Consider the following 144179-nt stretch of genomic DNA (forward strand, 5'->3'; position numbering starts at 1 on the left):
GCCAACAACGGCGGGCTAATTTGAAAGGGGACAGCCAGTACAAGCTATCCTGACAAAAGTGGTCTTCGCCTGCAAAAGGCTCTGGTGGTGACGCCGTCTTGGGCTCCATGGTGACCTCCGTCTTGCCGTCCTGCTGGCCTGCTGGTCTTGGTCTCGTTGCACCGATATGGAAACCTTTGCCTAATGCCTCGGTACTCCGCGCCTGCGCTTGCTTCCTTAGCACCGAAGAGGAAACAAGGACGCTGCGCGCGCTGGCGCCCGCCTGGTGTCGATCGTCATGGCTCACGTCACGAGAGCCTCGCGAGGTTTGCCCCGCATTGATATTTCCGCTCCTCGCGAGGCAGCCTGGTGAGGCCGCTCCTGAGGAGGTCTTGCGTCGTCCGCCTTGCGAGGCTTGGCCCCTCGCGAGGGTCTTGCATGCCTTGTTGATGAAGATGGGCCGTATAGGCCCACTAGCATAGCCACGCCGTGGGCCGCAGGCAGGCAAGTCTGGGGACCCCCGTTCCCAGAACGCCAACAGCACCAGAGGCCTAGGATAACAAGAGCCCTAGCCGAATATGTTGGCGGAGAGGAGTCCTTTTCTGATTACCAAGTCTTGTGGAATACTCCTTGTATGCGGCATGGGCTGCCCGAAGTGGCCCATGAGTGAACCGCCATGGGGGTCCTCGGCTCGATCCACCTAGTCGGGAGATGATGTGGTGAGTACCCCCTAGTCCAGGACACCGTCAATAGCCCCCTGAACCGGTCTTCAAGTTGGGAACGCTCCTCGATCCTTCTGAACTGTTCTTCATCTTCGGTTGTCGGTCTTGAAAACTGGTTCAACAAATCTTCTCATCTTCGATCTTGAGGATCGGCGAAGTAAATCCGAAGAGTTTACACGTTGGGTATCCAAGGAGCCCCTTTAAGTTATCGGCCTTTATCAATGCCTTGTTATTTTTATGCCACACCTCGGGTTTGAAGTTGTTCCCGGGCGGCGGTGTCCTCTTGCATCTGAGCTCCAACGCCGGACTGCATTCGAGGTATCTTTTGCAGCCGAGCACCAACGCCGGACTGTATCCGAGCTCCAACGTCGGACTGTATCCGAGCTCCAATGCCGGACTGTATTCGAGGTGTCATAGATCACCTTGGTTCAAAAAAGTTGAAGGAGTTTAGCCGAGCTTAATGCCGGAAATTCCCTCTATGGAGCCAGCCACCGGCGCCCGAGCTTTATGCCGGACTGCTTCCGAGGTGGTGCACCACCCCGACTGCGGGCCAATTTTTTGTCAATATCTTTGATTGGTGCAATTTATTCTCTGCCGAGATACATAGACAGTAGCCCTCAAGGTGTGTATCGGTCTAAAACCCGAGATGCACCTGAAGGATGACATAAGACCGCTGATCCCAGTAGCCCCTGAGACTCAGGTTGATTCGCAAAATCGGCCTGAGGATCAACTCCTAGCTCGGCAGAATACTTCGGGATACAAAAAGTGGTGCGCAAAGTCCTCGAGACTCAGGTTGGGTGCGGCCGACCAACCTAAGGATCATAATCTCCTCGAAAACTATATTGCACTTAAATTTTCTGCATTGGATTGCCAATGCAGTAGCCCCCGAGACACTGGTCGGGTGGCAACACCAGATCAGGGGATCGATCTGCCCCTTTAATATTTATAAATAATGAGCGTGAAGCCCAGTAGCCCCCGAGCCATAATGTGGGCACGGGTGGCCGAATTAAGGATCGATATCCAGAGTAAAATCACAAATTATGTGTAATGATTCTATGTATCCAAGTACTTGACATCATTAATGCTTGGATCCGCATTGTCCAAAACTTTGTTGACCGACCATCGGCTTCAACCTCCTTGGCCAGTAGCTGGGGAGTGTTTGTCCTACTTTATTAAGCCTTTATAAGGGCAAAGGTTTACGACAAACAAGGCAATCCGGTCATATGGTTTTATAAACAAAGGTAAGCGGAGAGATATGTTATATTACTTTTTTAATGTAAGAAACATAAGGAAAATAGTGTCGCTATCGGTTCCTTTCCTTGGGTTGTCATGCTGACCATGATCATGAAACCTCACCTCCGATCAATGTGTGAGGAAAATATTGAGGATTTAGTGCGGAGAAAGTTTCCAAACTCTATGGTATTAATGAACCGAAATTTTCACTTCCATCGTTGCCGACCAATTATATCCTTTAAGATCGCTAGCTTTCGGCTTCACCCAGTCTGAGGTACTAACTCGGATGACCCGGTAGTAACAATCACAGAGGTGCTCCCTTTACCGCCTAGCCGAACAATCAGGAACGTAGGGGTAAGCGCAGGAGCCAGACAACCCAGCTTGGCCAAAATCTTAAGTCAAATTGATGCATATTTATGGCTTTATAACGATGATTGCGGAAGGCAGCCCTCGTATATTAAATATAAACGCCGATGATATGTTTATTTTTACTCCATTGCGACCGTTTATCAGTTGAAAGTGGCCCATCGTCGGCTTCCACCCCCTTGTAGATGCTACACAGGGCGTTTCCGTAATAACAAAACAACCCTTAGCTGACGTCTCGGTGCCCGAAGGTGGTTGTGTTAGCGGAAACGAGGCAATCAGATATGTGGGCTTTATAACTTTCACTTAGTCATAGGAGCTTTAAACTGGGGAAGCTAGCTATGAGCCCCCGGTTAGTGTTCGGCGACAGCCGAGGTCAAGCCGTAAACACTTCGGCCAATGTTATGAACGGCCCATCATTTAACATGGGGTGACCTCTATCGATCTTATAGTTTAACACAGTCATCGGATCACTGCCCAGTTTGCGCTTATTGTGACAGTCAGTTTTCGGCTTTCTCCATTGAGGTGCTTTAACCATGCTAGCTGGAAGCACAATCGCAATGGTTCTCCCTTTGCACACCTAGCCGAATAAAGCGGAACGTAGGAGGCAAGCACAGGATCCGGGCAACCCAACTATTGACCAAAGACACAATTCGAAACCGATGCATATAAAGCAATACCCAAGAATGTTTTGCCGAATCTCTAAAGCTGTCCGGCGTTGCACTGCGAGACTTATGCTGGAAACACACAAATAGTTTAAAAGTGCCATAGGCTTGGAAGACCAAAAAACTTCAGTAAAAACTTGACATCCAAACTAGATCAAGTGTCCGGTGCCAATCCGAAAATTGAAGAAAAAAGGAAAAAATTATGCTTCTGTCGTGCTTTAACATGACACATCCAATCTGAAGACTTTCAAGCGGGCCAGCCTACGGCTTCAAGCTCCTTATCCCGAAGGCGGAGTACTTTTCTGAGGCCAGTTTAGCGAACTAAACTCGAGCGGCTTTTAGAGAGAAGAAAGGCTATCCGGCTATTGACCATACACTCGAGTCGAAAAAGGAGCGGTAGAAAAAGACTTTGCAACGACCAAAAAGAAAACACATTTACTATAAAACAGCTCATACTAATTTAAGAGCCCCCAAGTGACTTGGTAAAAGAATTTTATGTATAATGATTGTATGTACCGAAGTACTTATATCATATCTGTGTTCACCCGAACTTTAAACGCGTCTTAACCGACCGTCGGCTTCTCCCTCTTCGGTCAAGGGACAAAAAGTGTTATGTACTCCACCTGTCGAGAATATCGACGGTGTTTCCGATAACCAGGCAATCAGGCCATAAGGCTATAACAGACAAAGCGCGCTCAGGGAACTTATGCTATATTACTGACGAAGTGTAAGAAGCATCTTCGAAGAAAATAGTACCCCCACCGATACCTTTCTTCAGTTGCTCATTGTTTCTATGAGACTTGTGGAATAGATTTTTTGTACTCATGAGTTCCGTTGTGTGCCGACCATGATTGAAAACAATAAGAGCGCTAGCTTTCGGCTTCACCCAGTCTGAGGTCCGAGCTCGGATGACCCGATCATGACAATCGCAGAGGTGCTCCCTTTACTCCCTAGCCGAACAATCGGGAACGTAGGGGTAAACACAGGAGCAAGGCAACCCAGCTTGCGGAACACTTAAGTCAACATGGTGCATATTGTGGCGTAATACACGAACAAGGAACGAAGCCATACAAGTATAATCATATGCAAGAGGAAAGGCTTCATAAAGGAAGCCCCCGAGTAAAACGGGTATTTGAATTTGTGTGTCACAAACAAAGTTTTAACAAGGAAGTTTTTCACATACAACTTTTTGCCAAAAAATTATAATGCTTGGTCGAACCGAACAAAATTTAAAACTGAAAGTTTTTTGAGCATGAAAGCGACTTAGCTGGTTAATGTGCTCGGTGTTGATGCGTGGCCCGAGCTTGCGGCAGGACAATGTCCCAGCCCCCAAGCCGGTCCCGAGGTGGCGGAGCGAAGAGCTCGGCACTCCGAAGTGGCGACATAGCACGGCCAATGCGGGCTGACAGTGTGACGCCAAAGTCCCCGGCGTGGGTTAATGAAGTGATGATGAAGCCCCCGGTCCAGCCGAGGTTATAGCGCTGCCCAATCCGGATCATTTACCTGTGCACAGAAGATAGTGCAAGCCGGAGATAACAGTAATAAAAAAAGGTTGCATGATTAATAATTCATGCAAAGTGAGGAATAAAAGAAATATGGCCCGTGCGCCAAACACCCAACGAGGTAGGACCCTCTTGATGATGCCGAAGTCCCCGAGGCAACCGAACATGTCGGTATGGCAATTCAATCAACAAGATGATCATGCGAGCCGATTTATGCCAATTGGGACGACGACGTTGGCTTGCCGAAGTGACCGCGTGACGCAGTCGAAGTCAATCACCTACACACATAAAATAGTGCGGCCCAAAAAGAATAATATAAATATATATAAAATCCTTGCATAATTGCTTTTCGCAAAAATAATTTATTTAAAGAGATGTGGCCTGGCGCCGAAGTCAATGTCGATGCAGGGCGTCGGCGTGATGCGGTAAAGGCGTGGCAAAGCCCGAATTCACAGGTCGGTCCGAGCTCCGGATGCGACGTTCGCCGAACTATGTACGGAAACTGACCGAACCACCACGCGACCGTCGTTAATGCGACCACCATTTGAGAGACCTGTGTACAGATGATGGAACAAACCAGAGTAATAATTCCTTGGAAAAAATAAACCCAAACAAGCAAAAATTGCTAGGATTAATTGCACTTGGTTTATTTGTTGTAGCAGTCGGAAGAAAGGTTACTCCCAAAATTGGGACTCGATCCGCACACCCATGGCCGGATGGGTGATGAAGCGACGGCATGGCGATGCTGGCAAAGATTGTCTCGCCGAGGCAAAGCCCCCGGTCCAGCTAACGTAACGAAGCTGGTCGGCTGGTAACGCCGAAGTCTCCAGAGTAGGTTGATGAAGCTAACGGCGTGGGTTGCCAACGCAGGGCAACATGCCAAGGAGACGACACAACTGTGTCGACGGAGGTGGGACGACGAAGTCGGCACGCCGAGGTGACAGCGCGGCCGGGTCTAAACCAATCGCCTGCACACATAAAATAGTACAAGCCAGAAATAATAACAATAATATGCTTTAAACATTCTTCTACTTAATTAATTTAAGTGAAGTAAATAATCAAAGAAATATGGCCTGAATGCCGAGGTGACGGAGCAGGTCGATAAGGTGACGTTGCAGCCACCATGCCAGCCGATGTGTCGAAGCTAGTCGGTCGGTGACGCCGAAGTCACCGGAGCATGTTGATGAAGAAATAGCGGAGCCCCCGGTCCAGCCGAGGTGTCGAAGTAGGTCGGCGCGCTGGACATCGGCTTGAAGAAGCAACAGTGCGGCCATGCTGATGCAGGTCGTAGCTCGTGACGTGGTCAATGCCGGCTTGATGAAGTGACCGTGCGGCGATGCCGGTGTGCCCGCTCCGTGTAATCCGTGGGGCGGCGATGTTGGTGATGATTTATCCTTCGCGATGCCGAACTCTTGTTCGGCTCGCAGAGATGATGATCCGAAGAAGTTGAGCTCGGCTCAACAAAGCGACGACGTGTCTAGCGCAGGTCGGCAGCCGCACAACAATATTGCCGGACTAGTTTGACACCAGCTTGATGGTGAAGAGTACCTCAGAGAAGGCTTAAAATTTTATGGGCGCATGTTTAAGAACAACGCGCAATACCCTAGAAGAAAATTCCTTTAAAAAGGTTGTCCAATACCCCGTTCATGAAGAAAGATGAATTCGGGTCAGATTCATATTCGCGCAGAAAACAGATCCGAAAAAGTGATGCACTAATCGGAAGGTTCCCGGATTTTGAACGGTCGGATCGAGCTGAAATTTTGAGAGGTAATAGATATGGAAATTCCGCAGCAGATGAACGGTTGGATATTTCAAATGACGTCCGAGCTAGGCGCTCCACACCACGCCCTAAACTCGTCCAGATTCCCGTCCAGATTTGACAGGGCTCCGGTATATCGTAGATTGCCGGAGATTCCTCCATCGGAACTCGATGAAATTTTGCATGGTTGTTGTTGACTTAATTCCGCACAATTCCACCAAAGGAATCGTCAAAGCGATGCTCGAGGAGGTGGTGGCAGCGGATACAAGTTTGCTGTCCAGAAAAACAGCCCGGTCACACGAGGGCAATGTTGACGTTGAGCCCCCGGGCTCCATGGATGATTCCTCCACGATCTTGAGAGAGATCGGAGTTGATGTTGATGAAGGTCATCGTCCGAACATGACGATCTAACGTGGAGTGCAATCCTCGGTCGAGCCAAGGTGACCAGTCGAGCCGGTGACGGATGAGCCTAAATCTATGAGACTGCAAATCACTCATATCTTGAGGAATTTAAACATCACCTAGTATCTATGCTTTGGTTGTTGAAATCAAGGAAACATGAACTTATTCAACATATCCTTTGACAATATCTATATGCTAAATTTCACTGTTGTCATTTTGGATACACAAGTGCTATTCTTTGCAAAACTAACCCATGTAGGAAGAAGAGCTTCAAAATCCAAAGGATGCCCCCAACTCTTGATGGAGAACATCAACATTGGACCTCCACCACAAGTTCAATTACATGATCAAGTTCAACACCACAACCCAAGGTATGTCATTCCATCTTAGATAAGCTTTGCTCTAAGTGATGAGCTAAAGCAACTCAACAAGATGAGAATACATCAAGAAGCTTAAATGAGAAATGGCAACCCCATTTTGAGCTTAACGATGAGTATGACCTATGATCGAGTGATCTCACTTGACTCCTAAGTCAATATACTCTAACATAGGTGACTATGCCGCTGACTACCTCTAGATGAAGTTCTCTAGTGCTCTTTTTTTCATTGCACTTCTTCTTGCTATTGTGTTTCCCTTCTAAAATAAAATAAAAATTCATCTAGATCTCTTTCTGTTTTCTGCATTTTATTTCTGTCTTTTTAATTCATTGCAAATCCTTATCAAAATTCCCTAAAAATCTTTGTGAAATTTCATTTGCAAGTGAGCTGAGTTGACATAATCTTTCCTCCGCGTTGAACTCGGTTCCACCAATCCAAGCCTATCGGTCAGACCAAAGTCCAAGTTTTACTTGTACACACTCCATTGGTTCAACCCAGTCAAACTCGGTCTCTCCGATATGCTCTGCCCGTGACCTAGTTATTTTGGAGTAACCAATTGAAACAGATCGACGCCACCAACTTCACTGCTGAGAAAACCTTTTGCCATTTTATAGTGTCTATTCCTTTGAGCTCCACTCAATGATTCTTTCCCTCTATCTGCATCTTGAGCTACATTATGCTTACTTGTGTCTATCGAGGATCACACTCACTTGACTCATACCCTTCTTGGAAATTGATGTCAAAGGGGGAGGGAGAGACCATCAAAGCTTATTCTTACAGAGATCTTCTAAGAAAGGAAGAGAGATGCGCTGTCATAAGAGGAGATAAGTCACATGTCTTTAAGAGGGGAAAGCCATGTCAGTTGGTGATTTTACTTAAGCCTTTATCTGCTTTGAGCTATTTCTACTCTTGATTCTATCTATTTCTACTCTGATTTTATCTCACCCTACCTTCTCGCATTATCCAGTGTTAGATTCAGGGGGAGAAAGAGTCCATGCTTAAGGAAAAAATCCTTAGAATCTATTGCAAATCCTTAAATCTTTGGGGATATGTTTATATTCAATAAAGTACTCACTCGGTGGTACTTATGCATTACATGTCATCCTAGTCTTGGTATTCTCGTGAATCTTGAAATCCTTGTTGTATGAAGTTGTGTTGTGTTATTTAACCTTGTTTTCTCAAAATTGCTTCCTCAAGAGTCAGTTCAGAACCACAAGGTAAGTATATGCATCACACTCATGTGCGTGATGATCTCTTGCTTTTGAACATATTGTTTGCAAGAGGGATTCATAAACATGAAGGTACTCCTTGCAAAGCTACTTTTTGCTCTGATGCATATGGCCAAGATACATGTAATTCTTTACTTACTCTGTCATGTTGTGCATTCACATGTCTTTCAATTCTATCATTACATGATTGCACACATGTTGGAGGAGCTCATGCAAGTTACATGTTCCTCCAAAGCTTTACTTACTACTATTCATGTCATTCACTTAATGCTTTGATGTATGTTGTCATCCATTACCAAATAGGGGGAGATTGAAAGCACAAGTGCTCCCTGGGTGATTTGGTAATTAATGTCAACATATCTCTTGTTGGACTAATAGTTTTATCTAGTATATTTCAGATAAGTTCAACAGTGGAGTGGCAAGGACAAGAGGATGTGGAACCCCTTCAAAGTGCTAAAGACAAGGATTGGCAAAAGCTCTAGACTTTACATTTTTGTTTAAGTGACCCAAGATCACATTGAGTCCATAGGGAAGCCAATACTATTAGAAGGGGATGAGGTGTTGCTTAATGGTTTACTTGCTCAAAGTGCTTAGTGATATTGCTCCAAAACCCTCAATCACTTTCTATATCCAAATATGTCCAAACCCTATTCCCAAAGTCGGCTCCACCGATAGTTCCCATCTGGAGCCATCGAGTTCATTTTGACATAGCCACAACCAAAACCCTAATGATTCGGTCACACCGATACGGATCTCAGTCTCACCAAGATGGCCTTGCCAGTGCTCTGTGACTTGTTGCAATCACTTCGGCCTCACCGAGATGTTGCAATCGGTCCCACCGAGTTGGCTTGACTAATTCTCTATTGCTCATTGCATTTACTTCAGTCCAACCGAGATGATGCAATCGGTGCCACCGAGATGAACTTTGCCCTAGGCCCTAGCACATCGGTCCCACCAAGTTGTTCCCATCGGTCCCACCGAGATTCCTAACGTTCATATTTTTGTACAGATCGGTGCTACCGAGTTTAATAATCGGTGCCACCGGGATGGACCAAAAGTGTGTAATGGTTAGATTTTGTGTGGAGGCTATATATACCCTCCACCCCCTTCTTCTTAGGAGAGAGAGCCATCAGAACGTGCCTACACTTCCACCATTCATTTTCTGAGAAAGAACCACCTACTCATGTGTTGAGATCAAGAGATTCCATTCCTACCATTTGAACCTTGATTTCTAGCCTTCACAAGTTGCTTTCCACTCAAATCCTCCTTCCACCATAGCTAAATCTGAGAGAGAGAGTTGAGTGTTGGGGAGACTATCATTTGAAGCACAAGAGCAAGGAGTTCATCATCAACACACCATCTATTACCTTTTGGAGAGTGGTGTCTCCTAGATTGGTTGGGTGTCGCTTGGGAGCCTCCAACATGATGTGGAGTTGAACCAAGAAGTTTGTAAGGGCAAGGAGATCGCCTAGTTCGTGAGTTCTACTCGAGTGAGGCAAGTCCTTCATGGGAGATGGCCATGGTGGGATAGACGAGGTTTCTTCTTCGTGGACCCTTCGTGGGTGGAGCCCTCTGTGGACTCGCGCAACCATTACCCTTCGTGGGTTGAAGTCTCCATCAACGTGCACGTACGATAGCACCACCTATCAGAACCACGCCAAAAATTCTCCGCATCTCCATTGCGTTTGCACACTCCAATCCCACCCCTTTACATTCTTGCAAGTTGCATGCTTTACTCTTTTCGCTGCCTATACTCTTGTCATACTTGCTTGAGATGTATTGAATGCCCTTTAACATGTGCTAAAACTCCACCTTAACTTGAAGAAACTAAAAACCTCCACTTTTACTTGTTAAGGGTGTAATCACCCCCCTCTAGACCCATCTTCCTGATCCTTTCACATGACATCTCCAAATCCACATTTATCATTATTCCAATAATATTCAACACCGTAAAAAATAGTGGGATCATTACTGCCTAGAGTTGACACTCTTCCAAACCCACTTTCATCGTTGTAATCATCATAAATGGGAGGCATGCTATCATCATAATAAATTTGCTCATCAAAAGTAGGGGGACTAAAAAGCTTATCTTCATCAAACATAGCATCCCCAAGCTTATGACTTTGCACATCTTTAGCATCATGGATATTCAAAGAATTCATACTAGAAACATTTATCATTCAAGGAACTCACACCAAACATTGTGTTAAAATCTTCTTTGAACACTTCATAGCAATTATCGGAATCCATATTTTCAAGAAAGACTTCATAAAGATAAAGAATTTCATGCAACTTCACTTCCATTTTTTAGTTTTGTCTTATAAACCAAACTAGTGGAAAACAAGAAAAATGAAAGTTTCAATTGCAAGATCTAAATATATACCTTCAAGCACTCATGTCCTCGGCAACGGCGCTAGAAATAGCTTGATGTCTACTATGCAACTTTATTCTTGTAGACTCGGTTGGGCCTCCAAGCGTAGAGTTTTGTAGGACAGTGATATCTACTACGCAACCTTCTTCTTGTAGACATTGTTGGGCCTCCAAGTGCAGAGGTTTGTAGGATACTAGCAAATTTCCCTCAAGTGGATGACCTAAGGTTTATCAATCCGTGGGAGGCATAGGATGAAGATGGTCTCTCTCAAACAACCCTGCAACCAAATAGCAAAGAGTCTCTTGTGTCCCCAACACACCCAATACAATGGTAAATTGTATAGGTGCATTACTTCGGCGAAGAGATGGTGATACAAGTGCAATATGGGTGGTAGATATATGTTTTTGTAATCTGAAATATAAAAACAGCAAGGTAACTAACGATAAAAGTGAGCACAAACGGTATTGCAATGCTTCAAAACAAGGCCTAGGGTTCATACTTTCACTAGTGCAAGTTCTCTCAACAATAATAACATAACTGGATCATATAACTATCCCTCAACATGCAACAAAGAGTCAGTCCAAAGTCACTAATAGAGGAGAACAATCAAAGAGATTATTGTAGGGTACGAAATCACCTCAAAGTTATCCTTTCTGATCAGTCTATTCAAGAGTCCGTAGTAAAATAACACGAAGCTATTCTTTCTATTCGATCTATCCTAGAGTTCGTACTAGAATAACACCTTATGACACAAATCAACCAAAACCCTAATGTCACCTAGATACTCCAATGTCACCTCAAGTATCCGTCGGTATGATTATACGATATGCATCACACAATCTCAGATTCATCTATTCAGACCAACACAAAGTACTTCAAAGAGTGCCCCAAAGTTTCTACCGGAGAGTCGAGACGAAAACGTGTGCCAACCCCTATGCATAAGTTCACAAGGTCACTGAACCCGCAAGTTGATCACCAAAACATACACCAAGTAGATCACGTGAATATCCCATTTTCACCACAGATAAGCACATGCAAGACATACATCAAGTGTTCTCAAATCCTTAAAGACTCAATCCGATAAGATAACTTCAAAGGGAAAACTCAATCCATTACAAGAGAGTAGAGGGGGAGAAACATCATAAGATCCAACTATAATAGCAAAGCTCGCGATACATCAAGATCGTGCCGAATCAAGAACACGAGAGAGAGAGAGAGAGATCAAACACATAGCTACTTGCACATACCCTCAGCCCCGAAGGTGAACTACTCCCTCCTCGTCATGGAGAGCGCCGAGATGGTGAAGATGGCCATTGGTGATGGATCCCCCCTCCGGCAGGGTGCCGGAAGAGGGTCCCGATTGGTTTTTGGTGGCTACAGAGGCTTGCGGCGGCGGAACTCCCGATCTATGTTTCTTTCTGGGGGTTTCTGTATTTATAGGAATTTTTTGCGTCGGTCTCACGTCAGGGGTGTCTCCGAGTCATCCACGAGATAGGGGGGCAATCCCAGGGGGTTGGGCGCGCCCTCCACCCTCGTGGATGGCTTGGGACTCTTCTGGCCAAACTCTTTTACTCCGGGGGCTTCTTTTGGTCCATAAAAAATCATCAAAAATTGGCACGTCAATTGGACTCCATTTGGTATTCCTTTTCTGTAAAACTCAAAAACAAGGAAAAAACAAAAACTGGCACGGGGCTCTAGGTTAATAGGTTAGTCCCAAAAATCATATTAAACAACATATAAATGGATATAAAACATCCAAGATGGATAATATAATAGCATGGAACAATCAAAAATTATAGATACGTTGGAGACGTATCAAGCATCCCAAGCTTAATTCCTACTCGTCCTCAAGTAGGTAAATGATAAAAACAGAATTTTTGATGTGGAATGCTACCTAACATATTTATCAATGTAATTTTCTTTATTGTGGCACGATTGTTCAGATCCGAAAGATTCAATACAAAAGTTTAATATTGACATAAAAATAATAATACTTCAAGCATACTAACAAAGTAATCATGTCTTCTCAAAATAACATGGGCAAAGAAAGTCCATCCCTACAAAATCATATAGTTTGGCTATGCTCCATCTTCGTCACACAAAATGTTCAAATCATGCACAACCCCGATGACAAGCCAAGCAATTGTTTCATACTTTAGTATTCTCAAACTTTTTCAACTTTCACGCAATACATGAGCGTGAGCCATGGACATAGCACTATAGGTGGAATAGAATGGTGGTTGTGGAGAAGACAAAAAGGAGGAAGATGGTCTCACATCAACTAGGCGTATTAATGGGCCATGGAGATGCCCATCAATTGATATCAATGTGAGTGAGTAGGGATTGCCATGCAACGGATGCACTAGACCTATAAATGTATGAAAGCTCAACAAAAGAAACTAAGTGGGTGTGCATCCAACTTGCTTGCTCATGAAGATCTAGGGCATTTTGAGGAAGCCCATTGTTGGAATATACAAGCCAAGATCTATAATGAAAATTCCCACTAGTATATGAAAGTGACAAAATATGAGACTCTCTATCATGAAGATCATGGTGCTACTTTGAAGCACAAGTGTGGAAAAAGGATAGTAGCATTGTCCCTTCTCTCTTTTTCTCTCATTTTTTTTGGCTTCTTTGGCCTCTTTTTTTTTCATTGGCTTCTTTGGCCTCTCTTTTTTTCCTCACATGGGACAATGCTCTAATAATGATGATCATCACACTTCTATTTATTTACAACTCAAGGATTACAACTCGATACTTAGAACAAAATATGACTCTATATGAGTGCCTCCGTTGGTGTACCGGGATGTGCAATGAATCAAGAGTGACATGTATGAAAAATTATGAATGGCGGCTTTGCCACAAATACGATGTCAACTACATGATCATGCAAGGCAATATGACAATGATGAAGCGTGTCATAATAAGCGGGACGGTGGAAAGTTGAATGGCAATGTATCTTGGAATGGCTATGGAAATGCCATAATAAGTCGGTAGGGTGGCTGTTTTGAGGAAGGTAAATGGTGGGTTTATGGTACCGACGAAAGTTGCGTGGTACTAGGGAGGCTAGCAATGGTGGAAGGGTGAGAGTGTATAATCCATGGACTCAACATTAGTCATAAAGAACTCACATACTTATTGCAAAAATCTACAAGTCATCAAAACCAAGCACTACGCGCATGCTCCTAGGGGGATAGATTGGTAGGAAAAGACTATCGCTCGTCCCCGAGCGCCACTCATAAGGAAGACAATCAAAGAAACACCTCATGCTTCAAATTTGTTACACAACGGTTACCATACATGCATGCTACGGGACTTGAAAACCTCAACACAAGTATTTCTAAAATTCACAATTACTCAACTAGCATGACCCTAATATCACCATCTTCATATCTCAAAACAATCATCAAGCATCAAACTTCTCATAGTATTCAATGCACTTATATGAAAGTTTTTATTATACCCATCTTGGATGCCCATCATATTAGGAATAATTTTATAGCCAAAGCAAATTACCATGCTGTTCTAAAGACTCTCAAAATAATATAAGTGAAGCATGAGAGTTCATCTATTTCTTCAAAATAAAACCACCGCCGTGCTCTAAAAAGATATAAGTGAAGCACTACAGCAAATGACAAACTACTCCAAAAGATATAAGTGAAGATCAATGAGTAGTCGAATAATTATGTAACTATGTGAAGACTCTCTAACATTTAAAATTTCAGATCTTGGGATTTTATTCAAACAGCAAGAAAAACAAAATAAAATAAAATGACGCTCCAAGCAAAACACATATCATGTGGTGAATAAAAATATAGCTCCAAGTAAAGTTACCGATGAACAAAGACGAAAGAGGGGATGCCATCCGGGGCATCCCCAAGCTTAGGCTCTTGGTTGTCCTTGAATATTACCTTGGGGTGCCTTGGGCATCCCCAAGCTTAGGCTCTTGCCACTCCTTATTCCATAGTCCATTGAATCTTTACCCAAAACTTGAAAACTTCTCAACATAAAACTTAACAAAAAACTCGTAAGCTCCGTTAGTATAAGAAAATAAATCACCACTTAGGTACTGTTGTGAACCCATTCTAAATTCATATTGGTGTAATATATACTGTATTCCAACTACTCTATGGTTCATACCCTCCGATACTACTGATAGATTCATCAAAATAAGCAAACAACACATAGAAAACAGAGTCTGTCAAAAACAGAATTATCTGTAGTAATCTGTAACTCTCGAATACTTCTGTAACTCCAAAAATTCTGAAATAAATTGGTGGACCTGAGGAATTTGTCTAATAATCTTCTACAAAAATAATCAACTTAAAAGCACTCTTCTGTAAAAAATGACAGCTAATCTCGTGAGCGCAAAGTTTCTGTTTTTTTCAGCAAGATCATTAACTTTCACCCAAGTCTTCCCAAAGGTTCTACTTGGCACTTTATTGAAACAAAAGCTATAAAACATGATTACTACAGTAGCTTAATCATGTGAACACACAAAAACAGTACGGGTAAATATTGGGTTGTCTCCCAACAAGCGCTTTTCTTTAATGCCTTTTTAGCTAGGCATGATGGTTTCAATGATGTTCACATAAAAGATAAGAATTGAAACACAAAGAGAGCATCATGAAGAATATGACTAGCACATTGTCGGATGTGGGGTTCTGGCAAACCCTTAAGGTTCGAACACTGGGGTACGCGCGAAGTCTTTCCCTCCTACCGATCTACGCCCTAGCTCGCTAAGATCTCGCAGACGAACTCGGCGAACTCACAACACAGAGACACGGGATTTATACTGGTTCGGGCCACCGTTGTGGTGTAATACCCTACTCTAGTGTGGTGGTGGTGGATTGCCTCTTGGGCTGATGATGAACAGTACAGAGGGAAGAACAACCTCCTGAGGTTGAGGTGTTCTTGTGCTTGGTGACTTAGCGGGTGAGAGCTGGGTGAACTGCTCGATGCCCCTACGGTGGTGGCTAGCTCGACTTATATAGGCCCTGGTCCTCTTCCCAAATATTGAGCGGGAAGGGAGCCAACAACAGCGGGCAAATTTGAAGGGGGACAGCTAGTACAAGCTATCCTGACAAAAGTGGTCTTCGCTTGCAAAAGGCTTTGGTGGTGACGCCGTCTTGGGCTCCACGATGACCTCCGTCTTGCCGTCCTCCTGGTCTTGGTCTCGTTGCACCGATATAGCAACCTTTGCCTAATGCCTCGATACTCCTCGCCTGCGCCTGCTCCCTTAGCACCAAAGAGGAAACAAGGACGCTGCACACGCTGGCGCCCGTCTGGCGCCGCCTGGCGCCGATCGTCACAGCTCACGTCACGAGAGCCTCGTGAGGTTTGCCCCGCCTTGACATCTCCGCTCCTCGTGAGCTTGCCTGACTAGGCCACTCCCGAGGAGGTCTTGCATCACCCGCCTCGCGAGGCTTGGCCCCTCACGAGGGTCTTGGATGCCTTGTTGATGAAGATGGGCTGTACGGCCTGCTGGCTTAGACACGCTGTGGGCCGCAGGCAGGCAAGTATGGGGACCCCCGTTCCCAGAACGCCGACAGTAGCCCCCGGGCCCAAGGTGCACTCGGGCTTGGCTTCGCGGTGAAGCCAATGGTCAAGTACGGAGCACCGCGGGCCCCAAAAGCCTGCGACCTCGGTTGACACGTGGCGGTTGATTGGACGTGGGCGTCTCCGCTTCCCCATGCTGCCTCGGCAGCTGCTCGACTTGACAAGTCCCTACGACATGCAAGGAAAACCATCATTACCTGCGATCATGGGAGGCGCCGGTTGGCCTTCTCTTGCTATAAATGGGGAGGGGGCGGAGCCCCCGTCGCCCATCTCTTCCTCGCTTGCTTGCTTCTTCTTCCTCGCTCCATTGCTTGCAGTGCCACCAATGGAGCCACGAAGGAAGTTCTCTGCCGCCGAGAAGGGAAATGCCCCTCGCGAGGGACCCGGCTCCCCAGTGCCCAAGCACGGACGCGGCCGTCCGCGCAAGCACGTCGCGTCCCCCACCGTGGCCCACTGTCGAGGCGGCGCCGCGGTGCGCGGAGGGGGTTGTCCTAGTCTTGGCGGTCCAGTTGACGAGGGGAGGCGTGCTATGGTGGCGCGGCCTCCCCGTCCGCGCTTCCATTCAGCGGAGGTGTCGCGGGAGTTCGTCGTCTGGTCAGAGAACCCGGCCGACAACTGGCTCCAGCTTCCGCGCTTCTTCGTCGACGAACTGCCGGCCCCTGGTCCAGGCGGACTCTGGTTGCAGGCGGATGGTTGCTGCAGCAAGGCCTCTTGGGTCGCGGTCGAGACTTCCGCCGCGGGCAACATAGCCCTGGCCTGCGGCTGGCAGACGTTCGCCCGCGCGCGCGGCCTGGGCAGGCGGTGCACCCACCACTTCAAGTATGATGGTGGATCGACCCTCTATGTGAGGGTGTTTGGGGAAGATGGTCGCCGCGCTGGGTGCTGCCCCGAGACAAACGACGGTGAGGAGGTGCTCGGCCTTGGTGACGGTCGCGACGAGGATGAGGGCGAGCCTGCCCTCGACGGCGACTGTGTCTCTTCCAGCTACGGCGGCTCTTCCTCTGGCGACAGCTCCAGCAGTGGTGGCTACGACCAGCCGCCGCACCCGCTTCGAAGGCGGCAGCGGGTCATCTCGTTACCACGCCTCCGTGAAGCGTGAGGAAGGGTCTGGCTAGGCTCAGGGCGTCGCTAGGGGCCTGCCTCCGTGGATCGCTGCAACGCCGCTTTGTTTTGCTCTTTTCCCCTGCATCAAGAATGAAACCAGTATGGGTCCAGAGGGGCGTGTATCGAACTATGGTTCCTTGGTTATTGCACTGTGCGCGTTATTCCCGTGCCGTGTTGTTATTTTGCGCAAAGATAACTTAACCCGGCGTTCAGGACGCCCCCTTCCTGACGAGGCGCTTATTTCCTCGTGTCCATCTTGCCTTGGTGGCCCGCATTCGCTCAGGAACTGCAAAAACTCGTTAGGAAGTGCGTTAAAAGATTTGCCGTTCACCCTGGCCCTGACCTGGCGCTTTGTATCGCGGTACCCGAGGGGCACGGACTAGGAGAGGTGCGCCAGCTTTTGGGCTCGAACGAGGGTGGCTCGCGAGAAGGCAGAGAGGAGAAAAATGCTCGCGAGGGCACCTGCCTAGCCCCCTCGTGAGGTATGCGAGAGAGAGAACACGAGCAAACCAGAGCTGGAAAATGCGGTAATAGGCGAGGGAATCAAATCAGCAAGGAACACCAAAAGCAAACTTTGATTAAGGAAAAGCGAGCCAACTACGGAAAGCAAATGAAAAGCCGCGTCCAGCACCTAATCTAGTCTTCAAGTCTTCTCACCAGCGCGGAGCTAAGTGCTGCCACTAGGCATGGGCGGGAGCCCCAGGGCCTGAGGCCAGCGCTCCTGAGACTCCGAGGCGTGTACAACCCCAACTCATTATTACGTGAGAGTGTCACGGGCGGCGATTCTTCACAGGCACCGGGCCTTCTTCACAGGCTCTGGGCCTTTCTTCACAGGATCCGGGCCTTGCTTCATGGGTAGAACTTCCGGAGGTGCTGGATGTTGCAGGCGTTTTGGATAGGTACCCTGTCTTGTGTCTCCAGGTGCACGGTGCCAGGCCTGGAGATGTGGACGACCTTGAACAGGCCCTCCACATTGGTGAAAGCTTATGCATCCCTTCTCTGGAGAGGACCCGCCTCAGGGCGAGGTCGCCCACCTCGAGCGTCCTGGAGCAAACGTTGCGGCAGTGGTATCGCCGCAGCGCTTGTTGGTACCTTGCCGCCCTTAATGCAGCTTCGCGACGGCGTTCCTCCCCCAGCACGAGATCCATCCCCCGCGTGGTGTCCTGCTGCGTTTCGTCGAACGCCAGGACCTGTGCGGAGCGATGCTTGACCTCGTGAGGGAGGACTGCTTCAGCTCTGTAGACGAGGAAGATTGGAGTCTCGCCTGTTGGCTTGGCGGCGGTGGTGCGGATGGACCACAACACGGACTGGAGCTCATCGTGCCAGCCCCTGCCGCAGGCCTCCAGCTTCTTCTTGAAGGTCCTGGTCTTGAGGCCCCTCAGGACCTCCGCGTTGGCGCGTTCGGCCTGGCCATTGCTCCTGGGGTGCGCTACCAAAGCGTAGCAGATCTGCGTTCCAAGGTTAGCACAGTAGGTTTTGAAAAGGTCACTAGTAAATTGCGAGCCGTTATCTGTGATGATGCGGTTGGGGACCCCGAAGCGGCTCACGAGGCCCTTGATGAACTTGACAGCAGAGCCAGCTGGGATGGTACGGATGGCTTCCACTTCCGCCCACTTGGTGAACTTGTCGATGGCGATGTAGAGATAGCGGTAGCCCCCTGGCACCCGAGGGAACGGGCCTAGGATGTCCAGCCCTCAGACCGCGAACGGCCATGTCAGCGGGATGGTTTGGAGGCCCTGAGCAGGCTAATGGATTTACTTGGCGTGGAATTGGCAAGCTTCGCAGGACTTCACCAGCTCGACTGCGTCGTTGAGTGCTGTAGGCCAGTAGAATACACTATGGAACACCTTGCCGACGAGGGTCCGTGACGACGAGTGGTGTCCGCAGTCCCCGCCGTGTATGTCAATTAGCAACTCCCTTCCTTGATCGCTGGAGATGCAGCGCAGCGTGACATCGTTCGGTCGTTTCCTGTATAACTCGCCGTCTTGGATACATTATGCCGTGGCTTGCCGGGCCACGCGCTCCGCGTCCTCTTCCTTCTCCGGTAGCGTCCCGTGCGTTAGGTACTCCTTGAATTCCTTGGTCCAGCATTCCTCCTGGGGCTCAAGCGCCAAGAGCAGCCGAGCTCCTGAGGTCAGGCCACAGGCTGGGGCTCCCGTGGCCGGAGGCTGTGGGAGCTCCTCCCGAGGCTGAGTCATGCTTGAAAGAGGTGGCGTAGCTGATGGCTTGAAGAGCCACTCCTCAAAGACACCGGGCTCCTGCGGCCGCCGCTTGGATGCTCTCCTGGCGATGTCGTCGGCTTCCTTGTTGGTGCCCCGGGGCACGTGCTGCAGCTCCAGGCCCGAGAACTGCTTCTCCATCTTGCGCACCTCCGCGAGGTAGGCCTCCATATGCTCGTCCTTCGGCTCGTACACCTTGTTGGAGAAGTTGACGAGGAGTTGCGAGTCGCCTCTGACGGTGAGGCGCTTCACCCCTAGAGCCGCCGCAGCCTTCTGGCCAGCTATGAGGCCTTCGTATTCTGCGATATTGTTGGAGACCTTCTCGCCATGCTGAAAGCAGAGCTGCATGGCGTAGTAGAGCTTGTCCTGAGTGGGCGAGATGAGCACTGCTCCAGCCCCCGCGCCCTGGTGCATGAAGGCGCCATCGAAATACATGACCCAGCCGTCTGGAGCCTCACTTCCTGGGGAGGTGGACCGGTTTTCTCCTTCCTCAAGTGTCGGGGCATCCGTCCATTCTGCCACAAAGTCAATGAGCGCGACCCCCTTGATGACCCTGATAGTGCTGAACTCCAACTGGAATGCTTGCAACTCGATGTTCCACTCAGGGACCCTTCCGGCTGAGTTAGGGCTCCTGAGTACCCTCTCCAATGGGTAGGCTGAGACGACCTTGATGGGGTGGCCCTAGAAGTAGTGTTGCAGCTTGCGTGAGGCCACCAGGAGTGCGAGCAGGAGTTTCTAGGGCATGGGGTAGCGTGCCCTCGCGTCCCGCAGTATGGTGCTGACGAAGTACAACGGGTGTTCGACGAGGGCTGGCACACTGTCGAGGCTCGGGTCCTGTGGAGATCGGGGCATATCCTGAGGTGGAGGGGTGCCTGAGACCCGACTGTCCTCAGGAGCTTCTGCGATGTTGCCCTGCTGAGCTTGGTCTTCCACCGCTGATGCCTTTGCTGCGCCTTCCTGACCCTGCGCCACTTCAGCTCTGGCTCGGCGCAGCACGCCCTTGGCTTGGCGCTCCTCCCGAACCGCCACCAGCGCCGCGCTGGCGGAGTACGGGGTGGCGGCAAGGTAGAGTACAAGAGGCTCGAGAGGCTGTGGTGCCACCATCACCGGGGGGCTGGTGAGGTATTTCTTGAGGTCTTGGAAGGCCTGGTCGGGCTCTGGGGTCCACTCGAACGGGCCCTTCTTCTTCATGAGCTTGAAGAAGGGCAAGGCGCGCTCTCCCAGTTTGGAGATGAAACGCCCTAACGCGGTCACCCGCCCTGCTAGCTTCTGCATCTCTTTGAGGGTCTGTGGTGGGCTCATGTCCTCTATGGCCTTGATCTTCTCTGGGTTCGCCTCGATCCCTCTGTGGGATACGAGGAAACCCAGCAGCTTGCCGGAGGGGACACCAAACACGCACTTCTCCGTGTTAAGCCTCAAGTTCACTTGGCGCAGGCTCTCGAAGGTCTCCTCCAAGTCTTGAATCAATGTCCACGCCTCGCGAGACTTTACCACTATGTCATCGACGTAGGCCTCTGTGTTTCTCCTGAGCTGCCGCCCCAGCGCGATGTGCATCAACCGCTGAAAGGTCACGCCCGTGTTGCGCAGTCCGAAGGGCATGCAGGTGTAGCAGTACACCCCACAAGGTGTCAGGAAGGCTGTCTTCTCCACATCTTCCACTGCCATCTTGATCTGATGATACCCTGAGAACGCGTCCAGGAAGCACAACAGGTCACACTCGGCGGTGGAGTCAACAATCTGGTCGATGCGCGGGAGTGGGAATGGATGTTGGGGGCAGGCTTTGTTGAGGTTGGTGAAGTCGACGCACATCCGTTCCTTCCCGCCTTTCTTCGGCACTACGACGGGGTTCGCCAGCCATTCGGGATATCGAACTTCTCGGATGGCACCCGCCGCCTCCAGCTTGCGAGTCTCTTGGATGATGAAGGCTTGCTTCTCAGTGGACTGCCGTCTTGCTCGCTGCTTCACGGGGCGTATATTGGGGCACACCCTTAGATGATGCTGGATCACCTCCCTCGGGACCCCTACCAGCTGATTAGGCTCCCACGCGAATATCTCCTTGTTCGCACGCAAGAACCTCACCAAGGCTTCTTCTTGTCGTGGTTCGAGGCCGGCTCCTATGGTAAAGGTGGCTCCTGAAGACCCGTCCTCGTTGACCGGCACCTGCTTGGTTTCCGCCTTGTCTTGGGTGAACAGCTGCTTCTTCTTGGTAGGCGCGACCTCCTTGGCCTCGGGGGTACCGGCACCGGCGGGCTGTGCTGCTGTCGCGGTCTTGAAGGTGAGCCTGAGCGCCGTCACGTCCTCCTTGGTGTCCCCCTTGATGGTGAGGACACCCTTGCTTCCTGGCATCTTCATGAGGTTGTAGGCCGGGTGAGTCGCCGCCATGAACAGAGCGAGAGCCGGGTACCCGAGGATGGCGTTGTACGGGAGCCCGATGCGGGTGATGTCGAAGTCCACCAGCTCGGTGCGGTAGTTGTCGCGTGTGCCGAAGGTGACAGGGAGGCGGATCTGCCCCAGAGAGTGAGCAGCTCCACCACCCACTCCCGAGAAGGGCTTGCTGAGGCCGAGCCGCTCAAGCGGCACATGAAGAAGGCTGAAGGCTTCTACAGAGAGCAAGTTGAGGCTAGCACCGCCGTCGATGAGGGTCTTGGTAACGGCCACGTTGTAGATTGTGGGCGTGCAGAGCATCGGGAGCATTCCAGAGCCGGTGGTGGAGTCGGGGTGGTCTTCTGACCCGAAGGTGTGGTCGGCCTCTGGCGCGGCCCAACCCGGCGGAGCCCCCGGGCGCTTGGATGTGGCCCCGATCTGACGGAGGAACGGCTTGACGCGGCGGTCTGAAGGTGGTGCTTGAGAGCCGCCCAGCAGGGCCGCGACTGCGTGGTGCGCCGGCACCGCATAGCGAGTGGTGAAGAGGTCGCGGAGTTCCCCCCAGGAGGCCACCGTGGATCCCGGGAGGTTGAGCAGCCAGGCGCGCGGCTCACCGGCGAGGGCCATGGGGAACCAGTTGGTCATGATCTTGTCGTTGCCTCCGACTTCGAGGACAGCCTCCTCGTACACCAGCAGGAACGACGTCGGGTCTGCCGCGCCGCCGTAACGCGGTGGCATCTCTGGCTTGAACTTGGTTGGCCACCGCACTCGCCATAGGGCGGGGGCTAGGGCTTGGTACCCAGATGCCCCGCTGTTGGTGTCGGCCGCAGAGGTGGATGGCGGGGCACCTGCAATGGGGGCGAAGTGCGGCGGCGCAGGGCGCAGGTTGGTCGAGAGGAGCTCCGGCGCACCCCTACCTGGCGTGCCAAATGTCGGATGTGGGGTTCCGGCAAACCCTTAAGGTTCGAACACTGGGTTCGCGCGAAGTCTTTCCCTCCTACCGATCTACGCCCTAGCTCGCTAAGATCTCGCAGACGAACTCGGCGAACTCACAACACAGAGACACGGGATTTATACTGGTTCGGGCCACCATTGTGGTGTAATACCCTACTCTAGTGTGGTGGTGGTGGATTGCCTCTTGGGCTGATGATGAACAGTACAGAGGGAAGAACAACCTCCTGAGGTTGAGGTGTTCTTGTGCTTGGTGACTTAGCGGGTGAGAGCTGGGTGAACTGCTCGATGCCCCTACGGTGGTGGCTAGCTCGACTTATATAGGCCCTGGTCCTCTTCCCAAATATCGAGCGGGAAGGGAGCCAACAACAGCGGGCAAATTTGAAGGGGGACAGCTAGTACAAGCTATCCTGACAAAAGTGGTCTTCGCTTGCAAAAGGCTTTGGTGGTGACGCCGTCTTGGGCTCCACGATGACCTCCGTCTTGCCGTCCTCCTGGTCTTGGTCTCGTTGCACCGATATAGCAACCTTTGCCTAATGCCTCGATACTCCTCGCCTGCGCCTGCTCCCTTAGCACCAAAGAGGAAACAAGGACGCTGCGCACGCTGGCGCCCGTCTGGCGCCGCCTGGCGCCGATCGTCACAGCTCACGTCACGAGAGCCTCGTGAGGTTTGCCCCGCCTTGACATCTCCGCTCCTCGTGAGCTTGCCTGACTAGGCCACTCCCGAGGAGGTCTTGCATCACCCGCCTCGCGAGGCTTGGCCCCTCACGAGGGTCTTGGATGCCTTGTTGATGAAGATGGGCCGTACGGCCTGCTGGCTTAGCCACGCCGTGGGCCGCAGGCAGGCAAGTCTAGGGACCCCCGTTCCCAGAACGCCGACACACATTTAAGTCTAACCCACTTCCTATGCATAGGGATTTTGTGAGCAAACAACTTATGAGAACGATAATTAACTAGCATAGGAAGGCAAAAGCAGGCATAACTTCAAGATTTTAAGCACATAGAGAGAAAACTTGATATTATTGCGATTCCTACAAGCATATATCCCTCCCTCATAATAATTTTCAGTAGCATCATGAATGAATTCAACAATATAACTATCACATAAAGCACTATTTTCATGATGCACAAGCATATAATTTTTATTACTCTCCACATAAGCAAAATTCTTCTCATTCGGAATAGTGGGAGTATCATAAGAAACTCGAATACTATAAGTTTTTCCACATTAAAAGAGTAATGTTCAAAAAAAGGGTAATCGTAATCATGACAAGTTTTATAAATATAATCATCACTACTTTTTATATCATAAGTATCATCACAATAATCATCATAAGTAGCAACTTTGTTCTCATCATAATCAATTGAAACCTCTTCCAAGATAGTGGAATCATTACTAAATAAAGTCATGACCTCTCCAAATCCACTTTTATAATTATCACAATAATATTCAACATCCTCCAAAATAGTGGGATCATTACTTCCTAAAGTTGACACTCTTCCAAACCCACTTTCATCAATATAATCATCATAAATAGGGGGCATGCTATCATCATAATAAATTTGCTCATCAAAACTTGGCAGACTAAAAATTTAATCTTCATTAAACATAGCATCCCCAAGCTTGGGACAAACATTAATTGCAGCAAATAAATTATCAAACATGCCATTCTCATCAAACATAGTATCCCCAAGCTTGGGCCTTTTCATATCATAAGCATAATTACTCTCATCATTAATAGTATGGATAGCACCAATAGTATAGCAATTATCATCATCACAATGAGTAATAGGAGCAACGTCATTTGGGAGGGATACCTTTTTACCTTTGCTTCTACGTCTTTTCTTTTTCTTCTTCGCATCATGTGTGGGTTTAATCCTCTTTTTGGAGCTCCTTATTAATGAGATTGGTTGAATATAAAGCTCCTCCTCGTTACCCGATTCATCATAAGAAAGAATAGGAGGATATTGGGAAATCTCTTCCCTTTCATTAGTATTCTCTTCATCTTCTATTTGTTTTCTTGTCTTTATGTAATTGGCAATATAAGGATTTTCAATGCAATTCACTGCACACAATACATATAAATTTCCTCTAGATCAAAATCAAGAACTTTATCCAGGACAAATTCTGGAAGATCATTAGTTATGCGTTTCATTTCTTCATAACCCACAAGCAAACTAAGTTCATTATGATGCGCAAGGGAAATCAAGTCATCACAATTTTTGGACCCGATACGATCATGAAACAATTTGCACTAGAGATTTAAACGTTCATTGCAAAGTTCACAAGGATGGCAAAGAAATTTTAAATTTTCAGCACAAGCATCTAGCCTCTCTTGCAATCATTTCGTTTCTAAATACTTATGCCTCTTGCAAAATCTATCTTCCCTATTTGGTGTGTACTTGCAAACTCTATGCACTCCACAAAAATTGGCATGCTTATAAGAGATATTTTCATCATGACTAGTGCAATCATCATTAGTACTATGGATATTCAGAGAGTTCATACTAACAACATTGCAATCATGCTCATCATTCAAAGATTTAGTGCCAAACATTTTAATGCATTCTTCTTCTAGCACTTGGGCACAATTATCGGAATCCTTATTTTCACGGAGGACATTAAAAAGATGAAGCATAAGAGGCAACCTAAATTCCATTTTTTGTAGTTTTCTTTTATAGACTAAACTAGTGATAAAACAAGAAACAAAAAGATTCCATTGCAAGATCTAAAGATATACCTTCAAGCACTAACCTCCCCGGCAATGGCGCCAGAAAAGAGCTTAGTTGACAGGGTGTTAGTGCCGCTTACCTAGCCTCCCCGGCAACTGCGCCAAAAAAGAGCTTGATGTCTACTACGCAACCTTCTTCTTGTAGACGTTGTTGGGCCTCCAAGTGCAGAGGTTTGTAGGACAATAGCAAATTTCCCTCAAGTGGATGACCTAATGTTTATCAATCCGTGGGAGGCGTAGGATGAAGATGGTCTCTCTCAAACAACCCTGCAACCAAATATCAAAGAGTCTCTTGTGTCCCCAACACACCCAATACAATGGTAAATTGTATAGGTGCACTAGTTCGGCGAAGAGATGGTGATACAAGTGCAATATGGGTGGTAGATATATGTTTTTGTAATCTGAAAATATAAAAACAGCAAGGTAACTAATGATAAAAGTGAGCACAAACGGTATTGCAATGCTTCGAAACAAGGCCTAGGGTTCATACTTTCACTAGTGCAAGTTCTCTCAACAATAATAACATAACTGGATCATATAACTATCCCTCAACATGCAACAAAGAGTCACTCCAAAGTCACTAATAGAGAAGAACAAAATAAGAGATTATTGTAGGGTACAAAACCACCTCAAAGTTATCCTTTCTGATCAATCTATTCAAGAGTCCGTAGTAAAATAACACGAAGCTATTCTTTCCGTTCGATCCATCCTAGAGTTCATACTAGAATAACACCTTAAGACACAAATCAACCAAAACCCTAATGTCACCTAGATACTCCAATGTCACCTCAAGTATCCGTGGGTATGATTATACGATATGCATCACACAATCTCAGATTCATCTATCCAAACCAACACAAAGTACTTCAAACAGTGCCCCAAAGTTTCTACCGGAGAGTCAAGATGAAAACATGTGCCGACCCCTATGCATAAGTTCACAAGGTCACTGAACCCGCAAGTTGATCACCAAAACATACATCAAGTAGATCACGTGAATATCCCATTGTCACCACAGATAAGCACATGCAAGATATATATCAAGTGTTCTCAAATCCTTAAAGACTCAATCCAATAAGATAACTTCAAAGGGAAAACTCAATCCATTACAAGAGAGTAGAGGGGGAGAAACATCATAAGATCCAACTATAATAGCAAAGCTCGTGATACATCAAGATCGTGCCGAATCAAGAACATGAGAGAGAGAGAGATCAAACACATAGCTACTGGTACATACCCTTAGCCCCGAGGGTAAACTACTCCCTCCTCGTCATGGAGAGCGCCGGGATGATGAAGATGGCCACCGGTGATGGATCCCCCCTTCGGCAGGGTGCCGGAACAGGGTCCCGATTGGTTTTTGGTGGCTACAGAGGCTTGCGGCGGCGGAACTCCCGATCTAGATTTCTTTCTGGGGGTTTCTGTATTTATAGAAATTTTTGGCATCGGTTTCACGGCAGGGGGGGTCTCCGAGTCATCCACGAGATAGGGGGCGAGCCCAGGGGGGTAGGGTGCGCCCTCCACCCTCGTGGATGGCTCGGGACTCTTCTGGCCCAACTCTTTTACTCCGGGGGCTTCTTTTGGTCCATAAAAAATCATCAAAAATTGGCACGTCAATTGGACTCCATTTGGTATTCCTTTTATGTAAAACTCAAAAACAAGGAAAAAACAGAAACTGGCACTGGGCTCTAGGTTAATAGGTTACTCCCAAAAATCATATAAAACAGCATACAAATGCATATAATACATCCAAGATGGATAATATAATAGCATGGAACAATAAGAAATTATAGATACATTGGAGATGTATCAGACAACAACAAATTTCCCTCAGGTGGATGACCTATGGTATATCAATCCATGGGAGGTGTAGGAAGAAGTTGGTCTCTCTCAAACAACCCTGCAAACAGATACAAGAAATCTCTTGTGTCCCCAACACACCCAATACAATGGAAAATTGTATAGGTGCACTAGTTCAGCGAAGAGATGGTGATACAAGTGTAGTACAGATAGTAGAGATAGCCTTTTATAATCTAAATAAATAAAAACAACAAGGTAGCAAGTAGCAATCAGTGAGCAAAATAGCATATCAATGCTTAGAAACAAGGCCTAGGGTTCATACTTTCACTAGTGCAATCTCTCAACAGTGCTAACATAATTGAATCATATAACCCTCCCTCAATGTGCGATAAAGAATCACTCCAAAGTTCCTACCGGAGAAAGTAGGATGAAAACGTGTATCAGCCCTTGTGCCTAGATTACCCCAATGTCACCACGGGAATCCACAAGTAGAATACCCCATTGTCACCACGGGTATCTACATGCAAGACATACATCAAGTGATCTCAAATCCAAAATATCCAATCTGATAACAATGAAACCTCAAAGAACAAAACTCAATTCATCACAACAAAGATAGAGAGGGACGAACACTATATGATTCCACTATATTAACAAAGCTCATGGTACATCAAGATCATGCCCTATCAAGATCACGAGAGGGAGAGAGAGAGAGAGATCAAACACATAGCTACTTGAACACACCCTCAGGCCCGGTGGTGAACTACTCCCTCCTCGTCATAGAGACCGCCGGGATGATGAAGATGGCCTCCAGTGATGGTTTACCCCTCCAACAGGGTGCCGGAGAAGGCCTCCAGATGAGATCTCTTCGGAAGAGAGGCTTGCGGTGGTGGCATAAAAGTTCTAGGTTTCTTATCCGAGCCAACTGTCCTCTCCTACACAAAATCTGGTCATCAATTGAGTGAGGGCATCCATTGACCGGGGCCTCTCTTATCCGAGCTCTCTAGAGAGTTGTTCGTCATGGATGCTGTTCTTAAAGGCGGCAATGGCCTCATTGTTAGGGCGGTCCACTATTTGATTTTTCTTAGTTAAGAAGCGGTTCTAGAATTGCCTGGTAGCCTCCCTTAGCCTTTGCACGATATGACCAAGGTCATTAGAATCTGGCGGGTGGGGGTAAATCCCTTGGAAGTTGGCTCAAAAAGTGTCTTTGACGTCTTCCAAACTTCCAACCGAGTTCTCCGGCAGGCTGTTAAGCCAATGCCAGTCCGGTCCCTTGAGCTTTAAAGGCAAGTACTTGATGGCCTGAAGTTCATCGCCTTGGGCCATATTAATGTGTGTGAGGAAGTCTTCGAGCCATACTCCTGGGTCCATAGTCCCATCGTGTGGCTCAATTGATGGATTTAAACCCATCCGGGAACGGATGCCGCATCACCTTGTTGTTGAAACGCCTAGAGTGAGCTGCTCCTCGGGTCAGAGATGCGGTGTGTCGGACATCCGATGTCGTTACTGCCTAATTATGTGTGTAATCACGGGTTTGACCATACTTGGCCAGCCAAGCCAGGTATCCCGCTTGTCCAGTAGGTGGGTTATCTTGGAATCTATAAATCGAGCCCAATGGAGCGACTGACCTCTCCCATGGATCATAAGCATTCTGCAGTTGGATAGGTTCCTTTCCATGACGGCGTAGTTCCTCTAGAGGGTTGTGGTGTTTGCCCGCTGGCCTGTCTTAGCTCCGAAGGAAACGGTCTAAATTTTTGGCCCAACCATGCTTTGATAGCGGGGTGCCGTTCATCTCTTCGTTGATTTTCGGAAGGACTCCTGCTACTTGTGAGCTGAGTTGGGATTTCCCCCGAAGAGGAAGCGCGAAGCAATATAGTAGCGAATAGTATTACCCTCAGTAGAGACCCAAGGTTATTGAACCAATAGGAGACTCACGCAAATGCCTAGTCAATAGTACCTACACACATAAGAGCAAATACTTTCTCACAACGTGGGCAAGGGGGTTGTCAATCCTCTTATACTCATTAATTGCAAGGATTAAATCTGATAGTAGTAGATAAATAAATTGCAAAGTAAAATAAAAGAAAGAAAATTGCAGCAATGTATTTTTGGTTTTTTGTAATATGATTAAAGTAGACCCGGGGGGCATAGTTTTCACTAGAGGCTTCTGACGGTGTCCTGGACTAGGGGGTACTCACCACATCGTCTCCCGACTAGGTGGATCGGGCCGAGGACCCCCATGGCGGTTCACTCATGGGCCACTTCGGGTAGCCCATGCCGCATACAAGGAGTATTCCACAAGACTTGGTGATCAAGACAAGGACTCCTCTCCACCAATGTATTCGGCTAGGACTCTTGTTATCCTAGGCCTCTGGTGCATTATATAAGCCAAGGCCAGGCTAGTCGATAGATGATTATGACATTACTCATCATACCCTTAGGTCTTAGACCACAACATATGATCTCGAGGTAGATCAACTCTTGTAACCCTATATTCATCAAGATCAATCAAGCAGGAAGTAGGGCATTACCTCGATAGAGAGGGACCGAACCTGGGTAAACATCGTGTCCACTGTCTCCTGTTACCCATCGATCCATGACACACAGCTTGGGACCCCCTACCCGAGATCTGCCGATTTTGACACCGACAATGGTGCTTTCATTGAGAGTTCCGCTGTGAGATCAATGAAGGATCAATGGCTCATCTGTAGATTAACTGCGACGTCGGCATCTTCGAGTTCCTACAAGGGTTAGATAACATACAAGGGTGCAGGTGTATAGATCTAACGTGTAGGAGGGGTTGTCAATTCCTCCTCGGTATTGAGATAGATTAAATTGTATGAGATTGGATAAATAGATCTAACAAAAACACAAAATAAAATAGGTAAAGAAAAAGTGCAGCAAGGTATTTTTGGGGTTTTGGATTAATAGATCTGAAAACAATATGATAGAAATAGACTCGGGGGCCGTAGATTTCACTAGAGGCTTTTCTCGAGAAAATAGCGTACGGTGGGTAAACAAATTACTGTTGGGCAATTGATAGAAAAGCAAATAATTATGAAAATATCCTAGGCAATGATCATGTATATAGGCATCACGTCCAAGATTAGTAGACTGACTCCTGCGTGCATCTACTACTATTAGTCCATACATCGCCCGCTATCCAGCATGCATCTAGTGTATTAAGTTCATGAAAAAACGGAGTAATGCAATAAGAACGATGACATGATGTACACAAGATCTATTCATGCAGGAATAGACCCCATCTTTTTATCCTTAATGGCAACGATACACGCGTGTCATGTCTCCTTCTGTCACTGAGATTGAGCACCGCAAGATCGAACCCATCAGAAAGCACCTCTTCCCATGGCAAGAAAAATCAATCTAGTTGGCCAAACCAAACCAAAGTTTCGGAGAATAAATACGAGGCTTTAAAAATCATGCACATAAGAGTTCAACAAAGACTCAAATAATATTTGTAGATAGATCTAATCATAAACTCACAATTCATCGGATCCCAACAAACACACCGCAAAAAAGAGTTACATCAAATAGATCTCCAAGAACATTGAGGAGAACCTTGTATTAAAGATCAAAAAGAGAGAAGAAGACATCTAGCTACTGCCTACAGACCCGTAGGTCTGTGATAAACTACTCACGCATCATCGGAGGGGCAAGGGTGATGATGAAGAACCCCTCCGGTAGAGTGCCGGAGAAGGCCTCTTGATTGGATCTCGTGGTTCTGGAACTTGCGACGGTGGAAACTCTGATCTCTCGACTCCCCTAGGGTTTCTGGAATATTTGGGTATCTATAGAGCTGAGAGGCGATGAAAAAAACTCTAGTGGGCCCCACTACCCACACTACTAAAAAACACACTTCTGTGATGATACGTGTTTGTCACAGTAGGTCACGTTTTCTGTCATGCATGTACATCCATGACGATTTTATGATAGAATCAAGATAGTCATACCTGTTCTATCGTAGAAGTGTTCCATGACATTAACAAAATTATCATCATGGAAGTGTCCACTTCCTTTACGATAAATGCCGCATCATGGAAGTGATTTCGTCTAGGGTGACCAACACGTGGCATCCACCATAACGGGTCACCATTAAGCTATCGGGTCCGGTTTTGGATCCGAAAACCCACTAACAGCCACGACCAATGCCGATTTTCCACGTGTAAAATTCTCATTGGCCGACGGAACCACGTGTCAGCTCCGCGTTGGCACAGGTGTCACTCATCCAATGGGCGAGATGCGCCTATGATATGTTGACACGTGGACCAGCCCAAAAGTGGCCCATAAAGATTAAATGGGCAGGCCCAACTAAAGGCCCACAAGATTTTGCGGACCATAATGGGTCGGCCCAGCTAAAGGTCCACAAGATTTTGCAGACCATAATGGGCCGGCCCAACTAAAGGCCCACAAGATTTTGAGGACACTAGTGGGCCGACCCGTTAATAGGCTGCCATGTTTTGGGCCAAATGCCGACCCATATTTTATCCGGTCCATTAATAGCCTGCCACGTTCTAGGCCTAATAAAGGCTCATATGAGATCCAGCCCGTTAATAGCCTACCACGTTCTGGGCCATATTATGACCCAGATCAGATCCGACCCTTTAAGAGCCTTTGGGCTAAATTATGGCCCATATTAGATTCGGCCCGTCAACTGGACGCTGTGCTTTTGGGCCCACTTGAGGCCCGTTCAGGATTTCTGTTTGCTAAAGGCCCATTTAGTAATACGGCCTGATATTAGTTTAGGCCCGTTTAATGTTTCGGCCCTATATTTATTTCGGCCTATTAAAAGCCCGTCATATAGTTGGGCCTAACTATGGCCCGCTTTGCATCTGGCCTGCTCACAGCCAATAGTCTAATTGGGCCAAACAAGGACCGAGACAATTTTGGCCTATTAACGGCCCGTGATGTGATTGGCACAATCATGGGTCGGGGTCTATTTCGGCCTGCTGTCAGCCCGTGAACTGTTCGGCACGTTTCAGGCCCAACCTACTTTTCAGCCTACTAAAAGCCCATTGATTTTTCTTGCGAAAATAGGGCCGGCGGTTTACTCAGCCTATTAAAGGCCCGAAACTACTAGTGGGCCAGTTTACATTTGGGCCTGTTAACGGACCAAGATGACTGGGCCCATGATGCGGATCATACATAGTGATTTGCATGACGGCCCGATTATGTACCGTAATTTTACGGTTTGGCCGGTTTACTGCGAAGACAGGATATATATACAGTAAAATAACTGCAGCATCGTGAATAAAGAAAACCTAGACTATACAATAAAGAAATTACGACATATTACATCCATTGGGCATCAAAATTCGCCACTATGATAATTAAGCACAAGCGGACAGCAGATTACATACACTGGGCATCAAAGATCACCACCAGTACAAATAAACACGCCGACAAAATAATATACAAAACCGACAGCACTTCAATAGAGTTCAAGAAAGGTTAGCCGTGCTCGGGAGCTGCAGCGCAAGCAGCTAAGCAAGCTGACGAGACTGCGCTTGTTTGACGCTTATATCCTCGTCACTCTAAAAGAGAAACAAGCAGACAGATGACATGTTTTGCACATATAAGTATCAGTGCTGACAATTCATCACATTTCTTATTGACGAATAAAGTGACATAGTTTAAAATAGCATTAACACAATATGGTATTGTTCAGGTTAAGTCATGGCAGGAAATGACATTGTGAAGGAGTTGGCAGCTTCACGACACCACTGAATTACAGATCAAGAACTCATAAGTATCAATGGTTAGTGTGCTGTCAATTTATCCCATTTCAGATTGGCAAATAAAGAGACGGTTTAAATAATAGTAGAATGATATGACATTGTTCATAGTTAAGACATTGCATAATATGACATTGTGCTGTAGTGGGTAGGTTCACCACACCATTGGATTATGGATCAAGAACAGAAGCATACATGCAGTGCAAAAGAAGATCACTTGCTCTGTATATTTTAATTTAAATGGTATGAAGAAGGAACTTGGTTGTACAACTGAAAACTTAAATTGAGAAGGACAAACTTTTGTTTATGAACTACATAATAAACTTTAAACATGCAATTTGATGCAAACACCACTAAACAGCTGTTGCAGTCATGCCTAACCAAATATACACAACAAAGTTTGAAGGCTTGAGAAGGACAAACTTACATTAGTGGTGAAGACAGGCTCTATAAAGCCCTTGTCCATGCTGATGGGGGGGAGGGGGGCAATTCAAGAAGTTTACCACAGAATCTTCTTCATAAGCATTTCCTTTATTCTACATTTTGTTAAGAGTAAATATAGGTGTGATAATATAAGAAAAAATGGAGAATATTTAAGATAAGAAGAAGAGTGATGCTACATAACCAAGTAGCTATAAATGTAAGTACAGCGGTACAGGCAAAAGATACATCCAAGAGCAATGCAGAGCTAAACTTCTTCAGTACCATCGGTGTTATCCAACCTTATAGTAAGAGTAAATATAGATCTGATGTGTAGAAAATGGAGGGCAAAGGAAAATAAGCTGCAGAGTGATGGTACATAAACAACTAGCCGTCAATATAAGTACACTAATAAAGGACAACAGGTACTTACAAGAACAATGTAGAGCTAAAAATTTTCATTGGCATTGGATATATTCTACACTAATGTAACCATTCATACAGATCAGATAATTCAGAGCGAACAATTGATAAGCAAGCTATCATGCATACTGCTGTCACATAATGAACCAGATATGAATGCAAGTATAGTGATATAGGACAACAGGTACTAACAAGAGCAAAGCAGCGGGTAGCATATTTGCGATATCATGTCGTCCTTTTCAAACCAGAATTCTTCTTCGAGCAGATTTCCTGCAAAAGAGATCCGTAAGGCACATGCGGAAAATGAGAAGTTCAAATTGTCATGTGATATCATAGACAGTACCTCATCCTGGGAACGAGACCAATGCATAACAAGTTTTTTTCCATTCAATGTCTTCTAAATTTAGCACATGAAACTTCACCGGAAATTCATTTATAGACTTGCCATCAAAGTGTGATTTCCTAAGGTAACACCGATACTGCTGCAAATGCTTCCTTGAAAAGCGCAAGCAAGCTTTGCTCGTCATGACTATCCAGATTGACCCTCGCCTACTTACAACAATGTAATGTAAATCATTGATGTGTTCAATCAGCAGAAAACAGGAAAATAATCACCATGAATAATAGCACTTACATGTAAGTGGGACAGGAAGATGTGAAAATGGTGTTTGTCTTCACTATAATCTTCCCATGATGGGAATATATGCACTTAGTCTCTAACAACATTGAAAGCATTGTCTTTTAAACTGGAAATAACTGGAATGGGGTTCCAATCTGCAGGAATTGGCCGTCTCTGCAGTTGGGATAGGTCTTCGGCCGGTGGACTTGCTATACTTTTTGCTGGAGTGGGATTTTTCTGTGGTATGACTGGTGCTAGGGCAACTGAAATCGGCATACCTTTTGCTGGAGTGCAGGTCCTGTGTGGTGGGGCTAGTGGTGTGGCCAGTGAAGTATGGGTACAGTCTGCTGGAGTCGGTCCTACGTTTTGTGTCACTGGTTGTAGAGCCAATATAAGCGGGGTGCTGTCTGATTTCTCCGGCACCACCACGTTTTTCAAGGACTTTGCTGGTGCTCCTTCAGGAGTGGAAAAACATGGTATGATGACAGATGGAATATGTATTGATAATGGATGGGCATGGCATCTTGACATATATGATGAGTAAACTAAGCAGATGGCGGTGCAACAAAGTAGAAGAAATGCAAGACACCTTATGCGAGATATGCACAATCAATAAAACCTTGCCAAATTAGAACAGGCACCTTGATGGGTGAACAGGACAGGCCATCTGCCTTTGACTCCTCGAGGTCAGAATAGTCATTAGGATCATATTCTGAACAAGAATCTACATGTGGGAAGCATATGAGTTTCATTGCATCCAGAATGCCACTCAATGTCTTGGTGCCAATTTTGTAAGTCGTTGCAGTGTTCCACAATATTCTTCTGATGCGCGGATTCTGATATTCACTGTGATTACATATAATATCTGAGAAGCATGAAAACATAAATAGTAGTGAGATTATCTTTGTAATGCAGAGGATATTCTAATATAGGGGCGCCTTGTAAACCCTTGTGTGCTATCACTGGATTTTGATGAGGGAGCCCATGTGTGCTGTAATATGGTGCGTGCATTAATATAATCTGGCATAAGTACACAAAAAACAGGCTGCAGAAATAAGGATAGTTGGCAGATGATAGGTTCATAATATACTGTATAGAGAGTTTATTGCCAAACCATGATAACAAGAGCACACAACAACTAGGCAGATCGTAGTGTACATAAAAGGGGTACACCATAACCAGGATATATAATCGGGAAAGTGGAACTGGCTGGAAAATATGGTGTTGTATTGCCACTACTAATTGAAAGCCTATCGATCATGTACAGGCCAACTCTATCAGCTGTTGACTGCAGATGTCCCTGCTCCCCTTCCTGACAAGGAACATACAGTACGTACTAAATACAGAATAACAAAAGAGCAACATGTTAAAGAACAGAAGAGGAAGCATATTCTTGAGGTTCCGCTTCTTTGCATACAATGTTGGTTGCCCACTCATGATGAATCACAGCGCCCAAAGAAATGCAATTCCATGCTGTCTCTCTGTATGTGGCCACATGCATTTGGAAAATCAAGTGGGAGCATTACCCGACCAATTAAATGTGTGTCTGTTAACTAATATTAGTATCATATCACAATTCATATTTGAAGAAGTAAGCTTTGGACTAATGATTGGTGTGTTGTTTAGCTTCAAGAGTGGACTGCTGCTAGTGCGATACAAAGCAGCTACAGAGATCATAGTGTAGATATAACGGGAAAACCGTAAGCATCACAAGTAAAATCAGCAAAGTGGAACTTGCTGGAAAATATAGGCTACTATTGCCGGTACAGCTAGAAAGGCTTCGGATACCAGCTCTCTTCAACTGAAGGTGCGGTACTGTTAATATCAGTGTAACTCTCAAAGGCGACATAGCTCCCCGCATTTCCTTGCTAATCTTATAGGATTCAAGTGGGCAGGCACTACAATTCCTATTCCTATGTTTACAAAATCCTACAAATCAAAGAGGCCCGAAGAGTTGAAAGTGTCCATCACAACCGACCGAATAGACCTCTACACTGCAAATGTCCCTGCTCCTCTTCACTACAAGGAACATACCGTACTACTATCATACTCCCTCCATTCCAAAATATAAGTCTTCGTAGGGCCAAGCACAAGCATTAAGATAAGGAAGGTGATATAGTCGCGTACTTGTTGCCTAGGGAAAAAGTGCGACCTATATCAAAACACAAACAAATAAAAACAAGCAACACACAATCATGGTTCTATTCGAACCATCATACGGACTCGACTGCGCATAGGGGGTACACGACTCATCCTACCCTAGGGGTTCTCGGATTCAGTAGTCGTGCTTTGCTCCGTGCCTCATGCAGTCTTCTGGGTTTTCCTCAGGTGTCGCTACGTCTCTTGTAGTTGTTCGATGAAACGATCCAAGTTGAGCCTGGAGATACTTCAACAACTTCTCGCCCGTTGAAGTGATGGGGTGAAGGTCGCTCCTCGTAGCAGGCATTGACTTGGTCTTCTATTGTCTTCTTAGTCGTGATGATCCTGTTTTGTCTTCTAAGGCGTCGATGGTACCAGGTAGGTAATCCTTTATGCAATGACATTAACAAGGCATAGTAGAGGTCCAACATGTCGGTTATGTAGATGACAACATCGACACCAAGAGCGGGGGATGAAGAGAACCGTTTTCCTGCTCACTATAATGAGGCGGACCAAATGGCGTGGTTCTCATCCACCGGTGGTTGCCGATACAACAACGGTAAGGACATGATTGCTCTATTAGCGATGTATATCATGATCCTGCATATCTTACACCCTGATCGGCATAGGACCAGGTTGCATCATCCTGGGGAAAATTCAAAGGTGTCACCATCTTCCGAGTCTTGGTTTCCTCAATCATTGAGAAGGCATTTTCCATCTTGTCGTGGTGTCGCCAAGCTTGTAATCAGAAGGTGTGGGTGAATGTCTGGCAAGATGTCTTCTTCTTGGTTACCCACGAGGATTACAGATAATCCATTGGTCAGGGGCTTAAAGGTACTAGCGACCATAAGTTTTGAAGGGGAAGAGGTCAATAAGGAAAGTATACCTTAGTTTTCGAAAAACAGAGAAGGGAAGAGAAGTATAGATAGTTTTGAAAACTGGTCATAGTTTTGGAAATAGTTTTAACCCTAACTAACGACCATGCTAACTAAGGCTTCCTACAGTCAGGATGGCTCTGATACCAGCTCTGTGGGGACCCCGACTCATAAGTCGTGATCACCGAATGCACGTGTACAGTGATCCCAGAGATCAATGCTCACTGAACACACAGAAGCTGAATAACAAGAGTCTTACATCCATACATACTGTCTTACATAAATTATGACCATCATGGTCGAGTCTTGAGTATAACTTCGCAGCGGAAATCTTCGTCGATAACTTGGACCCATGCCATATGCCTTAACCCTACAGGCACTCTGACTGGGAAGCGTCCTAGCTCGCAAGTTTGTCACCAAGGTACTCTTCATTATATCATGTTCTTTCATGCCTGGCCAATAAAATAACCAGAGGCAAGCCAACGAGTACTTTGAATGTACTCGCAAGCAACCCAAGAGTGATAACAGAATAATTATGCAAGATTCTACTGCTAAATTGGGAGTTTTGCGGAAAGCTAGTTTTTCTCATGCAAGTATGATCAATATTTGTCAAGGATATGAATGTGTCTGCAACAAGTATCAGGAGGTTACAGACATCAACATCAAGAAAGAGTTATGAACAACTCATGCTCAAGCTCATCGTGACTTCCTCATGAATCACGTCAACAGATTTACCAAACCGTGTTGTTTGTCAGAAACATATGGACATAGTCTAAGCAGCACCACCCAACTGTCCTTGACCGTGGACACGGCTATTCGAATAGTTTTACACTCTGCAGAGGTTGCACACTTTACCCACAAGATCCGGGGAACTTCCGTGTCATCCACGACCCGCGGTACCTCAAGTACCTGGGGTAAGCACCCGATCACTATCTTTCCCTAGACGACACTAACATAGAGTCCACTCAATTGGTAGAAACCCTCGTGCCCAACATTTCACATTTTAAAATTGTGGAGCCTTGCTCCCATATTCATCACATACCACAAGCACGGGGTACCAACGGTGTGTCCGGTGCCCTGTGAAGACAATCATGGCCGCCCTACCTGGCACGAACCCGTCTCGAGAGAGCGCAACAATGACTCTCCCGTCACTAGTAATGCGGGCTCCAAGCTAGTATCGGCCTAGGTAATCAATAATGCCCTTTCCCATATAAGGGTAGAGTGGTCGCGCATGTTTGGTTGGGACGGTCGACAAATCTTAAATCTAATCCATCTCTGTAAACAACACTTTTATCAAGCCTCGGTACACTACCTCTCCACCAAGTAGTGACCTCGTTCATCATCATCTCCCAGGGGCATCAGTGGCACCCACTGGGGTTGTTTGCAAGTATGTCAAACCACACTTGTTTCTTTCCATGCATAACCCTGACCCACTTTGCGTAGCCATTTACTATAGCATATTTCTATAACCCACCAACACAACTCTAAGCAAGGGTAGAGTCATGAACAATGCAAGTATCAATGGAGTATGCAACGGAGGCAAGCCTAGCAAGGTTGCCATTCAAGGTATATCATGCACTCAGTGAAGCAACAAAAATGCTATTAAGATGAAAAATGGTTCATCATGGTCAAAGGGCTGCTTGCCTGGTTCATCAGAGTCTTCAAATCTTCTGGTCCATCTCCGAGTATTTCGTCTACTTCGTCAACTAACGTCGGAAACAATCATAGTAAGCAACACAACAAGGCAGGACATGAAAGTGCTCTAAAAAATATTAATTTGACTTTTCTAGGACATCTCTGGTTATATGAAAAAAATAACCAGACTGGTTTCATTGGAATTGGGTCAGTGGATATTTCTAAACATTTTGATATGACGGAATCAAGGGGTTTATGGATTTGCAAGAAGTGTACAGAAATATTTTTTTGAAAAATGAGCAAAGGCACCCATTTAACAAAACATGATTTTAGAAGCATCTAGGGGTTGGTTTCACTGGATTTGGAGTTCAAATGACGTTCCTATGAATTTTCAAAGTTGACAAATATGAAGAAATGGCTCATTATTTTTTGTGGTACAGAAAGTATTAAGAGAAATGTTCATAAACTAAGTTATGAACTTAGAAGCATCTAGGAATTTGAATCATGGCATTTGGATCAATTTTGAGCTCTCTGTGATTTTCTAAAGTTCATCACAGAAATAGGAAAATAGGGTTTTACGAAATATGTGTGAAGAAAAGTTTCCTGGAAAAATGTGCAAACAGCACCATGTGATAGATCATGAATTTATGAACTACTACAAATTTGAATCATCAAATTTGGAGCTCCGTTGAATTATTTATGGATTTTTGAAGTTGACTGGAAAAAGAAAAAGGAAATAAGGCTTTAACCTTATCCTGCGCACGGGGCGACAGATAGACCGTGGGCCAGCCCAACGGCTAGGCTGCACGGGCAGAGGTGGTGATGTCGAAGGCGGCTTCGCGGGGGTGCGCCTTCGCGCAGGGGAGGCGGATCCGGCCGAAGCCGTTTCCACTTAAACGGTCGGGCCCGCCCGCTGGGTCGCTGACGCGCGGGGCCCAGCAGCAAGCCGTCTTCAACCTCCCGCGTGCGCTCCGGCCGCGGGGAGGACTGGCTCCCGCCGGCGGTTGCCGAGGCTACAGAGCGCCCCCGGCGACGTTCTGCCCACCAGCGTGACCAGCGCAGAGAGGCGCTTCCAGCCACTGGTCACACGCATGCTGGGGAGGACCTGGTCAAGGAGAGCATCGCCCATGGCGGACGTGGCCGACGGCGATGGCGGGCATGGCGCTCTAGCCGTCGGGAGGAGTAACCGGAGTGCGGGGGAGCTCCGCGGGGCAGTAGAGATGCAAAGTAACCCATAGGTGGGGAGGAGGGGGCCCGGACGACGAGAATTTAGGCGGTGGTCGGCGGCTCGGCTCCGGCCATGGACGAGGTTGCAGGGCGCGAGGAGGGGAGTGGGTTGGTCCAGGGGATGCACGGGAGGGAGAGAGAGCCAAATGGGTAGAGAGAGAGAGCTCGGGGGTGGCCTTAAGTAGCCGACCCGTGGCTCACCGTGGACGCGGCGCACGGGTGGCCGCGGCAATGGCTCGGGCTGCCAGGAGAGAGGGCGAGGGGTCATCTGCGGCGTTAGTGGGGGTGGAGTAGGGCGCCAGGAAGAGAGAGAGGGAGCGGGGTGTGCTCCGGGTTGAGCCACGAGCTCGCACGACATTGGCGGGCTCGGGCGGCTCTGGGCACGCGCGGCATGGGCAAGACAGAGGGGGAAAGGAGGGGCCCAGCGCGGTGGCGTGTTGCGGACATCGAGGCACCTCGACTAGCGCAAGGGGGAGGCTCGAAGCGGTCGAGGGACGCGGCGTCAACGGTCGCCTACTCTGCCTCGCGCTCCAGAGCATGCAAATGGCCGGCGTCCGCGGCTTTTCGCGCGCACCCGCGCGTCCACTTGTGTCTGGCGTCTGCAGGAAGAGTAAACAAGAGGGAGGGAGGCTTTGGATGCTCTGGAACTTGCCAGGAGTGGGAGAGAGATGAGAAAGGGAGGGAAAAGTGGCTATGCAGAGAAAAAAATGGGTCTCTGCCCCCTTAATCGTTGCTCCTTGGGCAGCAAAGCATGTAGGAGTTAGAGGAGGAGCAGGTGAGGCCGTTGGAAAAAGTTCAACTCATGGAGATTAGTGGAAATGGACAAAACATGCATTTGAAATTTCTACCAGAAGGTGTTTGATGTAGGTTTGGGCAAGCAAATGGACTTCCCTTGTCATGAGGCTTGACAGGGTCAAATGGCATGAGAAAATAAGAGGTTCCACCAAGATTGAGTTCATTTGTGCAAAGTTGCCAGTGCAACTTTTGTAAACCCTAGAAATCAATAGAAAGGGACTTTCCAAGATTTTGTCATGCAAAACTATTCTCCTTGATGCACCACTTAGTTTAGTGTCATCATTTGAGGTTTTGAACATGTCCACAAAATTTGAGATCAAAAGGAGAAAGTTGCCAATGTAAAGTTGTTCAAATTTGGTTCTAGACAGAGAGGGTTTTGGGGCACCTTGATCAAGATATATTTCTCTCCAACTTGTTCCATTCGGTATAGATGAATAATTACACCATTTGAGCATGTTCACCAAGTTTGAGAGCATTTGGACATGTTTGGCAATGTAAAGTTGCTCAAACTTCAAAATGGACAGAAATGGTTTTGAGGGGATTTCATGGGGTTATACTATTCTCCATGACATAAGACTTGGCAAGATCATCCAACATGTCATATGTGACATGCTAGAATTTTCTTGGAATTTTTGGGGAATATTTCCTTTGTAAATATTTCAAAAGCTTGAAATATCCAGAAAGGGTTTTTGAGGGATTTGACCAATATTTTGAACATGACCATGTGTTGAAACTCTTATATATGGACAATATATGTCCATTGAGTTTCCCTAGGTTTTTCCCAAATATTTTTAAAGCATTAAAATAATTTTAACCTATTAAAGACCATTTCTGGACTTAAGTACAAGCCTTTAAATAAAATAGGAAAATAACTTTTAAAATTATATTTTTGTGGTTTCTGGAGTCAAATATATTTTTGGAAAGATTTTTACTGCCCTTAATTAAGTACTTGCAGTGCAAATCTCAATTCAGGGGTTTTTGGAAAACTAATTTTTGAAAATACTATTTGGCCAAATTATTTTTGTAAGAAATTATTTTAATGTCCTATACACATGGCATGATCATTGGAAAAGGTTTTTGGATCAAGGAGAAGGAGTATAAGAGTTGGAGGATTTATTTGATTTTTAGAGCACTTGCAAACAGCAGTCAAACATTCAATCAAAGCAAAGACAAAACACTCAAAAGTTTTTGTCAAACCACATTTTAGCATGATTTATTGACTTAAGTGTTGTGGCATGAAAATCAGGGTGTGACAGTCACATACAGATGTATACAGATACATTTTAGAGTGTAGATGCACTCATTTTGCTCCATATGTAGTCCATGGTGGAATCTATAGAAAGACTTGTATTTAGGAACAGAGAGAGAGAGAGTACTTATTAAAGAAGAACGGAAGACGAACATGCTAAAGAAGAGCAAGCATATTTTGGATAATAAAATGTTCGTTGTGCAGTGCCCACACATGATGAACCAGAGCGCATTAAGAATGCAACTCCCTGCTGTCTCTCTATATGTGGTGCACGTGCTTTTCGAAAGTAAAAGTAGGAACATTAGCTGACCAATTAAACGTTATCTGTTTTAGTAATATCAGCATCATATCAGATTCATATTTGAGCAACAAGTTTGGAATTATGAGTGGCACGTTATTTAGCTTGATGGATTCAGGAGCAGTGCTAAGCAACTATGATGATGGTACTGAATATAAAGGAATGTCTGCATGCAAGTCGCGTGACTTTTGTCATTTGGGTCAGTCGACCATTTCAGGCGGTTGGATGAAGATCCTACATCTCCTAACCCTTCTTCTTCCTTGTCTCTGATTCTTCCCATACAGAACACCGCACGGGCCGCCAGCCGAACCACCGGCCCCGACCCCCCCGCCTTCCCCTGAATCGCCCCACCGCCTGTGTTCCTCCGCCACCCCCAGCCCCGCCCCCACCCGCGTCGAGTTTCTTTGTTCGGCGAGGCCCCACTGAGGGCGTCCTGGACTAAGGGGTCCTCGGGCGTCCGGCCTGTTAGCCATGGGCCGGACTGGTGGGCCGTGAAGATACGAAGACCGAAGACTGCACCGTGTCCGGATAGGACTCTCCTTGGCGTGGAAGGCAAGCTTGGCGACCAAATATGTAGATTCTTTTCCTTTGTAAACCAACCTTATGTAACCCTAGATCCTCCCGGTGTCTATATAAACCGGAGGACTTAGTCCGGAAGGGACAGATTCATTACCTTAGTCATAGAGGCTAGACTTCTAGGGTTTAGCCATTACGATCTCGTGGTAGATCAACTCTTGTAGTACTCATATTCATCAAGATCAATCAAGCATGAAGTAGGGTATTACCTCCATAGAGAGGGCCCGAACCTGGGTAAACATCGTGTCCCTTGTCTCCTGTTACCATCGACCTTAGACGCATAGTTCGGGACCCCCTACCCGAGATCCGCTGGTTTTGACACCGACATTGGTGCTTTCATTGAGAGTTCCACTGTGCCATCCCCAAAATGTTTGATGGCCCCTTCAATCGTCAACAACAATGCTGTCCAAGGGGAAACCTTCCTCCCCGGACAGATCTTCGTGTTCGGCGGTTTCGCACTGCGGGCCAACTCGCTTGGCCACCTGGAGCAGATCGACAGCTACGCCCCTGGCCATCAGGTCAGATTTGGGAGCTTGAATTACGTCACGGACGTCCGTGGAGATTTGATCTTCGCCGGATTCGAGACCGCGGCGACCGCTGCCGGTCACCTAGACAAGCATGACCAAAACCGGTCGCCAGACCGCATCCAGGAGATAGCTCCTGTGACCACTCCGGCCTTAGATACAGAGCACATGAACTTAACCTCACCATGGAGGCCACAGATTCTCCGACGTTGGAGCCGCACATGAACTTAACCTCACGCAATACTCGTGTTACCGAAACTCCGGACTTTTTTCCGGGTATAAATTCCGAACCGTGTGAGTTCGCGGATACCGAACTTGCTCGCTTATCGATCTTCGAGTTCAGCACCGCAGACATCTTCCAGCACTCGCCCTTGGGCGATGTGCTGAACTCATTAAAGAACTTGTCCTTGGCGGGGGACTCACAGCCGAACTATGTACGGTTCGAACTAGGGGGCTGATGATGGGGAATTTTGCTTCCCACCCGCCACCCACTTCATAGCCACTGTCGAAGACTTAACCGACACGCTTGACTACAACTCCGAAGACATCGATGGTATGGACGACGATGCTGGAGACGAGGAGGCCAAAAACCCGTCGTTCACCGGATGATGGACGGCCACTTCCTCATATGACGTCTACATGGTAGATACGCCGAAGAATAATAGCGGCGATGACAAGGAAAACCCAGCAAAGGAGGACCCTCCTAAAACACAACCAAAGCGCCGGCGTCAGCGGCGCCGCTCTAAATCCCGCCGCAGCAGGGACAGCAACACCAGCATAGGAGACGACAACACTCTGGATGGTGCCGAAGACATAGAAGAACCCGATGAACAAATTGCTGAACGAGACAATCGAGAATCAGGGCATGACAGCCCTGATGAACAAGCCATAGAAGAAGACATGGAGGACGGTAGTTACCGTCCGCCATCCGAGGAGGAGGCGAGCCTCGGCAATGAAGACTTCATCATGCCTGAGGAACCCCTGGAGCAGGAGCGCTTCAAGCGCCAGCTAATAGCCACCGCAAGGAGCCTGAAAAAGAAATAGCAGCAGCTTCAAGCTGACCAAGATCTACTCGTCAACAGCTGGACTGATGTCCTGGCAGCCGAAGAATACGGCCTCAGACGCCCAGCCAAGAGTTACCCAAAGCGAAGGTTGCTACCTCAGTTCGATGAAGAGGCGTTGGAGCCCATACCTCCCTCGCGTAACGCGGCCGACCGAACACCAAGCGGTCAGGACAGTGCGGTGGATCGACCACCTCGTGGTCGGGATAGAGCGGCAATTCAAGCCGAACAGCCCGCCCCGCCGCCACGGAAAAATAGAGACAAAACAGTTCAGGGTCATACATACGACCTCCGGCAAACCCTGGGCAGTAGAGCAGGACATACAAGATCGATCTATGGATCGAGAGGACGTGCCTTGACACACGACGACGGCTACCTATTCGGACGTGACAAACCTAGTCACGCTCGAGCCGATAACCATAGACGGACTCCATCGGAGCTACGTCGTGACGCGGCCCGCTATAGAGGCGCCGCACACCCTCTTTGCTTCACTGATGAAGTAATGGACCATGAATTCCCCGAAGGGTTCAAGCCCGTCAATATTGAATCGTACGACGGAACAACCGATCCCGCGGTATGGATCGAGGATTTTATTCTCCACATTCACATGGCCCGCGGAGATGACCTCCATGCTATCAAATACCTCCCACTAAAACTCAAAGGGCCAGCTCGGCACTGTTTAAATAGCCTGCCTGAAAATTCTATTGGCAGCTGGGAGGACTTGGAAGAAGCCTTTCTCGACAACTTCCAAGGTACATATGTCCGGCCCCCGGATGCCGATGACTTAAGCCACATAGTTCAACAACCCGGGGAGTCAGCCAGGAAATACTGGACTAGGTTCCTAACTAAAAAGAACCAGATCGTCGACTGTCCGGATGCAGAAGCCCTAGCGGCCTTTAACCATAGCATCTGCGACGAATGGCTCGCCCGCCACCTCGGCCAAGAAAAGCCGAAGTCCATGGCCGCCCTCACGGCCCTCATGACCCGCTTTTGTGCGGGTGAGGACAGCTGGCTGGCTCGTAGTAAAAACACGGCCAGCGAGGCAGGCCCCTCCAAGGCCAAAAATAGCAACAGCAAGCTCCGATGCAGCAGAAACAAACGCCGAAGCAATGGCGATAACCCCGATGAAACTGCTGTAAACGCCGAATTCAGCGGCTCCAAGTCCGGTCAGCGGAAAAAGCCGTATTAAAGAAACAATCAGGGACCATCTAGCATGGACCGCATGCTTGACCGTCCGTGCCAAATCCATGGCACCCCTCACAAACCAGCCAATCATACCAACATAGATTGCTGAGTTTTTAAGCAAGCCGGCAAGTTAAACGCCGAGAATAAGGAAAAGGGATTGCAGAGTGAGGACGATGACGAGGAGCCCCTGCAGCCAACCCCAGTGGAACAGAAGAAGTTTCCCCCTCATGTCAAAACGGTAAACATGATATACGCTACACACATCCCCAAAAGGGAGCGCAAGCGCGCACTAAGGGACGTTTATGCGATAGAGCCAGTCGCCCCAAAATTCAACCCATGGTCGTCATGCCCGATCACTTTTGATCGTCGGGATCATCCGACCAGTACCCGGCACGGCGGATCAGCCGCACTAGTCCTAGACCCAATCATCGACGGATTCCACCTAACGTGAGTCCTCATGGACGGTGGCAGCAGCCTCAACCTGCTTTATCAGGATACAGTGCAAAAAATGGGCATCAATCCATCAAGGATCAAGCCAACAAAGACTACCTTTAAAGGAGTCATACCAGGTGTAGAGGCCCGCTGTACGGGCTCAATCACACTAGAGGTTGTCTTCGGATCCCCCGACAACTTCCGAAGCGAGGAGTTAATCTTCGACATCGTCCCATTCCGCAGTGTTTATCACGCACTACTCGGACAGAGTGCATTTGCTCGGTTCAATGCAGTGCCGCACTATGCTTATCTCAATCTCAAGATGCCCGGTCCACGCGGCGTAATAACGGTCACCGGAAACACGGAACGCTCCCTCCGTATAGAGGAGCACACCGTCGCCCCAGCAGCAGAAGTACAGAGCGGCCTTCTCAAGCAGAACCGTAATCCGGCTGTAGAGCCCCTGGACGTCGTTAAGAAGGTCCGGACTACGCTGCAACAGAACAGCTCGGCTCGTCAAGAGCTCGATTAGCAATTGGGCCTTCGTCCTAGTCCCGATCGGGCAGTGGCATTCGTACCACGCGTACATAATTATGCACTCAAAATTCCATGGGCATCGACGGAGGCACAGAAATCTTGTGATCCACATTTCGGCTTATCCCGGACACACATATACTTTTACTATTTCCTTTTTCCTTCTCCAGGTTTCTTTTACATAGGCCTTCTTGGACGGCCTAATTATCAGTCTTGTAAAAGGATAAAAACACTAAGGAGGCAAGGAGCTTTGGCGTACAAGGGAATCCCCAGGTGGTCTCTGCTAATGATTGCTATACCTATTTTACATACCCGCACGCAGCTCGCTCTTGGTCATGGCATGTTACAATAGCCTTATTTGCTTATCGCATTTCTTGTATAAGTACGCCTAAACGTATTCATCACATTACAATGGTAAATAAATGGTAGCATCAGCTTATTACTTGATTTTCTCCTGGCCTTTGTATTTATTACTCATCGAACCCGTACACTCCGGTACGTATCACTTCGCCAGGGGCTTCATCACGCCCCGTAGTACGGCAATAAAGTCCGAACACTTTTTGTAGTACGGTTCGGCACCCTGAACTTATATCATTATATGCATCGTCTCCGAATCATGTCTTTGGTCAATAGTTGGGTTGCCCGGCTCCTGTGCTTACTACCTTATGTTCCGCTATATCGGCTAGGGTAGTAAAGGGAGAACTACTACGATTGTGTCCCGGTTCTTCCGGACGAGCACCTCAGTAGAGAAAGCCAAAAACTGACTGTCATGATGCAGCGAGAGCTGGTCTGCTATTCGAGAGGTTTCAAATCCTTAGAGATTTTTTCCGCTTTATGCAAGGAATCGGTTTTTATCCGATCAGGCATGTATAGCGCCCCTAGCTCGGTCTTCCGAATACCAGGGGCTTCGCCAAGATTCTTATTGTCAAACCCCTATGGCTACGTGAGGGCGATAAAAGCCGTATAGTCCGATTGCCTTGTTCGTTGCGCTAAACACCTCCTTTATGGACCAGAATGTGGAGTAAAGAGTGTTTAGATTTATCCCGAACACCCCCATAGTACCTACGTGGGGGCAGAAGCCGACGACTGGTTAACCCTCAGATTACATAAACGGCTACACAGGAGGTCAAATTTTAAGAGTCACAAGCATAACGACTTGTTCCATGTTACAAGACAGGATAACATGAATGTTTTCATGGGAATATAACATCCTTCGCACATTGCTCCGCCACAAGGTGGGATCCCTCCAAGACACCATCAAAATACAGCTCGGGTCAGCGGTGCTCCTTGCCCTCAGGCGGCCCTTCGGTCATCAGCTTCTTGGCATCCATCTTCACCCAGTGCATCTTGACGCGGGCGAAGGCCATCCGTGCACCTTCAATGCAGACCGACCGCTTTATGACTTCAAGCCGTGGGCAGGCACTAACAAGCCGCTTCACAAGTCCGAAGTAGCTGTTGGGCATAGGCTCGGCAGGCCACAGCCAGACTATTAGGTCCTTCATGGCTAGCTCGGCCGCCTTATGCAGCTCGACCAGCTATTTCAGCTGGTCGCTGAAGGGCACCGGATGTTCTGGTCTGAAGTATTGGGACCAGAACAGTTTCTCCGAAGAGCTCCCTTCGTCAGCTCGATAGAACTCGGCAGCATCCGATATGCTACGCGGCAAATCCGTAAACGCCCTTAGAGAGCTCCAAATTCGGGTAAGTAAAAGGAACGTTTCCTTCACAAACTTGCTTTGCATAATGAAAGCCTTACCCGCCGCGATCTTCTTGGCCGCCTGGATTTCCTGGAGGGCGCTCTGGGCTTCGGCTCGGGCATCTCGTGCACTCTGGCGGGCCTTCGCAAGTTCAGACGCTTGCGTCTTAGAATCACGCTCCAATGACTCATACTTTTTGACGGCGTCCTGGAGCTCTTGCTGGACCTCGCCGACCCGGGCCTCATGCTTCTCGCGTGCGGCGCGCTCCTTGGCCACTTTGTCCTCAGCCTCGGCTAACGCCTTCTTGAGGGCCGCCACCTCGGTCGTGGCCCCTAACAAAGTTCATGATGCTTTAGTCCGCATGAAACATTCATTCTTCCTAAAATATACGCGTAGGTTACTGCATACCTTGGCTGTCCTCAAGCTGCTTCTTTACGAGTCCGAGCTCTTCATTGGCCCGCTCCAGGCTCTGCTTCAGGCCGGAGACCTCCGCAGTATGAGCGGTAGCAGCCAGCAGCGACGCCTGCTTATTTACATAGACATATTATGTTAGACTCCTACAAAAATTGTTTTGATCCTCTGTTCGGCTTTTTCTTTCCGAACCCGAACAGAGCATCAGGGGCTACTGTCTATACTGTGATATTCTTTCTACGATTATTACCTCAAAGCCTGTTAAAAGGCTAGCGCAGGCCTCGGTCAGTCCGCTCTTGGTGGACTGAACCTTTTCGATCACCGTACCCATAAGGGCACGGTGTTCATCCACAATGGAGGCGCCTCGCAGCGTTTCCAACAGATTATCCGGTGCCTCTGGTTGGACAGAGGTCACCGGCGGAACAGGCACACCTCCTCCTTTCGGGGAAGGCCATTCGCTGAACTCCGGAGCCGTGAAGGTCTCCGGAATGGTATCCGGCTGAGGGCCGAATGGAACTTGGCTCCCATCACCAGTCCCCATGTGTTCGGCAGCCGAGGAGTCATCCTGGGGTGCCACCCTGACGATCTCCGGAACCTCCCCTCGGTCTGGGAAGGTCGTTTGGGACAACACCTCGTCATCACCCTTGGGCGAGACAGAGTGAGCGGGCGGCGGGGACATGCTAGCCATCTCCTTTGAGTCTAGCGAACCCTCTGTTGAGGATCGCGGAGAGCTATCACGGGCCGGACTGCAATGGCACAATTTAAACATATTACAAACGGAAGGACCAAGCATCTGATGTGCATGAGATTTGGGGGTACTTACGAGGCGGCCCGAGGCTTGGTCCGGGGCATCCGCTCCGGGCTGCTATCGACATCCCACACGGAGTTATCCATAGGGGAGCCCTTCCTCCTCTTGGGTGCCTTCGCCACCAGATTTGTGGCGGCCCCCCTTTTCTTCCTTCCCCCCTCAGGGGGGAGCCGCCTTCTTCCTCCCCCTCGCCGTCGTCTTCGGCGGCCGAAGAGTCAGTCTCGTCTTCGGACGACGTGTCCGAAGCACCCCTTCGGCGAGGGCCACTCCTGGTCCCTTTGACCGTCTTCTTGGCCCTCTTCTCCGGCACATCATAAGGCGCTGGAAACAGCATCTTCGTCAGGAGTGGGATTTCTTCATCTTCGGGTAGCGGAGTTGGACAATTAATCCGCCCCGCTACGTCGGTCGAGGCCTAAAAGAGATTGATAGGAAGGCTTAGACTCCCTTCTCAAAATATGCCAGTAAAGGCTATACCTTGAAAACATGAAAGAGCTTACCGAATTAGCCTGGCGCTTTAAGCTAAGCCCACGATCCTCGGTCGTAGGCGGTGGTGTCTCGCCGGCCTTGAAGAGCACTTTCCAGATGTCTTCGTGTGTCGTGCCGAAGAGCTCTAGCAGCGTCTGGTGCTTGGCCGGATCGAACTCCCACAAATAGCAGGTCCGGCGTTGGCACGGAAGGATCCGGCGAATGAGCATAACCTGGATCACGTTTACAAGTTTGATCTTCTTAGTTATCATGTTCTTGACACACGTCTGGAGCCCAGTCAGCTCGCTCGAAGAACCCCAGGTTAGGCCCTTCGCTTGCCAGGAGGTGAGCCGCATTGGAACTCCGGATCGGAATTCGGGGGCCACCGCCCAGTTGGTATCACGCGGCTCGGTGATGTAGAACCACCCCGACTGCCACCCCTTCACCGTCTCCACAAAGGAGCCCTCGAGCCAGGTGACATTGGGCATCTTTCCCACCATGGAACCTCCACACTCTGCTTGTTGACCGCTCACCACCTTTGGCTTCACATTGAAGGTCTTCAGCCACAGGCCGAAGTGAGGTGGGATGCGGAGAAAGGCCTCGCACACGACTATAAATGCCGAGATGTTGAGGATAAAGTTGGGGGCTAGATCATGGAAGTCTAGCCCGTAGTAAAACATCAGTCCGCGGACAAATGGGTGGAGAGGGAATCCCAGCCCGCGGACGAAGTGTGCGAGGAACATTACCCTCTCATGAGGCTCGGGGGTAGGGACGATCTGCCCTTTGGCCGAGAGTCGGTGAACAATCACCTTGGCCAGGTATCCGGCCTCTCGGAGTTCCTTGATATCTCTCTTTTTAATGGAGGAGGCCATCCACTTGCCTCTAGCACCGTATCCGGACATGGTTGGAGCGCTTTCTCGGGCGGGGAAAGCTAGAGCTTGGGCACTAGAGCTCAAGAATGGATGGGCGGAGGAAGGAGAAGGCATAGGTGAGTAAGGACGAATCCTTATCCCCTTATAAAGGCTGCGAATGTTAAACGCCTCCCACTCGCCCTAAAACCCGCCTATTCCCAAGGGCTGTGTAAACGGCACGGTTGGGTTACCCACGCTTGTATTGATGAGAATCCCGCAATAAGGGGACACGATCTCTACTTCGACAAGACGTGCCAATGACAACCGCGTCTCGGAACATGGAGCGGCAGACGAAAAACGGTTCGAAATTACAACCGGACAGATATGACATCATGTTATAAAAAATTGTCAGCGGATTGGACTCGTGTAAAATTATATTCTCTCTGCGGATTGTGTGTGGTGTGTGTGTGTGTGTGTTACAGGTCCGGACACATCGATGCGTCCGAAGACTATCTTGGAGTTCGGGAAGGGGAACACGCCTTGCAATGCCGAAGACAAATCTGCGCGCCGGACTCCTCGTCATTGAAGCTAGGTTCAGGGGATACTGAGGGAGTCCTGGACTAAGGGGTCCTCGGGTGTCCGGCCTGTTAGCCATGGGCCGGACTGGTGGGCCGTGAAGATACGAAGACCGAAGACTGCATCGTGTCCGGATAGGACTCTCCTTGGCGTGGAAGGCAAGCTTGGCGACCAAATATGTAGATTCTTTTCCTTTGTAAACCGACCTTTTGTAACCCTAGATCCTCCCGGTGTCTATATAAACCGGAGGACTTAGTCCGGAAAGGGACAGATTCATTACCTTAGTCATACAGGCTAGACTTCTAGGGTTTAGCCATTATGATCTCGTGGTAGATCAACTCTTGTACTATTCATATTCATCAAGATCAATCAAGCAGGAAGTAGGGTATTACCTCCATAGAGAGGGCCCGAACCTGGGTAAACATCGTGTCCCTTGTCTCCTGTTACCATCGACCTTAGACGCACAGTTCGGGACCCCCTACCCGAGATCCGCCGGTTTTGACACCGACACCCACCACCGGCATGCCACCGCCCCCACAACCACCGTCCCCACCCGAGCCCCTTCCTTTGCACCGGCGATCTCCGTCGGGATCTCAAAAATCGACTGACCCAATTTTGAAATTTAGTCTACTATCATTTAACTAGTGTGGAATATAAAAGGGGAAAACCATAAGCATTGCCAGTATAGTGTTGAGCGTGCCATGGCGGATCTGAAGATGCAAACCAGACAAAGGCAACTTCGCAACCAATGTTTGCTTTCAACTAAGAAGTAAGTGATGGACAAGAAATCAGAGTAAAGCAGTGGCGATCTATTTTCTTGTGCGATAAATAAGTTGAGCAGATACGAAAGAGTACCGCCTCTGGTGCGGCGCCGTGTATGCATCTGCTGAGAATTTGATGGTGCTGCGGTAGCGATGGCTGTCGGCGGCGTGGAAGCCGATCTAGGAGGGTAGACGGTGGCAGTGGGGGAAGTATCCCGGTGCGGTGGACGAGATGGTCGTATGAGTGGCGCCGACAAGGTGGACGACGGAGGGGATGAAGCAAGAGGACGGGATGCAAGGATCCCGGTCCGAAGCCGTGGATGAGAGAGGTCAATCTCTTGTAATGGACGACGGCATTGGGGTATCAGCTCCGGCATGGTGGAGGAGGACGGCGGTGGCTGGCGTGGCGGATGGAGGAGGCTGGGGTGGAGAGGGTGTTTTGGCGCCCACGGAGTACGAATGGGGAAATGGAGGGAGAGAGGAAGGGGGTACCATGTCTTTAGGGCGCGCTTGTCTCAAATGCGAGGAAATTTACAAACTTAGCCCCCGTTTAAAATTTCCTACATCACAGCAATATTAGTCGGTTGGGGATAGGACGGTAATCTCGCATACACCGAATATTTGCCGACGGAGATTTTGGCCGACGAGAGTTTGTTTTGGCGCCCACCATGTATGAATCGGGGAGGGAGTCGATTTCGCCGAGGAGGCACTGTGTTTTGGCGCCCACCGTGTATGAATCCGGGTGAGAGGCGGTTATGTCACGTTTGAGTAAAATTACAAACTACCCCTATCGAAACCTATAGAAATCGAGCCGATAGGCTTTGCGTGTCAGGGATAGGCAGTAATTTCCATCTCGCAGATTTTGGTTTCGCGCGGTTACTGCGACTTTCCCCGCTTCATTCAAATTTTTGCAGAGCAAGAGTGCACGTTTACCGTGCCAACTCAATTCGAATCCAGTTTGTATTCTATTTTTATTCGGGCAGGATCCATTTTCGATTGGAATAAAATTCTATATGCATCATTTTTTATATATACTTTCAAAAGCACAACACCCTTTATACATAAATATGGTTTACAAATGGCATGATCTCAGATTCATATGGCTGGATCCATCTTAATTTTGATTCTCAAATATTTGAAACCACTTTATGTTGAAATCCATTGTATGCATTTCTCGCTAACTGTCTCCAATTAATGTGTGTTTCATGCGGTTTTTTTTAACTTCTCAAACATGTATAATGTGTTTCACACGCGCAACATATAGTGTAATCCTGTTTAGACGTTAATTGCATATAAACCATGCATTGTCTCTAATTGAAGAATCTATGGATCACTAATATTGATAAACTATATAACATTACACATGTCCCCAAATTCAAATGAATATGCATGTTTGATACACCAATTTTCGTTATGATATTATCGATGTCGTGATCTCTAGTTTAAATATTTGAATCCCCATTATTCCAGATATTCGTCTCATATAGCTATCACTCATGCTTATATAGGAGTATCTCTCTAGACCTATACGCGTTCATCGTCTCTCGGGTATCTCTCGTGCTACTTGTATGTCGACAACGATCTTTTATCTTCGTAACACACTGACGGTACTCTCTCCCTCGACCTTCATCACTCTATCTCTCTCTAAGTATATCTCACTCCCTGCTATGTGTCTCTAACTACGATTCTCCACGTGAAATCTCTTTCTCTCACACGAACACAAACTTCGTCTCCCGGGGTCTCATTTCTCTCTACTATTCCCCTGTATGCCACTTGCACACCCCCTCTCACACAGAGATGTCTTGCGCTCCTTAGGTATGAGAAGCTATGACTCTTCCTCTTAAATATCTCTTTCTCACACACAAACACAAACTCTGTCTCCCAGGGTCTCATATCTCTCCACCATTCTCTTGTATGTTGCTCACACACACTCTCTCTCCCTAGAGATATCTCGCATTCCCTGATATGTCTCTCCAGCTATCACTCTCGTTGTGAAATATCTTTCTCTCTCGCAGACACAAAACTCCTTCTCTCGGGATCGCATTTCTCTCTGATATTTGTTTGTATGTGACTCACATGCACCCTCTCTCTATCTCTCTCGCACCCACACACATAACTCAGCCTTCTAATCCACTCGACTCTTATCTCTAACACACACACTAGCTAGCATCTTTATCTTTCTATTTATCCGTTTCTCCGTCAACCTTCTTTCTCGCCCTCACTCTTGCTTCCTATCACGCACACTATATATGTTTCTCTCTACATGTAGTCATGTTCCCTCTTTTTATCTTTCTCTCACACACACATAACTTCACCCTCTGAACCACTCGGCGGTCATCTCTAACACTCAAACTAGCCGGTGTCCCTCTAGCTAGCATCTCTATCTCTCTATCTATCTGTAGTTTCTCTATCAACATTTCTTTCTCGCACGCACTCTTGCTTCCTATCACGCACACTATATCTATCTCTCAATACATGCATCTATAGGTTGACCTCTTTTGCACAATCGTTGTGTCTCGCTCCCTCTGCTCGCCATAGATGCATGCTCCAGCCCACGCCACTATCTCTTAAAGACAAAAACACATGCTCAATTATTGGTCCTTCTTCCCTGCAATCTCACATGCATGCATATTGTCATACCGACCCGTCTCTCCCATGTCGTTGATCTTATGACTTATGTCTTCTTTCTTTTATCTCGATCATGCGCGCGCGCACACACACATCCCACGTATACATGTATACCTCTCGCACATGCACGTTCAAGGTCTCCTATGCCTCCATACGTAGTTAATTACCCTCAGCCCTAACCCCACATCGAATCGTTCTCTTCTTGTGTGCACATAACTTCCGCCTGGATGGGTAAAACACACACTCACACTTAACAATCTCCTTCTAGCTACCTCCCCTCTCTCACTCTTCCCATATATCCCCGAAACCAATAAGATCATCCCTTCATTTAATTCCCACCTACATGAACCATCGATATATAGTAGTCTTCCTCGGTGTCTCTCGAACAAACACATTCTCTCGATGTCGACTCCTCTCACGCGCACACGCCTTCTCTTCCCTCTCTACGAGCCTTTTCTCTCTCGCACCCCCTCGTTGGTGGCCTCCGCCATACACATTACCTCTCTACGATGAAGCCACACACACTTAAATTACTTTCACCACCGAAGACTTCGCTTCACACACACACACACACACATGCGCAGGCACCCACCCCACCCACCCACCCACACACACACACACTAAGACTCCATCTCACACACACATGCTCTAGGCGGAGCATTTGTTCCTACCACCCTTCGTCCAACCTTACCCGTATGATAAACAATCACCTTAATTTACTTATATAACATGGACAAATTCCACTTTACTTTAGTAGTTAGCAAACTTCTCATAATTATATAACACAAATCACGAGCAGGAAGTGACACTTTTTTTACACAACCACGTTAACATGGCCACGTAAATCACTAGCTAAAGTGTAATACCATTATACTTATATCCCGATGCAAAAGGTTGAGTACATGTTTGAAGAGTAGAGTCGCACACACGCACTCTGTCTCTCAGAATCTCACACACACACACCAGTTACGTGATGCCCCCTTAAGCAGACCTGTATGTTACAATTTGTGCACCCGTGGGTACACGTGATGGTGCGCATTTATTTAAGCCGGACGGCGAACCCAAACAGTAGCTGCATTCATTCCCCTCCCGCCGCATCTTCTCTGGTCGCCGTCGCCCGATAGCCATGGCCCGGCCGAAGATAACGACATACGCCATACTCCCGCCGGAGCAGCGCTTTAATGTGGAGGCGGCAGAAAGCCCGGATCGCAGCCGCCCTACCTCCGGAGTCTGGACTAGCCGGAGCAGGACGAGGAGGCGTTGGAGGCGGAGCAGCACGCGGAGCCGGTGGAGGAGAACGACGACGTGGAGCCGGAACAGGAGGACGACGACGCGGGCGAAGCAGAGCCGGAGGAGGACAATGATTTCCATTATACCCAGACTTAAAGGGCTTTGAGTTTCACGCCACATTTATTTCACAGAGATAAGAGAAAGGAAACTTTAGTGGTCATGCATGCATATTTTGTGCTAGCACTCCTATATCAGGGTTGACCGGTCGCTTCCCGCGGACGTGCGCAGGCGGTGGAAGAGGAAGGAGAAGGGAAGCGGGCTGTGGAGTACGCCAGTTGCAGCATGAGCTCCAAGGAACGTTCGCGCCAAACAATGCATAGTTGTACAGTATAGTCCAGCGGAGTATGAATTGGCCTTTAGGTTGCTTGTGGATGACATGGCTACAACATGCAGGCCGCAGTTCAACAGCCTACCGCTTCGCACGGTTTGGTCACGCAAGATTTGCATGCACGCATGTCACGCACGTACTTGTCGAAGGCGTGCTCGAAAAAGGGCGACCAGGTCCACTAGTCCGCGTTGGTCCATGTGCCCGGAAAACAACTAACCCCAGTTGCTGTAAATGTCGTGCGTGCTTTAATTCCGGGCTAGTGATCGACGTGAATGTGCCGTACAATGAACCGCCCGCCAGCTCACTAATCTCTATCTCTACTCTTATACTAATAATAATCTATCTATCTATCTCTATCTCTCTTCTACTAGTTCTACTACTCTACTACTCTTATAGGAGAACTGGGCGTAGCTCAGTTGGCAAGGCGCGGGAGTTCGCAGCCAGCCCACCAGGGTTCAAGTCTCGGCTTGAGCGTTTGGTGCTCACGGAGTTTTCTTCTATAAAAAATGCCAACAGGCTAGTCTAGCCCGGGTTGGTCTCGTTTTTTACTACTCTTATAAAAAACAGAGTTGGTGATGATGGTGTGCCTGCCATCCTGCAATATAGGCCTTCCGATTTATATCTGACGGATAGAAAGAAAACTATGGCAATTTTGCAAAAAGATACCCACACCCCTCTCCACATTTGCAGATAAGGCCTTCCCTCGTTCATCCTTTTCTCTTACAAGATAAACTACGCATACAAATGCATCTTGATGTTACGTGCAACACACGAGGATGTTTCCTTGGACCTTGGGGGTCTCTCCAGCGCGGCATGGCCCTTGCAGGTTGACGCCCCTTGAGATGCCGACGTTGAGGGGCACTCAGATTTTGGCCGATGAGCAGGTAAGTGATGAGTTTGATCACGTAGTAAATGCATTCTAAAGACTACTTCCATGTCCATTTCCTAATTCCCTCGCTGCCCACTGTTTCACAGGTTACGCTTTGTGCCAGTGGAGATTGACTTGCATATGTACGGGAGGGTACCAACAACAATTTGCACAACAATTAAAATGGTGACATCGTTCCCGTAGAACCTTTGTCCAACATTGGGATCTGCCATGTAACGGGCCACCGCCTGAATTGGTACGATGGAACCACGGTGAGATTGAAGAATATAGCAATCCCAGAAGCCCCGATAAGGTCGTCCGCCAACCAAAATACACTCTCATCGCGGTGTTTGACATCGTGATTGCTTTCACGAACCCTGCACATGGCGGTCAAAGGTGGACCATGCTGTCTGCGACCGATTTATTGCCGTATGAGTACGAAGAAGCTGTGCTCCTTTCTAACTGCATCTTCATGGTGACAAACCAGGGGACTTGTTTCGTATTATAAGTTTTATAAGTTTTCAATTTTTTCATTTTATAAGTTTCAAATTCAAATTTATAGCTCCCCATCACATGTTGAGATTACAATGCCTATTAAGCCATTGCGTGCATGTACTAGCTTTTTATCGGTCATTTATATTGGTCACGCATGCATGCATTGCAAGTAACATTTTTTACCACAATTTCTTAGGAAAGTTAGTGCAATAATTGAGTAGTTTTGCAAACTACCAATACTACACCTGAAATGGTTCAAAACCAATACCACCACCACGCCCGCGTCAGACCGCCCTGGCCGACCCAACCCCCCTCCCTTGTCGGTGCGCGCTTCCCACGTGAAACGGTCAGCGTCGCCCCGGAGCATCAGTGCTGCATTAATGCCCGGCCAGAGCGGAGGCGGCCTCTCACTGGTGCCGGCTTTGAAGCAGCGTGACGGCCGAGAGAGTGTCGCCTCCCGGTGCACGCGACTGCTCCGCGTCGAGGCTGGCCATAGTTTGGATGAGTCTCCATCGTGGGGAGCCACACTAGCTGCAATGGTATGGACTCCTGTTGCCCACATTTATGGATCGTTCCATCTATGAAGAACAGGTGGGACTGGAACTACGAGACGGACATGTACCCAGGAGTGGACGTACGAACCTGAGTAATGTAGCGCAGTAAGTGAAGTAGAAAGGCACAAATAGTATGAACATGCGTGGCATATAGGCATTTGTCTCTTACTACCACTAAATGTTGTACGTGCAATGCACGGTGATGTTATGATGTACGTGCCTAAGTACTCTACTACTACTATATTAATTGGAGGCACATATTAGGTTTTATATTTGTTTACGTGTATGCCCCGAGACCTTCCAACTAGACGTGTCTTTCTCTTCGGGTCGCAATTTCTATCATTCATACCACTAGTACTACTACGTGTGTATCCGACCTAGAAGTGGAAGAAGTGGAGACGCTCTACCATGTTGTTCATGTCCCACTCCTTTCGCTGACTTGTGGGACATCCAGCACGTGCCGTGTTTGGCACTCCTTCATCGTAAGAGTTGAAACGCTAGCATTCATCAAAAATAAAAAATAAATATAAATCAGCAGTGATACTATACCACGCGGTCTCCTTGCTCCTCGATATCGGAAAGAATACTTCCATTCGCCGACATGTGGGACGTCGACCATCCTGGTCCACTTGCCATGCACGCAGAACTCCAAGGGAGAGTCACCCCAGACGTCGTGCTGCAGTAATAATGACTAATGAGCCGTCAAATCACAAGCCCAACCTTCCCCACTGTGAAGTTGCTCGGACGAAGGAACCATCATGACTTCGTTGAATTCCGCTTCTTGAAGAAAACTACTGTACCAACAGTACTGCTAGCTACAGTAGTACTGTACTCCACCAGAGTCCTCCTTTGGTTCATAGGATAGGAATTTTATAGGAATATGAAAATCATAGGAAGTGAGATGACATGCATTTCAATTCCTATAGAGAAAGAGATGCCATTTGATGCATAGGATAGGAATTTTTCCATTGAGTCTAGGCTAATTAATGTACTCGTAATTTGCTCTAAAAACTACAGTAGTAACTAGTAGTGGTACATGCTCGTAATTAATTAAACAAACGTACGGGCGACACCGACACACACACTAACTACTAGTACTACTACTTCTTACATGCTGGCCAGACGTCGTCGTTCTCCTTCCCGGCTTTGTCAGCGACACCCCACCGTGCTTGGATCTCTGCCAACCTCTCCTCAATAGTGCATGCGTCCTCTTCTTTCTTGCGGCGGCGGGCCTCTCTTTTCTTGAGTGCTTTCTGCCTTTTCCGCCCCTCTGTGCGGCTTTGGCCGCCTCTTGCTCTACGGCCCATTCTGCCTTGGCAGCTTCAAATTCCGCCCATGTAGGTGTGAGGTTGCGAGCGGCGATGAACTCGGCATAGCGGGATGCCATCGCTTCCCTACCATTTTGTGTGCGGTCATGGGCAGCGAGGAACTCGGCGCGGCGGGATGCCATCGCTTCCTTACCGGTTAGTGTGCGGCGCGGTGGCATGAAGGACGCTTGGTGAGAGCTCTGGGGTGGAGTGGCCGGACAACCATACAGTGCATTGGTTTGTCAAGAGCTCAAGGACAGAAGACGAAGGAAATTTGGATTCCCCTTCAATCCTGGTCATTTATTACCGAGTAAAATGCATTGGCGGTCATCGAACTTGTCTTGATAGCTCACTTTGATCATTGTATACGAGATATGGTGATTATACAGTCACTGGCTCAGCGTATAGCTCCGTATTTGTCTGGTTGACCAGTCAAACAGTCCGCATGCGCCTCATCAGCTCGTGTTCTGTATCTATCTATCTATGCGGGCCTACCTGTCAGTGGAGAAACAAATAAAAACCAAAATTATGCGTATGTGAGGAATCAAACCACGGACTTGTCGCTGCAACGCACACTCATCAGCCAAATGAAATGAAATACTTTGTGTTAAATGCACAAACCAACTTTTTTATATTATACGTCATGCACACATTAGCGCACACCATCCACAGAGGCAAGTAGCATGTACGCATGCATATACTCACACTCACGCTGTCAAACCATGCTAATGCATGCACGTTGCCCTCTCAATCAAAGTCCTGCTCATGGCGCAACGCAAACGGCGAGCCCGTCACCTGCGCGCACAGGCGGTGCCTGACATTACTGTTTAGATGTTTGCTGGCGGCCTCCGCGAACACCGAGCATGTATTCACCTGGCTCAACACCAACGGTCATACTCGTGCTTGGGCACCGAGCTGCTCGACATTAGCCATGGCTCTGCACACGACGCGACGACGTGACTCGGCGCCTTGCTCATGTATATCATCCATCACAACGACAATCTATAAAACAATCTAGCTAGAGAGGGTACTATGGTACCTATATATGTATTGTGAGCAACCAATCATAGTGCCACTGCACACGAGTGTGTGTTTGATCGATTCGTCCATTATTCGTAAGTTATGCATGGTTGTGTGGTGTCTAATGGTGGTGGTCGAAGGCTAGCTGGCGACAAGAGCGGTTGCATGGACGCCTGGTTGTCAATACGTGCCGCATACGCTTCAAAGGCTTGTCATCCAAGAGTTCACATTTTACCACCACGCCAGCGTCTGTCCGCCCTGGCCTACCGAAACCCCTTCCATCGCTAGCACGCGCTTCCCGTCTAAAACGATCACCATCTCTCCAGAACGTCAATGCCGCATTCACAGGACATAACTGCAGGTGCAGTTGGTGTGTCACTAACATGCGGGCCAGATGCCTGTTGGGCCCACATGTCAGTGACCCAACTGCACCTGCAGTTAAGTCACTGAAGCAGCGTCCACATTCATGCCCGACGCGACCTCTCACTGCCGTCGGCATTGCAGCAGCGCGACGGCCGAGAGAGCGCCACCCGTGCGGCATCCCGGTGCAAGCGACTGCTCCGCGTTAATGACACCACGACCATCCTTCCGTCCGCCGCCCACATTAATGACACGCGGCTGCCGACGAACCTACTCCGGCGCCAGCCGTCCATCCGTCTGCCGCGGCTCATTGCCATTCGCCCGCTATATTAACTTGAGCCCCGGCTCCCAGCCATAGCCAAAGGCCCACACTCATTCTCCTCCGGTCCCTTCCTTCTGTCGGCACCACTCCAACCATGGCCTCCTGGCGCTCCAAAGCTCTCTTGGACGTACTGTCGCATGAGCAGACGAAGGACATCGGCGGCTCCGCTTCGGGCGCGCTCCAAGCTCTCTTGGACGTACTGTTGCAGGAGCAGACGAAGGAGATCGCCGGCTCCCACTGGCCGCCCTCCGCCGCCACAACCACGAAGCCGGTGCGCGTGCGTGGGCGCAGCTAGCAGCGAGGAAGAGTAGTACACGGTAGGTCACCGCCGGTCTGGTCCCAGGAAGGCCACCGCTCCTCCACTCAGTCGATGCCATGCTTGGTGGGGTAAACATAGGCGGCCAATTAGCCGCTTGATGGCGACGTGGAGGCGGAAATCTTCAGAACCTTGTGTTCCGGAGGAGGAGGTTATCGAGGCGGACCTGGACAAAGCCGAGGCGGATGAGGAGGAGGCAAAGGCAATGGCCGGCGTTCTCGGGGCTCATGGCTGGACATGGTGGTCGGGCGCCGGCGATCGTTTAGATTAGGTTTACAGTAGGTTTTAGTACGGTTTGTGCGAAGTATGTAATGAATTTCATCCAGTTTATAGGAAAAGTTTTCGAAATGTAATGAATTTGATCCGGCTAATTTGAAATTTGCTTTGTTTGCATGAATTTCGTCCGGTTAGTTCATATAGTTGTCGAAAGGTATGCGGGCAGCATTGGATGGCATCCTCTAGCATCATTGTCCTCGGACAGATGCCGGTATAAATTTGTGGGCCAGCGCTGGAGATGCCCTAACTATCATGCTATAATCGCTAACAGTGCTCCATTATTTCGCAGGGAATAGTTATCCCTCGATCAAAATCAGATCCGCCGTGTTTCACACTCCTCCCACGTAAGAGTGTAGACTCTTGCTTACATAAAAATGGAGCAAGTGGACGGCACTGTAGCATGTCATATCACTCAAACTAGCCCGCCTAATGCATAGGAAAGCCCCGCCCTCGTCATTTTGTTCTGGATTTCTGTCGATCGGTCGCACGAAAATGTTACGCTTTGCAATTTAAAAAGGAAAAGGCAGCACACTTACGACTCGTATGTGTCGCGTTCATGTTGCACCCCCGACAGTCCGGCTCGCACGCCGCTCACCAGAGGGGACACGCGTTGTCTTGCATTCTCACTGACATGTGGGACTGCAATTGAATAAACCGTCGATAGCCAAAATCTAATCGCTCGGCGGGTGTTGGCTGAGAAGAGAGAGACGGGGGAGGGAGAAGAGATCGCCCGCCCGCCGCGCACGGACTCCAAGAAATATATGGTGATAATGTGAGGTGGGCCATGCGGGAGTCCGGATTGCTTCCAAGCCCGCTTCTGACTGCCCTGGCCCACCAGAAAACCCCTCCCCCTCCTGCGCTCACTCCCCCCTCAGACGCCAGCTGCCCGCATTCATAGCAAGTAGTACTAGTAAAATACTGGGCTATAATCCCGCTTATGTGGAGGAGAGAGAGGCATTGACAAAGTCAAGGAGTGGGCTCTGCAAGAGCCCGTCTCTACACGTGCTCATAGGTATAAAAAACTAATTCTAAAAAAAGAGGTATAAAAACAATTGTGTCTAAAAAAAGAAAGGTAAAAAACATTTGAGAGGAAATAGATAGAGAGAAAGTGAGAAAAGGTTGTAACCTTATAGCCAACCCTATAGTCAACACTATGGTAGTACATGAGGAAGGAGGGAGTTGTGCACATGCCAAGTTCACTGGGCTGCCGTGTTTCACACTCCTCCGTCGTAACAGTGGAGACAATAGCTTTCATCAAAAATAAACAATGAATACTCGTTGCTCGTCCTCTAAATCGAAAGAATACTTTCATTCGCCGACACGTGGGACATCGACCATCCTGGTCCACCTGACATGCACAAAATTATCCTGGTCCACCCCGGTCGTAGCGCAGGCCCAACCTTTCCCACTATAAGTTGGTTGGATGAAGGAACCATCATGACTTCATTGAATTCCGCTTCTTCAAGAAAACTTACTATACCCGCAATACTGCTACCACACGCGAAGACTGGACGGCACTGTAGCACGTCATATCACTGAAACCCACTAGGCCAAACTAGCCCGCCTAGGATTTGTACTCTCTCCGTTCCAAAGTTAGTACAAAGTTGAGTCATCTATTTTGGAATGGAGGGAGTACGTCTCTGTACTGCTATGATTTTGTGTTCTCAACAAATATCCTTTGTCAATCTAACTATTAGGAGTAGAAAGAGGGTCTTTGTCTCTCTCTAGATCTCCCTCCATCCCACAACCCCTCTAGGACACGTACACACTCTCTGTAGCCACTCTGAAAGTACGACGTCACTACACATTCACGCTTCCACAAAAAAATACACATTCACGCATGTTACAAGTACGTGCCAATTTTGCTGGCAATTAATGTGAGGCCTCCTTTGGTTTAGAGGAATCTTGTAGGAATTTCATATGATAGGATTTCTATAGGAAAATTTTCTGTAGAGCCCTTTGGTTTATAGGAATGGAATCATATTCCTATGGAGGAATTCTTCCTATCCTCCACATTTCATAGGAAAATAAACATTAGCCTAGACTCAATGGAAAAAATCCTATGATGTGAATCAAAGGGCATCTCGTTTCCTATTCCTACTCATAGGATTTAAGATACATGTCATTTCATTTCCTATGACTTTCCTATTACTACGATTGTCCTACCCTATGAACCAAATGAGGCCTAAATGTATCCGTGTCGACTATTGTCTGATCGATCGCTAAGCCTACAATTTTAGGAGCTTGGGCTATTGGCCGATCGACGACAAATCAGACCTATAAGCGTACCACGAGCTCATCAGCCCCAACGTTTCTCTTTGGTGAGTGTTTTGCAAGTACTATAGCTCGCACATTAGCTAGCCTACTAACACCAAGAATCATCAAACAAGCCCTGCTGATATGATAAACAGTTCAAACTTACATCTAAGCATGCCATATATTACATCAAAAGCTGGTGAGGATACATATGTTTCCATAACTCGGAGAGGGTTCGCATGATTCACTATCAAACAAAAGTAGCAAGAACCGCCCACACAAGACATTGCACTAGCCCTAAGATGGTTTGATAACACACATCGTTCTGGTAATTAAACACAATGCAAACTACCCTGAAGGATTAACGCAACCAACTATTTCTTGTCATCGATCTGTCGGGCAATGACCACAGCATGGACAACGGCATGGGAATCGATATCTAGGGCAATGTCCACAGGACGGACCATGACATCGGAATCGATGCCTGGAGCGATGTCCACAGGATGGACAGCGGCATCGGAATCGATCTCCGAGGTGATGTCCACAGGACGGACCGCGAGATCGAAAACGACCTCTGGGGCATTGTCCACAGGACGGACCGCGACATCGGAATCATCAAGGACGTCCATCGGCACCTGCACAACCCTAACATATTATCAAGCACATTGCAAATAATCAAAAACCACAACTATGGTAAGCCATTATTTTTCACCTTGGGCAGCTCACTGGGGGATCCCATCCCTCCGGGGGCCATCTCCTCGTCCTCGATGGGGGCCATCGCCTTGCCAGGGAAATACTACTTCTCAACGGCGACTATCTCCTCAAACTCGGCCTTGAGCCTCTCATAGGTGGCCATTAGAGTTTCTGGGGTAGGCACGGTGGGGCCCTTGCTATTTTTCCAGCTTTCTTTGAGGAGTTCGTCTGCCAACATCGTCAACTCTTTGGCCAGTGCTTGTTTCTTGGAGTTCTTCGTCTCCATGGGTTGGCCCGCCAACATGGTCACCTCGTTGGTCGGTGCTCACTTCCTGGAGACCTCTGTCTCGAGTGGGTTGTCCGCCGGCAACTCTTTGCCTAGTGCTCCAGGATCCATCAATGAACTGACAAACAAAAAGCAATCGAAAGGAAACCACAATCGCAATGAAAACGGGAAAAGAATAGGCTGTGAGAATTGGTCGGTGCTTCACAAAAAGAAGATTCTTGGAATGAAAATATAGTAGCACACTGTTTCGCCCTATCGGATTTCGGGTTCCGGCAAAACCCTTAAGGTTCGAACAATGGGGTGCGCACGAAGATCTCTCCCTCCCTCTAGCTCGCTCACTCACCACGATCTCAAAGCTCAGCGCGTTGAACTCGAAGAACAAGGGACACAGGGTTTATACTGGTTCGGGCCACCGATGTGGTGTAATACCCTACTCCAGTGTGGTGTGGTGGATTGCCTCTTGGGCTGAGGATGAACAAGTACAAGGGAAAAACAGCCTCCTGAGGAGAGGTGCTCTTGTGCCTCGGTGAGCTTGAGTGTGCGAGGATGGAATGGATCCGATCCAAGATCCGTCGCCTCCTACTGTGGTGGCTAGTCCTATTTATAGAGGCCCTGGTCCTCTTCCCAAATGTTAGGCGGGAAGGGATCCCACAACGGCCAATTTGAAGGGGGACAACAAGTACAAGCTATCCTAACTAAAGGTGGTCTTTGCCTGCCAAAGGCTCTGGTGGTGACGCCATCCTGGGCTCCACGGTGACCTCCGTCCTGCCGTCCTGCTGGTCTTGGTCTTGTTGCACCGATATGGAAACCTTTGCCTGATGCCTCGGGATTCCTTGCCTGCGCTTGCCTCTTTAGCACCAAAGAGGAAACGAGTACACTGCACGCGCTAGCGCCCGCCTGGCCTTGGTCGTCACGGCTCACGTCACGGGAACCTCACGAGGTGCCCCTTGCCTTGATCTCTCCGCCCCTCACGAGCCAGCCTAGTGAGGCCGCCCCCGAGGAGGTCTTGTGTCGTCCGCCTCACGACGCTTGGCCCCTCGTGAGGGTCTTGAGCGTTGTTGGTGAAGATGGGCCGTACAGGGCCGCTGGTGGAGCCACGCGATGGGCCGCAGGCAGGCAAGTCTGGGGACCCCCATTCCCAGGATGCCGACAGTAGCCCCCGGGCCCAAGGCGCGCTTGGACTTGGCTTCGAGGCGAAGCCAAGGGGCAAGTGCGGAGCGCCGCGGGCCCCAACTGCCTGTGGCCTTGATTGACGTGTGGCGACTGACGGGACGCGGGCGTCTCCGCTTCCCCACACCGCCTTGGCAACTGCCCGATTTGACGAGTCCCTGGTACATGCAGAGAAAAACCATCATTACCTATGATCGTGGGGGTCGCCGGTTGGCCTTCTCCTGCTATAAATGAGGAGGGGGGCGGAGCCCCCGTCGCCCATCTCTCCCCATTCTGCTCGCCACTTCTTCCTCGCTTTGTTGCTAGCAGCGACACCCATGGCACCGGTGAAGAGGTTCTCAGCCGCAGAGAAGGGGAAGGCCCGCCAGGAGGGGCCCGGCTCGCCGCCACCCAAGAGGGGGCGCGGTCGCCCACGCAAGAACGTCGCGACCCCCGCCGTCGCCCCTCGCGGCCGCATCAGCGCCTCTTCGCGCGGTGGGAGCCGCCCATGTCGTGGCAGCCCCGTTGATGAAGGGAGGCGCGCCGTGGTTGCGCGGCCTCCCCGGCCGCGCTTCCACTCGGCAGGGGTGCTGCCGGAGTTCATCGTGTGGTCGGAGAACCCGGCCGGCACCTGGCTTCAGCTCCCGCGCTTTTTCGCCAGCGAACTGCCGGTCACAGGTCCAGGCGGTCTCTGGTTGTAGGCGGACGGCTGCTGCAGCAAGGCTTCGTGGGTCGCGGTGGAAGCCTCCATTGCGGGCAATGCAGCCTTGGGCCGGGGCTGGCAGACATTTGCCCACACGCGCGGCCTAGGCAGGCGGTGTACCCTCCACTTCAAGTACGACGGCAACGCGACCCTCTACGTGCGGGTATTCGGGGAAGATGGTCGCCGCGTCGAATGCTGCCCCGAGGACAATGATAGCGGCGAGGTGCTCAGCCTTGGCGACGGTCGTGACGAGGGTGAAGGTGGACTTGCCCTCGGTGCCGGCCGCGGCTCGTCCAGCTACGGCGGCTCTTCCTCCGGCGACAGCTCCAGCAGCGGCGGCTATGACCAGCCGCCATGCCGCCGTGCCCGCTTCGAAGGCGGTAGCGGGTCGTCTCCTCGCCGCGCCCCAGTGAAGCGCGAGGAGGGGTCTGGCTAAGTCCAGGAGGGCGGCAAGGGCCTACCCGCACGAACCGCTGTGGGGGCGCGCGCCGCTTTTGTTTTGTTCTTTCCTTTCTTCCTGCATTCGAAAAAGAAACAAGTATGGGGCCCTGCAAGGGCGTCCAATGAACCGCAATTTCCAAGTCGCTATGTTATGTTTATTGTTCCTGTGCCGTGCTGCAGCATCAGTGTTTTATGTAGGCGTGTAGAGATAACTTAGCTCAATGTGTCTGAAGTATCCGCCTCATGAGGCACGCATCTCCCTGCACCTGGTGAGACCTCCTTGCCGCAGGCTTGGGAGACGTCGAGGAACTGCAAAAATGTGTGAAGAAACTCTTATTCTTCCAAGCCCAGGGCCCCAGGCGTGGGTGGCCATGACCCGGCGCTCCGCATCGTGGTACCCGAGGGGCACGGACTTAAGAGAGGGAGGTGCGCCAGCTTGCGAGCTCGAGCGGGGGTGCCTCGCGAAGACCAGGAAAAACGCTCACGAGTGCACCTGTCCAGCCCCCTTGCGAGGCATGCGAGGGAGAGTACGGGCCAAAACAAAGAACTGAGGGAAGAAACAGAGGAAAAAGGCGATCGAACCAAGACGACAAGAAACACCAGAATGCGAATTTCCATTAAAGAGGGACAAGCCAACTTCGGAAATCAAATGAAAAGCTGCATCCGGCACCTAGTCTAGTCTTCTCACCAGCGCGAAGCTAAGTGCTGCCACTAGGACGTGGGAGGGAGCCCCCGAGGCCCGAGGGCGGCACTCCTAAGACTCTGGGGCGTGTATAGCCCCACTCATTATTACGTGAGAGTGTCATGAGCTGAGACCTTCACAGGCACGGGGCCTTGCTTCACAGGCGCTGGGCCTTGCTTCATGGGTAGAACTTCTGGAGGTGCTGGATGTTCCAGGCGTTCTGGATGGGGACCCCGTCCTGCGTCTCCAGGCGCACGGCGCCAGGCCTGGAGACGTGGGCGACCCTAAACGGGCCCTCCCACATGGGCGAGAGCTTATGCAGCCCTTCCCTGGAGAGCACCCGCCTTAGGACGAGGTCACCCACCTCGAGTGTCCTGGAGAGGCCGCTACGGCAGTGATACCGCCGCAGCGCCTGCTGGTATCTTGCCGCTCGAAGCATGGCTTCACGGCGGCGTTCCTCCCCCAGCACAAGGTCCATCCCCCACATGGCGTCCTGCTGTGTCTCATCAAACTCCAGGACCCGCGCGGAGCGATGCTTGACCTCGTGAGCGAGAACCGCCTCTGCTCCATAGACGAGGAAGAACGGGGTCTCGCCTATTGCTTGGTGGCGGTGGTGCGGATGGACCACAGCACAGACTGGAGCTCGTCGTGCCAACCCCTGTCGCAGGCCACAAGCTTCTTCTTGAAGGTCCTAGTCTTGAGGCCTCTCAGGACTTCCACGTTGGCGCGTTTGGCTTGACCATTGCTCCTGGGGTGTGCCACCGAAGCGTAGCAGATCTGCGTTCCAAGGTTAGCACAATATGTCTTGAAGAGATTGCTAGTGAACTGCGAGCCATTGTCGGTGATGATGCGATTAGGGACCCCGTACCGGCTCATGAGACCCTTCATGAACTTGACCGCCGATCCGGCCGGGATGGTGCGGACAGCTTCTACCTCCGCCCATTTGGTGAACTTGTCGATGGCGACGTAGACGTAGCGGTAGCCCCCAGGCGCTCGAGGGAACGGGCCTAGGATATCCAGCCCCCAGACTGCGAATGACCATGAGAGTGGGATGGTCTGGAGGCCCTGAGCTGGCTGATGAATCTGCTTGGCGTGGAATTGGCAGGCCTCGCAGGACTTCACCAGCTCGGTCGCGTCATTGAGTGTCGTAGGCCAGTAGAACCCGCCGTGGAACGCCTTGCCGATGAGGGTTCGTGACGACGAGTGGTGCCCGCAGTCTCCGCCGTGTATGTCAGCTAGCAACTCGTTCCCCTGTTCCCTGGAGATGCATCGCAAGGAAACGTCATTTGGCCGCTTCCTGTATAGCTCACCGTCCTGGATGCAGTATGTCGTAGCCTGTCGGGCCACGCGCTCCGCGTCCTCCTCTTTCTCCGGCAGCGTCCCTTGCATCAGGTATTCCTTGAACTCCTTGGTCTAGCACCCCTCTTGAGGATCGAGTTCCAGGAGTAGGCGCGCTCCCGAGGTAGGTGGTTGGGGGAGTTCCTCCCGAGGCTGCGCCGGCCCTGAAAGCGGAGGTGCTGCCGAAGGCTTGAAGAGCTGCTCCTCGAAGACGCCAGGCTGTTGGGGTTGGCTCTTGGATGCCCTTTTGGCGATGTCGTCGGCCTCCTTGTTGGTGCCACGGGGCACGTGCTGCAACTCTAAGCCCAAGAACTGCTTTTCCATTTTGCGTACCTCCACGAGGTATGCCTCCATGTGCTCATCCCTCGGCTCGTATACCTTGTTGGAGAAGTTGACGAGGAGCTGCGAGTCGCCCCTGATGGTAAGGCGCTTCACCCCCAGGGCCACCGCAGCCTTAAGGCCAGGGATGAGGCCCTCGTACTCTGTGATGTTTTGGAGACCTTCTCGCCTTGCTGGAAGCAGAGCTGCATGGCGTAGTAGAGCTTGTCCTGAGTGGGTGAGATGAGCACTTCTCTAGCTCCCGCGCCCTGTCGTGTGAACGCGCCATCGAAATACATGACCCAACCATCTGGTGCTTCACTTCCTGGCAAGAGGGATCGGTCCTCACCTGCTTCAAGCCCTGGGGTGTTAGTCCATTCTGCCACGAAGTCGGCGAGCGCGGCTCCCTTGATGACCCTGGTTGTGCTGAACTCCAGCTGGAATGCTTGCAGCTCGATGTTCCATTCAGCGACTCTTCCAGCAGTGTTGGGGCTCCTGAGTACCCTCTCCAGTGGGTAGGCCGAGACGACCTTGATTGGGTGACCTTGGAAGTAGTGACGCAGCTTATGCGAGGCCACCAAGAGCGCGAGCAAGAGCTTTTGAGGCATGGGGTATCGTGCCCTTGCATCCCATAGCACCGTGCTGACGAAGTACACTGGGTGCTCGACGAGGGCGGGAGCGTCGACGGAGCCTGTGTCTGCCGGAGGTTGGGGCGTCTCCTGAGGTGACGGGACCCCAAGAGCCTGGTGATACGTCTCCAACGTATCTATAATTTTTGATTGTTCCATGCTATTATATGTTCTGTTTTGGATGTTCAATGGGCTTATTTATACACTTTTATATTATTTTTGGGACTAACCTATTAACCGGAGGCCCAGCCCAAATTGCTATTTTTTGCCTATTTTAGTGTTTTGAAGGAAAGGAATATCAAACGGAGTCCAAACGGAATGAAACCTTCGGGAACATGATTTTCAGAACAAACGTGATCCAGAGGACTTGGAGTGGACGTCAAGAAATCGCCGAGGAGGCCATGAGGCAGGGGGCGCGCCTACCCCCCTAGGTGCGCCCTCCACCCTCGTGGGCCCCTCGTGGCTCCACCGACATACTTCTTCCTCCTATATATACCTACGTACCCCCAAACCATCGAGGAGCACCACGAAAACCTAATTCCACCGCCGCAACCTTCTGTACCCATGAGATCCCATCTTGGGGCCTTTTCCGGCGTCCTGCCGGAGGGGGCATTGATCACGGAGGGCTTCTACATCAACACCATGGCCTTTCCGATGATGTGTGAGCAGTTTACCTCAGACCTTCGGGTCCATAGTTATTAGCTAGATGGCTTCTTCTCTCTCTTTGGATCTCAATACAAAGTTCTCCTCGATTCTCTTGGAGATCTATTTGATGTAACTCTTCTTTTTGCGGTGTGTTTGTCGAGATCTGATGAATTGTGGGTTTATGATCAAGATTATCTATGAACAATATTTGAATCTCCTCTGAATTCTTTTATGTATGATTGGTTATCTTTGCAAGTCTCTTCGAATTATCAGTTTGGTTTGGCCTACTAGATTGATCTTTCTTGCAATGGGAGAAGTGCTTAGCTTTGGGTTCAATCTTGTGGTGTCCTTTCCCAGTGACAGGAGGGGCAGCAAGGCACGTATTGTATTCTTGCCATCGAGGATAAAAAGATGGGGTTTATATCATATTGCATGAGTTTATCCTCTACATCATGTCATCTTGCTTAAAGCGTTACTCTGTTCTTATGAACTTAATACTCTAGATGCATGCTGGATAGCGGTCGATGTGTGGAGTAATAGTAGTAGATGCAGAATCGTTTCGGTCTACTTGTCACGGACGTGATGCCTATATACATGATCATACCTAGATATTCTCATAACTATGCTCAATTCTATCAATTGCTCGACAGTAATTTGTTTACCACCGTAATACTTATGCTATCTTGAGAGAAGCCACTAGTGAAACCTATGGCCCCCGGGTCTATTTTCCATCATATTAATCTCCCGTCAACAAGCTATTTCTATTACCGTTTATTTTGCTTTCTTTACTTTTAGTCTTTATCATAAAAATACCAAAAATATTATCTTATCATCTCTATCAGATCTCACTCTCGTAAGTGACCGTGAAGGGATTGACAACCCCTTTATCGCGTTGGTTGCGAGGTTCTTATTTGTTTGTGTCGGTGCGTGGGACTTGAGTGTGGCCTCCTACTGGATTGATACCTTGGTTCTCAAAAACCGAGGGAAATACTTACGCTACTTTACTGCATCACCCTTTCCTCTTCAAGGGAAAACCAACGCAGTGTTCAAGAGGTAGCAAGAAGGATTTCTGGCGCCGTTGCCGGGGAGTCTACGCACAAGTCAAGACATACCAAGTACCCATCACAAACTCTTATCCCTCGCATTACATTATTTGCCATTCGCCTCTCGTTTTCCTCTCCCCCACTTCACCCTTGCCGTTTTATTCGCCCTCTTTCCCGTTCGCCCTTTTTTCGCTTGGTTCTTGTTTGCTCGTGTGTTGGATTGCTTGCTTGTCACGATGGCTCAAGATAATACTAAATTGTGTGACTTTGCCAATACCAACAACAATGATTTTCTTAGCACTCCAATTGCTCCTCTTATCGATGCTGAATCTTGTGAAATTAATACTGCGTTGCTGAATCTTGTCATGAAAGATCAATTCGCCGGCCTTCCTAGTGAAGATGCCGCTACCCATCTAAATAGCTTTGTTGATTTGTGTGATATGCAAAAGAAGAAAGATGTGGACAATGATATTGTTAAGTTGAAACTATTTCTGTCAGGACCCCGATTCTAAGTCACACCGATCTAGCCTGTAACACCTCATATCACTTTGCGGCCTCACGCACGGTATTCCCACGGGTGTCGCCTTACCATGGCCTGGGACCGTTTGCGCCTTTTGGCTCACGTATATGATAGTGTCGCTAGCATCCATATGACAGAGAACCCGAGCCGACATGGCTAGTCATGAACCCAAAGCGGCACTAACTTACGGGGACAGGCATACATGAATCAACATCGAGCATGTCAGTCAGCAACGTGTGAATCCGGGCTGTAGCACTGGGCTAACAGGACTCCGGGAACCCGGGCTATAGCAGGCTAGGCAGGACTCCGGATGTCACCGCGTGACATTTCCCCGAAGGGACAGACACAGGAACGAAGTGAATCACATGCCGACCAGTCAAGTGTTTCGGAGCAGTAGTGCTGGGCTAGCAGGACTCCGGTGAACCGGGCTGTAGCGGACTACTATGGCTCACGGAGGCACAAGACTACATTTCCCCATAAGAGAGGCTACCAAGGATAAACAACTAGATTGTCGGATCCCACACATACCAAGCATTTCAATCATACACACAATATGCTCGCTATGTGCAAATACAACATGGCATCACAACTAGACTCTACGACTCAGAGTATTTATTCATTAGGCTCCGAAGAGCCAGATATTACAAACATGGGTCTCTCGACCCAGCATTCAGAGCATAAAAGTCAAACACATGCGGAAGCTTAACATGTCTGAGTACAGACAACTATAAATGAAAAAGGCTGAGAAGCCTGACTATCTACTAGATCCCGCCGAGGGCACAAGATCGTAGCTGAGGTAACAAGCTAAACGTCGAAGTCCACGCGGAACTACTAGCAAGACTGAAGTCTCTCTGCAAAAACATAAATTAAGCAAACGTGAGTACAAATGTACCCAGCAAGACTTACATCAGAACTAGCTACATATGCATCGGTATCAACAAAGGGGGTGGTGGAGTTTAACTGTAGCTAGCCAGCTTTGACTCGGTGGCTATCCTAGCTACGACTGCAAGTAACTCTTTTGAGGTGGCGAACACGAGTCCACATATTCACCATATCAATACTCCACTATGGATCCGCTCCCGTCTCCCTACGAGAACGCCATCCATAGCACTCACGCTTATCTTGCGCATTTTAGAGTATCCACTTTCACTTGTCTATGAACTGTTATAGGAAACCCAGAAGTCCTTTACCGCGGACATGGCTATTCGAATAGATGATGTTAACCCTGCAGGGGTGTACTTCGACACACACGCTCTCACCACTTACCGTCGTTTACACGACATGTACTCGGCAACCTTCAAGCAGAAGCCCAACGTGGGTGTCAGCCACAACCTACCTAAACACTCAAGTCTCTAGTCCAGGTTTATCGCCTATTCAGGTTCCATCCGCAGGGAGTCCGGCCGAGGTTTCCACATACGGCCCCGAACGATGTGTGTAGGGTTCCCGTGACACCAAACGGGCGCCCGGTACATCATGCCACATGCCTACCGCATCACAGTCCACCCCTCGGGTCAGCGCTGTCCACGGCCTCCAGCATACTATAAACACCAGAAACTACTTGCAACTCCTGGACAGAGGACAAGGGTGGTTAAGAAGCCGAGAGGGTCCATTGGTTTCGGGTCCAATGCGTGGTAGTAACTGTTTCATGGATCACAAACACAGAACTCAGTTCCTGAGGACGGCTTCAATGAGACAACCCACCATGTACTCCTACATGGCCTCTCACCGATACCTTTACCAAATCGTGTTCACGCACTTAGCTCTCAGACAGCAGGACATGTTCACAACTTTCCAATTCATCCCCGATGAAATCAGACCTGACACAACTCTAAGCAATAGTAGGCATGACAAACAAACATGAATGAGTAGGCACATCAGGGCTCAAACAACTCCTACTCATGCTAGTGGGTTTCATCTATTTACTGTGGCAATGACAGGTCATGCAGAGGATAAGGGGTTCAACTACCGCAGCAAGTAACAGATGAATCGTTGTTGTCCTAATGCAGTAAAAGAGAGCAGGAGCGAGAGAGTGGGATTGTATCGGAATGAACAAGGGGGTTTTGCTTGCCTGGCACTTCTGAAGATATTATAGTTCTTCATCGGTGTCATCGAACTCATCGTCGGAATCACTGCTATCGAGAGGGGACAATTACCGGCAACAGAGAGGAAACACAATCAATGCAATGCAACAATATGATGCATGGTCGTGACATGTCAAGAATGTTATGATTTACATTAATGCATCTAACAACAGTTTAAATGAAGTCCATATGAACTAAGGGTTCATATGCAAACTCCACATTTAGCATTTAAAATGCCATTATCATGTTTTCACTTATACATCAGGTATAACTTAGTTTGACATGCATGAAAATGATACAGATGGATAGATTGCATTTTTCTGATAATTTTTCATATATAATTTGTTTCATTTGGAGTTACAGATTAATTTCTATGAATTTTTGAAGTTTGTAGTATTTTCTGGAATTTCCTGTATAAGAATAAATCCAGAAAAAGGTTAACTATGTCAGCATGACGTCCGGGTGACGTCTGCAGGTCAAAGGCGCCAGCCCAGGTCAAACCTGACGGCTGGGATCCACACGTCAGTGACTGTAGCTAATCCTAATATAGATTAAACCTAATCTAGTTTAATTAGCCGGGCGGGGCCCATATGTCAGTGAGTCAGTGGCTAAACTAGATTTAGTTATTAACTTAACCAGAAGTTAGCAGGGTCCGGGTCCACACGTTAGTGACGCAGGGGAGGTCAAACCCCTGGTCAAAGAGTCAAACCCGCCGGCGGTTAGTCGCCGACGAGGTCCGCGGCGTACTTGTGCCATCGGGTTTCCTCTGTAGTGCTCCAAATGACGCGTGGCTAGGCGCGTTGGAAAGCTAGCTCGATGGCGCATTGGGTGGTGGCCGTGGCTGGGCCTGGGGTGGCCGGAGTCGACGGCGGCGAGCTCGGTTACGGCCGCCGGAGTTCGGTCGACCTCGGGGACGAGGCTACGGTGCATGGGAGGCGAACCAGCGAGTGATACGGGTTCCTGGAGATGCTCTGAGCACGACGAAGCGCTCAGACGCAAGCTCTGGTGGCTAGGATGACGGCGACGACATCGCCGGCGATGTGAAGCTCACGGCCACGGTGGCGGTGGGGCTAGAGCTTGCGCGGGAGTTAGGGGAGAGGGGAGAAGCAAGGGGATCTCACGGTGGACTCGCAGAGCAGGTCAGTGGGCTCGGGGGCGGCCTGGAGACGGTGAATCGGAGCCGGCGATCTTCGGTGCCCGTCGGTGAAGACGACGACGGTGGTGACGAAGCAAGGCCTCCGGCGTCGCGTAGCTCGGTGGAGAGGGCAAGGCAGATGCGGCGGAGCTTCTAAGCTCAGAGGCAGGGCGAGGGGTGGCCGGTGGCCTTGGGTACGGTGAACGGCGGCGACGGCTCTCTGTTTGGGCGAAGAACGAGGAGGGAGAGGGGAAAATGGCCAGGGGAGAAGGGGGAGGGGGGGTCAGCACGGCCTCGTCCACGTCTCCTGGCGCGGGGTTGGGAGGAAGGAGGCGTCGACACGGCGAAGCAGGAGGTGGCCGGGGCGCGCCTGCGTGCGTCGGCCACGCGCCCATCCTCCTGGCAAAGGAGGAAGACGACAGGGGAGGGGGCCAGGTGGGCTGGGCCGGCCACTTGGGCCGCCAGGTGGCTCCCTCTCCTTTCTAATGTTTCTGTTTTCTACTTTCTGCAATTGTTTCTGCTTTATTAAAAATGCCAGAGCATTTTCAAAAATCCTGAAAATATTTGTGGGCACTATTGAAATTATTCCCAAGAGCCCTCAACTAGTTTCAGAATTAGTAGAGCATTTAAATTATTTATAGGATTTAAATGCCCCAATTCAAATACAACATGAGTTAATTCAAAAATCCATAAATGACCTAGAAATATGTTCATCACTTTTGGCAGAGGTTTTTACCTTTATCAGAAATGATGAACATTTCCAAAGGGCATTTTGGGTTCATTTAAAATATTTCTTTGTGATCCTAGTTGGATTTCATTTGGTGCTAGGGTTTGAACATCCCCATTTCAAGTTTAGGCAAATTTAAACATGATGCACACATGAAGCTAGCCTAGTGCAATGCCAGGAGCTAGGGATGTGACAACTCACCCCCACTAAACAAGAATCTCATCCCGAGATTCAAGGCGTGAGGTAAGAAAACAGAGGGGACACAAACTAACACGATCTTCATGATCCAATTGCTCTTCTCGAAGATGTTGATTCATTGCATCACCTTGATCTCGACGTCTTGCTTTGAGAACTACATCCAACATGACAACGAATAGAAAGAGAGAATTTTAGAAGAATCGATCTTTCTGAGGTTCGAGCAACTTAGGATCATCTTAATGATCACAAGATCAATTCACGGAATGAGATATAGAAACATCTCTGGAGCTGAGAGGCAAAACATGCATCAGGAGGGGCGGAAGAAACAATTTGACGAGGGTTTCAAAGCAGCGAGGAAAATTGCCATGATTCCATAACGGGGCACCTTGGAAAAGGTGACTCGTAGAATTATTCCCTCAAGTGGCAAAAAGAATTACTTTTGATGCATAGATCATTGAAACTCTTCATACCAGCCTAAGGCAAATTACAAAGGTTCGTTTAAAGGGGTTCGAAAGGATGGCATACTCAAACTAGAATGGATGATGGGGACTACCTTGTTGAAGACAACACAATGGATGATTTTTTTCATCATCGGAAATGGATGGGACCCATGGTAAGCCCACTTTTGAGGATGATCCTAAATAACAATTACTGAGAAGGCAGATCATAGTAAAATGGCACAAAGACGGTGCAAGCTAGGAACAAAATGCAAATGTTGGAATGTTCCAACCATCATATCTGCCTAAGATTCAGATCTGGTTAGAAACAGGATACTTCAGACTCACATGTCTGAAAAGAAGAGTTGCAACACAAGTCGATGAGATAACGTTGCGAGACTCTCAGGAGATGAACTACGATAGCAAGCTCCAAAACATGAGCTGGTTCTGCTACACACATGTGAACATGTTGTCCAAGACAAGCATGACCACAGAGTAGTCTTACAATATAACACTACCGAGTTCAGGTGGGGAACCATCATTAATGACATCAAAGTCTCCACGCGTGGAAGTCCAAAGAATTCACCTTAGAACAGACTCCTTTATCTTGAACAAATCAATCAGTGGCTTGGTGTGCTAGGGATGCATATGGAATGAAGATGATCAGTCTATCATACCACAGAATACTTTGCACGTGCATGATTGACTTGGGATGGTACCAAAGGAAACAAAAACAATCTTTCTCGAACTCACGGCGGCAACTTACAACTAATGCACATGAGCTTAGACGAAGTCACTTCTTTCATCCAAACATATACTTCATGAGCTAGCACGAAGAAAATGCTTTCAAAAAGTTTCCAACACTAGCTTATATGTTCATTATGAATCATGGAGGAGATAAAAATGTTGCCGATGGGCTCAGCAACAATTTATCCAGGCTCCCATATAGATGGAGTTCCATAATTAAGTGAACACGAAGATAGCATTGGTCAGACCAAAAGATATAATGGTGTATGCTCGAGGGATCAACCATGAGTAAGACAACATTATGAACATCGTTGGTTCTGATTTGACTTGACGATAGCCCATACTCAAGTCAAAGTTTTGACAAGGCAATAGATCCAACAACTGGTCACGAGGACCAATCGATGGAGATATCATCTTTCTCCAACACACACACACGCACACAAAGATATCCCTTAACATGAACTAAGTTAAACGAGCTTTTATCTTCCAACTCTCCAAGTTGTTGTTTAGCTTGACCAACTAGCTCAGGGGTATCCAACACGGATTCTTGGAGAATGGGTGGTTTGGAGGAAAACCAACATGATCACGAACTCAACATAGCGGTCAGGTGACAACCTGGTAATACATCCGAGAAGATATTCGGAACATCACGAACCACCGATATGTTACTAAGCTCGAGAACGATCTTGCTTTTCAGAGCAAGACGATATGACCGAATAAGCAAGGACTGACACTATCCTAACTCATTGATCGAAAAGTACACCGGGAATAAGGACTGGGTAGCACGATCAACCTTAGGATGTGATTCAGTAACCAACACGCTAAGGATGAAATTATTGTCCTTTAACTACCAAGCAACGGAGTTGCTAGGAGTATTGATTTCACGCATCACGATTCACTTGTCGGTGTTCCGGTTACAATAACACGGGACCGGGAAATGAATGATGATGGCGAGAAGTATCACTGCGTCAAGAGTTCACAAAATGTGGTGCAATTCCTACGATATTCTCGACATAAAGGGGGTAATACTCGAAGGTAGAACAGAACAAAAGGTGGTTAGGCATTTGATCTGCGGAATACAACTACTTTGACCCAATCCCAAAGATGGACGAGGTACTGGAGTTTGTTTCTCCTAGTCATTCCGGATTAGAATGGCTTGACAGACCACAAGAATAATAAGCATCGATAACACAAATGCATAATTGCTCCTGACTATCAATTGATAGACGAGGGCCAGAAAATAACTAAAGAGGGACAACCCAAAGGAACATATGTTTTTCTGAGTTGTGGATGCATGGATTAGTATGTCGAACAAATTCAACATATTTCTTTCGGATAACCCATGCAGAAGAGGAAGGACTGGCAGAGTCACAATATGAATGGAGTACTCCTCAAGGGCGCCCTGGTTGTGATCTTTTGGTTCAAAAGAACTCCTGCCAAGAATGGTTCATGGTATTTGGAAGAACGATATACCACGTACCTCGAAGACTATCACAAAGGTTACTAATATCCTAAAGGAACGAGCAAACACTAGCTACATGAATTAAGTAGAGTGAATCTTGGGTTCAAGAACCCAGAAATAAAATGCCTACTAACTAAATGGCATCACGGGATGCTTTCGAGAATAATGGCCAGAATCATCACACTGGGGATACAAAGCATTGCTAGATTACTGAGTGGTCCTCTATGACACCTAGGGTCATAATAATAAGTCCAACATATATGTCAAGGCAACAGAGTACCTCAACTCAACGATTAGTGTGGTTAATCTGGCCCAAAGGAACATCGAGAACGGAAAGAAGGGATTGCAAATGCATCAGATTATTTAGAAGCCTAGGATGACTCGGACAGCATAACGGCTGTAAATGCTCAAAGGATTTGAGACATCCTGCAAAAATGGTGGCATAACCACTTGGAAGCACAATATCAAGGTTCCGAGACCAACTATGAACACACGGAAGTAGTAGAAACTGAACTAGGGCTTGAATCCAACAATCCTACAAGTCTACACATTAGTAACACGTGATCCTGATAGAAAGATGAGAAGCCTAGTCCTTAATCCCCGTAGAAGAGAAGAGGGTGACTCAGATCAGAAGGGCATAAGGTAAAGGAGTAAAAAGAGCCTTACGTTCCCTTCCACAATCAATTCCCTTATATAACTAAAGCATTTCTAGACTCAACTTCGACCAGTTTGGCTTCGTAAACCTACAGGCAGTCAGGCTCTGATACCAAACCTGTCCGGACCCCGATTCTAAGTCACACCGATCTAGCCTGTAACACCTCATATCACTTTGCGGCCTCACGCACGGTATTCCCACGGGTGTCGCCTTACCGTGGCCCGAGACCGTTTGCGCCTTTTGGCTCACGTATATGATAGTGTCGCTAGCATCCATATGACAGAGAACCCGGGCCGACATGGCTAGTCGTGAACCCAAAGCGGCACTAACTTACGGGGACAGGCATACATGAATCAACATCGAGCATGTCGGTTAGCAATGTGTGAATCCGGGCTGTAGCACTGGGCTAACAGGACTCCGGGAACCCGAGCTGTAGCAGGCTAGGCAGGACTCCGGATGTCACCGCGTGACATTTCCCGAAGGGACAGACACAGGAACGAAGTGAATCACATGCTGGCCAGTCAAGTGTTTCGGAGCAGTAATGCTGGGCTAGCAGGACTCTGGTGAACCGGGCTGTAGCGGACTACTATGGCTCATGGAAGCACAAGACTACATTTCCCCATAAGAGAGGCTACCAAGGATAAACAACTAGATTGTTGGATCCCACACATACCAAGCATTTCAATCATACACACAATATGCTCGCTATGTGCAAATACAACATGGCATCACAACTAGACTCTACAACTCAGAGTATTTATTCATTAGGCTCCGAAGAGCCACATATTACAAACATGGGTCTCTCGACCCAGCATTCAGAGCATACAAGTCAAACACATGCGGAAGCTTAACATGTCTGAGTACAGACAACTATAAATGAAAAATGCTGAGAAGCCTGACTATCTACTAGATCCTGCCGAGGGCACAAGATCGTAGCTGAGGTAACAAGCTAAACGTCGAAGTCCACACGGAACTACTAGCGAGACTGAAGTCTCTCTGCAAAAACATAAATTAAGCAAACGTGAGTACAAATGTACCCAGCAAGACTTACATCAGAACTAGCTACATATGCATCGGTATCAACAAAGGGGGTGGTGGAGTTTAACTGCAGCAAGCCAGCTTTGACTCGGTGGCTATCCTAGCTACGACTGCAAGTAACCCTTTTGAGGTGGCACACACGAGTCCACATTTCACCATATCAATACTCCACTATGGATCCGCTCCCGTCTCCCTACGAGAACGCCATCCATAGCACTCACGCTTATCTTGCGCATTTTAGAGTATCCACTTTCACTTGTCTATGAACTGTTATAGGCAACCCAGAAGTCCTTTACCGCGGACACGGCTATTCGAATAGATGATGTTAACCCTGCAGGGGTGTACTTCGACACACACGCTCTCACCACTTACCGTCGTTTACACGACATGTACTCGGCAACCTTCAAGCGGAAGCCCAACGTGGGTGTCGGCCACAGCCTACCTAAACACTCAAGTCTCTAGTCCAGGTTTATCGCCTATTCAGGTTCCATCCACAGAGAGTCCGACCGAGGTTTCCACATACGGCCCCGAACGATGTGTGCAGGGTTCCCGTGACACCAAACGGGCGCCCGGTACACCGTGCCACGTGCCTACCGCATCACAGCCCACCCCTCGGGTCAGCGCTGTCCACGGCCTCCAGCATACTACAAACACCAAAAACTACTTGCAACTCCTGGACAGAGGACAAGGGTGGTTATGATGCCGAGAGGGTCCATTGGTTTCGGGCCCAATGCGTGGTAGTAACTGTTTCATGGATCACAAACACAGAACTCAGTTCCTGAGGACGGCTTCAATGAGACAACCCACCATGTACTCCTACATGGCCTCTCACCGATACCTTTACCAAATCGTGTTCACGCACTTAGCTCTCACACAACAGGATATGTTCACAACTTTCCAATTCATCCCCGATGAATCAGACCTGACACAACTCTAAGCAATAGCAGGCATGACAAACAAACATGAATGAGTAGGCACATCAGGGCTCAAACAACTCCTACTCATGCTAGTGGGTTTCATCTATTTACTGTGGCAATGATAGGTCATGCAGAGGATAAGGGGTTCAACTACCGCAGCAAGTAACAGATGAATCATTGTTGTCCTAATGCAGTAAAAGAGAGAAGGAGTGAGAGAGTGGGATTGTATCGGAATGAACAAGGGGGTTTTGCTTGCCTGGCACTTCTGAAGATATTATAGTTCTTCATCGGTGTCATCGAACTCATCGTCGGAATCACGGCAATCGAGAGGGGACAATTACCGGCAACAGAGAGGAAACACAATCAATGCAATGCAACAATATGATGCATGGTCGTGACATGTCAAGAATGTTATGATTTACATTAATGCATCTAACAACAGTTTAAATGAAGTCCATATGAACTAAGGGTTCATATGCAAACTCCACATTTAGCATTTAAAATGTCATTATCATGTTTTCACCTATACATCAGGTATAACTTAGTTTGACATGCATGAAAATGATACAGATGGATAGATTGCATTTTTCTGATAATTTTTCATATATAATTTGTTTCATTTGGAGTTACAGATTAATTTCTATGAATTTTTGAAGTTTGTAGTATTTTCTAGAATTTCCTGTATAAGAATAAATCCAGAAAAAGGTTAACTGCGTCAGCATGACATCGGGGTGACGTCAGCAGGTCAAAGGCGCCAGCCCAGGTCAAACCTGACGGCTGGGACCCACACGTCAGTGACTGTAGCTAATCCTAATATAGATTAAACCTAATCTAGTTTAATTAGCCGGGCGGGGCCCGTATGTCAGTGAGTCAGTGGCTAAACTAGATTTAGTTATTAACTTAACCAGAAGTTAGCAGGGTCCGGGCCCACACGTTAGTGACGCAGGGGAGGTCAAACCCCTGGTCAAAGAGTCAAACCCGCCGGCGGTTAGTCGCCGACGAGGTCCGCGGCGTACTTGTGCCATCGGGTTTCCTCTGTAGTGCTCCAAATGACGCGTGGCTAGGCGCGTTGGAAAGCTAGCTCGATGGCGCATCGGGTGGTGGCCGTGGCTGGGCCTGGGGTGGCCGGAGTCGACGGCGGCGAGCTCGGTTACGGCCGCCGGAGTTCGGTCGACCTCGGGGACAAGGCTACGGTGCATGGGAGGCGAACTAGCGAGTGATACGGGTTCCTGGAGATGCTCTGAGCACGACGAAGCGCTCAGACGCAAGCTCTGGTGGATAGGATGACGGCGGCGACATCGCCGGCGATGTGAAGCTCACGGGCACGGTGGCGGTGGGGCTAGAGCTTGCGCGGGAGTTAGGGGAGAGGGGAGAAGCAAGGGGATCTCATGGTGGACTCGCAGAGCAGGTCAGTGGGCTCGGGGGCGGCCTGGAGACGGTGAATCGGAGCCGGCGATATTCGGTGCCCGTCGGTGAAGACGACGACGGTGGCGACGAAGCAAGGCCTCCGGCGTCGCATAGCTCGGTGGAGAGGGCAAGGCAGACGTGGCGGAGCTTCTAGGCTCAGAGGCAGGGCGAGGGGTGGCCGGTGGCCTTTGGTACAGTGAACGGCGGCGACGGCTCTCTGTTCGAGCGAAGAACAAGGAGGGAGAGGGGAAAATGTCCAGGGGAGAACGGGGAGGGGGGGTCAGCACGGCCTCGTCCACGTCTCCTGGCGCGGGGTTGGGAGGAAGGAGGCATCGACACGGCGAAGCAGGAGGTGGCCGGGGCGCGCCTGCGTGCGTCGGCCACGCGCCCATCCCCCTGGCAAAGGAGGAAGACGACAGGGGAGGGGGCCAGGTGGGCTGGGCCGGCCACTTGGGCCGCCAGGTGGCTCCCTCTCCTTTCTAATGTTTCTGTTTTCTACTTTCTGCAATTGTTTCTGCTTTATTAAAAATGCCAGAGCATTTTCAAAAATCCTGAAAATATTTGTGGGCACTATTGAAATTATTCCCAACAGCCCTCAACTAGTTTCAGAATTAGTAGAGCATTTAAATTATTTATAGGATTTAAATGCCCCAATTCAAATACAACATGAGTTAATTCAAAAATCCATAAATGACCTAGAAATATGTTCATCACTTTTGGCAGAGGTTTTTACCTTTACCAGAAATGATGAACATTTCCAAAGGGCATTTTGGGTTCATTTAAAATATTTCTTTGTGATCCTAGTTGGATTTCATTTGGTGCTAGGGTTTGAACATCCCCATTTCAAGTTTAGGCAAATTTAAGCATGATGCACACATGAAGCTAGCCTAGTGCAATGCCAGGAGCTAGGGATGTGACAATTTCCGTTTTCGCTTAGAGATCGTGCTAAAACTTGGTTTTCGTCTTAGCCTAAAAATAGTATTGATTCTTGGAATAAGTGCAAAGATGCTTTTATCTCTAAGTATTTTCCTCCCGCTAAGATCATCTCTCTTAGAAACGATATTGTGAATTTTAAGCAACTTGATCATGAACATGTTGCACAAGCTTGGGAGAGGATGAAATTAATGATACGTAATTGCCCTACACATGGTTTGAATTTATGGATGATTATACAAAAAAATTATGCCGGATTGAATTTTGCTTCTAGAAATCTTGTAGATTCGGCCGCGGGAGGCACTTTTATGGAAATCACTTTAGGAGAAGCTACTAAACTCCTAGATAATATTATGGTTAATTATTCTCAATGGCACACCGAAAGATCTACTAGTAAAAAGGTGCATGCGATAGAAGAAATTAATGTTTTGAGTGGAAAGATGGATGAACTTATGAAATTATTTGCTAATAAGAGTGTTTCTTCTGATCCTAATGATATGCCTTTGTCTACCTTGATTGAGAATAATAATGAATCTATGGATGTGAATTTTGTTGGTAGGAATAATTTTGGTAACAACGCGTATAGAGGAAACTTTAATCCTAGGCCATTCCCTAGTAATTCCTCTAATAATTATGGTAATTCCTACAACAACTCTTATGGAAATTTTAATAAGATGCCCTCTGAATTTGAGACTAGTGTTAAATAATTTATGATTTCTCAAAAGAATTTCAATACTTTGCTTGAAGAAAAATTGCTTAACATTGACGAATTGGCTAGGAACATGGATAGTATTTCTCTTGATGTTGATTCTTTGAAACTTAGATCTATTCCACCTAAGCATGATATCAATGAGTCTCTCAAAGCTATGAGAATTTCCATTGATGAGTGCAAAGAAAGAACCGCTAGGATGCGTGCTATGAAAGATTGCTTTGTAAAAGCGTGTTCTTCTAGTTTTTATGAGAATAAAGATGAAGATCTAAAAGTTATTGATGTGTCTCCTATTAAATCTTTGTTTTGCAATATGAATCTTGATAATGATGGGACTGGAGATGAGTCAACTTTAGTTAGAAGGCGTCCCAAAAATTCGGAGTTTTTAGATCTTGATGCAAAAATTGGTAAAAGTGGGATTGAAGAGGTCAAAACTTTAGATATCAATGAACCCACTATATTGGATTTCAAGGAATTTAATTATGATAATTGCTCTTTGATTGATTGTATTTCCTTGTTGCAATCCGTGCTAAATTCTCCTCATGCTTATAGTCAAAATAAAGCTTTTACCAAACATATCGTTGATGCTTTAATGGAATCTTATGAAGAAAAACTTGAGTTGGAAGTTTCTATCCCTAGAAAAATTTATGATGAGTGGGAACCTACTATTAAAATTAAAATTAAAGATCATGAATGCTATGCTTTGTGTGATTTGGGTGCTAGTGTTTCCACGATTCCAGAAACTTTGTGTGATTTGTTAGGTTTCCGCGAATTTGATGATTGTTCTTTAAACTTGCATCTTGCGGATTCCACCATTAAGAAACCTATGGGAAGAATTAATGATGTTCTTATTGTTGCAAATAGGAACTATGTGCCCGTAGATTTTATTATCCTTGATATAGATTGCAATCCTTCATGTCCTATTATTCTTGGTAGACCTTTCCTTAGACGATTGGTGCAATTATTGATATGAAGGAAGGGAATATTAGATTCCAATTTCCGTTAAGGAAAGGCATGGAACACTTCCCTAGAAATAAAATTAAATTATCATATGAATCTATTATGAGAATCACTTATGGATTGCCTACCAAAGATGGCAATACCTAGATCTATCCTCGCTTTTATGCCTAGCTAGCGGCGTTAAACGATAGCGCTTGTTGGGAGGCAACCCAATTTTATTTTAGTTTTTGTTTTTTGGTTCTGTTTAGGAATAAATCTTTGATCTATCCTGTTGTTAGATTTGTTTTTATGTTTTAATTAGTGTTTGTGCCAAGTTAAACCTATAGGATCTTCTTGGATGATAGTTATTTGATCTTGCTGAAAATTCCAGAAACTTTCTGTTCACAAAAACAATTGTTAAAAATCACCAGAACGTGATAAAATACTGATTAAAATTGCAGTAGATCAATAAACAAATTATCTAGGTCGTCCTATTTTGGTAGATTTTTCTGAGTTCCAGAAGTTTGCGTTAGTTACAGATTACTACAGATTGTTCTGTTTTTGACAGATTCTGTTTTTCGTGTGTTGTTTGCATATTTTGATGAATCTATGGCTAGTAAAAGAGTTTATAAACCATAGAGAAGTTGGAATACAGTAGTGTTAACACCAATATAAATAAATAATGAGTTCATTACAGTACCTTGAAGTGGTGTTTTGCTTTCTTTCGCTAACGGAGCTCATGAGATTTTCTGTTAAGTTTTGTGTTGTGAAGTTTTCAAGTTTTGGGTAAAGATTTGATGGATTATGGAACAAGGAGTGGCAAGAGCCAAAGCTTGGGGATTCCCAAGGCACCCCAAGGTAAATCTAAGGACACCAAAAATCCAAAGCTTGGGGATGCCCCGGAAGGCATCCCCTCTTTCGTCTTCGTCTATCGGTAACTTTACTTGGAGCTATATTTTTATTCACCACATGATATGTGTTTTGCTTGGAGCGTCTTGTATGATTTGAGTCTTTGGCTTTTAGTTTTCCACAATCATCCTTGCTGTACACACCTTTTCAGAGAGATACACATGATTCGGAATTTGTTAGAATACTCTATGTGCTTCACCTATATCTTTTGAGGTATATAATTTTTGCTCTAGTGCTTCACTTATAACTTTTAGAGCACGGCGGTGGTTTTGTTTTATAGAAACTATTGATCTCTCATGTTTCACTTATATTATTTTGAGAGTCCTACAAAACAGCATGGTAATTTTCTTAAATTGAGAAATTAGTCCTAAAGTGATAGGCATCCAAGATTAGTAAAAACTTTCTTATAAGTGCGTTGAATACTAAGGGAAGTTTGATACTTGATAATTGTTTTGAGATATGAAGATGGTGATATTAGAGTCATGCTAGTTGAGTAGTTGTGAATTTGAGAAATACTTGTGTTAAGGTTTGTGATTCCCGTAGCATGCACGTATGGTGAACCGTTATGTGATGAAGTCGGAGCATGATTTATTTATTGATTGTCTTCCTTATGAGTGGCGGCCGGGGACGAGCGATGGTATTTTCCTACCAATCTATCCCCCCTAGGAGCATGCGCGTAATACTTTGTTTCGATAACTAATAGATTTTTGCAACAAGTATATGAGTTCTTTATGACTAATGTTGAGTCCATGGATTATACGCACTCTCACCCTCCCACCATTGCTAGCCTCTCTAATACCGCGCAACTTTCGCCGGTATCATACACCCACCATTACCTTCCTCAAAACAGCCACCATACCTACCTATCATGGCATTTCCATAGCCATTCCGAGATATATTTCCATGCAACTTACCACCGTTCCGTTTACTATGACACGCTCCATCATTGTCATATTGCTTTGCATGATCATGTAGTTGACATCGTATTTGTGGCAAGGCCACCTTCATAATTCTTTCATACATGTCACTCTTGATTCATTGCATATCCCGGTACTCCGCTGGAAGCATTCACGTAGAGTCATATTTTGTTCTAAGTATTGAGTTGTAATACTTGAGTTGTAAGTAAATAAAAGTGTGATGATCATCATTATTTTAGCATTGTCCCAAGTGAGGAAAGGATGATGGAGACTATGATTCCCCCACAAGTCGGGATGAGACTCCGGACGAAAAAAAGAGGCCATAAAAAAAAGAGAAAAGGCCCAAACAAAAAAATGAGAGAAAAAAAGAGAAGGGACAATGCTACTATCCTTTTACCACACTTGTGCTTCAAAGTAGCACATTAATCTTCATTGATAGAGAGTTTCTTATGTTGTCACTTTCATATGCTAGTGGGAATTTTGCATTATAGAACTTGGCTTGTATATTCCAATGACGGGCTTCCTCAAATTGCCCTAGGTCTTCGTGAGCAAGCGAGTTGGATGCACACCCACTTAGTTTCTTTTGTTGAGCTTTCATACACTTATAGCTCTAGTGCATCCGTTGCATGGAAATCCCTACTCACTCACATTGATATCTATTAATGGGCATCTCCATAGCCCGTTGATACGCCTAGTTGATGTGAGGCTATCTTCTCCTTTTTGTCTTCTCCACAACCACCATTCTATTCCACATATAGTGCTATGTCCATGGCTCACGCTCATGTATTGCGTGAAGATTGAAAAAGTTTGAGAACACCAAAAATATGAAACAATTGCTTGGCTTGTCATCGGGGTTGTGCATGATTAAATACTTTGTGTGATGAAGATAGAGCATAGCCAGACTATATGATTTTGTAGGGATAACTTTCTTTGGCCATGTTATTTTGAGAAGACATGATTGCTTTATTAGTATGCTTGAAGTATTATTATTTTTTATGTCAATATTAAAATTTTATCTTGAATCGGATCTGAATATTGATGCCACAATAGAGAAAATTACATTAAGGAATATGCTAGGTAGCATTGCACATCAAAAATTCTGTTTTTGTCATTTATCTACTCGAGGACGAGCAGGAATTAAGCTTGGGATGCTTGATACGTCTCCAACGTATCTATAATTTTTTATTGTTCCATGCTATTATATATTCTGTTTTCGATGTTTAATGGGCTTATTTATACACTCATATTATTTTTGGGACTAACCTATTAACCGGAGGCCCAGCCCAAATTGCTGTTTTTTTGCCTATTTCAGTGTTTCGAAGGAAAGGAATATCAAATAGAGTCCAAACGGAATGAAACCTTCGGGAACGTGATTTTCAGAACAAAAGTGATCCAGAGGACTTGGAGTGGACGTCAAGAAATCACCGAGGAGGCCACGAGGCAGGGGGCGCGCCTACCCCCCTGGGCGCGCCCTCCACCCTCGTGGGCCCCTCATGGCTCCACCGACGTACTTCTTCCTCCTATATATACCTACGTACCCCCAAACCATCGAGGAGCACCACGAAAACCTAATTCCACCGCCGCAACCTTCTGTACCCGTGAGATCCCATCTTGGGGCCTTTTCCGGCGTCCTGCCTGAGGGGGCATTGATCACGGAGGGCTTCTACATCAACACCATGGCCTCTCCGATGATGTGTGAGTAGTTTAACTCAGACCTTCGGGTCCATTTTATTAGCTAGATGGCTTCTCTCTCTCTTTGGATCTCAATACAAAGTTCTCCTTGATTCTCTTGGAGATCTATTTGATGTAACTCTTCTTTTTGCGGTGTGTTTGTCGAGATCCGATGAATTGTGGGTTTATGATCAAGATTAGCTATGAACAATATTTGAATCTCCTCTGAATTCTTTTATGTATGATTGGTTATCTTTGCAAGTCTCTTCGAATTATCATTTTGGTTTGGCCTACTAGATTGATCTTTCTTGCAATGGGAGAAGTGCTTAGCTTTGGGTTCAATCTTGCGGTGTCCTTTCCCAGTGACAGCAGGGGCAGCAAGGCACGTATTGTATTCTAGCCATCGAGGATAAAAAGATGGGGTTTATATCATATTGCATGAGTTTATCCCTCTACATCATGTCATCTTGCTTAAAGCGTTACTCTGTTCTTATGAACTTAATACTCTAGATGCATGCTGGATAGCGGTCGATGTGTGGAGTAATAGTAGTAGATGCAGAATCGTTTCGGTCTACTTGTCACGGATGTGATGCCTATATACATGATCATACCTAGATATTCTCATAACTATGCTCAATTCTATCAATTGCTCGACAGTAATTTGTTTACCCACCGTAATACTTATGCTATCTTGAGAGAAGCCACTAGTGAAACCTATGGCCCCCGGGTCTATTTTCCATCATATTAATCTCCCGTCAACAAGCTATTTCTATTACCATTTATTTTGCTTTCTTTACTTTTAGTCTGTATCATAAAAATACCAAAAATATTATCTTATCATCTCTATCAGATCTCACTCTCGTAAGTGACCGTGAAGGGATTGACAACCCCTTTATCGCGTTGGTTGCGAGGTTCTTATTTGTTTGTGTAGGTGCGTGGGACTTGAGTGTGGCCTCCTACTGGATTGATACCTTGGTTCTCAAAAACTGAAGGAAATACTTACGCCACTTTACTGCATCACCCTTTCCTCTTCAAGGGAAAACCAATGCAATGCTCAAGAGGTAGCACCTGGTCGCCCACTAGGGCCTCTGTAGGCCCGCGAACGCCATCTTGCTGGGCCTGATCACTCGTGGGCGTTGCTGCAGCTCTTGCGGTGCCCTCTAGGTCCCGTATCACCCCGGATGGAGGTGCGGCACGGCACGGCGGACCCTTGGCCTGGCGCTCTTCCCGAACTGCCACTAGAGCTGCGCTAGCGGAGTAGGGAGTGGCGGCAAGGTAAAGCACCAGGGGCTCGAGAGGGCGAGGCGCCACCATCACCGGAGGGCTGGTCAGGTATCTCTTGAGGTCTTGAAACGCCTGGTCGGCCTCCGGGGTCCACTCGAACGGGCCCTTCTTCTTCATCATCTTGAAGAATGGCAGGGCGCGCTCTCCCAGCTTGGAGATGAAGTGCCCCAGCGAGGTCACGCAGCCCGCAAGCTTCTGCATCTCCTTGAGAGTTTTTGGTGGGCTCATGTCTTCTATCGCCTTGACCTTCTCCGGGTTAGCCTCGATCCCCCTGTGGGACACGAGGAAGCCTAGCAGCTTGCCGGAGGGGACACCGAACACACACTTCTCTGGGTTGAGCCGCAAGTCTACTTGGCGCAGGCTCGCGAAGGTCTCCTCCAGGTCCTGAATCAAAGTTCTCGCCCCCCCGAGATTTTACCACGATGTCGTCGACGTAGGCTTCAGCGTTCCTCCCGAGCTGCTGACCCAGGGCGATGTGCATCAGCCGTTGGAAGGTCGCGCCTGCGTTGCGCAGCCCGAACGGCATGCAAGTGTAGCAGTACACCCCACACGGGGTTAGGAAGGCCGTCTTCTCCACATCCTCTACTGCCATCTTGATCTAGTGATAGCCTGAGAACGCATCGTGGAAACACAGCAGGTCGCACTCAGCGGTGGAGTCGACAATCTGGTCGATGCGCGGAAGCGGGAACGGGTCTTGGGGACAAGCCTTGTTGAGGTTGGTGAAGTCGACAGACATGCGCTCCTTCCCGCCTTTCTTCGGTACGACGACGGGGTTCGCCAGCCACTCAGGGTACCGAAACCACGCAAATGACACATGCTGCCTCTAGCTTGCGGGTTTCCTCGATGATGAAGGACTGTTTCTCCATGGACTGTCGCCGCGCCTTCTGCTTCACAGGGCGCACATTGGGGCATACCCTCAAATGATGCTCGATCACCCCCCTCGGGATCCCTACTAGCTGCTTGGGTTCCCAGGCGAATACATCCTTGTTTGTGCGTAGGAACCTCACCAATGCCTCCTCTTGATCTGGGTCGAGGTTGGCGCCTATGGTGAAGGTGGCTCCTGAGGACCCATCTTCCTCGACCGGCACCTACTTAGTTTCGGCCCGAGCTTGAGTGAACAACTGCTTCTTCTTTGCTGGTGCGGTCTCCTTAGCTCCAGGGGTGGCCTCGTCGGCCGGCCGCGCTGCCGCAGCGGTTTTGAGGGCAAGCTTGAGCGCCGCCAGAGCCTCCTTGGTGTCTCCAACTACGGTGAGGACGTCCTTGCTCCCGGGCATCTTCATGAGGTTGTAGGCCGGATGGTCGCCGTCATAAACTGAGCCAGAGCCGGGTACCCGAGGATGGCGTTGTATGGGAGGCCAATGCGGGCGATGTCGAAGTCGATCAGCTCGGTGTGGTAGTTGTCGCACGTGCCGAAGGTCACAGGAAGGCGGATTTGCCCCAGGGGGCTGGCGGAGTCGCCGCCGACCCCGGAGAAGGGCTTGCTAGGGCGGAGCCGTTCGAGCGGTATGTGAAGAAGGCTGAAAGCCTCCACGGAGAGCACGTTGAGGCCGGCGCCGCCGTCGATGAGGGTCTTGGTGACAGCTACGTTGCAGATGGTGGGCGTGCAAAGCATTGGGAGCACGCCCGAGCCGACGGTGGTGATGGAGTGATCCTCCGAGTCGAAGGTGAGGTCGGCCTTGGGCGCCGCCCAACTCGGGGGAGCTCCTTGCTGCACGGAAGCGGCGCCGATCTGGCGAAAGAACTGCTTGGTGTGACGGTCCGAGGGCGGCATTTGCGAGCCACCGAGGAGGGCTGCGACGCCGAGGGGCGCCGGTGCCGCGAAGCGCGCGACGAAGAGGCCGTGCAACTCCTCCCAAGATGCCAATGAGGATCCTGGGAGGGCGAGCAGCCAGGCGCGTGGTGTACCAGCGAGGGCCATGGGAAGCCAGTTGGCCATGACCTTGTCGTCGCCCCCAGCCTTCAGGACGGCCTCTTCATATGCCAGAAGGAAGGCCGACGGGTCCACCGCACCGTCATAACGCGGTGGCATCTCCGTCTTGAACTTGGGCGGCCATTGTACCCGTCGTAAAGCGGGGGCAAAGACTCTGAGCCCCCTGGCGTCGTCATGGGCGTCCGTCATCCCAGCCGGAGGAGCAACGCCGGCCATGGGGAAAAGGCGTAGGGGTGGCGGAGCATGGATTGTCGGAAGGAAAGCTTCAGCGCACCCCTACCTAGCGTGCCAAATGTCGGATTTCGGGTTCCGGGAAAACCCATAAGGTTCGAACACTGGGGTGCGCACGAAGATCTCTCCCTCCCTCTAGCTCGCTCACTCACCACGATCTCAAAGCTCAGCGCGTCGAACTCGAAGAACAAGGGAAACAGGGTTTATACTAGTTTGGGCCACCGATGTGGTGTAATACCCTACTCCAGTGTGGTGTGGTGGATTGCCTCTTGGGCTGAGGATGAACAAGTACAAGGGAAGAACAACCTCCCGAGGAGAGGTGCTCTTGTGCCTCGGTGAGCTTGAGTGTGCGAGGATGGAATGGATACGATCCAAGATCCGTCGCCTCCTACTGTGGTGGCTAGTCCTATTTATAGAGGCCCTAGTCCTCTTCCCAAATGTTAGGCGGGAAGGGATCCCACAATAGCCAATTTGATGGGGGACAGCTAGTACAAGATATCCCGACTAAAGGTGGTCTTCGCCTGCCAAAGGCTCTGGTGGTGACGCCATCCTGGGCTCCACGGTGACCTCCATCCTGCCGTCCTGCTGGTCTTGGTCTTGTTGCACCGATATGGAAACCTTTGCCTGATGCCTCGGGATTCCTCGCCTGCACTTGCCTCTTTAGCTCCAAAGAGGAAACGAGTACACTGCGCGCGCTGGTGCTCGCCTGGCCTTGGTCGTCACGGCTCACGTCACGGGAACCTCATGAGGTGCCCCTCGTGTTGATCTCTCTGCCCCTCGTGAGCTAGCCTAGTGAGGCCGCCCCCGAGGAGGTCTTGTGTCGTCCGCCTTGTGAGGCTTTGCCCCTCGCGAGGGTCTTGAGCGTTGTTGGTGAAGATGGGCCATATAGGGCCGCTGGTGGAGCCACACCGTGGGCCGCACGCAGGCAAGTCTGGGGACCCCCGTTCCTAGGACGCCGACACGCCCAGCTTTCCTTCGTCGGTACAGAAGAAAAATGGCCGAAGTGAGTAGCCTAGAGTGAGGTTTTCTTCAAGAAAGGGGAGAAAGGCTTCAACGAGCGCTCCAGTTAAATGATGGTTGCTTCGTCCAGTCCAACTTCGAGGCCACTCCGAGGACACTTTACCACTGCTGGTAAAGGTGTGGGTTTTGTGATATTACGGGTCATGACGGCCACACCGGGGTGACCGGTGAGTCTCGACTGTAGAAGCTTGCTGTGATTTGGTGGATGGCATGCGGGCCCGGATGCTTTGATGTCCCGCATGTAGATAGAGCGGCTAGTCATATACTACTATACAGTAGTAGTTTGGACGACAGACGAGGAGCTCCATCCTGGTTTATTGGTCCCTATGATAACCTGTGCCAAATTTTGACTATAAATCTAACTAACCAAATGTTCATGCATGTCACAAAAAATTACATCATTGAAAACTATGTTCAAATACGAATCAAAGGATATAATTTTTGTTAACATGCACTAACATTTTGTCAGTTAAATCTTTGGTCAAAATTTAGCACAAATTACAAAGGGGCCCAATAAATATTGACTCTCACATTTTGTTTTGAGGATACCCCCACATAGAAAATATAAATAATAATGCATGTTGGGGCAGCCCACGTTTCCGATAATTTTAGCCGTGGGCTTGTTCATAAATTTTATGAGGCGGTGGTTGTTCATTTAATGGAGGGTCTAGTACCAGACTTGAGCGATACAAAGTGCGACCTAGCACACCTTAACACCACTTGGAATAAGCGGGTAGCTATCTTAAAAAACAATCAACACCTCAAAAAAATGGTGACCTCGCACGCACACAATTTTAAACGATTGTTTTGATGGAGTGAAAAAAGAAAACTACCCCACTATACATATATATATATATAGGCCGGAGCCTCCGCGCTTGCTTGCTAGGGTTGCTCTATTCACACACTCTCATCCTCTCCAGATCTAAACAAGATAGCGGTGGTAACACTGTCTTTCTATCCTCACCGCTGGTTACAGATTCGGACGTATCCCCCTCCGCCGGTGAAGGGGAGGAGCGGCAGCGTTTAGGCCGTTGTCGACAGCGAGGGAGGAGACCCACTGCCGGCCGCACCATTATCTCTGGCCCAGCGCCGGCGCGGGAGGTCCTCCGATCCCTTCATCGTTGCCCTAGTGTGGGCGGATCTAGCCTCCCGCCGCCCACCTATCCACATCCCGATGACCTTCAGGTATATCTTCCTTCGAAACCTGCCTAGCTCTACTTCCCCAGCACGCTACGTCGCTGCATGTGCATCATTTTCTACCTCTCAGCCCCTCTCGATCGGATGGTCCTGTTGGGGAACGTAGTAATTTCAAAAAAATTCCTACGCACACGCAAGATCATGGTGATGCATAGCAACGAGAGGGCATAGGGTTGTCCACGTACCCTCGTAGACCGAAAGCGGAAGCGTTAGCACAACGCGGTTGATGTAGTCGTACGTTTTCACGATCCGACCGATCCAAATACCAAACGCACGGCACCTCCGAGTTCAGCACACGTTCAACTCGATGACGTCCCGCGAGCTCCGATCCAGCAAAGCTTCGTTGGAGAGTTTCGTCAGCACGGCGGCATGATGACGGTGATGATGATGCTACCGACGCAGGGCTTCGCCTAAGCACCGCTACGATATGATCGAGGTGGATTATGGTGGAGGGGGGCACCGCAGACGGCTGGGAGAGATCAACAGATCAACTTGTGTGTCTAGAGGTGCCCCCTGCCCCCGTATATAAAGGAGAAAGGGGGAGGCCGGCCGACCCCTTGTGGGCGCGCCAGGAGGAGGAGTCCTCCTCCTAGTAGGAGTAGGACTCCCCTCTTTCCTACTCCTACTAGGAGGGGGAAAGGAAGGGGGAGAGGGAGAAGGAAAGGGGGGCGCCGCCCCCCCTCTCCTAGTCCAATTCGGACCAGAGGGGGAGGGGCGCGCGGCCTGCCCTAGGCCAGCCCTCTCTCTCTCCACTAAGGCCCATAAGGCCCACTATTTCACCCGGGGGGTTCCGGTAACCCTCCGACACTCCGGTTTTCTCCGAAACCACCCGGAACACTTCCGGTGTCCGAATATAGTCGTCCAATATATCGATCTTTACGTCTCGACCATTTCGAGACTCCTTGTCATGTCCGTGATCATATCCGGGACTCCGAACTACCTTCGGTACATCAAAACACAAAAACTCATAATACCGATCGTCACCGAACTTTAAGCGTGCGGACCCTACGGGTTCGAGAACTATGTAGACATGACCGAGACACGTCTCCGGTCAATAACCAATAGCGGAACCTGGATGCTCATATTGGCTCCCACATATTCTACGAAGATCTTTATCGGTCAAACCGCATAACAACATACATTGTTCCCTTTGTCATCGGTATGTTACTTGCCCAAGAGTCGATCGTCTGTATCTCAATACCTAGTTCAATCTCGTTATCGGCAAGTCTCTTTACTCGTTCTGTAATACATCATCCCGCAACTAACTCATTAGTTACAATGCTTGCAAGGCTTATAGTGATGTGTATTACCGAGTGGGCCCAGAGATACCTCTCCGACAATCGGAGTGACAAATCCTAATCTTGATCTATGCCAACTCAACAAGTACCATCGGAGACACCTGTAGAGCACCTTTATAATCACCCAGTTACGTTGTGACGTTTGGTAGCACACAAAGTGTTCCTCCAGTATTCGGGAGTTGCATAATCTCATAGTCATAGGAACATGTATAAGTCATGAAGAAAGCAATAGCAACATACAAACGATCAAGTGCTAAGCTAATGGAATGGGTCAAGTCAATCACATCATTCTCCTAATGATGTGATCCCGTTTATCAAATGACATATCATGTCTATGGTTAGGAAACATAACCATGTTTGATAAAAGAGCTAGTCTAGTAGAGGCATACTAGTGACACTCTGTTTGTCTATGTATTCACACATGTACTAAGTTTCCGGTTAATACAATTCTAGCATGAATAATAAACATTTATCATGATATGAGGAAATAAATAATAACTTTATTATTGCCTCTAGGGCATATTTCCTTCAGTATCCCACTTGCACTAGAGTCAATAATCTAGATTACATAGTAATGATTCTAACACCCATGGAGTCTTGGTGTTGATCATGTTTTGCTCGTGGAAGAGGCTTAGTCAACGGGTCTGCAACATTCAGATCCATATGTATCTTGCAAATCTCTATTGCGCCCACCTGGACTTGATCCCGGATGGAGTTGAAGCGTCTCTTGATGTGCTTGGTTCTCTTGTGAAATCTGGATTCCTTTGCCAAGGCAATTGCACCAGTATTGTCACAAAAGATTTTCATTGGACCCGATGCACAAGGTATGACACCTAGATCAGATATGAGCTCCTTCATCCAGACTCCTTCATTCGCTGCTTCCGAAGCAGCAATGTACTCCGCTTCACACGTAGATCCCGCCACGACGCTTTGTTTAGAAATGCTCCAACTGACAGCTCCACCGTTCAATATAAACACGTATCCGGTTTGCAATTTAGAATCGTTCGGATCAGTGTCAAATCTTGCATCAACATAACCATTTACGATGAGCTCTTTGTCACCTCCATAAACGAGAAACATATCCTTAGTCCTTTTCAGGTATTTCAGGATGTTCTTGACTGCTGTCCAGTGATCCACTCCTGGATTACTTTGGTACCTCCCTGCTAAACTAATAGCAAGGCACACATCAGGTCTAGTACACAGCATTGCATACATGATAGAGCCTATGGCTGAAGCATAGGGAACATCTTTCATTTTCTCTCTATCTTCTGTAGTGGTCGGGCATCGAGTCTTACTCAACTTCACACCTTGTAACACAGGCAAGAACCCTTTCTTTGCCTGATCCATTTTGAACTTCTTCAAAACTTTGTCAAGGTATGTGCTTTGTGAAAGTCCAATTAAGCGTCTTGATCTATCTCTATAGATCTTGATGCCCAATATGTAAGCAGCTTCACCGAGGTCTTTCATTGAAAAACTCTTATTCAAATATCCTTTTATGCTATCCAGAAATTCTATATCATTTCCAATCAATAATATGTCATCCACATAATATATTAGAAATGCTACAGAGCTCCCACTCACTTTCTTGTAAATACAAGCTTCTCCAAAAGTCTGTATAAAACCATTTGCTTTGATCACACTATCAAAATGTTTATTCCAACTCCGAGAGGCTTGCACCAGTCCATAAATGGATCGCTGGAGCTTGCACACTTTGTTAGCACCCTTTGGATCGATAAAACCTTCAGGTTGCATCATATACAACTCTTCTTCCAGAAATCCATTCAGGAATGCAGTCTTTACATCCATTTGCCAAATTTCATAATCATAAAATGCGGCAATAGCTAACATGATTCGGACGGACTTAAGCATCGCTATGGGTGAGAAGGTCTCATCGTAGTCAACTCCTTGAACTTGTCAAAAATCTTTCGCAACAAGTCGAGCTTTGTAGACAGTAACATTACCATCAGCGTCTGACTTCTTCTTGAAGATCCATTTATTCTCGATGGCTTGCCGATCATCGGGCAAGTCAACCAAAGTCCATACTTTGTTCTCATACATGGATCCCATCTCAGATTTCATGGCCTAAAGCCATTTTGCGGAATCTGGGCTCATCATCGCTTCCTCATAGTTCGTAGGTTCGTCATGGTCTAGTAACATGACCTCCAGAACAGGATTACCGTACCACTCTAGTGCGGATCTTACTCTGGTTGACCTATGAGGTTCGGTAGTAACTTGATCTGAAGTTTCATGACATCATCATTAGCTTCCACACTAATTGGTGTAGGTGTCATAGGAACCGGTTTCTGTGATGAACTACTTTCCAATAAGGGAGCAGGTATAGTTACCTCATCAAGTTCTACTTTCCTCCCACTCACTTCTTTCGAGAGAAACTCCTTCTCTAGAAAGGATCCATTCTTAGCAACGAAAGTCTTGCCTTCGGATCTGTGATAGAAGGTGTACCCAACTGTCTCTTTTGGGTATCCTATGAAGACACATTTCTCCGATTTGGGTTCGAGCTTATCAGGTTGAAGCTTTTTCACATAAGCATCGCAGCCCCAAACTTTAAGAAACGACAACTTTGGTTTCTTGCCAAACCACAGTTCATAAGGAGTCATCTCAATGGATTTAGATGGTGCCCTATTTAACGTGAATGCAACCGTCTCTAAAGCATAACCCCAAAACGATAGCGGTAAATCATTAAGAGACATCATAGATCGCACCATATCTAGTAAAGTACGATTTCGACGTTCGAACACACCATTACGCTGTGGTGTTCCAGGTAGCGTGAGTTGTGAAACTATTCCGCATTGTTTCAAATGAAGACTAAACTCGTAACTCAAATATTCTCCTCCACGATCAGATCGTAGAAACTTTATTTTCTTGTTACGATGATTTTCCACTTCACTCTGAAATTCTTTGAAATTTTCAAATGTTTCAAACTTATGTTTCATCAAGTAGATATACCCATATCTTCTCAAATCATCTGTGAAGGTGAGAAAATAACGATATCCGCCGCGAACCTCAACATTCATCAGACCACATACATCAGTATGTATGTTCTCCAACAAATCTGTTGCTCGCTCCAGTCTTCCGGAGAACGGCGTTTTAGTCATCTTGCCCATGAGGCATGGTTCGCAAGTACCAAGTGATTCATAATCAAGTGATTCCGAAAGTCCATCAGAATGGAGTTTCTTCATGCGCTTTACACCAATATGACCTAAACGGGAGTGCCACAAATAAGCCGCACTATCATTATCAACTCTGCATCTTTTAGCTTCAATACTATGAATATGTGTATCTCCACTATCGAGATTCAAAAAGAATATACCACTCTTCAAGGGTGCATGACCATAAAAGATATTACTCATATAAATAGAACAACCATTATTCTCTGATTTAAATGAATAACCGTCTCACATCAAACAAGATCCGGATATAATGTTCATGCTTAACGCTGGCACCAAATAACAATTATTTAGGTCTAAAACTAATCCCGAAGGTAGATGTAGAGGTAGCGTGCCGACCGCGATCACATCGACTTTGGAACCATTTCCCACGTGCATCCTCACCTCGTCCTTTGCCAATCTTCGCTTAATCCGTAGTCCCTGTTTGGAGTTGCAAATATTAGCAACAGAACCAGTATCAAATACCCAGGCACTACTGCGAGAATTAGTAAGGTACACATCAATAACATGTATATCACATATACCTTTGTTCACCTTGCCATCCTTCTTATCCGCCAAATACTTGGGGCAGTTCCGCTTCTAGTGACCAGTTTGTTTGAAGTAGAAGCACTCAGTCTCAGGCTTAGGTCCAGACTTGGGTTTCTTCTCCTGAACAACAACTTGTTTGCCGTTCTTCTTGAAGTTTCCCTTCTTCTTCCCTTTGCCCTTTTTCTTGAAACTGGTGGTCTTGTTTTTTTTTTTTGACCATGAACAGTAGGAAAGACTCCTACTGTGTTAATATATTAAAGGAAAGAACAAACTATACAATGAGTATTTACATGGGGGGGGGGTGATAATACAATCTTGTCAACTTTGTGACGAGGGAAGAAAGGGCAACTTGGAGGTGCTACTACAGGGAGTGTACAAAGTCAAGAACAAAGGGCCTACGCTCCTCTTTTACTATATATTGAAGAAGCCCAAAATCTCCTTTGAATCTGTCCAGCCAAGAGTTGAAGGATGGTATTATTGCTCTAAAGTGTTTGTTATTCCTCTCCTTCCAAATACTCTAGGCTGCCACAATGAATTTTTCCAAGAACATAGGAGTGGGATGAGTGATTTTTTGGGCCTCAATGGCTTGCAATCGGCCATGAGAAGGCTCCCAGTTGATCCCAAGTTTATCCCAACAAAGCTTGCTGAAACAGCAGGTGAAGATCATGTGTTCCACAGTTTCCTCAATGATCATTCCACATAAGAGACAATTGTGATCATCCCCTATGTTGTAGTGCCTTCTTTTCAACATGTTCCTTGTATTGAGCCTGTCCTGGAAGAGAAGCCAGGCAAAAACCTTCAACTTCATTGTGCATTTAGACTTCCAGATCCAGCAAAAAGCTTGGTGGACTAGGACGTCCTTGAAGACGATTTTATAGTAGTCAGTTGATTTGTAGTTGGCCTTGCCCCAAGAGTAGTTCCAAACATCCGAGGCAGTCGTGGAGGGTTGTAGGTGAGATGCAATAATTTGCATGTCCCGGACCTCCTCCAGCGCTTGGGGGGTCAAGGGTAGGTGGAACGCTTCCCTCAGCAACGTGCTCCCCAAGAAATCCTTGACAGAAACATCTTCGTCCAAAGTGTGTGAAAAAGCCCGAGGGTGGGAGTCTTGAATAATCTGCCCTGCCATAAATCTTTCCAAAACAAAGCTGTAGTGCCACAAACAATATTGACTTTAGAAATCCCCCTAAACGTAGGAGTGAGCTTGAGAATGTCTTTCCACCAGAACGAGCCAACTGCGTCAGAAGCATGTGGGATTTTCTGGGCATAGTACGAATCCCAAGTTAGTTGCACCCAAGGGATATCCAACTTGTTGTAGAATTTATGCAGGAATTTCAAGAGAAGTGCATCATTTTGTATTCGGAGGTTGAGCACACCAAGTCCTCCCTTATTTTTAGGTTTACAAACCATATCCCAGGCCGCCAAAGAGTTACATTTATCGCCCTGTTCAGTCTTCTTGATCCAAAGGCACCTGCGCCTAATTTTGTCCAGCAACTCGATGAGTTTGGGTGGAAAGTGCAACGTGCACATTGCATATATAAGGAGCGAGGTGACCGTGGAGTTGAGGAGCGTTAACTTGCCAGCATGGGACATGAGTGACAGTGTGGAGACAAACTTCGTTCAACTGTGCTGACCAGGGGCGTGAAATCATGAATGGTAGGCCGAGACGTGCCCAGAGGCAGGCCAAGATAGGTGAAGGGCATGGTACCAATTGAGCATTCAAAGATAGCAGCTAGTTGTGCAGATAATGCAGTGTCCACGTTTATTGGAATGAGTGTTGACTTGTGGAAATTGATTTTAAGACCGATGGACTGAGCATATTTGGTTAGAATGCCTTTGATAATCAAAGCTTGATGAGGGCAAGCGGGCATGAGGAGAATCGTGTCATCGGTGTACTGCACAATAGGGTAGTCCATGTTTCCATTAGATGGAAAGGGAAGCTGGATTTTACCTTCCCTATAAGCTTCATTAATTGCAGACTGAAGAAGGTCGGCCGCCAGCACGAAAATAAGTGGAGACAGTGGATCACCCTGTCGGACCCCATGCTTGCAATGAAATTGTCTGCCCGGGACACCGTTAAGGAGAACCGAAGATCTGCCAGAAGAGAAAATTGAATTTATCCAAGACAACCATTTCTCATTAAAGCCCATATGCTTCATAATGTTGATCATGGGATCATGCTCGATGGTGTCAAAGGCTTTGGCAAAATCGAGTTTAAGCAGAACTATTGGCCGTTTGGAAGCTTGGCATTGGTGGATGTATTGGAAAGTCCATGCGAGGCAGTCCTGTATAGATCTCCCACGAATGAAACCATATTGGTTGCGGTGAATAATTTGCAGAATAACCTTTTGCAGGCGGTTGGCCAGGAGCTTAGTAATGAGTTTAAGGCAGCAGTTGAGTAGTGTGATTGGCCTGTAAGCATTAACTGTGGAGGGAGACCCATTCTTTGGGATCAGAGTGATTAAACCATCATTAATGCTCTGCAGATTAAGTGTTCCTGCATGGAATTGATCGCACAACGAGTAGAAATCTTCCCTGATGATTGGCCAACAAGCTTTGAGAAACTGGTGGTCTTGTTGACCATCAACACTTGATGCTCTTTCTTGATTTCTACCTCCGCAGCCTTTAGCATTGCGAAGAGCTCGGGAATCGTCTTATCCATCCCTTGCATGTTATAGTTCATCACGAAGCTCTTGTAGCTTGGTGGTAGTGATTGAAGAATTCTATCAATAACACTACCATCCGGAAGATTAACTCCCAGTTGAATCAAGTGATTGTTATACCCAGACATTCTGAGTATATGCTCACTGACAGAACTATTCTCCTCCATCTTGCAGCTGTAGAACTTATTGGAGACTTCATATCTCTCAATCCGGGCATTTGCTTGAAATATTAACTTCAACTCCTGGAACATCTCATATGCTCCATCACGTTCAAAACATCGTTGAAGTCCCGGTTCTAAGCCGTAAAGCATGGCACACTGAACTATCGAGTAGCCATCAGCTTTGCTCTGCCAGACGTTCATAATATCTGGTGTTGCTCCTGCAGCGGGTCTGGCACCTAGCAGTGCTTCCAGAACGTAATTCTTCTGTGCAACAATGAGGATAATCCTCAAGTTACGGACCCAATCCGTGTAATTGCTACCATCATCTTTCAACTTTGCTTTCTCAAGGAACGCATTAAAATTTAACGGAACAACAGCACGGGCCATCTATCTACAACAACATAGACATGCAAAATACTATCAGGTACTAAGTTCATGATAAATTAAAGTTTAGTTAATCAAATTATTAAAGAACTCCCACTTAGATAGACATCCCTCTAATCATCTAAGTGATCACGTGATCCATATCAACTAAACCATGTCCGATCATCACGTGAGATGTAGTTTTCAATGGTGAACATCACTATGTTGATCATATCTACTATATGATTCACGCTCGACCTTTCGGTCTCAGTGTTCCGAGGCCATATCTGCATATGCTAGTCTCGTCAAGTTTAACCCGAGTATTCTGCATGTGCAAAACTGGCTTGCACCCGTTGTATGTGAACGTAGAGCTTATCACACCCGATCATCATGTGGTGTCTCGGCACGACGAACTTTCGCAATGGTGCATACTCAGGGAGAACACTTGTACCTTGAAATTTAGTGAGAGATCATCTTATAATGCTACCGTCGATCTAAGCAAAATAAGATGCATAAAAGATAAACATCACATGCAATCAATATAAGTGATATGATATGGCCATCATTGATACGTCTCCGTCGAATCTACTTTTCCAAACACTTTTGCCCTTGTTTTGGACTCTAACTTGCATGATTTGAATGGATCTAACCCGGACTGACGCTGTTTTCAGCAGAATTGCCATGGTGTTATTTACGTGCAGAAACAAAAGTTCTCGGAATGACCTGAAATTTCACGAAAATTATTTTTGGAAATAATAAAAAATACTGGCGAAAGAATCAAGGCCAGGGGGCCCACGCCCTTTCCACGAGGGTGGGGGCGCGCCCCCCTGCCTCGTGGCCCCCCTGGAGCTCCACCAACCTCAACTCCAACTCCATATATTCGTGTTCGGGGAGAAAAAATCAGAGAGAAAGATTCATCGCGTTTTACGATACGGAGCCGCCGCCAAGCCCTAAACTCTCTCGGGAGGGCTGATCTGGAGTCCGTTCGGGGCTCCGGAGAGGGGAATCCGTCGCCATCGTCATCATCAACCATCCCACATCACCAATTTCATGATGCTCACCGCCGTGCGTGAGTAATTCCATCATAGGCTTGCTGGACGGTGATGGGTTGGATGAGATTTATCATGTAATCGAGTTAGTTTTGTTAGGGTTTGATCCCTAGTATCCACTATGTTCTGAGATTGATGTTGCTATGACTTTGCTATGCTTAATGCTTGTCACTAGGGCCCGAGTGCCATGATTTCAGATCTGAACCTATTATGTTTTCATGAATATATGTGAGTTCTTGATCCTATCTTGCAAGTCTATAGTCACCTACTATGTGTTATGATCCGGCAACCCCGAAGTGACAATAATCGGGACCACTCCTGGTGATGACCATAGTTTGAGGAGTTCATGTATTCACTATGTGTTAATGCTTTGGTCCGGTACTCTATTAAAAGGAGGCCTTAATATCCCTTAGTTTCCGCTAGGACCCCGCTTCCACGGGAGGGTAGGACAAAAGATGTCATGCAAATTCTTTTCCATAAGCACGTATGACTATATTCGGAATACATGCCTACATTACATTGATGAATTGGAGCTAGTTCTGTGTCACCCTATGTTATGACTGTTACATGATGAACCGCATCCGGCATAATTCTCCATCACCGATCCAATGCCTACGAGCTTTTTACATATTGTTCTTCGCTTATTTACTTTTCCGTTGCTACTGTTACAATCACTACAATACTATCACTGTTACTTTTGCTACCGTTACCGTTACTTCCATTACTTTGCTACTAAATACTTTGCTGCAGATACTAAGTTATCCAGGTGTGGTTGAATTCACAACTCGACTACTAATACTTGAGAATATTCTTTGGCTCCCCTTGTGTCGAATCAATAAATTTGGGTTGAATACTCTACCCTCGAAAATTGTTGCGATCCCCTATACTTGTGGGTTATCAATCATCATCTTGTGCTCTTGATCTCCATCTCTGAAGCACCGTCATGATCACCATTGTCACTAGCGCGACACCTTGATCTCCATCATAGCATCATTCTTGTCTCACCAAGTATGGCTTCTACGACTATCGCTACCACTTAGTGATAAAGTAAAGCAATTACAGGGCGATTGCATTGCATACAATAAAGCGACAACCATATGGCTCCTGCCAGTTGCCGATAACTCGGTTACAAAACATGAGCATCTCATACAATAAAATATAGCATCATGTCTTGACCATATCACATCACAACATGCCCTGCAAAAACAAGTTAGTTGTCCTCTACTTTGTTGTTGCAAGTTTTACGTGGCTGCTACGGGCTGAGCAAGAACCGTTCTTACCTACGCATCAAAACCACAACAATAGTTTGTCAAGTTAGTGCTGTTTTAACCTTCTCAAGGACCGGGCGTAGCCACACTCGATTCAACTAAAGTTGGAGAAACTGAGACCCGCCAGCCACCTGTGTGCGAAGCACGTCGGTAGAACCAGTCTCGCGTAAGCATACACGTAATGTCGGTCTGGGCCGCTTCATCCAACAATACCGCCGAACCAAAGTGTGACATGCTGGTAAGCAGTATGACTTGTATTGCCCACAATTCACTTGTGTTCTACTCGTGCATATAACATCTACGCATAAACCTGGCTCGGATGCCACTGTTGGGGAACTTAGTAATTTCAAAAAAATCCTACGCACACACAAGATCATGGTGATGCATAGCAACGAGGGGGGAGAATGTTGTCCACGTACCCTCGTAGACCAAAAGCGGAAGCGTTAGCACAACGCGGTTGATGTAGTCGTACGTCTTCACGATCCGACCGATCCAAGTACCGAACGCACGACACCTCCGAGTTCAGCACACGTTCAACTACGAGGGGAGGTAAGGAACTGCCATCTAGCTCTGCACTTGATTCACCTTCTATTTTGAGTAAGCTTGCGACACTTAAACCTGCTTCTGCTATTAATTCTGATATGTCGCATGTTATTGATGATGCCACTTCTGCTATGCATGATACTTATGATGAAACTACTTCTATGCTTGATACTACTGTGCCACTTGGTGAATTTCTTGATGAACAACTTGCTAGGGCTAGAGAGAATGAAATTATTGAAACTGATAATATTGATGAAAGTGATGATGAAGATTCTCCCCCTAAATATGAATTGCCTGTTGTGCCTGAGGGTTATGTTATGGATGAAGAAACTGCTAGAGACTTTCTTTCTTGCAATGATAGAAGTGATCTTAAGAAATTATTAGCTAAGCTTAAACAAAAAACTCTGGATGCTAGAATGAAATATGATCCTGCTTATGCTACTTCACCTATCTTTGTTACTGATAAGGATTATGAATTCTCTGTTGATCCTGATATAATTACTTTGGTTGAATCTGATCCTTTCTATGGCTATGAATCTGAAACTGTTGTGGCACATCTTACTAAATTAAATGATATAACCACCCTGTTCACTAATGATGAGAGAACTCGCTACTATTATATCCTTAAGATATTTCCGTTCTCATTAAAGGGTGATGCTAAGATATGGTTTAATTCTCTTGATCCTGGTTGTGTGTGTAGTCCCCAGGACATGATTTATTACTTCTCTGCTAAATATTTCCCTGCTCATAAGAAACAAGCTGCTTTAAGGGAAATATATAATTTTGTGCAAATTGAAGAAGAGAGTCTCCCACAAGCTTGGGGGAGGCTTCTCCAATTACTTAATGCTTTGCCTGATCATCCTCTCAAGAAAAATGAATTACTTGATATCTTTTATAATGGACTAACTGATGCTTCCAGAGACCAACTGGACAGTTGTGCTGGTTCTGTTTTCAAGGAAAGAACGCCAGATGAAGCTGAAATTCTATTGAATATTATGTTGACAAATGAAAATAATTGGACACTTCCTAAACCAACTCCTAAGCCAACTCCGAAGAAAAGGGGTGTTTATTTCTCAGTCCTGAAGATATGCAAGAGGCAAAGAAATCTATGAAAGAAAAAGGTATAAAAGCTGAAGATGTGAAGAATTTACCTCCTATTGAAGAAATACATGGTCTTAATTCACCGCCTGTTCAAGAAATACATGGTTTTAATCCATCACCTATTGAAGAAACACATGGTCTTGATAACCCGACACAGGTAGTAAAGGTAAATTCTCTCTATAGATTTGATGAAGGTGATATTCCTCGTTATAAGTCTGCTAGCCAATGGTTAGATGAGTTCAATAATTTTATTGTCAAACAAGAAAACTTCAATGCTTATGTTGGTAGACAATTGAAACAAAATGCTTATATGATTGAACACTTGGGTGATTATATGTCTAGAGTTAAAGGTGAACTTAAAATCATTAGTAAACATGCTTCTATGGTTACCACTCAAGTAGAACAAGTACTTAAGGCTCAGAATGATTTGCTCAATGAATTAAATAGTAAGAATAACGATTTTGCTGTTAGAGTGGCTACTAGAACTGGTAAAATGACTCAGGAACCTTTGTATCCTAAAGGCCATCCTAAGAGAACTGAGCAAGATTCTCAGAGAAATAATATAGATGCACCTAGTCCCTCTAAAAAGAAGAAAAATAAAAATGATAGGACTTTGCATGCTTCTAGTGAACCTTTTGCTGAACCACCTGAGAATCCAAATGATATTTCTATTCCTGATGTTGAAACACAATCTGGAAATGAACATGAACCTAGTGATAATGTTAATGATGATGTTCATGTCGATGCTCAACCTAGCAATGATAATGATGTAGAAATTGAACCTGCTGTTGATCTTGATAACCCACAATCAAAGAATCAACGTTATGATAAGAGAGACTTTGTTGCTAGGAAACACGGTAAAGAAAGAGAACCATGGGTTCAGAAACCCATGCCCTTTCCTCCCAAACCATCCAACAAAAAGGATGATGAGGATTTTGAGCACTTTGCTGAAATGATTAGACCTATCTTCTTGCATATGCGTTTGACTGATATGCACAAAATGAATCCTTATGCTAAGTATATGAAAGAAATTGTTACTAATAAAAGAAAGATACCGGAAGCTGAAATTTCCACCATGCTTGCTAATTACACTTTCAAGGGTGGAATACCTAAGAAACTAGGAGATCCAGGAGTACCAACTATACCATGCTCCATTAAAAGAAACTATGTTAAAACTGCTTTATGTGATCTTGGAGCCGGTGTTACTGTATACCTCTCTCTTTATATCGTAGACTTGACTTGAATAAGTTGACACCTACTGAAATATCTTTGCAAATGGCCGATAAATCAACTACTATACCTGTCGGTATTTGTGAGGATGTGCCTGTTGTAGTCTCAAACGTTACTATTTTAACGGACTTTGTTATTCTTGATATTCCCGAGGACGATAGTATGTCTATTATTCTTGGAAGGCCCTTTTTGAATACTGCAGGGGCTGTTATTGATTGCAACAAAGGCAATGTCACTTTTCATGTTAATGGTAATGAGCATACGGTACACTTTCCGAGGAAACAACCTCAAGTCCACAGTATCAACTCTATTGGAAAATTTCCGTCGATTATTTTTGGAGGTTTTGAATTTCCTCTACCTACTATCAAGAAGAAATATGATATTCTTATTATTGGGGATGTGCATATCCCCATTGAGGTAACATAGTGTTATTCAAAATTTCTCCGGTTTCATGTTATTCGAAATGAGTTTGTTAACAAGACCTGATCAACCTTGTTAGTGGAATCCTTTTGATGAGCATGAGATGGATGAAGTTAGAAAGCACAACCTTCTGTACCCTCCTTTTACTTTATGTTATTTAGAATAAATAAAGTAAAAATAGTATTTTCTATCAGTTTTCTAAATTATCCATGCAATAAAAACTACCTCGAAAATAAAAGTTCTCCAAATGCCCTGCCAATTTAATATGATTTTTCTGGAATATTTGAGAATATCTGGCACTAAGAACACAGCAGGGGGAGCTGGCACCTGGCCACGAGGGTCCAGGACGCGCCCACCCCCCTGGGCGCGCCCCTGCCTCGTGGGCCCATGGTGGCTCCCCTCCACTTATTCCTGCACCCACACACTTCTTCCTCCCAAAAAAATCACCAACCAGCTCAAGCACGAGTTCTAGCTCATTTTGCTGCGATTTTCGATCTCCTTGCTCAAAGCACCTCTCACAAAACTGCTTTGGGGGATTGTTCCTTGTTATGTGACTCCTTCATTGGTCCAATTAGTTTTTGTTCTAGTGCTTTATTCATTGCAAATTTGTGCTGCCTAGGTGACCATGTTCTTGAGCTTGCATGTCAAATTTATATGGTTCCAAGTAGTTATGATGCATGATATAGGCTCTAGGCACTTGTAGGAGTAGTTGCTATCAATTTTGTTGAGGTTGGTTCACTTTTATTTGAAGTTACTAAAAATTTCAGAAATTTTTCAAAGGAATAAATATGTTTAGGAAAATGTACCAAGGTGGTTCTTCAAGGAAGCAAGGACCCAGGCTTGCGATGCGCGATGCTGAGGATGAATCACCAAGGGACGCTCCAGTACGGGCTTGTGAATGGCCTTCAAAGGACTTCATGGATCAAGCAGGAATCAAGGAAGAATTTAACGCATACGTGCGTAACGCTGATCTTGTGAGCTTCGAGGCAGATAAGTGCCGTCAGTACCACTATCTCACTAGTTCCTTTGTGAGGAGGTTTGAATTTTCATCTTCACGCAATTCTCAAACTGTCCTGTTTGATCTTTATGAAAATTCTTATACTATGGACTTAGAGGATTTTACCACTGCTTGCAAACTTCCACAATGGGGTAGTACTAGTGAACCTCGCAAATATGAATTTAGAGATTTTCTTGCTAGTATAACTGTGGGGGAATCTAGAGACATAGCACAAGCTACCATAGGGAGCATTCATTTTCCTGCTATACATTATTTTGCTCTGTTCATAGGTAGGTGCATAAATGGTAAAGATGAAGCATGTCACATGTGTGTCCCTGACCTCGGTGTTCTTAGGAGTGCTGTGTTAGGAGATAAACATTATAATTTGGGAGCCATTGTTGCACGTAGGTTGCATAATAATAGATTTAATGGAGATTTCTTTGGTGGAATTTATGCAACCCGTTTAGCCAATTTTCTGGGTGTAACCATACGTGAGGATGATATTGAGTTGCCTCCTGTTTATTTAGATTATGAGGCTATGGTTCGTCATCAGTTTGTTGAGAGGAACGATCAGTTCCTCCAGTACCAACTAATCTTTGACAGACGACGCACCTATCATGTCGCTCTCCCTGCTTCTACTTTCTTTGACTTTCAGGCAAAAGGGAGATATTTTATAACCAGAGAGGAGGCGGACGAGTATAAGAGGAGGACGGAGACAGCCCGCCCCGAAGCTGCAGCCCACGATGCAATAGCCGCTGCATCTCAATACGACCCCAGTTATAATTGTGGATATCCGCCAGGCCATCCGTGGCAATAAACCAACTTAGGCCAAAAGCCTAAGCTTGGGGGAGTACGTATCTCTCACCGACATCACATTTATGTTTACACACTCATTGCTAGTTGTTGGTGCTCATACTTTTCATTGTAATATCCATGCTAGTTTATTTTCCTTTTTATGCTTTCTTCTTGTGTATTTGAAAAATCTTAAGAAACCAAAAAAAATTAGTAGTAGCTTTTAGCTAGTTTACTTTCTTGCTTGTAGTAATAATTAAAAGAAAACCCAAAAGGATTTCCTGTCGGAGTAAATGGCCACGGGTAGCCTAACCGACTACCCCTGGCTCTTCAGAAAAATTATCAGGCCTTTGGGCCTTCAAGCACTCCAAGCATTTGGGTCGCCTTCCCTGGCCGGCTACCTCTGAAGCCCACTCCCGGAAGGCGACCAGGCCTCAAGCAACCCCTCCCCAGGACGACTACGGGGTGGCCGACTCCAAGAAGCCGACCAAGAAGGACGCCGACTCCTAGGAGCCGGCCGAGACCACAACCACCAAAGCCACTCCCACATAACGGCGACGAGACGGGGTGTGGCCACAGTGCGGCCCACTACCCCCGAAGCCTGAGGCGGGCATGGCTACAGGAGGCCGTACGGGACGGCCGTCTCCCGTGCGGCTTGGCACTGTAGCCATGCTAGCCTCAACGTCATCCACGACAGACTCCCGTACGGCCCACGGGCGGCGGGCCCCTTCAGCCAGAGAGAGGCGTGAAGGCGGCCCGGCCTTTCCCAGTCGGCTAAGGGCGTAGCCGGCCCCCAGAAGCCGGCTACCCCCTTCCTCGAAGCAGGAGCCCCATTAAGGAGACAAGACGAGGTAAGGCTACAGTGAGAGCCCCCGAGGCGGCCTACTGTAGCCACGCTTACCTCAACGAAGCCCTCGTCATCAGAGGTGAGGCTACAGTAAGCAGCCGCCGACAAGACCCTAGGCGGTGGGGCCGGCCTGTCGACCAAGAAGCCGGCAGCCAGCGGGACCCACCAGCCGGCGGGACCCAGCAGCTGGCGGAGAAGCCGGCGAGCGTAGACACTGACGGCTGGGACCAGTGCCCAGCTGGATTACCATTGTACCCCCGGGGGGTAGGCCTATATAAACCCCCCGGAGCACCCATGCAAAGGGGAGCTCTTGGTTGGCTTCTAAGAAAAGCACACACACACCATAGATAGAGAGAAGCAAGAGCTAGCCTTGTTCTTCTTCTCCCTTGATCCCAACAGCTCTAGGAGCGATTGTAGCTACCCTTTACTTGATCTAGTGATCATGCGGAGACCCCGCAGAGCAGTACTAGGGGTGTTATCTCCTCGGAGAGCCCCGAACCTGGGTAAGATCCGCCGGCGTGCATGTCTTCGCCTCATCCCATTTCCAGGCACCGGCGATGTCTTATTGGCACCCACAATGATAAGCCATCCGTTGGCATATGTCGCACCAACCACCCGACATTTGGCGCCCACCATGGGGCCAGGTGCACCGTCGTCCGGAGACCTGTTCTGGACGGGAACCCTCTTCCTCCCCCGCGAGCGCAGCCAGCCTGCTGCGCCCGATGGCGTTTGCCTCGACGCGCTGCAAGGCGTCGACGACGCCTGCGCAGCGAGCTGCCTCACTGATCTGCTCGGCGAGACTCGCATCTCCGACGAGCCTGCGTCCGACGCAGGCACCGACTACCCCGAGAACCGCCTCGTCAGCCTCCTCGACCAGCTTCACGTCTCCAGCAAGCCTGCTGCAGAAATGGAGTCGGTCGGCTCCACCGACCCGATGCTCATCGACTCGGACACAGCATCGCTTGACGCCTACCCCTCCGACGTGGTGGTCTTCGACGACCCCCTCCCTCGAGCTGACAGCGGCAGCAGCGCTGTCACCGAAGTGCTGGTCATCAGCCACGTCGCCAACTCGGGCGAGAATGCCCACGACGCCCTGCAAGCGGCAATGCACGACCTCTCCGTCCCCATCCCGGCAGACGCCGACGCCGAGACCCTGGAGGCACGCCGCCTTGCCCTCATCACGGAGGGCCAGAAGATAGCCTCCATGAGATGCCTCACCGAGGCCCACCAGCGCGAAGTCGACCGCGCCGCCTTCGGCACGCCGCCGCCTTCGGCACGCCGCCGCCTAGCGGCCCGAGCCGAGCTGGCTTCGTCCAGAAGCGCGGCGCGGCCGTCGCCAGCATGCTGGGCGCAGATCGCCCCGTCTACGCCACCCCGCTCGAGAATCTGCGAGCCGCTCAGGCGGCTGCAGAAGAGCTCAATGGGCTGGGAGCCGATGAGCTCCCCTACATGACAAGACGGATCTAGCAGCTGCTCGACGCGGCCGCAGAACGGCACGAAGCCGGCGCCCGAGCTGATAGTCATCCCCCGCGCCGGGATCACGCCGCGACGTCCCGCTCGCCGACTGCGAGCGGCGCGCGCCAGAAGAAAGATAAGGAGCCGGCTGCCAGCCGCAGCCGGACTCGCATTACCATCGAGCGCGACGCGGAAGGCCGCCCTCGAGCGGTTGAACACCAAGGAAATCTGCCTCCTCCCCCGCCTCGAAGAGAAAGACGCCTCACCCCGCCGCCTATCACACACCCGACTCTTGGCGACCGACTCGGCCGCCGAGAAGGAGTCGGTGAGAACGACGCCCGCCACAGGATCGACCGCCTTGCTCGATCCTTGGCGTTAGAAGAAGAAGACGATGTCGGCCCGCCATGCTTTGGCCCCCGCATCCGCGACGAGCCCTTCCCCAAAGGGTTCTCGCTCCCCAGAGACACGCCCAAGTACAACGGCTCGGTGAAGCCGGACGATTGGCTCATCGACTACTCCACGGCCGTCAGCATAGCCAACGGCAATCGGCGCGTCGCCGTGAAGTATGTCCCCCTCATGCTGCAAGGCACGGCGCGCACATGGCTCAACAACCTCAAGCCCTACAGCATCAACAGTTGGCTGGACTTCACCGAAGTCTTCGTCCGCAACTTCACCAGCACCTACAAGCGGCCTCCCAAGCCTCGCCAGCTCTCCCTCTGCGTCCAAGGGCCCAACGAGTCGACCCGCGACTACCTCACGCGATGGGCCGAGCTCCGCAACTCCTGCGAGGGGGTGCATGAGGTCCAAGCCATCGAGTACTTCACCCCCGGGTGCCGAGAGGGCACCCTCCTCAAGCACCGACTCCTCTGCGACGAGCCGGCCACCCTCGACGAGCTGCTGGTCATCGCGGACAAGTACGCCATGGCCGACTCCTCGATGAAGACCGAGCTGAGAGTAGACGCCTCGGGGAAGGTGATTGCTCCGGCTCCCAAGACGCCGGCTGGCGACCCCAATCGGCGCCCTTACCAGAACGATCACAAGCGCAAGGCCCCCATGCCGACTTCCTCCAGTCGGCAGGTAGCCACAGTTGAAGACGAGCAGCCCGAAGAACGGCCCGCTCCCAAGAAGAAGGGTGGAAGGCCGGCTTGGCAGCCGTCTTTCTCCTACGAACAAGCTCTCGACGCCCCCTGCAAGTTCCACAGCGGCGCGAAGCCGTCCAACCACACAACCCGGAAATGCCACTGGCTCAGCCGCATCACCAAGGGCGAGGGGATGCTGCCGCCTCCGCCTCCCGGCCCGCCGCCTCCAGCCCCCCAGCAGCCGGCGGCTCGGCTGGCAGTCGGCGCCATCCAAGATGAATTTCCCGAAGAACATGCCGCCTACGTCGTCTTCACCAGTCAAGCCGACGACAAGCGCAGCTGACGCCGACAGCACCAAGAAGTGAATGCAGTCGCCACTAGCGCTCCCGAGTTCATGCACTAGTCAGAAAAGCCAATCAGCTGGAGCCAGGCCGACCACCCAGAGGTGATGCCTTCGCCTGGCTCCTATGCAATGGTCTTGGATGTCACCCTCGCGACGGAGAGGCGAGCTGCCAGATTTTCCCGCGTCCTGATAGACGGCGGAAGCAGTATCAACATACTGTACCGCGATACCATGGAGAAGCTGAACATCAAAGCGAAGCAGCTCATGCCGAGCCGCACCGTCTTCCATGGTATCGTCCCCGGCCTGTCTTGCTCCCCGATCGGCAAGATCAAAATGGATGTTCTCTTCGGAGACAAAGACCATTTCCGCCGAGAAGCAATATGGTTCGAGGTAGTGGATTTGGACAGCCCCTATCATGCGCTGCTCGGCCGACCTGCCTTGGCCAAGTTCAAGGCTGTGCCCCACTACGCCTACCTGAAGATGAAGATGCCGAGCTCGAAGGGGATCATCACGGTAGCCGGCGACTACAAGAAGTCCATCGAGTGCGCCATGGCCAGTAGCCGGCTGGCCGAGTCCCTCGTGGTGGCAGAAGAGAAGAAGATGTTGGAACGGGTTGTGGCCATGGCCGGCAAGCAGCCGGCCTTGTCCCCCAGCCCCAAGGATTGTGATGCGCAGGGCTCCTTCCAGCCTGCCAAAGAGACGAAGAAGATACCTCTGGACCCGGAGAGGTTCGCTGTCATTGGGGCGAACTTGGACAGTAAATAGGAAGGCGAGCTCGTCGACTTCCTCCGTGAGAATCGAGACATCTTTGCATGGTCCCCAAAGGACATGCCGGGTGTCCCGAAGGATTTCGCCGAGCACAAATTACATGTCCGAGCTGAAGAGAAGCGAAGAATTGTGGGAGAAGAGATAGCCCGGCTCCTTGCCGCTGGCTTTATCATGGAAGTGTTCTTTCCAGAATGGCTTGCCAACCCCGTTTTGGTCCTGAAGAAGAATAACAAGTGGCGTATGTGTATAGACTACACCAGTCTGAACAAGGCCTGCCCAAAGGATCCATTCGCTCTGCCGCGGATTGACCAAGTGATAGACTCCACAGCCGGATGCGACCTGTTAAGTTTTTTGGATGCGTACTCAGGGTACCATCAGATCAAGTTGGACCCAGCGGACCGCCTGAAGACTGCCTTCATCACACCCTTTGGAGCTTTCTGCTACCTGACTATGACATTCGGCTTCAGAAATGCCGGTGCCACTTTTCAGCGTTGCATGCAGAAATGTCTCTTGAAACAACTCGGCAGAAATGCCCACGTCTACGTAGACGACATTGTGGTGAAGACAGAGAAGCGCGGTACCTTGCTGGAAGACCTGAAAGAAACATTCGCCAACTTGCGCCGATTCCAAATCAAGCTCAACCCCGAGAAGTGCGTGTTCGGAGTGACAGCCGGCCAACTGCTAGGCTTCCTGGTCTCCGAACGCGGCATTGAGTGCAACCCCGTCAAGATCAAGGCCATCGAGAGGATGGAGATTCCCACCAAGCTGCGAGATGTGCAGAAGTTCACTGGCTGCTTAGCCTCCCTGAATCGTTTTATCAGCCGACTAGGAGGAAAGGCTCTCCCCTTGTACCGACTCATGAAGAAGTCCACTCACTTCGAGTGGAATGATCAAGCCGACCAAGCCTTCCATGAGTTGAAGAAAATGCTGACCACTCCGCCTGTCCTGGCTGCGCCGACTGAGAAAGAGCCCATGCTCCTCTACATCGCCGCGACTAGCCGAGTCGTCAGCACTGTTGTTGTGGTCCAGCGCCCGGAGGAAGGCCGAGCCCAGCTAGTCCAGAGGCCAGTGTACTATCTCAGCGAAGTGCTGTCCAGCTCAAAGCAAAACTACCCGCACTACCAGAAGATGTGCTATGGGGTGTACTTCGCCGCCAAGAAACTGAAGCCCTACTTCCAAGAGCACCCCATCACGGTCGTATGCACTGCCCCGCTCGCCGAGATCATAGGCAGCCGGGATGCATCCGGCCGGGTGGCCAAATGGGCCATTGCATTGGCGCCCTACCCGATCTTCTATCAACCCCGCACCGCCATCAAGTCGCAAGCATTGGCCGACTTCCTCGTCGACTGGGCCGAGACCCAGTACCTACCGCCGGCTCCCGACTCTACCCATTGGCGGATGCACTTTGACGGGTCCAAGATGCGCACCGGCTTGGGAGCCGGCATCGTCCTCACCTCTCCCAAAGGCGACAAGCTCAAGTACACGCTACAGATCCACTTCGCCGCCTCCAACAACGTGGCCGAGTATGAGGCGCTCGTGCACGGGCTCCGGCTAGCCAAAGAGCTTGGCATACGCCGGATCCTGTGCTACGGCGACTCAGACTTGGTGGTCCAGCAATCGTCTGGCGACTGGGACGCCAGGGACGCGAACATGGCGAGCTACCGATTCCTCGTCCAGCAGATCAGCGGATACTTCGAAGGGTGCGAGTTCCTTCACGTGCCAAGGGCCGACAACGACCAAGCAGATGCCCTAGCACGGATCGGCTCCACCCGACAAGCCATACCGACTGGCGTCTCCCTCCAGCGCCTCCTCAAGCCGTCCATCAAGCCGTCTCCAGAGTCGGATTCCATTTTCGTACCGCCTGCGCCAGATACAGCCGGATCCGACTGGAGAAACCCCGCAGGCGGCACGGGGACTTCGACAACCGGCCCGGGGACTGTCCTAGTCGCACCCGGCCCAGGGACTTCAGAACCCGACTCGGGGACTGCAGCAGTCGGCCCGGGGACTGCAACGACACAAGAAGCAGTGGCCGACCCACCCAACCCACCCACCCGAGTCATGGTGGCTACATTAACAGAAAAAGAAGTCACAGCTCCCTCATGGGCCCAGCCCATCCTCAAGTTCCTAGTCAGCAGAGAGCTGCCGGCTGATGAGATCTCAGCAAGACTAGTGCAACGACGAGCCGCAGCATATACAATAATCAACAGAGAGCTTGTGAAGCGCAGCGTCACTGGAGTCTTCCAGCGTTGTGTCGAGCCAGAAAAAGGAGTGGCAATCCTCAAAGACATCCACCAAGGCGAATGCGGCCACCACGCAGCCTCAAGATCCCTTGTGGCCAAGGCTTTCCGCCATGGTTTCTTCTGGCCGACCGCCTTGGAGGATACTAAAGAAATAGTCAAGAGCTGCAGAGGATGCCAAGTTTTTAGTTCCAAGCAACATCTACCGGCCTCTGCACTCAAGACCATTCCCCTCACCTAGCCTTTTGCCGTCTGGGGACTGGACATGGTGGGCCCCTTCAAGACAGCCCGCGGCGGCCTGACACATCTACTTGTTGCTGTGGACAAGTTCACAAAGTGGATTGAAGCAAAGCCAATCAAAAAGCTCAATGGGCCGACTGCCGTAACATTCATCACCGACATCACTACTCGGTACGGCGTGCCGCACAGCATCATCACCGACAACGGCACGAACTTCGCCAAAGGAGCACTGGCACGTTTCTGCGCGACACAGGGCATCCGACTGGACTTAGCGTCCATTCCCCACCCGCAGTCAAACGGCCAGGTCGAGCTAGCAAATGGACTCATCCTCTCCGGCATCAAGCCCCGACTGGTTGTACCACTGGAGTGATCGGCCGGCTGATGGCTCGAAGAGCTGCCGGCTGTCCTCTGGAGCCTGCGCACTACACCCAACAAGTCAACCGGCTTCACTCCATTTTTCCTCGTGTACGGTGCCGAGGCTGTCATCCCAACAGACATCGAGTTCGACTCGCCTCGGATCACCATGTACACGGAGGAGGAGGCCAAAGAAGCAAGAGAAGACGGCGTGGACCTACTGGAAGAAGGCCGGCTGCTAGCACTCAGCCGGTCCGCCATCTACCAGCAAGGGCTGCGCCGCTACTACAACCGCAAGGTCAAGCCAAGATCCTTCCAAGAGGGCGACCTTGTGCTCCGGCTGATCCAGCGAACAGCCGGCCAGCACAAGCTCTCGGCCCCTTGGGAAGGCCCCTTCGTCGTCAGCAAGGCACTCGGCAACGACTCCTACTACTTGATCGACGCACAAAAACCAAGAGCACGCAAGAGAGACGACTCTGGCAAGGAGTCGGAGCGACCATGGAACGCAAACCTCCTGAGACGATTTTACAGTTGAAAGCAGTATGTATCATGCTACCCTTTTGTATTAAGTACAAACCAACAGGCCCCCCGAACAGTACTCGGGGACTGCCTTTATTTATCCATGAATGACGAGTGTCATATCCATGAATGTATTATTACATTTTGAATTCTTGTCCGGCACCGGGTTCGACTAGTCGGCCTGGGGACTGGCCGCCTTGAGCTATATTGAAAGTTCTACCTAAAGTCAGAAAAGTAGTGTGCCGGCTCCCAAGTCCTCTCTTGTTGAAAGTCGCAGCTCAAAGAACTGACTGTCCGACTAGCAAGAGGGAAGACAGAAAGGATGCCCACACAAAAAATGGCTAAGGAACAACGAACCTATATAGCAAAAAGACGGCCTCCAAACATGCCTGCCGGCTGTCAAAACAGCCGGCTGGCCGGCTTCCTAAACACTTAGCTTTAGTCCAGCGAAGCTAGAGTACTCCCCCCCCCAACTGGCCAAGCACTCCTCCAGCTACAGATTGCAGAGCAACTGTTGGACTGGGGAGGCGGCAACCAAGGGAGGGCGGCAAAGGAAAAAGCAGAAGGATAAAAGGCAAAGTACAAGGAAAGGCCACATGCATAAGTTATATACACACATAAAGCCCCCAACAGGCTGGCAAACAGACATAAGTTCGAATACACCCAGTGGGTGGAATTGTGCAGATTTAACCAAACATTGTTCTAAAGAGTAACAAGACAGGAAAATCAAAAGATGGCAGACTAGGGCATGACATGAAGGCCGAGCTGGTCGGTGAAGGTGGCCTCGCCGGCTGAAGAAGTGGCCGCCTAGCGGGTCTCGGCTTGACCACCACCTACGGCAGGCGACGCACTCGCGCGCGACGTGGTGCTGGAGGTGCGGTCAGGCTGAGGCTGGCCGGCTGCTCCACCAGCCGGCTCGGCATCCTCACCCTCCTCCTCCTCTTCTTCACCCTCGTCGCTGGAGTCGATCTCCTCCGCCGAGTCCTCACCGTACGCCGGGTCCAGCCCGAACCACTCCTCCGGCTGGGCGACACCGTTGTCGTCCACCTCGGGGGCGAAGACGCTGGTGTCGGTGTAGTCGGCGATTGCCGAAACCCGCCGGATGATGGCCGGCCGTGCCGGCTCCAGCTCCGTGTCGGCTTGCTGCCGCCAGGTAGCCAGCTGGTCCAGGCTCAGGCCGGGATACCAGGCCTTGACGAACTCCAGCGCCCGCCTGGCACCGGAGCGAGCCGCCGAGCCCTTCCAAGCCTCGAAGCGGCCGACTGCCACCTCCAGCTAGTCGGCAGTCCGACTGGGGGTGCGAGGAACCACTTGGCTGGGCCAGAGGGCGGCCAAGACTTGCGCCCGGCCCGCTGCAGCCGGCGGAGCAGTCGGTGAGCCGGCTAGATGCGGGCCTGGATCGCCAGAAGCTGTTCCTCCAGCGAGCGGCCGGCGGTTGGCGAGATTTCAAAGCCAGCTTGCCTCCGTGCCTGGCGACGGGCCTCGATGGTCTGGTTGGCGGCAGTAGAATAGCCAGGGAAATACTCTGCGCAAGAAAGAAGAAAAAAGGAAGAAAAGAAAACCAAAATCAGAAAACAAGCCAAAGTGGCAGATGGCAAGAAAGGACGAAGAGGTAGGCGGCTTACCGTCAACCAGATCTTCGATCTGGCCGTAGCCAGAGATCAGAGTCTGCCTGGCCTCAGCCAAGCCAGCCGCCTCCGTCTCGAACTCGGCCTGGAGAGTGGTTTCACGGTCCTGCGCAGCCTTCAGGGCCGCCTTGTGGCTTTCCTCCTGGTTGGCCAACTTCTTGGCCAGGCGGTCACGTTCCTGCACCAAGGCGGCGAGCTCGGCGTCCTTGGCGCGAAGGGCAGTCTGAGACTCTCCCAGTTGTGCCCTCAGACTGGCGTTGGCCGCTGCAAAGACGGCAGGAAAAGAAGAACAGTAAGAAATCGTCAAGGAAGATCCGACCCGACTGCTCAGCAGTCGGCCCGAATTTCGGGGACTACACCCAGTGGGTGCGCTGACGCGCCCCCACATGAGATCAAGAATAAAGCACGTACCTCGGCTCTCAGTAAGGTCGGCGGTCTTCTGAGTCAGCTCCCGAGCCTGGGAGTTGAAGGCGGCCGCTCGAAGGTTGTGGTAGTCCTGCAAGATGGACAGAAGACCGAAGTAAGAACAAGAATAACAAAGAAAAATTCACCAAGAAGTTCCAAGCCGCCTACTCAGCAGCCGACTCGGAACTCGGGGACTACACCCAGTGGGTGCGCTGACGCGCCCCCACGGAAGAAATCAAGATCAAAGAGAAATCAAGATCAAGAAGAAGCAAGATGGGAATACTAACCCGGATGGCCGCCCGCGTCGCGAGGAACTCGTCGGTGAACTGCCTCAGCGCCGCAGCTTGGCTCTGGAGCCGGGTCCGGACGTCTTGTGCAGCCACGTTCACCACGGCCGTCCCTCCGCCTGGCGTCCACCCCGAGGTAGCGCTGGCCGCCTCCGCATCTCGGGCCGACGAGCTGGAACCCACGGCCCGCTGTGGCTCCGACGCGGCCTTCTGCGGCTCCGACGCGGCCTTCCCCGCATGCCAGCTCGACGGAATCCGGACTGACATCTCAGCCCTCACGGCCAGCTCGCCGACCGCCGACTGTGCAGGCGGCGGATCAGGCCGGCCGCCTTGGGCCACCCCAGTTGGCCGGGTTGGCACCGGAGCCCTCTCCAAGATGATGACGTCGTCGCCGCTTCCCCCCAGCCCTGGCTGGTCGCCGCTAGCTCCCTCTGGCGAGGGCTCCATGGGCCCCGGCGCCGCAACCCGCAGAGGGGTGACCATCAAGACCTCCCCCGCTGCTTCTGCTGCTGCAGCCTCTGCTTGGGCCCTGGCCACAGCATCGGCGAGCACCTTCGCCGCCTCCTCCTCCCGTGCCTCCTGGGCGGCGGCTGCCTTCCGTGCCTCCGCCTCCCGTGCCTCCTGCTCCTCCCGCGCCTCCCGCGCGTTCCGTTCCGTCGCCGCCTGAAGCTCGGCGCGGGGGTCCACGCGGCGAGTGGTACTCCCAGACCCCCTTGGCGACTTGACGACGGAGCCGGCAGCCGCCCGCTCAAGCGACAGCGGAGCCCTGATCATTGGAGAAAAAGAAAAGAGCTCAAGAACCACCAAAGAAAAGAAAGAAAGAGAGTACACAAAGAAAAATTCGGACTTACGCCGACACGGTCTGCGGTTGCTTCACCGCCTTGCGGAAGCGAGCCGCCTTTGCGGCCGCCTCCTCCCGCCTGGTGGCTGCCACCCCGCCTCTGGGCTTCTTCGTTCGGCTACCGAACAAACCCTGGGCGGCGCGACGCTTTTGACCTCCGCCCCGAGCAGGCGGTGCAGCAGAGGAACCCGCGCCGCGCCCAGAAGCCGGCTGGCGGCGCGGGACGACTTCGGCCTCGTCGTCGTCAAGCCAGTCGTCAAAGGTGACTCCGAGCCCGGAGCCGCCTGCTTCGCCGCCGGCTTGGCCACCACCCGGCTCGACATCGTCATCCATACCGGCCGCCGCCAGGTCGGGGTCCTCCAGATCGTGTTCGGCCCAGTCGGGGACGAATCGGCGCTCCGCGTCTGACCCGCCGGCCGGCCGAAGCAGAGGGCTCTGTCGAAAAGCAAACTGACTAAGTTAGAGTCGGCTAAGAGGAACTCGGCAACAAATCAAAGAGAGAGAAAAAGAGACAAGGAGAACATACCGTAGGCGGCGGATTGGCTCGGCTATATGGCTCCTTGCCGAACTTCCACTCTTCGGTGAGTTTGCAGTTCGCAAGGTAGTTCACCATGTAGGCGACCTCCTCGCGCGGCATCTCCTTGGTGCACATTCGGCTCGGATCGAGCTGGCCGCTCATCAGACAGATCAGATGAGGCCGGCTCTGGAGCAGAAGAACCCGGCGCGCGCCGAACGCGGCCAGAAGGTCGGGCCCCGTCAGGCCCTCCGACTGGACCATCACCCGCAGTCGGGCGATGGCGGCGTTTCCAGCCGGCGTCGGCGTCACAGCCCGGAAGGACCACTGGGGCAGTCTGCCCGCCGGTGGGCCGGCTACGTAAGCCGGCAGGTTGATGTAGTCGCCCCGTGGGGCGATGTTCCGCACGTAGAAGTACGACTTCTGCCACTTCTTCACCGATTGGATTAGCGGGATGACGGGGAAGGGGTTGTCGGCGACCAATCTCCGCGACGCGATGAAGGCACCAATCTAAGCCGGCACGCCCCGCATGTGCGTGCCCAGCTTCGACTGGAAGAAATCCCCCCAGAGCTCAAGGGTGGGGAGGACGCCGATGTAGCCCTCGCACAGGGTGACGATGGCGGACAGCAGCACCACCGCGTTTGGGGTGTGGTGGTGCGGCTGGAGCTGATAGAATTCGAGCCAGGAGCGGAAGAAGGCGCTCACTGGAAGGCCGATGCCGCGCAAGAAGTGCGAGCGGAAGACCACCCGCTAGCCCTCCTGCGGCTCCGGCCTGATTTCCTTCGCCGACGCGAGGCGGACCTCCACCTTGTCCGCACCGGGCAGCCGCCGCGTGTTGCGGAGAAACTCGACGTGGTCGTCGTGGATGTTGGAGCCATCCCAATCTCCGCCATGCTGCTCCGTGGCGGGAGGCATGGCAAAAACAAGCGCGGCAGCGGAGGAATGCGAAGTGGAAGTGCGCGGCGGCGAGGCGCTGTCACAGGAACGGGAGAGCAAAGAAGATGGTGGAGGTAGGGGAGCGTGCGAGGGCCTGCCGCCCTCCACCTCCCCCTACTTATAGCCTCGCGCGGCAGGATCGGGGAAGCCGAACGCGCGCGGGGGGGGGGGGGGGGGGGGGGGCTGGTCGTGGGATTAACTGCATCCACTCCCCCCACGCCTCGCGATTATTGCGCATAAATGCGAGCCGAAACTGCCGCACGGGACGTGCGGGCGGTTTCGGGATGTAGACCATCCGCGCCTGGGCCGGGGCGCGGACGTGGCGGGCCCCCTCCCAGCGGCGACGTCCCGTCACGCGCGTTGGCTGGCAGGCTTTTCGGCCAAGAGGGGCCACGTGGTTCGCAGACGGCCAGTGGCCGGCCCGCGGCCCGGTGCGCGCGCTAGCGGGCTCTCGCCCTCCGACTCCAGAAGATTTCGACTCAGGCGGCACGCCTGACCAAGGCCGGCTCCCAGCTGCCGACTTGCTAAGAAGGGAAGCTGATCGAGCTTCTCAACTCCTACTCAACCTCGAAGCCCAATCAGCTTCGGGGACTACTGTCGGAGTAAATGGCCACGGGTAGCCTAACCGACTACCCCTGGCTCTTCAGAAAAATTATCAGGCCTTTGGGCCTTCAAGCACTCCAAGCATTTGGGCCGCCTTCCCTGGCCGGCTACCTCTGAAGCCGACTCCCGGAAGGCGACCAGGCCTCAAGCAACCCCTCCCCAGGACGACTACGGGGTGGCCGACTCCAAGAAGCCGGCCAAGAAGGACGCCGACTCCTAGGAGCCGGCCGAGACCACAACCACCAAAGCCACTCCCACATAACGGCGACGAGACGGGGTGTGGCCACAGTGCGGCCCACTACCCCCGAAGCCCGAGGCGGGCATGGCTACAGGAGGCCGTACGGGACGGCCGTCTCCCGTGCGGCTTGGCACTGTAGCCATGCTAGCCTCAACGTCATCCACGACAGACTCCCGTACGGCCCACGGACGGCGGGCCCCTTCAGCCAGAGAGAGGCGTGAAGACGGCCCGGCCTTTCCCAGTCGGCTAAGGGCGTAGCCGGCCCCCAGAAGCCGGCTACCCCCTTCCTCGAAGCAGGAGCCCCATTAAGGAGACAAGACGAGGTAAGGCTACAGTGAGAGCCCCCGAGGCGGCCTACTGTAGCCACACTTACCTCGACGAAGCCCTCGTCATCAGAGGCGAGGCTACAGTAAGCAGCCGCCGACAAGACCCTAGGCGGTGGGGCCGGCCTGTCGACCAAGAAGCCGGCAGCCGGCGGGACCCAGCAGCCGGCGGGACCCAGCAGCCGGCGAAGAAGCCGGCGAGCGTAGACACTGACGGCTGGGACCAGTGCCCAGCCGGATTACCATTGTACCCCCGGGGGGTAGGCCTATATAAACCCCCCGGAGCACCCATGCAAAGGGGAGCTCTTGGTTGGCTTCTAAGCAAAGCACACACACACACCATAGATAGAGAGAAATAAGAGCTAGCCTTGTTCTTCTTCTCCCTTGATCCCAACAGCTCTAGGAGCGATTGTAGCTACCCTTTACTTGATCTAGTGATCATGCGGAGACCCCGCAGAGCAGGACTAGGGGTGTTATCTCCTCGGAGAGCCCCGAACCTGGGTAAGATCCGCCGGCGTGCATGTCTTCGCCTCATCCCGTTTCCAGGCACCGGCGATGTCTTATTGGCACCCACAATGATAAGCCATCCGTTGGCATATCTCGCACCAACCACCCGACATTTCCTGTTCTTCTTTTGCTTGTTGGGAGCTTTCCCGTGTAAATAGTTTTATTTCTTTGGGGGTCGATAGGAGAAGACCATAATAAAATTGTTGAAGTGTCTCTTATATGCATTATTGTTGATTTAACCAAGAGCCCATATTGCCTTGTCTTCTCCTGTTTATTGAATGCTCGCAGATTCCAGCTTAGTCCAATGCACGTGCACTATTATTATTATTATTCACATCATTCGGTCGTGCAAGTGAAAGGCAATTATGACGATATATGATGGACTGATTGAGATGAGAGAAGCTGGTATGAACTCGACCTCTCTTGTTTTTGTAAATATGATTAGTTCATCGTTCCTGATTCAGCCTATTATGAATAAACATGTTTGCAATGACAATTAGAGATTATAGTTGCTTATGCCATGCTTAATTAGCTAGGAGTTTATAATGGTTTACCTTGCGTGCCAACATGCTATTAAAATGGTTGTGATGTGGTATGATGGGGTGGTATCCTCCTTTGAATAATTCAAGTGACTTGACTTGGCACATGTTCACACATGTAGTTGAAACAAATCAACATAGCCTTCATGATATTTATGTTCATGGTGGATTATATCCTACTCATGCTTGCACTCAATGTTCATTAATTTTAATGCATGTTCATGACTATTGTCGCTCTCTAGTTGGTCGCCTCCCAGTTTTTTGCTAGCCTTCACTTGTACTAAGCGGGAATACTGCTTGTGCATCCAATCCCTTAAACCCCAAGGCTATGCCATATGAGTCCACCATACCTTCCTATATGCGGTATCTACCTGCCGTTCCAAGTAAATTTGTATGTGCCAAACTCTAAACCTTCAAATGAAATTCTGTTTAGTATGCTCGAATAGCTCATGTATCAACTAGGGATGTCCGTATCTTCCATGTTAGGCTGGTTATTCTCAAGAGGAGTGGACTCCGCTCCTCACTCACGAGAAAATGGCTGGTCACCGGGATGCCCAGTCCCATGCTTTATGCAAATCAAATCAAAATAACTGCAAACAAAACTCCCCTGGGACTGTTGTTAGTTGGAGGCACTCGTTGTTTCGAGCAAGCCATGGATTGATGCTTGTTGCTGGAGGGGGGGGGGTATAAACTTTACCATTCTGTTTGGGAACCGCCTATAATGTGTGTAGCATGGAAGATATCGCCATCTCTCGGTTGTTATGTTGACAATGAAGGTATGCCGCTCAAAATATTATTTATCTCTGCATTAAAATCGAGCTCTGGCACCTCTACAAATCCCTGCTTCCCTCTGCGAAGGGCCTACCTATTTATTTTTATGTTGAGTCATCACCCTCTTATTAAAAAGCACTAGCTGGAGAGCACTGATGTCATTTGCATCCATTACTATTAATTTATATTGGGTATGACTATGACTGGATCTCTTTTACCATGAATTACAATGTTTAGTCAGTCCTTGGTCCTTAAAGGTGCTCTGCATTTATGTTTTGCGGTCTCAGAAATGGCTAGCGAGATACCATCTTATTATATCATATCATAATCATTTTGAGAAAGTGTTGTCATCCGAGGTTTATTATTATTGCTCGCTAGTTGATTATGCCATTGACATGAGTAAACATGAGACCTGAGTGTTATTGTGAGTATGGTTAGTCATAATCTTTGCTGAAAACTTGAATACTGGCTTTACATATTTACAACAACAAGAGCAAACAGAGTTTGTAAAAGTTTTTCTTTATCACTTTCAGTTTATCAACTGAATTGCTTGAGGACAAGCAAAGGTTTAAGCTTGGGGGAGTTGATACGTCTCCGTTGTATCTACTTTTCCAAACACTTCTGCCCTTGTTTTGGACTCTAACTTGCATGATTTGAATGGAACTAACCCGGACTGACGCTGTTTTCAGCAGAATTGCCATTGTGTTATTTATGTGCAGAAACAAAAGTTCTCGGAATGACCTGAAACTTCACGGAGATTATTTTTGGAAATAATAAAAAATACTGGTGAAAGAATCAAGGCCAGGGGGCCCACACCCTTTCCACGAGGGTGGGGGCGCGCCTGCCCCCTGGGTGCGCCCCCTGCCTCGTGGTCCCCCTGGAGCTCCACCGACCTCAACTCCAACTCCATATATTCGTGTTCGGGGAGAGAAAAATCAAAGAGAAAGATTCATTGCGTTTTACGATACGGAGCCGCCGCCAAGCCCTAAACTCTCTCGGGAGGGCTGATCTGGAGTCCGTTCGGGGCTCCGGAGAGGGGAATCCGTCGCCATCGTCATCATCAACCATCCGCCATCACCAATTTCATGATGCTCACCGCCGTGCGTGAGTAATTCCATCGTAGGCTAACTAGACGGCGATGGGTTGGATGAGATTTATCATGTAATCGAGTTAGTTTTGTTAGGGTTTGATCCCTAGTATCCACTATGTTATGAGATTGATGTTGCTATGACTTTGCTATGCTTAATGCTTGTCACTAGGGCCCGAGTGCCATGATTTCAGATCTGAACCTATTATGTTTTCATGAATATATGTGAGTTCTTGATCCTATCTTGCAAGTCTATAGTCACCTACTATGTGTTATGATCCGGCAACCCCGAAGTGACAATAATCGGGACCACTCCCGGTGATGACCATAGTTTGAGGAGTTCATGTATTCACTATGTGTTAATGCTTTGGTCCGGTACTCTATTAAAAGGAGGCCTTAATTGTCGGATGTGGGGTTCTGGCAAACCCTTAAGGTTCGAACACTCGGGTGCGCGCGAAGTCTTTCCCTCCTACCGATCTGCGCCCTAGCTCGCTAAGATCTCACGGACGAACTCGACCAACTCGCAACACAGAAAGACACGAGGTTTATACTAGTTCGGGCCACCGTTGTGGTGTAATACCCTACTCCAGTGTGGTGGTGGTGGATTGCCTCTTCGGCTGATGATGAACAGTACTAGGGAAGAACCGCCTCCTGAGGTTGAGGTGTTGTTGTGCGTATGAACTTGTGGCATGAGGATTCGATGCCTCCACTGTGGTGGCTAGCTCTGCTTATATAGGCCCTGGTCCTCATCCCAAATATTGAGCGGGAAGGGAGCCAACAACGGCGGGCAAATTTGAAGGGGGACAGCTAGTACAAGCGATCCTGACAAAAGCGGTCTTCGCCTGCGAAAGCTCTGGTGGTGACGCTGTTGGGGAACGTAGCAGAAATTCAAAATTTTCTACGCATCACCAAGATCAATCTATGGAGTAATCTAGCAACGAGGGGAAGGGGAGTGCATCTACATACCCTTGTAGATCGCGATGCGGAAGCGTTGCAAGAACGCGGATGAAGGAGTCGTACTCGTAGCGATTCAGATCGCGGTTGATTCCGATCTAAGCACTGAAGAACGGTGCCTCCGCGTTCAACACACGTGCAGCCCGGTGACGTCTCCCACGCCTTGATCCAGCAAGGTGAGAGGGAGAGGTTGGGGAAGACTCCATCCAGCAGCAGCACGACGGCGTGGTGGTGATGGAGGAGCGTGGCAATCCCGCAGGGCTTCGCCAAGCACCGCGGGAGAGGAGGAGGACTTGGTAGAGGGGAAGGGCTACGCCAGAACTTGGGTGTTGGCTGCCATCCCACCCCTCCACTATTTATAGGTGGGGGGAGAGGGGGGCTGGCCCCCTTAGATCTCATCTAGGGTTGGGGGCGGGGGCCAAAGGGGGGAGGAGTGCCTCCCAAGTCAAGTGGAGGCCCTCCCCCTTAGGGTTTCCCCTCTCCCATGCGCATGGGCCTTGGGGGGGCTGGTGCCCCTGGCCCATTAAGGCTAGGGCGCCCCCTTACAGCCCATGCTGCTGTATTGGACGTGGTGGAACATTTTCCGGACCTCCGGACCCCTCCGGAATCCTCCGGAACCTTCTGGAAGCTTCCCGGTACAATACCGAAAAACCCGAACTTTTCCCGGAACCCGAACAACAACTTTCCATATATAAATCTTTACCTCCGGACCATTCCAGAACTCCTCGTGACGTCCGGGATCTCATCCGGGACTCCGAACAACATTCGGTAACCACGTACATGCTTTCCCTATAACCCTAGCGTCATCGAACCTTAAGCGTGTAGACCCTACGGGTTCGGGAACCATGCAGACATGACCGAGACGTTCTCCGGTCAATAACCAACAGCGGGATCTGGATACCCATGTTGGCTCCCACATGTTCCACGATGATCTCATCGGATGAACCACGATGTCGGGGATTCAATCAATCCCGTATGCAATTCCCTTTGTCCATCGGTATGTTACTTGCCCGAGATTCGATCGTCGGTATCCCTATACCTTGTTCAATCTCGTTACCGGCAAGTGTCTTTACTCGTTCCGTAATTCACATCATCCCGTGATCAACTCCTTGGTCACACTGTGCACATTATGATGATGTCCTATCGAGTGGGCCCAGAGATACCTCTCCGTTTACACGGAGTGACAAATCCCAGTCTCGATTCGTGCCAACCCAAACAGACACTTTCGGAGATACCTGTAGTGCACCTTTATAGCCACCCAGTTACATTGTGACGTTTGGTACACCCAAAGCATTCCTACGGTATCCGGGAGTTGCACAATCTCATGGTCTAAGGAACTGATACTTGACATTAGAAAAGCTCTGAGCAAACGAACTACACGATCTTGTGCTAGGCTTAGGATTGGGTCTTGTCCATCACATCATTCTCCTAATGATGTGATCCCGTTATCAACGACATCCAATGTCCATGGTCAGGAAACCGTAACCATCTATTGTTCAACGAGCTAGTCTCCTAGAGGCTTACTAGGGACATGGTGTTTGTCTATGTATCCACACATGCATCTGAGTTTCCTATCAATACAATTCTAGCATGGATAATAAACGATTATCATGAACAAGGAAATATAATAATAACCTATTTATTATTGCCTCTAGGGCATATTTCCAACAGTCTCCCACTTGCACTAGAGTCAATAATCTAGTTCACATCACCATGTGATTAACACTGACAGGTTACATCACCATGTGACCAACATCCAAAGAGTTTACTAGAGTCAACAATCTAGTTCACATCATTATGTGATTAACACTCAATGAGTTCTGGTTTGATCATGTTATGCTTGTGAGAGAGGTTATTAGTCGACGGGTCTGAACCTTTCAGATCCGTGTGTGCTTTACGAATATCTATGCCATCTTGTGGATGCTACCACGCGCTACTTGGAGCCATTTCAAGTAATTGCTCTACTATACGAATCCGGTTTACTACTCAGAGCCATCCGGATTAGTGTCAAAGTTCGCATCGACGTAACCCTTTACGACGAACTCCTTTTCACCTCCATAATCGAGAAAATTCCTTAGTCCACTAGATACTAAGGATAAGTTCGACCGCTGTCATGTGATCCACTCCCGGATCACTATTGTACCCCTTGACCAACTCATGGCAAGGCACACTACATGTGCGGTACACAGCATAGCATACTGTAGAGCCTACGTCTGAAGCATAGGGGACGACCTTCGTCCTTTCTCTCTCTTCTGCTGTGGTCAGGTCTTGAGTCTTACTCAATACTCACACCTTGTAACACAGCCAAGAACTCCTTCTTTGCTGATCTATTTTGAACTCTTTCAAAATCATGTCAAGGTGTGTGTTCTTTGAAAGTATCATCGGGCGTCTTGATCTATATCTATAGATATTGATGCCCAATATGTAAGCAGCTTTTATCCAGGTCTTCCTTTGAAAAACTCCTTTCAAACAACCCTTTACGCTTTCCAGAAATTCTACATCATTTCGGATCAACAATATGTCATTCACATACACTTATCAGAAATGCTGTAGCGCTCCCACTCACTTTATTGTAAATACAAGTTTCTAACAAACTTTGTATAAACCCAAAAACTTTGATCACTCCATCAAAGCGTATATTCTGACTCCGAGATGCTTGCTCTTAGTCCATGGAAGGATCGCTGGAGCTAGCATACCTTTTAGCATCCTTAGGATCGACAAAACCTTTCTGATTGTATCACATACAACCTTTCCTTACGAAAACTGGTAAGGAAACTTGTTTTGACATCCATCTGCCAGATTTCATAAATGCAGCTAATGCTAACATGATTCCGACGGACTTTAAGCATCGCTACGGATGAGAAAATCTCATCGTAGTCAACTCCTTGAACTTGTGGAAATACTCTTTGCCACAAGTTGAGCTTCATAGACGGTAACATTACCATCCACGTCTGTCTTCTTCTCAAAGATCTATTTATCTCGGATTTCATGGCTTCTAACCATTTGTCAGAATATGGGCCCACCATCGCTTCTCCATAGCTCGTAGGTTCAGTATTGTCAACAACATGATATCTCAGACAGGATCACGTACCACTCTGAAGTAGCACGCATCCTCGTCGTCCTACGAGGTTTGGTGGTGACTTGATCCGAAGTTTCATGATCACTATCATAAGCTTCCACTTCAATTGGTATAGGTGCCACAGGAACAACTTCCTGTGCCCTGATACACACTAGTTGAAGTGACGGTTCAATAACCTTATCAAGTCTCCACCATCCTCCCACTCAATTCTTTCGAGAGAAACTTTTCCTCGAGAAAGGACTTGTTTCTAGAAGCAATTACTTTTGCTTCCAGATCTGAAATAGGAGGTATACCCAACTGTTTTGGGTATTCTTATGAAGATGTATTTATCCGCTTTGGGTTCGAGCTTATCAGCCTGAAACTCTTTCACATAAGCTTCGCAGCCCCAAACTTTTAAGAAACGACAACTTAGGTTTCTCTAAACGGTGTCGTCTTAACGGAATTGCGTGGTGCCCTATTTAAAGTGAATGCGGTTGTCTCTAATGCCTAACCCATAAACGATAGTGGTAATTCGATAAGAGACATCATGGCATGCACCATATCCAATAGGGTGCAGTTATGATGTTCGGACACACCATCACACTGTGGTGTTCCAGGCGGTATTAATTGTGAAACACTTTCCACAATGTCTTAATTGTGTGCCAAACTCGTAACTCAGATACTCATCTCTATGATCATATCACAGACATTTTATCCTCTTGTCACGACGATCTTCAACTTCACTCTGAAATTACTTGAACCTTTCAATAATTCAGACTTGTGTTTCATCAAGTAAATACACTCAGCATCTACTCAAATCATCTGTGAAGTTATAACTTAACGATATCCACTGCATGCCTCAACACTCATTGGACTGCACACATCAAAATGTATTACATCCAACAAGTTGCTCTCTTGTTCCATCTTACTGAAAACGAGGCCTTTCAGTCATCTTGCCCATGTGGTATGATTTGCATGTCTCAAGTGATTCAAAATCAAGTGAGTCCAAAAGATCCATCTGCATGGAGTTTCTTCACGCATATATACCAATAGACATGGTTCGCATGTCTCAATCTTTCAAAAATGACTGAGTCCAAAGATCCATCTACATGGAGCTTCTTCATGCGTTCTATACCAATATGACTCAAATGGCAGTGCCACAAGTATGTGGAACTATCATTACTATTCTATATCTTTTGGCACGAACATGTGTATCACTACGATCGAGATTCATTTTAGGTGCAAGACCATTGAAGGTATTATTCAAATAAACAGAGTAACCATTATTCTCCTTAAATGAATAACCGTATTGCGATAAACATAATCCAATCATGCTCAACGCAAACACCAAATCTCGATAGTAGAGGGAGCATGCGATGCTTGATCACATCAACCTTGGAAACACACATCGTCATCTCACTTTTAGCCAGTCTCCATTTATTCCGCAGCTTTTATGTCGAGTTACTAACACTTAGCAACCGAACCGGTATCTAATACCCTGGTGCCGCTAGGAGTACTAGTAAAGTACACAATCATATAATGTATATCCAATATACTTCTATCGACCTTGCCTGCCTTCTCATCTACCAAGTATCTAGGGTAGTACTGCTTCAGTGACCGTTCCCCTCATTACAGAAGCACTTAGTCTCGGGTTTGGGTTCAACCTTGGGATTCTTCACTAGAGCAGCAAACGATTTGTTGTTTCATGAAGTTTCCCTTTTGCCCTTGCCCTTCTAGAAACTAGTGGTTTTACTAACCATCAACAATTGATGCTCCTTCTTGATTTCGACTTTCGCGGTGTCAAACATCGCGAGTTGCTCAAGGATTATCATAACTATCCCTGATATGTTATAGTTCATCACGAAGCTCTACTAGCTTGGTGGCAGTGACTATGGAGAACCATCACTATCTCATCTGGGAGATTAACTCCCACTCGATTCAAGCGATTGTGGTACTCAGACAATCTGAGCACATGCTCAACGATTGAGCTTTTCTCCCTTAGTTTGCAGGCTTAAGAAACTTGTCAGAGGTCTCATACCTCTTGACGTGGGCACTAGTCCGAAATCCCAATTTTAGTCTTCGGAACATCTCATATGTTCTGCGACGTTTCAAAAACATCTTTGGTGCCACAATTCTAAACCGTTAGCAATAAGCACTGAACTATCACGTAGTCATCAAAACGTGTATGTCAGATGTTTCGTAACATCTACAGACGACGCTGAGGTTCAGCACACCGAGCGGTGCATTAAGGACATAAGCCTTCTGTGCAGCAATGAGGACAATCCTCAGTTTACGGACCCAGTCCGCATAATTGCTACTACCAACTTTCAACTAAATCTTTCTCTAGGAACATATCTTAAACAGTAGAACTAAAGCGTATGACATAATTTGTAAAGACCTTTTGACTATGTTCATGATAATGAAGTTCATCTGATTATTGAATGAACTCCCACTCAGATAGACATCCCTCTAGTCATCTAAGTGATACATGATCCGAGTCAAACTAGGCCGTGTCCGATCATCACGTGAGACGGACTAGTCATCATCGGTGAACATCTCCATGTTGATTGTATCTTCTATACGACTCATGCTCGACCTTTCGGTCTCTTGTGTTCCGAGGCCATGTCTGTACATGCTAGGCTCGTCAAGTCAACCTAAGTGTTTTGCATGTGTTCCGAGGCCATGTCTGTACATGCTAGGCTCGTCAACACCCGTTGTATTTGAACGTTAGAATCTATCACACCCGATCATCACGTGGTGCTTCGAAACAACGAACCTTCGCAACGGTGCACAGTTAGGGGGAACACGTCTCTTGAAATTTTTTAGTGAGGGATCATCTTATTTATGGTACCGTCGTTCTAAGCAAATAAGATGCATAACATGATAAACACCACATGCAATCAAATAGTGACATGATATGGCCAATATCATTTTGCTCCTTTGATCTCCATCTTCAGGGCACCATGATCATCTTCGTCACCGGCATGACACCATGATCTCCATCATCATGATCTCCATCATTGTGTCTTCATGAAGTTGTCACGCCAACGATTACTTCTACTTCTATGGCTAACGTGCTTAGCAATAAAGTAAAGTAATTTACATGGCGTTATTCAATGACACGCAGGTCATACAAAAAATAAAGACAACTCCTATGGCTCCTGCCGGTTGTCATACTCATCGACATGCAAGTCGTGATCCCTATTACAAGAATACGATCAATCTCATACATCACATATATCATTCATCATATCTTCTGGCCATATCACATCACATAGCACATGCTGCAAAAACAAGTTAGACGTCCTCTAATTGTTGTTGCAAGTTTTTACGTTGCTTGTATAGGTTTCTAGCAAGAACGTTTCTTACTTACGTAAAACCACAACGTGATATGCCAATTTCTATTTACCCTTCATAAGGACCCTTTTCATCGAATCCGTTCCGACTAAAGTGGGAGAGACAGACACCCGCTAGCCACCTTAAGCAACTAGTGCACGTCAGTCGGTGGAACCTGTCTCACGTAAGCGTACGTGTAAGGTCGGTCCGGGCCGCTTCATCCCACAATGCCGCCGAAACAAGATAAGACTAGTAGCAGCAAGAAGAATTGGCAACATCTACGCCCACAACTGCTTTGTGTTCTACTCGTGCATAGAAACTACGCATAGACCTAGCTCTGATACCACTGTTGGGGAACGTAGCAGAAATTCAAAATTTTCTACGCATCACCAAGATCAATCTATGGAGTAATCTAGCAACGAGGGGAAGGGGAGTGCATCTACATACCCTTGTAGATCGCGATGCGGAAGTGTTGCAAGAACGCGGATGAAGGAGTCGTACTCGTAGCGATTCAGATCACGGTTGATTCCGATCTAAGCACCGAAGAACGGTGCCTCCGCGTTCAACACACGTGCAGCCCGGTGACGTCTCCCACGCCTTGATCCAGCAAGGTGAGAGGGAGAGGTTGGGGAAGACTCCATCCAGCAGCAGCACGACGGCGTGGTGGTGATGGAGGAGCGTGGCAATCCCGCAGGGCTTCGCCAAGCACCGCGGGAGAGGAGGAGGACTTGGTAGAGGGGAAGGGCTGCGCCAGAACTTGGGTGTTGGCTGCCATCCCACCCCTCCACTATTTATAGGTGTGGGGAGAGGGGGGCCGGCCCCCTTAGATCTCATCTAGGGTTGGGGGCGGGGGCCAAAGGGGGGAGGAGTGCCTCCCAAGTCAAGTGGAGGCCCTCCCCCTTAGGGTTTCCCCTCTCCCATGCGCATGGGCCTTGGGGGGGCTGGTGCCCCTGGCCCATTAAGGCTAGGGCGCCCCCTTACAGCCCATGCTGCTGTATTGGACCTGGTGGAACATTTTCCGGACCTCCGCACCCCTCCGGAATCCTCCGGAACCTTCTGGAAGCTTCCCGGTACAATACCGAAAAACCCGAACTTTTCCCGGAACCCGAACAACAACTTTCCATATATAAATCTTTACCTCCGGACCATTCCGGAACTCCTCGTGATGTCCGGGATCTCATCCGGGACTCCGAACAACATTCGGTAACCACGTACATGCTTTCCCTATAACCCTAGCATCATCGAACCTTAAGCGTGTAGACCCTACGGGTTCGGGAACCATGCAGACATGACCGAGACGTTCTCCGGTCAATAACCAACAGCGGGATCTGGATACCCATGTTGGCTCCCACATGTTCCACGATGATCTCATCGGATGAACCACGATGTCGGGGATTCAATCAATCCCGTATGCAATTCCCTTTGTCCATCGGTATGTTACTTGCCCGAGATTCGATCGTCGGTATCCCTATACCTTGTTCAATCTCGTTACCGGCAAGTCTCTTTACTCGTTCCGTAACTCACATCATCCCGTGATCAACTCCTTGGTCACACTGTGCACATTATGATGATGTCCTACCGAGTGGGCCCAGAGATACCTCTCCGTTTACACGGAGTGACAAATCCCATTCTCGATTCGTGCCAACCCAAACAGACACTTTCGGAGATACCTGTAGTGCACCTTTATAGCCACCCAGTTACGTTGTGACGTTTGGTACACCCAAAGCATTCCTACGGTATCCGGGAGTTGCACAATTTCATGGTCTAAGGAACTGATACTTGACATTAGAAAAGCTCTGAGCAAACGAACTACACGATCTTGTGCTAGGCTTAGGATTGGGTCTTGTCCATCACATCATTCTCCTAATGATGTGATCCCGTTATCTACGACATCCAATGTCCATGGTCAGGAAACCGTAACCATCTATTGATCAACGAGCTAGTCTCCTAGAGGCTTACTAGGGACATGGTGTTTGTCTATGTATCCACACATGCATCTGAGTTTCCTATCAATACAATTCTAGCATGGATAATAAACGATTATCGTGAACAAGGAAATATAATAATAACCTATTTATTATTGCCTCTAGGGCATATTTCCAACAGACGCCGTCTTGGGCTCCACGATGACCTCCGTCTCGCCGTCCTCCTGGTCTTGGTCTCATTGCAACAATATAGCAACCTTTGCCTGATGCCTTGGTACTCTTCGCCTGCGCTGGCCTCCTTAGCACCAAAGAGGAAACAAGGACGATGTGCGCGCTGGCGCCCGCCTGGCGCCCACCTGGTGCGTTGTGTCATGGCTCACATCACGAGGGCCTCGTGAGGTTTGCCCCGCCTTGATATCTTCGCTCCTCGTGAGCCTGCCTGGCTAGGCTACTCCAGAGGAGGTCTTGCGTCGTCCGCCTCGCGAGGCTTGGACCCTCGCGAGGGTCTTGGATGCCTTGTTGATGAAGATGGGTTGTACAGCCTGCTAGCTCAGCCGCGCTGTGGGCCGCAGGCAGGCAAGTCTGGGGACCCCCGTTCCCAGAACGCCGACAGTAGCCCCCGGGCCCAAGGTGCACTCGGACTTGGCTTCGCGGCGAAGCCAAGGGTCAAGTTCGGAGCATCGCGGGCCCCAAAAGCCTGCGGCCTCGGTCGATGCGTGGCGGTTGATTGGACGTGGGCGTCTCCGCTTCCCCACGCTGCCTCGGCAACTGCACGACTTGACAAGTCCCTGCTACATGCAAGGAAAACCAGCATTACCTGCGATCGTGGGAGACGCCGGTTGGCCTTCTCTTGCTATAAATGGGGAGGGGGGCGAAGCCCCCGTCGCCCATCTCTTCCTCACTTGCTTGCTCCTTCCTCCCTGCTCCACTGTTGGCAACAATGGCACCTGTCAGAAGGTTTTCTGCCGAAGAGAAAGGAAAAGCTCCCCGTGATGATCCAGGGCCACTTCCGCCGAAGAAGAGGTCGATCCATCGCCGTGATGAAGCGGCGATGATGGTGGTGTCGAGGCCTTTGTGCGAGCGGCCTCCTCCGGGGTACCCGCTACCCTTGTACGACCGAGCCGAGGGCTCGGGAGGACGGAGTGACGGGCAGCGCCGCCCGCGCCGTGGCCGGGGTCGCCGCGCCGCGGCGACGCGTCCCGTCGTCCCTGGGGTCCATGCAGCGGACGGCTCGCGCGAGTTGGTGCTGTGGGCGCCGATGCCTCCAAGCCCCTGGATCCGCTTCCCGCGGTTCTTCTCCGACGTGATACCGCCGAGGGGGCCTCTCGAGCTCTGGTTGCAGCATGCCGACTGCAGCGCTCCGGCGACCGGAGTGGAGATCGAAGCGGTTCCCACCGGCAAGATCTTCATGACCCGTGGCTGGGGGGAGATCGCACGGGTCTGCCGTGCGAGGGGCGCCCTCGCGATCCACTTCGAGTACGACGACACTTCCACGCTCTTCTTCAAGGTCTTCGACGCCAAGGGCCGCCGCCTGGAGTGCTGCTCCGGAGAGGTGCGCCAAGCTGACGCGCGCTCCGCTCACGGCTACTCCAGCAGCAGCGGCCCTTGGGGGTCCAGCAGCTCTCCTGAGCCTTACGAGACTCCGGAGACAAGCGATGGCAGCTACGTGCCTCCGAGCTCTCGCCGTGCTCGGAGCAGAGCTGCGGCGCCTGGCCGTCGCCACCGCTGATCTGGATGGGGTTGGCGCCGGCCCCCCGTGGCCCACTGTTGATGATGGCGTCCGCCACGGAAGGATGTAGATAGGATTCCCCTTAGTATCAGCTTTTGTTTCCTGCGAAGAATCATGAATCACCCCGTGGGGGCATGTAAGGGTTTGTAATGTCTTTTGTGCCTATCTTCCTTGTTATGAGAATTTGGTGAACGCATGTCCCGTTAAGGCTCGGTCCCCCCTTTCTTTCCTCGCGATAGCTTGTTGCTCTACGCTGACAGGTCTCGGTCCCTAGGCAGGCTACAGCCGTCGCTGGTATGCCAAGTCGCGTGCCGTGGTCAAGGCCAGGAGGTGTGCGGCCCGAGGTCCAGTAAGAGCCCCTGAGGCGCGATGCTCAGGAGGTCCCCCTTAGCGCTCAAGCAGCCATGGTAAGGCGAGAAAGGGAGTCGACGTGGCCGCAACGGGGTCGCGGCAAGGCGTGAGTGACCATTAGGCCCAGACATTTAGCCGATCCGAGTGCGGGACTTATCTTGTTGATTTCGTGGTGACTCCTGGCGTTGCGCTAGGGTTGCGCGCCTACTCGTACGACATAGCTAGGCCGGCCCATACAAGTTTCCCTCCCCTCATGCTCTCCTTAGTGCTCTACGTCCTCAGGTCCCGACCCTCGAGCGAGCTCAGCCGCCGCTGGTATGCCAGGTCGCGATGCCGTGGTCAAGGCCAGGGGGTGAGGGCTGGAGAGGCAGTAAGAGCTCCTGAGTCGCGATGCTCAGGAGCCCCCCTTTTAACGCGCAAGCGAATTGCACGAGAGAAAAGGAGACTCACGGAGCCGCCTGCTATCCTTCCACGGAATCCCTGTGAACAGGCACAAGCAGAAACATGGTTTGCCGTTACAGCTGTCAGCCTACCGCTGGTTGCTCTGGATGAAGTGAAGGCACTGAGGGCCTGGTGAGGTGACGTGCGCGGGGCGTGCCGCGAGCCAGAGCTCGACCGCTCAGATTTGGCGACGTGACAGGGACGGACCCATGCGCCAGCGCCGTGCCTGTGTGGAGGCCCCGAGGGAGGCGATGATTGGGCAGGTGGTAGCAGTTGGCAGGTTAAGCATGGAGAGCAGATCAGCTTAGGTAAATGTAGGAAGATACATGCCACTGGGTCCGGCCCGAGCGGCTTGGGGATGGTGCAGCCCGAGGGGCGCCCCCAGCAAAGTAAGCTAAAGACATAAGCAGAAGGGATACATGCCACAGGGACGGACCCATGTGGCCTGGGAATAATGCAGCCCGAGGGGCGCTCCCAGCTAAACGAGCTTGGAAGATGTCACCTGGTTCTGTAGACGAAGTAGAGTTGGTGCAGCTGAAGGTGTGCGTCGAAGAAATGACTCATCATGAGCCACCGGGACCCTGAGCCTCGGGAGGCTCTGGGGGCTCGGGAGGTTCCCTGAAGACCGGCTCCATCTCCTCCAGGTCGGCGTGGTACCTGGCCTCCTGAGCCGCCAGGACACGCCGCAGGTTGTGTTGATAGGCTGACGCCACGTTCGGCAAGCCGAAGGGCATGCGAACGTAGCTGTGTGGTGGGCCCTCGCAGCGGCCCACACGCGATGGCCAGAAGCGCTCCTGAGATGCGGCCCTGTTGAGCCCTGGGACGTTGATGCAGACACGCAGCCCAGCATCCTCGCCAGGATGGGGAGCTGCGCCTCGTGAGCGGCTGTCGCAGCGCATGGCTCTTGCTTCTTGCAGTTCCTGAGTGGTCTTGGTGATGAACTCCTGGGTGGTGGGCACTCCTTGCCCCGTGCTCTCCTGAAGGTCTCGTGCCGCGAAGCACGCCCCCAAATGGTGCCCGAGCGCCTCCCTCGTGAGGTTGGCTAGGTCTGAGGCCCTCCAGAAGAGAGCCCCCGAGCCCTGCCCAAGGAGGGCGCCGGGCGCGCCTTCCTACGCGATGGAGGGAGGCGCCCCTGGAGCGGGCGCTGATCCTGACGAGGCTCCTGCCGCGACGCCATCCTCCTGAGGTCCTTCACTTCTGCTGTCAGGGTCGTCGATTGCTGCGGCTTGAAAGGCGCGCTCGAGGGAGCACACCGCATCTGTTTCTTCACATGGGACCGAGATGATTCCTCTGCTTCCTGGCATCTTGAGAACATTGTAGCCGTGATGAGTGATTGCCATGAACTTGGCCAGGGCTGGATATCCGAGGATGGCATTGTACGGCAGGCGGATGTGCGCGACGTCGAAGTCGATGAGCTCGTTACGGTAGTTCTTGCGTTCCCCGAAGGTGATAGGCAGGCGGACCTGCCCTATCGGCGTGGTGGAACCGTCAGTCACTCCTGAGAAGGGCTTGGTGGGCTGGAGCTGTTCATATGGCACTTGGAGGTTGTCGAACGTGTCGACGGACAAGACGTTGAGCCCTGCGCCGCCGTCGATGAGGGTCTTGGTGACCTGCACATTGCTGATGACTGGGGAACATAGCATAGGGAGGACGCCAGTGGTGGCAGCGCACTTGAGCTGATCCGCCGAGTTGAAAGTGATGGCGCATTGGGACCACCTGAGCGGGCGCGTGGCCTCGAGCTTGGGGAGCACCGTGTTCACCTCGCGAGCAAACTGTTTGAAGATACGCTGAGAGGCGGGGGCCTGGGCGCCACCCAGAATGCAGGCAATTGCACGCGGCTCCTGGAAGCCCCCAGCCCCCTCGTCCTGGTGGTGGTCGTCATTCCTTCTTGGTGGTGGCAGCGGAGGAAGACCGGTGTTGCCCTGGGAGCGATCCTCATGAGGCGGATCCCTCCAGGCGCCCTCGCAAGGTTGGTCCTGCCAGCGGTCCTCACGAGGCCTGTCGCGCCATTCCTGGCGTGGGCCACGATCGTCCCAGCGTCCACCTCCACGTCCTCCTCCGCGGCCGTAGCCACGGTCGCTGCGCTCGGGGCGTCAACCGTAGCGTCCTTCCCGTATGGCTCTGAGCTCTTGAGAGTCGCTGGTGTTGTGGGTGTTCAGGTTGTGGAAGGCGCAGAATGGTCGGCCGTTCTTGGATGACTCGGGCTCATCTCTGCCCCGCTTGGTGTCGGGCTCCGCTACGAGCACAGCTGCCTCCTTGCGCTTCACGTCCTTGACCTTGGCCTTCTTCTCTTCTGCGCCTGCGGCTGGCAGCTCGAGGAGGGAAAGGCGCCCCTCCTCAGCTCTTGCGCACTTGGTCGCCAGGTTGAACAGCTCCTGAGATGTGCAGAGCTCCTCGTGGATGGCGAGCTCTTCCTTCATCTTGACGTCACGGACGCCGTCAGAAAACGCGGAGATGATGGCCTCGTCTGTGACCTTGGGGATCTTGAGGCGGGTGTTGTTGAAGCGCTGGATGTACTTCTAGAGGTTCTCTCCTGGCTGCTGCTTGATGCGGCGCAGGTCACCCGCGGCCCGCGGGCGGTCGCGGGTGCCCTGGAAGTTGGCGACGAAGCGGTCGCGCATCTCGTCCCAGGAGGAGATCGAGTCGTGCTGCAGGTTCAGGAGCCAGGAGCGGGCTCCATCCTTGAGAGCCATGGGGAACCAGTTCGCCATGACTTTCTCGTCGCTGATGGCCGCTTCGATGCTCAGCTCATAGAGCTGCAGGAACTCCGCGGGGTCGGCGGTGCCGTCGTAGCGAGGAGGCAGATCGGCTTGAACTTGCCTGGCCAGGCGACGCTACGCAGCTCGGGGGTGAAGGCGCGGCAGCCGGCCGTGGTTGCAGGGGCCCGTTTTGGACGTGGAGCTTGGTCTTGACGAGGTTCACGCTGCGTTGCTGCGGGCGGTGCGCGGCCTTGATGAGGTGGCGCGGGGAGCGCAGGTGCGGCTTCTCTTGGCCGCGGGATTTCTTGGCAGCTTCTCTCTTCGTGCGCGGGCACCAGACGTGGTAGGTCACGCCGCGGAGCCGCGCGCCTTGGTGCCAAGGCGCCGTCTTGGGGCTGAGGTGGTGGAGGCACGCCATGAGCTCCGTCGCCCGCGGCTGGTAGAGGGGGAGGTAGAGAGTGGGACGGCGCCGGAGAGCCCCCCGCGGCGTGGACGAGCTCGGTGACGCGGTTGAGCCACTCCTCGTAGAGGTCGTCGAAGGGGCGGTAGCGCAGGAGCTCGTTCGCCGCGAGGAGTGCGGCCCGTGCCTCCATGGGAGCGCGGTGCGCGTGAGACGAAGAACCGGCAGTGATCAGTGATGGAGTAGCGGTGCGGCCATCCTACCGCACCGAAGGATGGAGCGAAGACGCCTGCTGCTCGTTCCCCGCCGGGCCGGTGGCAGCGTTGGCGGCGGGAGATGGAGAACGACGAGGTGGCCCGCCAACGGGAGCCGTCTGAGCGACGCGGGCGGTGAAGGCAGCCCGACGCTCAGCTCGAGCACGGCAAACGTCCGCCATGGAGCCAATGGAGCGACGGAGCGACGAACTGATGGAAGGGAAACTACGGCGCACCCCTACCTGGCGTGCCAAATGTCGGATGTGGGGTTCCGGAAAACCCTTAAGGTTCAAACACTGGGGTGCGCGCGAAGTCTTTCCCTCCTACCGATCTACGCCCTAGCTCGCTAAGATCTCACGGACGAACTCGACCAACTCGCAACACAGAAAGACACGAGGTTTATACTGGTTCGGGCCACCGTTGTGGTGTACCCTACTCCAGTGTGGTGGTGGTGGATTGCCTCTTGGGCTGATGATGAACATTACAAGGGAAGAACAGCCTCCTGAGGTTGTGGTGTTCTTGTGCGTATGAACTTGTGGCGTGAGGATTCGATGCCTCCACTGTGGTGGCTAGCTCTACTTATATAGGCCCTGGTCCTCTTCCCAAATATTGAGCGGGAAGGGAGCCAACAACGGCGGGCAAATTTGAAGGGGGACAGCTAGTACAAGCTATCCTGACTAAAGCGGTCTTCGCCTGCGAAAGCTCTGGTGGTGACGTCGTCTTGGGCTCCACGATGACCTCCGTCTCGCCGTCCTCCTGGTCTTGGTCTCGTTGCACCAATATAGCAACCTTTGCCTGATGACTCGGTACTCTTCGCCTGCGCTGGCCTCCTTAGCACCAAAGAGGAAACAAGGACGCTGTGCGCGCTGGCGCCCGCCTGGTGCGATGCGTCATGGCTCACGTCACGAGGGCCTCGTGAGGTTTGCCCCGCCTTGAAATCTCCGCTCCTCGTGAGCCTGCCAGGCTAGGCTACTCCAGAGGAGGTCTTGCGTCGTCCGCCTCGCGAGGCTTGGACCCTCGCGAGGGTCTTGGATGCCTTGTTGATGAAGATGGGCCGTATGGCCTGCTAGCTCAGCCGCGCTGTGAGCCGCAGGCGGGCAAGTCTAGGGACCCCCGTTCCCAGAATGCCGACATTAATATCCCTTAGTTTTTGCTAGGACCCCGCTGCCACAGGAGGTTAGGACAAAAGATGTCATGCAAGTTCTTTTCCATAAGCACGTATGACTATATTCGGAATACATGCCTACATTACATTGATGAATTGGAGCTAGT

Source organism: Aegilops tauschii, chromosome 3 (genome assembly GCF_002575655.3).
Source record: "Aegilops tauschii subsp. strangulata cultivar AL8/78 chromosome 3, Aet v6.0, whole genome shotgun sequence".
NCBI lineage: Eukaryota > Viridiplantae > Streptophyta > Magnoliopsida > Poales > Poaceae > Aegilops > Aegilops tauschii.